At 46.8% G+C, this 130,911-nt stretch overlaps 4 protein-coding genes across 11 annotated transcripts; 3 read left to right on the forward strand and 1 right to left on the reverse strand.

Moving 5' to 3' along the window:
• The first annotated feature begins 13,374 nt into the window (after window positions 1-13,374).
• Window positions 13,375-41,168, forward strand: XKRX (XK related X-linked). Its single transcript, XM_056859646.1, has 3 exons — window positions 13,375-13,736; window positions 26,548-26,807; window positions 40,385-41,168. Exons 1-3 carry the CDS (start codon window positions 13,375-13,377, stop codon window positions 41,128-41,130), a joined length of 1,368 nt encoding a protein of 455 aa, XP_056715624.1. The 3' UTR covers window positions 41,131-41,168.
• A 3,172-nt stretch (window positions 41,169-44,340) lies between these two features.
• On the forward strand, window positions 44,341-73,172 carry NOX1 (NADPH oxidase 1). Its single transcript, XM_056858985.1, has 13 exons — window positions 44,341-44,406; window positions 55,241-55,336; window positions 57,109-57,219; window positions 58,236-58,320; window positions 59,406-59,548; window positions 60,845-61,026; window positions 64,447-64,585; window positions 65,486-65,578; window positions 67,475-67,710; window positions 68,413-68,575; window positions 68,988-69,134; window positions 70,812-70,936; window positions 73,046-73,172. The coding sequence occupies exons 1-13, from the start codon at window positions 44,341-44,343 to the stop codon at window positions 73,170-73,172; spliced, it is 1,713 nt and encodes a 570-aa protein (XP_056714963.1).
• A 4,141-nt stretch (window positions 73,173-77,313) lies between these two features.
• Window positions 77,314-99,057, reverse strand: CSTF2 (cleavage stimulation factor subunit 2). 8 transcript variants are annotated; one of them, XM_056859892.1, is made up of 16 exons: window positions 98,996-99,057; window positions 93,852-93,930; window positions 93,475-93,644; window positions 93,201-93,337; window positions 92,423-92,542; window positions 92,137-92,298; window positions 89,938-90,058; window positions 88,748-88,792; window positions 88,482-88,523; window positions 84,975-85,034; window positions 83,657-83,798; window positions 81,837-82,006; window positions 81,263-81,340; window positions 80,844-81,187; window positions 79,243-79,368; window positions 77,314-77,447 (listed from the first exon to the last, which is right to left on the reverse strand). In XM_056859892.1, exons 1-16 carry the CDS (start codon window positions 99,051-99,053, stop codon window positions 77,325-77,327), a joined length of 1,977 nt encoding a protein of 658 aa, XP_056715870.1. In that variant the 5' UTR covers window positions 99,054-99,057; the 3' UTR covers window positions 77,314-77,324. The 8 variants fall into 8 exon arrangements, with proteins under 8 accessions (XP_056715870.1, XP_056715866.1, XP_056715865.1 ...); XM_056859888.1 differs by having other exon boundaries at window positions 80,844-81,135; window positions 81,166-81,340; XM_056859887.1 differs by having other exon boundaries at window positions 80,844-81,340; window positions 89,938-90,055.
• Window positions 99,058-102,095: 3,038 nt separating this feature from the next.
• On the forward strand, window positions 102,096-108,873 carry TRMT12 (tRNA methyltransferase 12 homolog). Its single transcript, XM_056858986.1, has 7 exons — window positions 102,096-102,169; window positions 103,196-103,364; window positions 103,826-104,024; window positions 104,110-104,260; window positions 105,415-105,524; window positions 106,523-106,680; window positions 108,396-108,873. The coding sequence occupies exons 1-7, from the start codon at window positions 102,096-102,098 to the stop codon at window positions 108,834-108,836; spliced, it is 1,302 nt and encodes a 433-aa protein (XP_056714964.1). The 3' UTR covers window positions 108,837-108,873.
• Window positions 108,874-130,911: the final 22,038 nt, after the last annotated feature.

A 130,911-nucleotide genomic window follows, 5' to 3' on the forward strand; every position in this document is an offset into this window, starting at 1 on the left:
CTTCCATGGCCCTCAACTGATTCAGACATTTGCTACAAGCACATTTAAAACTCATCAGTTTTTTACAAACACACTCCAGCGTGGGAGAGGAACGGAAAAAGTGTTGCAATGACCTGTTTGAATTCAAGCTGCTCCCACGTGGCAATAGGGTTGCCAGGTCCCTCTTTGCCACAGGCGGGAGGTTTTTGGGGCGGAGCCAGAGGAGGGAGGGGTTTGGGGAGGGGAGGGACTTCAATGCCATAGAGTCCAATTGCCAAAGTGGCCATTTTCTCCAGGGGAACTGATCTCTATCAGCTGGATGTCAGTTGTAATAGCAGGAGATCCCTCCCCAAACCCCACCCTCCTCAGGGTCTGCCCCAAAAGTCTCCCGCCGGTTCCAAAGGGGCAGCCCTAGCTGAAGGGGGCTTCATAATACAGGCGCCTGCATTTTTCCTTACTAAGGCTAAAAGCAGCTATGAGGAGGGATTTTACTAAGGAAATGGTATGGGGGGAAAAGTGATCCCCCCACATACTATGACCCTGATCCAAATTGCTCTCCTTCCTTGTAGCGGTTTTTTAACCTTAATGTGTATGTCAGCAGAGCTATGTTGCTACCTAGCAACATAGCACGTATTCATAGGGTTGCCACCCTCCAGGATCCTAGCTGGAGATCTCCTGCTATTACAACCGATCTCCAGCTGAGACAGATCAGTTCACCTGGAGAAAATGGCCGCTTTGGCCATTGGAGTCCATCCCCTCCCCAAACACCGCCATATTCATGCTCCGCCACCCAAAACCTCCCACCGGTGACGAAGAGGGACCTGACAACCCTATGTATTCAGCGGAGAGAACTGAATAGGATTATGGTTTGTAGCAAGAGAAAAAGAGGAGGAACAGCAGCTGAATCGCAAGGCATGAGTTTCCTGCAAAACCTCTTTTAAAATGCTACGATTGCTATGATTTTTAAATGTCAGGGCTTCCGTAATTTAAACAGTTATACAAGAAGGAGAAATGCAACAGGTGAAGTTCTTTTTATGACTGCCACCATGCTATGTGAAGGCATGTCTGTTGTGCCTCTATTACAGGGGAGCTGGTCCCTTTAAATGCTTCCCTCCTCTACCCACTGGTCACTAATGATAACTCTCCAGGATTAATGGCATATAAACAACATCTGACTGTCATCAGAAGATAAGCGCTGCTTCTCCTTGCAGAGGGGAAATGCAGATGACTGGTCAGGAACTGGGAGGTAGGAGGTTTTTGATAAGGGGGTGGGGTTCTAGAAAGGGTAAATCTGGTAGGAGCTCGCTCAGGCAGGCCAGGAGAAAGCCACAATGAACAGCCTGGTTAAAGTTTAGCCTGGCATTTGTGCAAGCGCCGTATCCTGGTTTCTGTTGGCATAGGCGCTGGTGTGGCAACACTGTATTGAAGGACAGGAGGTTTAGCTGAGGCTTACATCATCCTTGGCTAATTATTCTCTCTCATGCAACGAGGCTGGCAGACGCCTCTTCTATGAGGTTAGTGCTATGTTTTTCTAGCAGGAATCTTGTATTTTTCTAAGGCACATAGAAGGCAGGGATGAAAAGAGGGAAAGGTTTTCTCCCTAACGCAGCTCCCTGCTGAGAAAAAGCTTCATCTGTTGAATTATTGCCTGGGGCACAGTAGCCCTACCAGAATAACAATGTGGCAACCCTATTTTTCTCATAGTTTTTGTCTTTTTTAAACTATTTTTTTTAATGGGCTGTGGATTCTTATCAAGAAAACCACAGGAAAAGGGTGATGGCTCAAGTCAGTGGTGCACCAGAAATGTTTCTGTTGCATTATGATTTAAAAACAACAAATGTGGTGTGCAGTTCCTTAAGAGGAAGTGCTGGTGCCTATGCTTACTGACTTGGCTGCTACCAAGGCGAGATGGTTTTGAGGTTCAGGCACAGTTTGGAGGTTCAGGAGTGTAGAAACCAGCGTAGAGCTAGAAATAGTCATCCTCTGTTTCCCATTTGATTTGGGGAATCCACCCATCTCTCCCTGCGTGGGGTGGAGCAGCAGCCCTATACCCAGCAGTCAGACGGCACAATATAGTGGCGGTGGGAGTTCATGTCTGGTGGTGCACTCTAACTTAATAGGGCAAGGGCACAGTTCACCTTAATATGATCACTCCAGTGGGTACCCCGTGAGGACTAGGGTTGCCAACCTCCAGGTATTAGCTGGGGATCTCCTGCTATGACAACTGATCTCCAGCCGATCCCCTGGAGAAAATGGCCGCTTTGGCAACTGGACTCTATGGCATTGAAGTCCCTTCCCTCCCCAAACCCCGCCCTCCTCAGGCTCCGCCCCAAAAATCTTCAGGTATTTCCCAACCCAGAGCTGGCAACCCTAGTGAGGACGCAAGCTGTCACATTTTGGACCAACTGAAGTTACCAACCTATCATCATGGGCAGCCCCATACAGAGTGAGTTACAGCAGTCAGATCTGGATGTTACCATAGCATGTGTAACTGTGGCCAAGTCAGCCTTCTCTAGGAAATGTCGTAGTGGGTGAACTAGCCTGTTTACTTAGAAATACCCCCAGTCTATATGCTTGCCTGTTTTTGAAGAACCTGTTGTGTCCTTTTTCTTGTTGCTAACGAGAGCCAGTGTATGGTATAGTGGTTAAAGAGTTGGACTAGGATCTGGGAAATTCAGGTTCGAATCCCCACTCTACCATTGAAACTTGCTGGGTGACCTTGGGCCAGTCACACACTCTCAGCTTTGACCCTGGCAAGTATTTGGATGGGAGAACTCCAAGGAATACCAGGAGCGTGAAGCACAGGCAGGCAATGGCAAACCAACTCTGAACATCTCTTGCCTTGAAAACCCTATGGGGTCACTATAAGTCAGCCATGACTCTATGGCAAAAAAAAAAAATGCCGCTATATTTTTCTTAATTGTTTTCCCTGTTTTCTTTTTGAAAGCCAGATGGTGTTGGTTTTTGCCCCAAAGAATGGAGGGGGCATTCTAGGGTTGCCATCCTCCAGGTACTAGCTGGAGATCTCCTGCTATTACAGCTGATCTCCAGCCAATAGAGATCAGTTCCTCTGGAGGAAATGGGCGCTTTGGCCATAGGACTCTATGGCATTGAAGTCCCTCCCTTCCCCAAACCCCGCCCTCCTCAAGCTCCGCCCCAAAAACCTCCTGCCGGTGACGAAGAGGGACCTGGCAACCCTAGGGCATTCCTGGCTAATTTCTGTTTGTGGTATGCAGCTTATTTAAGGGACTGGGGGAGAAATCTGGGATCTTTATTCTTAGGTGGAGGTGAACAGTATTAAAAGCAATGTCCTCTGCTGGCTGTCAAAAAATCATTATCAGGGGCTTCCTAAAGATCTGAATACCACCTGTTGGTCCCTAAAGTTCTTAATACCACCCCCAAGATTTACAGAATGGCTGCAGAGAAGGCCTATGGCCCTGGTTAAGAGTCACTGGTTTAGTTTCTTGTATTGCTTCCTGCTTTGCTGTTACCCATTGCAAACCTAGTGTACATAGAAAGCACTCTGAGATCTACCTGCATTGTCATCAAAGGATTCTGGAGTGCATTCTGGGCATGCTTTCAATTCACACAGGACGCTGGCCAAGTCAGAATCAATCTGTGTGCTGGCATGAACTGAGGGTTGGAGCAAGCAGCTGGAAATTCCTGGCAAGGCTGCTGTCTTCCGATGTGGCAGGTGTACCAACTCTGGAAGCAAATCATTTTTCTGGATCTGTTCTTCTCTCTGGTTGGAACACCCAGACTTCAGGCCAAGTAGACTAGGCCTTCTTGTACTTATTTTTGGCAGGTCTCAGGGCTTCCTCATTAGGTCATAGGGTTGCCAGGTCCCTCTTCGCCACCGGTGGGAGATTTTTGGGGCGGAGCCTGAGGAGGGCGGGGTTTGGGGAGGAGAGGGGCTTCAATGCCATAGAGTTCAATGGCCAAAGCGGCCATTTTTCTCCAGGTGATCTGATCTCTATCGGCTGGAGATCAGTTGAATTAGCAGGAGATCTCCTGCTACTACCTGGCAGTTGGCAACCCTAGTAGGTCAGACTGCCACATTTCCAGGCTTGACTTCAGAGAAATGAATGGAAAAATCAGTGATTTTCTCATTAACAGATTTTTTTAGAACCCTGTTGCTATGGTTGCCAACCTCTAGGTACTAGCTGGAGATCTGCTATTACAACTGACCTCCAGCCGTTAGAGATCAGTTCCCCTGGAGAAAATGGCTGCTTTGGCAATTGGACTCTATGGCATTGAAGTCCCTCCCCTCCTCAAACCCTGTCCTCCTCAGGCTCTGCCCCAAAAACCTCCCTCCGGTGGCAAAGAGGGACCTGGCAACCCTAGCTGTTGCTAAGCTTCTGGGTCTATTTTAACAACTGTAATCTGCATCAGAAATATAAGTGCTCAGTGCAAATAGTTATCTTTCAGTTCAGAGCCCTAGCAATAGATCATTTTAATTTATTATTATTGTTGTTGTTGTTATTCTCATCCATCTCCCCACAATAAAAATTCCCCATTCGTTTCCCAATAGACTTGGGAACATAATTCCCAGATGGCTACCAGAAATTCAGCTGCTAAAGCCCTTCTCAACAGCGAGATGCAGTGTGAAAATAGGTTATCACAGGGTTTATTTATCTGCATGACAGATTCAAAGTGTTTTAAAGTGATTCTCTCTCCCTAGGGAATTCTGTGAGGGGAGACCGAGGGGGTCTATTTGCTAATTCACGAAATAAAATTCTCTGCGCCTTCACCAAATATAATTCCCAGAATACTTTGGGGAAGCCATGAAAGTTATGCTGGCCTCAAGCGGATATTTATTTTTTATTTATTAAAATATCCTGTTGATAAAATATTACCGAGATGGGATTATTTTTGCCCTATGAACACTAAGGCTACAATCTGGCGCGCGGGGTGAAGCTTCTTGGGAGCCGGCGGGACCTCATGCCAGCGTAAATGCCCATTTAACCCGAAATAAGGGGCACTTATGCCATCACGGGTGGCATCCACGCCGGCGCCAATATGCGATGCAGCGGCGTGGGACTCGGGCACTGGCACTACCTCCTGGCAGTGTTCCAGCAGCGCAGGTCTCCGCACCAGTGTCCCGGGAGGCATTCCTGGAGCAGGGCTGCCTTTAGGCAGCTTCCTAACACTTTTCGCCCCAGGAACACCCCTTCTTGCAGTGGCGTGGGAATCCTCTGGCTGCGCCACTCCCGGGGCACTGGCAAACTACCCCCCCCCCTTAGATTGTTCTATAATTCTGCAGTGTAGAAATACTTTGAGATTCTCAGCTGACCAGATGCTGGCTTGTTGTGAAACCTTTTTACATGAGAATGGTTGTTAAAAGAAACAGCTACTTGCTCCTAGAAAAACAAGTGATTGCTAAAGAGCAGAGACTCCCCCATGGATACCGCAACTAAAGCAGCTGATTTATTGCCTTGAACTATTGCTCAGTGAACTAAAGCCTGCAGTTTTATACATTAAAAAAAAAGTAGAAAAAGTGTCTAGGAAACTAAAAAGAAAGCCAGCTTTTAACATTTCAAACACAAGGGGCTCTGTTTAGTGTAGGAAAAGCAAGTATAAGCAAAGGTGACATCAGAAGCCACCGTCAGCTAAGGAGCAAACTTTCGTGAAGACAATTTTACCTCTGTTGGATTTGTGCATGCCGAAGCTAAGGGCTGATATAGAAATGTAATAATAAAATACAAACAGATTCTGGGCCAGTGTGGTGGCTGAGATTAAGCCCTGGAGATTTGGGATTGTGTGGAGTTAACAGAGGGCACATTTGAAGGTGAGCATTTGCATGTATGTGGGAGGGGTTGTGGCTGAATGGTAGAACATCTGCTTTGTGTGCAGAAGGTCCCAGGTTCAGCCCCTTGTACCTCCATTTAAAAAGGATCAAATAATAGGTGATGTGAAAGTCATATGCGTGAGACCCTGGAGGGCTGCTGCCAATCCGGATTGTACAAGTGTGGTGTAGTAGTTAAGGTGTCGGACTAGGATCTGGGGTTGGAATCCCCACTCTGCCATGGAAATTTGCTAGGTGACCTTGGGCCAGTCACACACTCTCAGCCTCAACCCTGACAAGTATTTGGATGGGAGACCTCCAAAGAATACCAGGGGTATGGCACAGAGGCAGACAATGGCAAACTACCTCTGGATGTCTCTTGCCTTGAAAAGGCAAAAAAAAAAACCCAGTGTATTGGTGAATGGGTTATACCAGTGGTTCTCAACCTTTTTCCGACCGTGGCCGCCTTCCAACCTTGTTTCCTTCCTGTGCCCCCCCCGTCCTACCTGTAGAAAGGTAGCTATTTAAATGTTTTGTTTGTAAATAGCCAAGGAACAAAGAAGCATAAACAGCCACACAAAATGCACACATGCAGTTCTTATTGGGAAACTGAAATTTACAAAAAATAGCCCGCAAAAAATAAACAACAATGTTCACATACAAGGGAGAACAAAGCCTCTACCACAGTTGCACAAGATTACAACGATACAAAAATCCACAGTTGCAAACGATGCATAGAAGTGCAATGAAGAAAGTCATGTGTTAGGTTTTCATGTGTTTGTTTTCTTCTCACTTCCCTCTGTGGCCCCCTAGTCTCCTGCCATGGCCCCCCATTTATGCAATTTTCACCTGTGGCCCCCTTGGAATATCCTGGGCTCCCCTGGGGGGGTCATATGGCCCCAGGTTGAGAGCCACTGGTATAGAGGACACTTGATTTTTCTTTGTATGTGCAGAGAGTAATTATTACATTGTATTCAATGCATGTAGAGCTGAACATGTGATTTTAAACCCCACGTTTATCCAGGTAATAATCCCTGGTTTTATTTTTGAAGTGAACACACATTGACTAAGTCCTACAGCTGTACACGTGTACGTGCAGGATGTAACATGTGAATAGGGCTTCTGATTGTACGTACATTCACTGTAACATGTGCTCAGGACTAGAGGTAGACGTGCACATATGTATTTGCAAAGGAAAGCCAGCGAATTCAGAAAAGTGTCTCTCCTATTAGTGTGTCTGAAATTCAGGGCACCTTAGGTGACAATATTCATTGCACAAGCTGCAAAAATATTCAGCTGGTTCAGGCTTGACGAAGAGCCCCGTGGCGCAGAGTGGTAAGCTGCAGTACTGCAGCCCAAGCTCTGCTCACGACCTGAGTTCAATCCCGACGGAAATTGGTTTCAGGTAGCTGGCTCAAGGTTAACTCAGCCTTCCATCCTTCCGAGGTTGGTAAAATAAACACCCAGCTTGCTGGGGGTAAAGGGAAGACGACTGGGGAAGGCACTGGCAAACCACCCCATAAACATAGTCTGCCTAGGAAACATCGGGATGTGATGTCACCCCAGGGGTCAGGAATGACCCGGTGCTTGCACAGGGGACTACCTTTACCTTTCAGGCTTGATGATCAGTACATAATAACTGCTAAAAATCAACATATATGGCAACTTTCAGGGCCGTTCCTACCATACTCTGGGCCCATGGTTGAAAGGCACACGAAACTTCAGCACCGCTGAAGCAGGCCCCAGGACTTATCAGTGCTTAAGATGGAGAATGCCTGGGAAGCCATTGTATGCTGTCCTGAGTCCCATGATGGAAGAAAGGTGGAATATAAGAAAAGTTCTGGGGGAAACCTGCTTGTGTGAATTCACACATACCCAGAGCACTGCAGGGATCCATTGAAAACCAGCAGCGTCGCTCCTAGATGCAAAGAGCTGCTCTCTCTTCTTGTGCCAGCAAGAGGATTAAATTGCCACAGCTACTTAAATTGCCTTAACTGTGAAATGCCAGATTTTATCCCCCTTTGTTTGCAGCTGTTTGTGAAGTTTGCACAAGAACATAAGAAATGCCTGGCTGCAGCAGACCGAAGTCCACTGAGACCAACTTGCTGTTTACAAAAAGTGGCCAGTCAGGAGTCTCTGTGAGATCTCAGGGGAGGCATCAAGGTGATGGCCCAACCCTGTTGTTAATCTACTGCATCTGGCATGCAGAGGTATTCTGCCTCTGAACATGGAGGTTCCAGTTAGCCAAAATCCTTGAATTTGTCTAATGTTTTTTTTAAAAGCTTTCTATGCTAGTGGTTATTGCTACACCCCGTGGTAGTGAAACCCACAAAAGTTGTGTAAAGTCCTAAACTTACAGCCAGTCAGTTTCATCTGTTGAACCCAAGTTGTCCTGTGAGAAGGAGTGGGAAGTCTGCATTTTACAAATCAATCCTTTTGGGGGCTGCTTTCCGCTATTCATCAGATGTCCTCCTTCCAGGAATGCAGACCTCCTCGGCAGATGAAGAATTATCTGCTGTTTAGCACACACAGGTTTGCAAACGGATTTGTGGGCAGTGGGGCAGCCTCTAAACCCAGCTCATTACTATATTTGGGAAGTGGAGAATTAGGTTTCTTGGCATGTACTCCCAAAGTTCTCCCAGAGCAATGCTTTCTTCTGGGTCCTAGCGCAATCTGTTTATTAGAAAGAGGGGAGAAAGGGCACCCACTCTGGGGATGCTTGGGCTTTAGAGAGGATCTTGGTGTGTTCACTTCTGCCCCAGAGGCAGCTTCTCTGACTCAGAAAACTGAATTACAGGGCAGGAGATGCTGAAACAAATGCATGGGTGGAAAGCATAGAGTGTCTATCCTTCATGCTCAGCTCAAATTGTACTCCATGTAAAGAATTCTCATTATGCTTCCAAAAATAATAGGCAGAGGGAAAATTAGATGCTTTTTATACCAAGGACAAACCATATGGGAAAACTCAAGCCTTAAAATCAGGAGCTCTGTTCCTCACCCCTTCTATGCAATTGTCCAGGGGACACTTAACATTTTTTTTAAAAAAAAAATCTTTTGTAAGGGCACACCATACCAAAGGGTGGCATTACATTTATTTTTTCCTGCCAATCGTAATGTCTATTGAGAAAAAAATAGGGTGAAAACGCATGGTCGCTTTAGCCTCCTTTATTCCGTTTCAGCCAGGATTCAGCCAGGATCGAACGCATTTTGGTGAAAACACATGCCTTCGATCCTGGCTGAATCCGGGCTGAAACAGGGAATAAAGGAGGCTAAAGCAACCATGCGTTTTTTCCCATTGTTGTCAATCATCATCACATCCTATGGTAGTGAGATCCAAAGACGCTAGTGTCGACAGAGTTATTCTGACTTGTGGCCCATGAAGGCAACACAGTCCACCACTCACCAGTGATGAATGTCTGTCTGCCTGTGGTGATTAGATAGCCTCCTGATTAGGATTCCTAGGTCCCTCTTTGCCAACCTCAGGAGGTTTTTGGGGCAGAGCCTGAGGAGGGCGGGGTTTGGGGAGGGGAGGGACTTTAATGCCATTGAGTCCAATTGCCAAAGCAGCCATTTTCTCCAGGTGAACTAATCTCTATCGGCTGGAGATCAATTGTAATCGTAGGAGATCTCCAACTAGTACCTGGAGGTAGGCAACCCTACTCCTGATTGGGAGCTGGCCTAGAACTACATAGGGAGGTTGTCAAGCAACCGGTGAGACATAATAAGTAGCTGGTAGGGGATGCATTTGACTTTAAGACAACAAGCTGCAGAGGCCTGGTGAAGGGTTGCCTCAGCCCCCTCCCCTCTTCCATTAGCAGAGGGGCCTGGGTCTGATACAGAGGCCCTCTACCACATCCTCAGTCCCTTTATTCTCTGTGCGGGTGACTGCCAACCGTGCTCTTTCAGAACGTAGCTCCAGCTTCTCTGATGTTGCATTTTTGGTCGACTCCCTCAGCTAGCACAGACTGTTCTCCTTGTTCTGCTCTGTACTGGGATGAAGGTTCAAGGGTTTCTCCTCAGGCCCCGCAGGCTAATTCCAGCCATTGCTATACACATGAGTAGGTCCGGACTTCAAAAAACACAGCTTAGCTAGCTCCTCCAAGGTTGTAGGTTTGAATCCCGCTCCGTGGCCGGGATGGAGACAGTGTGTGATACTAACCCGGTCGTTGGTGTGACTTTAATTAAGGTGCTTTTGTAAATTCTGGTGCAGATTGTAACTATTGCTGGGAAATTGTCTGATATTGGAGCTGGCAGGCTGTTTCTTCTGCTGCTGGGCGTGAGCAGGGATCATCCTTTGTGGGGCAGCTTTCAAGGGAGCCCTACACAATTTCAAATCTACCGGAGGCTTGAATGGGGAAAACTTTCCAGTGAGCGCGTGTGGCTCTTGCTGCTAAAAGCAGATTGGCATTTTTAGCCAAATACATGGGAAATTGTAAAGACATGGATATGGTTTGAGGGATGGGCTACCTGGGGAGGGGCTGTGGCTCAGTGGTACAGCCTCTGCTTGGCATGCAGAAGGTCCCAGGTTCAATCCCTGACATCTCCAGTTAAAGGGACTAGGCAAGTAGGTGATGTGAAAGACCTCTGCCTGAGACCCTGGAGAGCCGCTGCTGTTCTGAGTAGAAAATACTGACTTTGATGGACCAAGGGTCCGATTCAGAATAAGGCAGCTTCATGTGTTTCATGTGGTTATTAATTCTATTACCAGTTTATTATTTATTATTATTATTTTATTAGATTTTGACTGCATGTATTTTATGAGAGCCAGCATGGTGTAGTGGTTAAGAGCAGCAGACTCTCCACATGAAGCCTGCTGGGCCAGCCACAGTTCTTCTCTCAGAACTCTCTCAGCCCACATGGAGGCAGGTATTGGCAAACCACCTCCGGACGTCTCTTGCCTTGAAAACCCTTGACAGCACTTTTCACCCTCATGTATTTTATATTTATTTTGTAGCTGCTTAAGCTGTCACTCTGACTTTCTGCTGCTGGGTTGAGGCTGGCTTCAGCGATGCCGTGGTTAGAATGTCAGACTAGGATCTGGGAGAGACAGGTTCGAATCCCTTCTCTGCCATGGAAGCAGGTTTGAATCCCCATTCCGCCATGCCCAAGGTCACCCAGCAGCCTTCAGGGCAGGGTAAGGATCTGAACTTTGCATCTTCCGGTTTAATTACCACACCACACTGGTTCTTATCTTTTCAGACCCAGGCTAAAACTGACCAGGTCTGGCAGTTGATTCTGAACGGCTTTTAGCTTGTGCTTCGTTTTGTTACGTTCATTTGACCCTGTAGTATGGTGATTGTTTTTGAGCTTTTCATACTGTATTTAATTTAATTTGTAAGCTGCCCTGAAGGCCGATGTGGCAGGACAGATTGCTTCAAAGCTAAAACAAACAAATAGATCAACTTCTCCAGGCACCGCTCTCATGCTTTCCACACAAATCTATTTTTATGCCTTGAGAATGAGAAACATACTGTTAAAAATAAAATGGAGGATGCTGAATTCTGTCTCGGTACCAACTCCCCTCCTTGAAAGGCAGAACGAACTGCTGGCGGTGATACAGCTTTAATAGGCTGCTTTATTAATTGCTGACTGGTACAGTCCCATCCCGAGGCCCCCACAAAATGACTGTGCGCCCCTTTCCTTCGAACTGGCCCTCTTCTACTCGCTAGCCAGCCTTAAGCCACCCAATGTAAACCCAAACAGTAGGGTTGCCAACCTCCAGGTGATGGCTGGAGATCTCCCACTAGTACAACTGGTCTCCAGGTGACAGAGCTCAGTTCCCCTGGAGTAAATGGCCGCTTTGGAAGGTGGACCCTATGGCATTATAAGCCTCCCATTGAAGTCCCACCCCACCCTCCTCAGGCTCCACCCCCAATATCTCCAGGTATTGGGAAAATACCTGGAGATTTCGGGTTGCCAGCTCCGGGTTGGGAAATACCTGGAGATTTCGGGGGTGGAGCCTGAGGACGGCGAGGTTTGGGGATGGGGGACTTCAATGCCATAGCGTCCAATTGCCCAAGCGGCCCTTTTCTCCAGGGGAACTGATCTCTATCGGCTGGAGACCAGTTGTAATAGCGGGGGATCCCCAGCCACCACCTGGAGGTTGGCAACCCTACCGTTTGGGTTTACATTGGGTGGCTTAAGGCTGGCTAGCGAGGAGAAGAGGGCCAGTTCGAAGGAAAGGGGCGCCCAGTCATTTTGTCAGCAATTAATAAAGCCGCCTCTTCAAGCCGTATCACCGCCAGCAGTTCGTCCTGCCTTTCAAGGAGGGGTTGGCAACCCTACCGCTAACCCTACCATCCCGCCTTCCCTTGCGTGAACACGGAGACGCCCCTTTCCTGGCCTTTTCCATTCGGGCCTCGCGCCTTTCAGCCCAGCGGCGACCGGACCCCGCCTCCGCCGCCCCCAAAGGCACAGGCGCCCCGGCGGCCGGGGAGGTGGCCACCCGGCGGCCGGCCGCGCTAGGACCCGGGGGCCGCCGCGGGCGGCGACGGCAGACACACCTGTTCCTCCCCATCAGCCAAAACAGGGCGGGCGGGCGGGCAGGGCGCAGAGCGGCGCGGGGGAGGTCTGGCGGCCGGCCCCCTGGGACCCGGGCGGGGGGGGGCGCCCCATCACCGGGCTCCGCCTCCTCCCCATCACCTTTCCTTTTATCCCTTCGCAGCTCCTTGCTCCATTGATCTTGGGCAGCATCTATCTAGCGTGGGGGGGAGATAAGGGTTGCAACCAATCTTGCCGCTGGCAATGTAGCCTTGGGGCCTCCCCATCACCGCGGCGGCTGCAGCGGGTCCCCCGGGCGGTGCCAAGCGGCGCGCTGCCCGCCCATCGCTGGGCGGCCGGAGGGAGCCTCTCCCCCCCCCCCTGCCGCCCGGGCTGACCCCCCTCGCCTTCTTCTCTCGCCCTGTCTTCCAGAGCTGCCCTCTGCCCTTCGGTCCGGAGAGGAGGAGGAGGAGGAGGAGGACGCAGCGGGCCGCGGGAGGAGCCGCCTCCCCGAGCGGGGCGCGGGGCCGCCCGGAGGCCGGCAGGGCCGGAGCGGCGGGCAGGCCCACGTGGCGGGCGGCGGCCGAGGAGCGCCCCCGGGGAGCTGGATCTGCGCCGCCGAGACGACCCTCGAGCCGCGCGGGGCAGCGTCGGGTGGAGGCCGGTCTCCGCCCCGTGGTGGCTGCCTCCGGGGCGCCCCTGCCGCCTTGGGTCCCGGAGCCATCCGGCGTCGCCTTTGCGCTTGGACTTGGGGTGGGTGGTGCGCAGGGGCCTCTTGGCATCGTGGAGAGCAACGTCTGCAGCCACGCCCGGGTTCCTATCGAAACTCGCTATCGAAGCTGGCCGAGGGACCCTCCTGGCTCTTCCGCCCCCTATGGACTGGGCAGGCTGCAAAGGCGGGGGGCTGCGTGCTTTCGGGTGGGGCTCGCTGATTTTCGGAGCGCTCTGGAGGGGGTTTTGTAGCCTGGGGTCTCGAAAAGGAAGGGGCTGGGGTTTCCCCGCAGGCAGCAGCTGTTAGTGGGAAGGGGGCGCCTGGCCTGTGGCCGGGCTGACCCCCCCTCCCCTCTTGGGGTCTGAAACCTCCGCCGGAGAAGACCCTCTTGGAGCTGGAAGGCTGCTGGACCCCCAGGATGGATGCCGTGCGGGAAAGCTCCATCGGGGAGTGCTCCGATCCGCCCCTGGGCAAGAGGAGGAAGCTCCCGCCACCCAGCATCGTCCTCCAGGTAGAACCCAAAACTTTTTCCCAGACGAGGCTGCCCTACAGCATCATCCTCACCACCCTCTTGTACTGCGGGGAGTTTGTGTCTGCCGCCATCCTGACCTCCTCTTACAGCCGTTCCAACGACCAGTTCTGGCTCCTCCTGACCATCCTCTTCATGCTGATGCCTTCCATCATGGTCCAGCTGACCCTCATCTTCGTTCACCGAGACGTGACCAGCGACAAACCCCTGATCTTCTGCATGCACCTTCTCTTGCTGGGTCCACTCATCAGGTGAGAAGGGCTGGCTTCGGTAGCCCCCGCCACGCCCACATACGCAATTCCCCTCTTAAACACATGAACACGTGAAGCTGCCTTATACTGAATCAGACCCTTTGTCTATCAAAATCAATATTGTCTAGTCTAGTTGGCAGAGGCTCTCTAGGGTCTCGGGAAGAGGTCTTTCACATCATCTACTTGCCTGGTCCCTTTAACTGGAGATGCTGGAGATTGAACTGGGGATCTTCTACATGCCAAGCAGATGCTCCACAAACTGAGTCACAGCCCCTCCCCTAAATGTCAGATGGGTCTGCCATTGCTTTCTAATGTATATATTTGCATTACACCCGTGGTTTCTAACCCGTTTCTCCCACTTGAACACATGAAGCTGCCTTATACTGAAACCGACCCTTGGTTCATCAATGTCAGTATTGTCTGACTGGCAGCAGCTCTCCGGGGTGTCAGGCAGAGGTCTTTTCACATCACCTACTTGCCTAGTCCCTTTAACTGGAAATGCTGGGGATTGAACCTGGGACCTTCTGCATGCCAAGCAGATGCGCTACCATTGAGCCCCCTCCCCTCCCCCTCCCCCTCCCCCTTCTTTGCCTGACCAGATGTGCCACCAGCAGGGATCCAACAGTGCTCTGTGGAAACATCTGGCACCATGCAACAGCAAGTGCTGGCCCAACTTTACCCTTTTTAAAGGGAGAAAAAGAAGTTGGGATATTTTTGTCGGGCTACCGTGAAATCAGAATTCTGCAAGCCAGTTAAATAAGGCCATTAAGCATCCTGCGTAATTACAGTGTGCTTCAGTTGATCAGGGAAAGAAGGCAAAAGTCTTGCAAAGTGCAAATGAATTAAAACCGTGCCCCTCCCCAACACTCAGGTGTGTGAGATTTCACAGGCGTTTCTTCCCTCATATAGTTTCAAGTCTGCCTCCAGAATGGCCGGAAAGTTGCTTTGAAAAAATGCCAAAGGTCCAGATTTCTCTGAATTCTACACAAGATGCTGAACTTCTGTCTTGTGATTTCAGAAGCGTAAAGTAGATACAAGCCCAGTTGTTCCACATCGCGTTCCTTTCCCCCTCCTTTGGAATTTACAGCAGAAATGCAATCAGAATCGGTAAAGAGGATACAGACTGTGTACAGCTGGTAAGGGAAGGCGAGGCAGATCTCCTTTACTTGCCCCTGGAGGGGAGGCCCGTGTGTTTTCGGCTGGGCCCCTCATGATGGTGAGAAAAGGACACACAAGGAATTACATCCCAAGCTTCTAAAGGCTGCTTCACGCATTGCAAAATCCCTACAAGGAAACTGCTTGGTGTATTAATTAGATCATTCTACATTGCCATTGCAAATGGCTATGCGGGTGGTGAAATATGCACAGGTGTGCAACTGGTTGGTTGCATTACACATTTCATACTAATTCCCACCAAAGAGCACTTTCCATGTAGGATTTTCTTTTGTTAATGAGTGATGTGAGCCTATAGTGGCTTTACATCAGAATGGATTCATAAGAAGAGACCTGCTGGATCAGATCAGTGGCCCACTTAGTCCAGCATCCTGTCTCACACCGTGGCCAACCAATTCCTCTGGAGGTCCAACAATAGGGCATAGAGGCCAAGGCCCTGATGTTGCCTCCTGGCACTGGTATTCAGAGGTTGACTGCTTCTGAATCTGGAGGTTCCCTTTAGTCACAGCAGCTAGTAACCATGAATCTGTCTAACCCTGTTTCAAAACCATCTATACTCATGGCCATCACAACCTCCACTGGCAGCTGAATTCCACAGTTTAATTACTCATTGAGTAAAGAATCAGAGAGAGAGAGATGATAACGCTAGCTGCTTTGCCCTGTACCTGTTGCATCGCAAATGCACGAGAATGTGGAGCGGTGCAGAGAAAATGAGCATTGAAGTTTGAGATGCAAGTAAGTGGAAGTCTAGTCTGCTGGCATTGGAGAAGTTTCAGAGGGTAGCCATGTTGGTCTACAGTAGAACAGCTAGATTTGAGTCTAGTAGCATTTTAGAGACCAACAAGATTTTTTGGGCAGAGGGGTAAGCTGCAGTACTGCAGTCCAAGCTCTGCTCACGACCTGAGTTCGATCCCGACGGAAGTCAGTTTCAGGTAGCCGGCTCAAGGATGATTCAGCCTTCCATCCTTCCGAGGTCGGTAAAATGAGTACCCAGCTTACTGGGGGTAAAGGGAAGACGACTGGGGAAGGCAATGGCAAGCCACTCCATAAATATAATCGGCCTAGTAAACGTCAGGATGTGACGTCACCCCATGGGTCAGGAATGACCCGGTGCTTACACAGGGGACCTTTACCTTACTTAAGCTTTTGTGAGTCAAAGCTCCCTTGGTCATATACATGGGAGAAGGGAGGGATAGCTGTGGGCAGTGTTCTGGTCTGCTCCCATGTGTCTCCAAGGGTCTGTGCTTGAGGACACTCATGTGTTTCTGTGTGGGGTATCCTACCAGTGCGGGATGATATGGAAGGATCAGCGGTGGACTTGTTTGGTCACGGAGTCCTTTGGCGGGGTGTTCTCTGCAGATTTAGTCTCTGGGAAGGGCTCTCTGCCTGGATGCAGCCGGGCTATCTTTTGTTGGGTCTCTTCTCCCTGTCACGGTGGCAGTTCACTGTTCCCCAGTGGGTTTTCTGTGTGAGGTAGGAATCTGTTCACTACCTCCTTGATGCCAAATCAGGCAGCAGAGCAATTACAACAGTCCAAGCCAACTGGTTTTACGCTATGAGTCAACTCTTAGTGCGGGGGTGGGGGTGGGGGAGGCAAAACAAAGCAGATGCTATAATTTTTAACTCAGTCTTCACAATTGCTTTACTCTCCCTGCCAGCACATGTCTACTGTAATCTCTTTAGGTATCTTCCCATTGTGCGGGGGGGGGGGGGATTTCTGAAAGTGAAACTATATATTGCTTCAGGGATTCTTGATCAGAATTTCTGATGTTTTCTTTAAGGCTAATGACCTGGATGGCCCAGGCTAGGCAGATCATGTCAAATCTCAGAAACTAAGCCAGATTGGGCCTGGTTAGTATTTGGATGGGAGACCTCCAAAGAAGTCCAGGGTATCTACGCAGAGGCAGGCAATGGCAAACCACCGCCATTCATCTCTGGCCTTGGCATAAGTCGGCTGTGACTTGATGGCACTTTCTGTCACCGAAAGAGCAGATAAAGGGGACAAAACTGCATTTGTGCTTGGAAGCTTGGAAGGGAGGAATTAAGGACTTTTCCTAAAGGTGCTATTGGCTGAGTTGGTTGGGGGGGGAAAGGTCAGTATCTGTACCATAATTTTACAACATTGCAAGGTAGGCTAGCATGAGCTTCCCCCTGCATCTGTAATGTGGGGTTGAGGCTGAGAAATTATGGTCTGCCTAAACTGGCTTAGCATGCAAGATTCAAGCAAAGAACTTCCAGTTAAGGCAGGGGTGTCGACATTTGTTATGAGGGGCTGTGGCTCAGTGAGAGCATCTGCTTTGCAGGCAGAAGGTCCCAGGTTCAATCCCCGACATCTCCAGTTAAAGGGACTAGGCAAGTAGGTGATATGAAAGACCTCTGCCTGAGACCCTGGAGAGGGGCTGTGGCTCAGTGGAAGAGCATCTGCTTGGCATGCAGAAGGTCCCAGGTTCAATCCCCAGCATCTCCAGTTAAAGGGACTAGGCAAGTAGGTGATGTGAAAGATCTCTGAGCCTGAGACCCTGGAGAGTCGCTGCTGGTCTGAGTAGACAGTACTGACTTTGATGGACCAAGGGTCTGATACAGTATAAGGCAGCTTCATGTGTTCATGTGAGGGCTGGATATGACATAAATGTCACTTGGTCAGTCCGGGCCATGCCTCGCCAGCCCTGATCAGGACTGGGGTGGGGGTGGCTGTCTTGTGGGCTGGATAACAGCTCTCAAGGAATTGGATCTGGCCCATGGGCCTTATGTTTGACACTCCTCAGTGAAGGCATTGAGCTATAATGTATTTTAGCAGCTACGAGATGAACATCCTGATGATTAAGAAAATGAGCAAGAGATCAGGAAATCCGCAGGTCAGATTTTGCCTCTGCCAGGAATTTATTAGGAAAGCCACAATCTCTCTGCTTCCTTTCCTCTTTCCCATCTGCAAGAGAGATAACGCTAGCTGATTTTACAGTGTTGTTGTAAGGGCTGTTCATTTTATGGACTGAATACTTGATGCCCTGCCTTTCCCTTGTGGCTCGAGATGGCTTTCAGTTCCAAGATTAAAAGCTTATAAAATACAACAGTGCTCCATTAAGCACCTGCCCCAGGAAAATGCCGGTAGCTTAAACCCAGTAAAAAGCCCTTGCAAATAAAATGGCCTTGCAGAATCTCCTAAAAACATCCGGACAGCACACCCCTCACCTCCTCAGGGAGCCCATGCCACATAATGGGAACCCCAGTTAGGGTGGCCAGCTCTGGGCTGGGAAATACCTGGAGATTTGAGGGCAGGGCCTGAGGAGGGCGGGGTTTGGGGAGGGGTGAGACTTCGATGCCATAGAGTCCAATTGTCAAAGCGACCTTTTTTCTCCAGGTGAACTGATCTCTATCGACTGGAGATCAGTTGTAATAGCAGAAGCTCTCCAGCTAGTACCTGGAGGTTGAGCAACCAAAATAAACACCACTGTACTGTTACCAAAGGTTAGGAAATAAGCACAGAGTATGGCTGAAGAAACTTACAATCACTATATGAAGCAAAGTGTATTAAAGTGCATGAGGTGACTATAAATAAATAAATAAATACATATATACAATTTCACTAAACAGTCCAAAAGGTACAAGTATCAAAGTTCATAAGTAGAAGCTGGAACGATGTCTTCATGTATATTTGTTGTTAAAAGTCTTCAGTTAACATTTGTATCCCTTTGGGAACGTCTAGAATCGTCTGTGCAACTATGTATGTGAATTGATGTATCCCTTGTGGAACTGAAGACTTAAGTTGCTTTTTTCATCCCAACGGGAGAATTGAAAATATCTTTAATGCCTGCATAAGGAACCATGCATGTGAAGTGATTCTCATTGAAATGGGGCTGAGGAAGAAATGAAACGATCGTCCCCCTGCAACAACAAATATACATGAAGACATCGTTCCAGCTTCTACTTATGAACTTTTGGACTGTTTAGTGAAATTGTATATATGTATTTATTTATTTATTTATAGTCACCTCATGCACTTTAATACACTTTGCTTCATATCGTGATTGTAAGTTTCTTCAGCCATACTCTGTGCTTAGTACCTGGAGGTCGGCAGCCCTAACCCCAGTAGAAAAGGGACAGGCTCTAGTAGATGCCAAGCTAATCACCTTAAGCAGGGTGTACAACTTGAAGGTGGCAGTGGGAAGACTACGGTTGGCGAGAGTAGGGTTGCTAGTTCCTTCTTTGCCTCTGGCGGGAGGTTTTTGGGGCAGAGCCTGAGGAGGGCGGGGTTTGGGGAGGGGAGAGACTTCAATGCCATAGAGTCCAATTGCCAAAGCGGCCATTTTCTCCAGGGGAACCGATCTAGATTGGCTGGAGATCAGTTGTAATAGCAGGAGATTTCCAGCCACCACCTGGAGGTTGGCAACCCTAGGTGAGAGACAGAGAGAGACAACAACATGCGTAAGTAAAGTGCTTTGAATGCTCTAAAGCAATATATAAATGTGTATTATTATGATTGCACCATCAATATGTATAGCACTTTATTGAGCTCAAGAGAGCAAGTCCGTCCTGCCCAGGATGGAAGGAAGACGACAAAGGAAGGGGTGGGAGGTAGAGTCAGAAGCGGAATAAACTGCAGTTGTACATATTTAGGCTTCATTTCCAGTGGATATGGGGACTACAGTGTTGTGCCAAAGGTGGGTTGTGAGATTTTTGTTAGGGGCCCCTCATTTTGATTTGTCTTGCCAGGCACCAGAATGCCTTTGTCTGGGCCAGCTTATAAACAAAGAGGTCATACTGTTGCCATTCCTTTCCTCACCATAACCCTTTAGAAAATAAATCTTCCTCCCTCTCCCTGCACCCCGGTCAACCATTACTTGCATCCCTCTGATTGGAGCAAACAGAGGAGGGTCCAGTTCTCTGCTCCCTCGTCCCAGCCTTCCTTTATCCCCCTCCTCTTGCCTGCTCTGCCCTTCAATTTTAAGTTTCCCCAGCATCCTCTGTAATTGGTGAGGAGGGATCAGGCTCGCCTTCAGTTCTATTCTCAGCATCTGAAAGTCAACAAAGTGTCTGTGTTCGCAGGCTGTGCCTCCCTTTCCTTCCAAGCCATGTGAGGCTTCCACACAAAAATAAATAAATAAATAAATAAATAAATAAATCAGAATACAAGACAGCCCATTGATACTGCTTGTTTCAGGGCTTAGTTTTAACCACAAAACCTGTAACGGATGCCAACGTTCATCCTCGGAATAGGTGTAGTCGTAAGGGAGGCGAATGTACCTCCGAGGAAGTGCAGAGGGCTTTTTCTTCTATAGCCAGCACTAGCATACCTAGAATTAGAGAGCAGGGCGGCCTGGTGAGCCTGCGCCCCAGATAGGGTTGCCAGGTCCCTCTTTGCCACCGGCGGAGCCTGAGGAAGGTGGGGTTTGGGGAAGGGAGGGACTTCAGTGCCATAGAGTCCAATTAACAAAGCAGCTGTTTTCTCCAGGTGAATTGATCTCCATCGGCTGGAGTTCGGTTGTAATAGCAGGAGATCTCCAGCTATTACCTGGAGGTTGGCAACCCTAACTAATAGTCTGTGGCTGAGTTCAGGATAGGGTTGCCAGCTCCGGGTTGGGAGATACCTGGAGATTTGGGGGGGGCAGAGCCTGAGAAATGGTTTGAGGAGGGGAGGGACTTCAGTGCCATAGAGTCCGATTGCCAAAGCAGCCATTTTCTCCAGGTGAACTGATCTCTACCGGATGGAGATCAGTTGTAATAGCAAGAGATCTCCAGCTAGTACCTGGAGGTTGGCAACCCTAGCCCCAGAGCCCCTACTCTTTGGAATGGGGGATTCCTCAGTGTGTCCAAGGATAACGCTTTTGTATGAAGGAATGGAAAGTTATGGGACAGGAAGAGTGACCGAAGAGAGAGGGGGTGCCCTTTTTAATTCGAGTTGAACTAAAACACTTTTGCTTTGCAGCAGCTTTGAGCAACCCCCATTGCATGCGCATTTGAGCGCAAGCAAGGACGGTCCAGTGGCTATTAAGGGAAGATGCTCGTGCTTCATTCTTAGGGAATGACATCACAGTTACCTCCAGACACAGCAGTGTGTGTGAGAGAGAGAGAGAGAGAGAGAGACCACCCCCCTCCCAGCTAGCTGTGCTAATTCTGAACATGGATAAAAACAAATGGTAGTGGGAAAGAGACCAGAAATTGCAGCCAAGCTGGAAGGGCCTTGCCTGCAGGAGAACGCTCAAGAAGCATTTCAGTCCTAGTTTCAGTCTTGAGTCAGGCTTGGGGAGAAGACCCATCGCACCGGTTTCCTCGAGGAGGGTGTGTCGCTCTGCAATCTCGTCGTTTGCCTCCGGGGACCGTTGTGGGCGTGTTCTTGCAGTCACGTCTGTGGGAAAGTCTGTGCATCAGTTTGGAAGGTGGAAGCCTAGAGCAGATCGTGTACTTATAGCTTAGCTGGAAGGTTCAGGGAGTCTATTACGGTCACTGCTTCTGCAGTGAGAGAGAATTAATAGGAAGGGACTTTTCAAACTGAGCTCCAAATAGGGTTGCCAACCTCCAGGTACTAGCTGGAGATCTCCTGCGATTACAACTGATTTCCAGCTGATAGAGATCTGTTCACCTGGAGAAAAATGGCTGCTTTGGCAATTGGAGTCTCCATAAGCACATAAGAAAAGCCCTGCTGGGTCAGAATAAGGCCCATCAAGTCCAGCAGTCTGTTCACACAGTGGCCAACCAGGTGCCTCCAGGAAGCCCCCAAACAAGACGACTGCAGCAGTACCGTCCTGCCTGTGTTCCACAGCACCCAAGATAATAGGCATGCTCCTCTGATCCTGGAGAGAATAGGTATGCGTCATGGCTAGCATCCATTTTAACTAGTAGCCCCTATGGCATTCATAGAGGGACTCTATGGCATTGAAGTCCCTCCCATCCCCAGACCCCACCCTCCTCAGGCTCTGCCCCAAAAATCCCATGTATTTCCCAACCGGGCGCTGGCAACCCTAGCTCCAAAGCATACGGAGGTCCATATGTTATTGCTCCCACTCCCAGGGCAGGTTTCTGCCTCCCAGGAATTCTTGAGAAATTGGAGATGTAATAACTGTGTATCATATTTTTTACCTCACCCTTCCACCAAGGAATTGAGAGCAATGTACAGGCCCCCTCATTGCTTGCAGGGTTGCCAACCTCCAGGTGGGGCCTGGAGATCTGGAATTACAACTGATTTCCAGGTGACAGAGATCATTTCCACTGGAGAGAATGGCTGCTTTGGAGGGCGGACTCCATACTACTGAAATCCTTTCCCTCTCCAAACGCTGCCTTCCCATGATCCGCCCCCAAATCTCCAGATATTTCCCAACCCAGAGATGGAACCCTATGTGAGGGAGTGTGCTTGGCCCTCTGGTTATTCAGTGAGCATCATGGCAGAGTAAGGATCCGGACACGGGTGTCCCCAATGCTAATCACCACATTGGCTCTGCTGTAGACAAAGAGAGCATGCAGCACATTTCTCAGTTGCAGGGGTAGATTGGCTTTGTAACCAAAATGAGGGATGCTCATGCCAACACATCAAACACACTGGCTCAGATATCAGTCTTCTGGCAGGCTAGCCACATTTTAAAAAAAGTTCTATATGAATGCACAGGCATAATCCATCATTGTATTTAAAAGTAAAATGCCCCCCCCCCTCCACTGCAAGTCAAAAAAGCAGAAAACCAGGCCACCCACAGTTAGGGTTGCCAACCTCCAGGTACTCTTAGATTTTGATCCTTAACCTTTGAACCAGCTCCTGTAGCTTCCTCTTCTCTGCAGCTATATCAGCTGATTGTCTGGTTTCGCTCCACCCCTAGGAAAATCTTCCCATCCTGATTTCAGTCTATCAGATCTCTGTTAAAAACAGAAAGGCAAGCCATTGGTGGGATTTATTATTATGACTATTATTATTATTAGTAGTAGTATTTCTGGCCAATTTGCCCCTGCCTTATGTTAGCTGCATATAGGGCTGCCAACCTCCAGGTAGTAGCTGGAGTTCTCCTGCTATTACAACTGATCTCCAGCCAACAGAGATCAGTTCACCTGGAGAAAATGGCTGCTCTGGCAATTGGACTCTGCAGCATTGAAGATCCTCCCCTCCCTAAACCCCACCCTCCTCAGGCTCCACCGCAAAAACCTCCCGCCGGTGGCAACCCTACCCACAGTCAAGGCATGGGTTTCTAGGAATATGGGGTTCCGAAGATATACAAAAAAGTTGTAAATTAAACATGGAGTGTTTGAGCAGTTGAGAATCATTTAAAGGGAAAAAACAGAAAGGGGAAATCAGCCTGATTAAGCCCAGGGAGTTTATGGCATCCCAGAGAAGGAGATATTTTTTTTTGGGGGGGGGTGTCCAAATTGTCCCTCCCTCCCCTGCTTTCCATGAGTAGCTGGTTTGTTTTCTTTTTAAAGGGAAATTTCTTTTAAAAATGCAAATTTTTGCATAAAAAATGCAATATATATCCAGGACTGGGTTGGGGAGGGTTTTTTTGGGTGACATCATAGGGGCCCAGCCAATCAAAGTGGTCAACAGCTGGCATCTGCTTCAAACTTGCAAGGTACTGTTCTTGAAGTCCTGAGTTCTCACTGCTCGGGTGGGATGCCAGCGTGGTGTAGTAGTTAGGAACGGCGGACTCTAATCTGGAGAGCCGGGTTTGATTCTCCACTCCTCCACGTGAGCGGCGGACTCTAATCTGGTGAGCCAGGTTGGTTTCCCCACTCCTACACATGAAGCCTGCTGGGTGACCTTGGGCTAGTCAAGGGGCCTGTTGTGAGGAGGGGAAGGGAAGGCGATTGTAAGCTGCTTTGAGACTCCTTACAGATAGAGAAAAGTGCGGTATGAAAACCAGCTCTTCTGCTGCTGCTGCTCTTGTTTTTCTCACTGGGCAACAAACTTGGTGGTTACGGCTGTCAGATATCACAGGTCTGTGATGTTTCCCTCTCTCACCAGCACTGTTCAGTAGTGAATGGGCTTTACTATGTCATGCTGTAGGCACAGGACCAATGCAAATATGTGCCTGGTCTGTTGCTCCCATTAAGCCTCTGACTCAGCAGTTTAATTATTCCATACTGAAAAGCAGGCCTCCCTATTCTAATGAATGTTTTACATTATATGACATTATATTTCACAGTCATTTGGCATCCTTGCACAGGTTGAGCTGAAGGCATATGTTCCGATCACACCACTCTTCTTGCATAACTCTGGGTTTCCTCCAGGCTATAAGACTGTCAAGTGCCACCTTTCTCTACTCATGCTTTAAACCTGAAAGGGGAGTGGAGGTGGGAGAGCATCAGGGAGGGATGCCTGACACATGGGTACATCATGTTCAAATGTAAGAGGCAAGTATTACAGGCCATGGAACAAGAATCTTAAACACCCTACGTATGTTGGCAAGTTGGCTGTAGACACCAGTGTTCGTGTACACACACACACACACACACACACAGACAGTATAAATGTAGTTTCATAGTAATCTCCCCAGCACAATGTTCAGTACACTCACTCATTACATTTCTCAGAATTCCTAAGGGAATCCCTTTTATTTTCTCCTTCCTTCCCTGCTCGTGTCATTAAAGGAACGCTCAATAAACTAAATTATGCAAGAGATTACAAGCAAATAAAAATCCTAGCTGATCAGGAATACAAAAAACTCTGGTGGTGGTGGAAAGCGTTGTCAAGTCACAGCTGACTTATGGCGATCCCGTAAAGTTTTCAAGGCAAGAGATATTGGGAGGTGGTTTGCCATTACCTGCCTCCGCATGGGTTGAGAGGGTTCCAAGAGAACGGCGACTGGCCCAAGGTCACCCAACAGGCTTCATGTGGAGGAGTGGGAAATCGAACCCGGTTCTCTGGATTAGAGTCCGTCACTCTTAACCACTACACCGCAAGAACTCTGCAGTGTTGGCAATCCTTTCTAAAACAACGTCCAACAGCTCAAAATCCTGCTCAGTTTTGATACTAAAACCACATGTAATTGGGTGTTAATCATCTTCAGGAATTGTGGATTGCCTCAAAACATTTAATTGTTTTTTTTTTAATGGGCATATAAAACTTTTTGGGTGTGTCTGTAGAACAAAACGGTAACGGTTTGCCCATAGCAAAGTTCCAGCTGCAGTTATCATACAAGTAAAGGTGCCAGGTAGGCTTGGCTGTGAATCCTAGCAACTTTTACGCAAAGCAGAAGAAGAAGAGTTGGTTTTTATATGCCGTCTTTCTCTACCACTTAAGGAAGAATCAAACTGGCTTACAATGACCTTCCCCTCCCCACTACTTTGACACCCTGTGAGATAGGCGGGGCTGGAACAAATCCAGTTCACCAGATTAGCCTCCGCCGCTCATGTGGAGGAGTGGGGAATCAAACCCAGTTCTCCAGATCAGAGTCCGCAGCTCCAAACCACCGCTCTTAACCACTACACCGTGCTGGCATTTGTTCCTCCCTCCTGTGTAAAGAGGTCCTGCATTAAAACTACTGTGCCCCCTTTCTGTTCCTCAAGCTTCCTCTTGCCCCTTATTGAAAACACAGGAAAATCCCTTCTAGATCGGACCAAAGAGGTTCCCCTCTACTTCACCATCCTGTTTCCTGCCCTGGCCCTCCAGCTACCAAGCAGCAACCAGGTTTTCCAGAGAAAACATTTTGGGAGGGCATAAGTGTTGGGTATTTAGTGGTGAGCTTTTGTTGCATGTCAGACAGTCAAGGGTTAATATTAATTAACAAGTGGTCAGCACACAACGATCTCATCCCTCTGAATGGTAGCAGTATTAATTAATAAGTCAGTTCTAAAACTAATCAATAAGAACCCCGAAATGCTGTAGGGAGTCTTGCAAAGAGCACATGGCAATTCCAAACCATGGAGAACGGAGCTGCTCATTCACTCCTTCCTTTGTGACAGCTGGATTCCAGTTCAGTTAACCACTATGGAGAATGACGGCTTTTGTCTAAAAAGCAACATTCGTTAAGAGGAAGGGCTATGGGTTCACGTGAAGCCGCCTTATACCGAATCAGACCCTTGGTCCGTCATAGTCAGTATTGTCTACTCAGACTGGCAGTAGCTCTCGAAGGTTTCAAACAGAGGTCTTTCACATCACCTACTTGCCTGATCCTTTAACTGGAAATGGTAGGGATTGAACGTGGTGTAGTGGTTAAGAGCGGTGGTTTGGAGAGGTGGACTCTGATCTGGAGAACTGGGTTTGATTCCCCACTCCTCCACAGGAGCGGTGGAGGCTAATCTGGTGAACGGGGTTTTCCCACTACTCCACATGAAGTCAGCTGGGTGACCTTGGGCTAGTCACACTCTGTCAGTCCCACCTACCTCACCGGGTGTCTGTTGTGGGGAGGGGAAGGGAAGGTGTTTGTAAGCTGGTTTGATTCCTCCTTAAGTGGTAAAGAAAGTTGGCATATAAAAACCAGCTCCTCCTCCTTGCCAAGCAGATGCTCTACCACTGAGCCACAGCCCCTCCCCAAGTTACACCGAGTTGCGCTATATCAAAGTGGACCACTGGCTATACCTCTCCTGTAGAGAAAGCCCTTCTTCCAGATACCTGTTCCTTGAGGTCCTGCACCGGGAGATGCTGGGGCTCAAACCTGGGACCTTTCGACATTCAGGGCGGTTTGCTCCACCATTCCGCTGATGCGGGGATTCTCTTTCATTGCAGATGTCTAGAGGCCTTGATGATGTACTGCCAGGTGGGGACAGAGGAAGAGCCGTACGTCACCATCACGCGCAAGAAGCGGCTCCGCAAAGACTCGGAGATCGAGGTGGAGCAGGAGGTGGGCCAATCGCTGCGTAGGCTGGTCACCCACCGCAACGCCTTCAAGCGCATGGCGGTGATCCAGGCCTTCCTGGGCTCCACCCCACAGCTCACCCTGCAGCTCTACATCAGCGTTGTAGAGCAGTACATACCCCCCACCAGAGGTAAAGGAAGAGCGGAATGGAAGGGGGTTGAAAGAAGCTGGGCAGGTTTGGTTTTAAATCTGGAAATGGGCCATGTGGTTTTTTTTTTTTTTTAAAGAGACCACCTTTCATCTCAGGCCAGGATGCTGGTTTTGAGGAGTTGTCTTTCTCTTCAGAATGAGGCCTGGGTGTGTACTCAGACATAATAAAAAAAGAAATAAAAGGACCGCCCCAGTAGCAGGAAATAAAAATAAAGCCAAAATAATGCAAAAAACGTAAAAAGATTTTTTATTACTCAGAATAAAAATTTCCTACACGTTTCGCCCAAGGGGCTTCTTCAGGGGAATCTGTAATATCTAATTACATTACTGAGTTTATACATGTAAATATTTGGTTAAAAATATTCAAACAAATAAAACGCCATATTAAAAGTCAAAATACAAGCTATATCATATGCACACACACAAAAACCTTGCCAGAGCTTGTTCGTCCTTGAGATTGTACGGAGAGGAGAGGAAAGAAAAGGGGATCTAGTCAGAGAGGTATATAGCACATAACAGGTTTTAGCTCAAACATTACAAAAATTTATTTTTGCCTAAATGAGTGCTACATATTTTGACTTTTAATATAGTGTTTTGTTTGTTTATATAATTTTAACTAAATATTTACTTGTATAAACTCAGTAATGTAATGATATATTACAGATTCCCCTGAAGACGTCCCTTGGGCGAAGCATGTAGGGAATTTTTATTCTAATAAAAAAATCCTTTTACCTATTTTGCACCATTCACCTTGGCCTTATTTTTATTTCCTATACACAGACATACACAGCAGAAGGAAGTGGTAGAATCCTGAGCTGGTGGAGATGCCTGTGTTGGCGCTAGCTGGGAAGAGTCCTATTTTTCAATGTTACTTAAAAAGCTCCCGGCCAAGTAAAAACGTACTATCCCTGCAGGGAGGAAGGTTCTGGCCTTGCTCGCGTGTTCTGTTGACGGGAGGTTTTATAGACAGGAGCAATATAATTTTGTTTTCCCTTTCCACTGGACTATGCTTGAGCACCAGCTAGCATGACTGAATGTATGCAGGTAGAATGTATGCCTGGTCCCTCTTCGCCACTGGCGGGAGGTTTTTGGGGTGGAGCCTGAGGAGGGCAGGGTTTGGAGAGGGGAGGGACTGCAATGCCATAGAGTCCAATGGCCAAGGCGGCCATTTTTTCCAGGGGAACTGATCTTTATTGGCTGGAGATCAGTTTTAATAGCAGGAGATCTCCAGCTAGTACCTGGAGGTTGGCAACCTTATATGCAGGTGAAATGCTTTCTAGCACAGAGGAAAAAACTCCACTTGCCTAATATCTGTCAGGCTAACTGCTGCTGTTGAAGGCACAGAAGTACGGTAAATTTAAAAAAAAAGAAAAAGAAAACTGGCATCATCAGCTACTTGGTCTGGTTCAGTAGAAGGCAGCTTCATGATGTAATCCAAGACCTTCTGCATGCAAAGCGGATGTTGCACCACCGAGCCACGGCCTCTCTCCTGGATACAAGGAATTTGCGGAAGTTGTGTGAGATTGGCTTCATGCAATCCCTCATAAAGATTGGATCCTGAGCTAAACTGGGCCAAGGGTCCTAAGAATAATACTAAACAAACAGTAAGAATAAACAGGGGTCTTCTGCCACTTGACAGACTTAGCAAGATTTTATTCCTGTATAAGCTTTCAAGGGGGAGGGAAGGCGGCGTGGTGTAGCCCGATCTCGTCAGATCTCGGAAGCTAAGCAAGGTCGGTACTTGGAAGGGAGACCTCCAAGAAAGACTGAACACGTGAAGCTGCCTTATACTGAATTAGACCCTTGGTCCATCCAAGTCAGTATTGTCTACTCAGACCAGCAGCGGCTCTCCAGGGTCTCAGGCAGAGGTCTTTCACATCATCTACCTGCCTTGTCCCTTTAACTGGAGATGCCGGGGACTGAACCTGGGACCTTCTGCATGCCAAGCATGCTCTACCACTGAGTCACAGCTCCTCCCTCTGCAGAGGAAGGCAATGGCAAACCACCTCTGCTTCTCACTTGCCTTGAAAGCCCCTTGCTGGGGTCTCCATAAGTCAGATGTGACTTGACGGCGCTTTACACCCACAAGCTTTCAGGGGCTTCTAGCTTATGCTGAAATCTTATTAGTCTTTAAAGTTCTACTAGATTCATGTTTATTTGGGGCGCAACAGATTTAATTATCGCCATCAAAAGAATAAATCATTCCGATCTGTCATTTTGTCCAAACGAAAGCAGACTGTGTTGGTGCTTCTGAGAGGCGTTGTTACTAGAAATTGTCCCGAACATCTCTGATAACCTAGAACAAGACCTGTACGATGTAAGAAATGTGGCTGAGCCGTATCGGATCAGAATCTGGTACGGTATATACAACAGTGATAATCGCAACAATAACCATTGCCTAGCATTGCTGTAGTCCAGCATGGGAAACCGAAGAACAGTGGGAAACAGAGTGACAATTCATCTGCTCAAAGTGGACGGCTTCTTAAATACCTAGCTGGAGGAGCCCAGTGCAAAAGCTAAGGACTGGGCCTGCCTGCTGGCCCTGCCCCTATTGAGCCGGGCCTGTTTGGTCCATTTGAAATATAGGGTGGGCCAGGAAGGTACGCAGCAGGGCAGGAAAAGTTCCAGCTAGAGCTGAAGATGCTACGGCTCCTTCTCCAGCTTCCACACCAGCAGCCGTTTTGTGGCAGTGTGCTGGCTGCCCAGTTGAGTCCCTGCCCCACCAGACAAGCCCCTCCCTGAACCGTGTGCCAGCTCCCAGCCCCTCCCTAGCACATGCCAGAAAACTGGGCTTGTAGGTAAGTCTAAGCCCTGCTTCTCAGAAGCCTCTAAACCAGCTCCTTAAGAACTTATGAAGTTGCCTTATGCCAAATCAGATCATCTACTATTCTGACTGGCAGCAGCTCTCTACTTTCTCTGGAAGAGAAAGGTCTTTCTTAACAATCGGGGGTTACCGCACTTTGTATTCCCAGCGATGTATTAAGAGTTTGAAAACGTTATAAAAAACATCATGGGTTACCGCACTTGTATTCCCAGCGATGTATTAAGAGTTTGAAAAAGTTATAAAAAATACTGCTCGCACTTTGTTTGGCCCCTTTAGCTGGGAAGACGTCTTCCAACCATTTATAAGCCGTGGTATCCAAAAACCCTTTTAAAGCGGTGTTTTTTATAACATTTTCAAACTCTTAATACATTGCTGGGAATACAAAGTGCGGTAACCCCCATTGCTTTAAAAGGGTTTTTGGATACCACGGCTTCTAAATGGTTGGAAAACGTCTTCACAGCTAAAGGGGCCAAACAAAGTGCGAACAGTATTTTTTATAACGTTTTCAAACTCTTAATACATCGGTGGGAATACATAGAAAGTGCAAACAGTATTTTTTATAACGTTTTCAAACTCTTAACACATCGCTGGGAATTCAAGTGCGGTAACCCCCAATCGCTTCCTGAGGCTCCAACTGGAGATGCCGGGGACTGAACCTGAGACCTTCTGCAGGCAAAACATGTGCTCAACCACAGAGCCACCCCCTCTTCCCTGACCTTTCTTCAGAAGAACTGCTAAAGCAGGGCCAAAGGTTACCAAGTGTAGCAAATCAACATTGTTGAGTTGCGTAACTGCTTTTGAGAGAAGTGTTCCTATTTCCTGGTGTAGAATTGGCTCATTTGCATAACCTATTTTGAGAGCAGGTTTGGTGTATCTCGGTTGCAAGATCTGAATCGGGGATATATTTATTTATCTAGTATATTTTTGTCCCACCCTTCCTCCAAGGAGCTCAGGGCGGAACACATGGCTCTCCCATCCTCTGTTTTATCCTCACAACAAGCCTGCGAGGCAGGCTAGGTTGAAGGAGCATGACTAGCCCAAGGCCACCCACCCAGCAGAGTGAACATGTGAACCTGGGTCTCCCAGGTGCTATTCCAACACTCTCACCTCCACACTGCATAGCCCCAGTCCCGAGCAAACTCTGCCTCCCACTCCCTGAACACTTTTGAATGATCGATCTTAACTTATTTTTTCCTACCCAGACTTGCCTTTTTAAAAAAAATTCTGTGTTATTGCTAGGAAAAGAGGCAGTTTCAAAGTTTGCATAAGTTTCCATAAATATGTGCAGGAAAGCCTCCTGCGTCTCCTGGAGGAAACAGGTTTGGCTGCCTTATAAATAAAGGCTGGGAGAAGGAAAGGCACGAATCAGAGGTCGCTCTGTAGGCACCACCTGTACATCTGGTTGTGTTTGCACATCTGCTGCGTAAACACTCAGCATAGCAACAGCCACGAGTAACCACGAAGCAAGCAGATGATCCATTGAACTAAAGGCTTCTTTCTGTAGTTATGAGAAGAGCAGTTTGCCGGTCCAGCCAGTGCTTTCCAGCAGGCCTGATCTGGAGAGCTGACCCTGGCTAAACACTGCTGTGAACGGCCCTTTTGCTGAGCAAAGGGAGGTCAGATGCATTTTTTTTTAGCTGCGTTCAGTAGGAAAAGGAATCAGGTGGTTGGTGTGCAAGCCAGAGGAAGAAGAAATGTGCTTGGTTTTGCAGGGCAAGCCAAGTGTTCTGCCATGGGGAGATTCTTTTCTCCTTTCAGAAGCGCTGGCACGGAGGCTATTTCAGCCTGAATAGCTGACGACTTCGGCACCAGCTGACCCGACACCTGTCACAAGCGGTCTCTCGGGTATCTCGGGTCCTGCGCCATCTGTCAAAGTGTGCCTTTTGCCCACGCCCTCCATTTGAGCAGCAACTGTTTTTACATCGGTTCTTGTAGGTTATCCGGGCTGTGTAACCGTGGTCTTGGAATTTTCTTTCCTGACGTTTCGCCAGCAACTGTGGCAGGCATCTTCAGAGTAGTAACACTGAAGGACAGTGTCTCTCAGTGTCAAGGGTGTAGAAAGAGTAATATATAGTCAGAAAGGGGTTGGGTTTGAGCTGAGTATTGTCCTGCAAAAGTATTGTCCTGTAAGTATCAAGATAATGTGCTAATGAGGGTATGGTATGTTAATATGGAACCATTGTATCCTGAAGTGATCTGTTAATGTGTGTAATCCAAAACTAATCTGTATGGCTATTGTTGAATGTTGTCTTTGTCTGGAGGTGTTTCAGGGCAGGAAGCCAAGCCTTATTCATTCTTAAACTCTCCTCTTTTCTGTTAAAGTTGTGCTGATGTTTGTGAATTTCAATGGCTTCTCTGTGCAATCTGACAAAATAGTTGGTAGAATTGTCCAGTCTTTCAGTGTCTTGGAATAAGACCCTGTGTCCTGTTTGTGTCAGTCCATGTTCAGCCACTGCTGATTTCTCAGGTTGGCCAAGTCTGCAGTATCTTTCATGTTCTTTTATCCTTGTTTGTATGCTGCGTTTTGTGGTCCCGATGTAAACTTCTCCACAGCTGCAAGGTATACGATATACTCCTGCAGAGGTGAGGGGGTCTCTTTTGTCTTTTGCTGATCGTAGCATTTGTTGTATTTTCTTGGTGGGTTTAAACACTGTTTGTAGGTTATGTTTTTTCAAAAGTTTCTCCATCCTATCAGTGACTCCTTTAATAAATGGCAAGAATACCTTTCCTATGGGAGACTGTTTTTCTTGAGTTTTCTGATTTTTGTTTGGTTCAATGGCCCTTCTGATTTCATTCTTGGAGTAGCCGTTTGCTAGCAGTGCGTGATTTAGATGGTTAGTTTCTTCCTTGAGAAACTGTGGTTCACAGATCCGTCTTGCACGGTCCATTAATGTTTTGATTATTCCTCTTTTCTGTCGGGGGTGGTGGTTGGAGTTTTTGTGTAAGTAGCGATCTGTGTGAGTTGGTTTCCGGTAGACCTTGTGACCTAACTGAAGGTTTGATTTACGGATGACAAGGGTATCAAGAAATGGGAGTTTACCCTCAATTTCCTTTTCCATGGTAAACTGAATGTTTGGATGGATATTATTAAGATGGTTTAGAAAGTCCATTAATTTTTCTTCACCATGGCTCCAAATGGTAAATGTATCATCTACGAACCTGAACCAGACTGTAGGTTTGTAAGGTGCTGATTCTAATGCTGTCTTTTCAAAATATTCCATGTAAAAGTTTGCTATTACTGGACTGAGTGGACTTCCCATAGCTACTCCATCAATCTGTTCATAAAATTCTTGATCCCATAGGAAATAACTTGTTGTCAAACAATGGTGAAATAAGGCTGTTATATCTTCTGGAAAAATCTGGTTAATCAATGAGATTGTGTCTTTAACTGGAACCTTGGTAAAGAGGGATACAACATCAAAACTGATTAATATATCCTTTGGATTGAGTCTTAACGGACTGATTTTGTTGATGAAGTGAGTTGAATCTTTGATGTAAGAAGTGGTTTTTCCAATGTGGTCCTGTAGGAGGGTGGTCAAATATTTAGCTAATTCGTATGTTGGGGAACCAATGGCACTCACGATGGGTCGGAGTGGAACGGAATCCTTATGAATTTTAGGTAGTCCATATAATCGTGGTGGTTGTGCCACATACAAAAAACTAAAACGAGATCCAACTTGCAAAATTACCAGGAAAACTAGCATTCTGATCAAGAATTCCACTCTTCATCCCGACACACACAGAAAACTATGCAAGACTGAAGCACAACCACCACGATTATATGGACTACCTAAAATTCATAAGGATTCCGTTCCACTCCGACCCATCGTGAGTGCCATTGGTTCCCCAACATACGAATTAGCTAAATATTTGACCACCCTCCTACAGGACCACATTGGAAAAACCACTTCTTACATCAAAGATTCAACTCACTTCATCAACAAAATCAGTCCGTTAAGACTCAATCCAAAGGATATATTAATCAGTTTTGATGTTGTATCCCTCTTTACCAAGGTTCCAGTTAAAGACACAATCTCATTGATTAACCAGATTTTTCCAGAAGATATAACAGCCTTATTTCACCATTGTTTGACAACAAGTTATTTCCTATGGGATCAAGAATTTTATGAACAGATTGATGGAGTAGCTATGGGAAGTCCACTCAGTCCAGTAATAGCAAACTTTTACATGGAATATTTTGAAAAGACAGCATTAGAATCAGCACCTTACAAACCTACAGTCTGGTTCAGGTTCGTAGATGATACATTTACCATTTGGAGCCATGGTGAAGAAAAATTAATGGACTTTCTAAACCATCTTAATAATATCCATCCAAACATTCAGTTTACCATGGAAAAGGAAATTGAGGGTAAACTCCCATTTCTTGATACCCTTGTCATCCGTAAATCAAACCTTCAGTTAGGTCACAAGGTCTACCGGAAACCAACTCACACAGATCGCTACTTACACAAAAACTCCAACCACCACCCCCGACAGAAAAGAGGAATAATCAAAACATTAATGGACCGTGCAAGACGGATCTGTGAACCACAGTTTCTCAAGGAAGAAACTAACCATCTAAATCACGCACTGCTAGCAAACGGCTACTCCAAGAATGAAATCAGAAGGGCCATTGAACCAAACAAAAATCAGAAAACTCAAGAAAAACAGTCTCCCATAGGAAAGGTATTCTTGCCATTTATTAAAGGAGTCACTGATAGGATGGAGAAACTTTTGAAAAAACATAACCTACAAACAGTGTTTAAACCCACCAAGAAAATACAACAAATGCTACGATCAGCAAAAGACAAAAGAGACCCCCTCACCTCTGCAGGAGTATATCGTATACCTTGCAGCTGTGGAGAAGTTTACATCGGGACCACAAAACGCAGCATACAAACAAGGATAAAAGAACATGAAAGATACTGCAGACTTGGCCAACCTGAGAAATCAGCAGTGGCTGAACATGGACTGACACAAACAGGACACAGGGTCTTATTCCAAGACACTGAAAGACTGGACAATTCTACCAACTATTTTGTCAGATTGCACAGAGAAGCCATTGAAATTCACAAACATCAGCACAACTTTAACAGAAAAGAGGAGAGTTTAAGAATGAATAAGGCTTGGCTTCCTGCCCTGAAACACCTCCAGACAAAGACAACATTCAACAATAGCCATACAGATTAGTTTTGGATTACACACATTAACAGATCACTTCAGGATACAATGGTTCCATATTAACATACCATACCCTCATTAGCACATTATCTTGATACTTACAGGACAATACTTTTGCAGGACAATACTCAGCTCAAACCCAACCCCTTTCTGACTATATATTACTCTTTCTACACCCTTGACACTGAGAGACACTGTCCTTCAGTGTTACTACTCTGAAGATGCCTGCCACAGTTGCTGGCGAAACGTCAGGAAAGAAAATTCCAAGACCACGGTTACACAGCCCGGATAACCTACAAGAACCAATGAACTCTGACCGTGAAAGCCTTCGACAATATTTTGTTTTTACATCGTTCAAAAAAAGGGGAAGTGGAACCCATCAGTTTGGAAGAAGGAGAAAAAGCACATTCTGTCTGGAATAAATCTGTATCCCTCTCTTTCTCCAAATGAATGCAGGAAACATCCATGGAGCTTCATCCGTGGGTAGGGTTGCCAACCTCCAGGTGGTGGCTGGAGATCATATTGCAGCTGATCTCTAGGCAAAAGAGATCCATTCCCCTGGAGAAAATGGCCACTTTGGCAATTGGACTCTATGGCATTGAAGTCCCTCCTCTCTTCAAACCCCACTGTCCTCAGGCTCTGCCCCCCAAATCTCCAGGTATTTCCCAACCTGGAGCTGGCAACCCTACTCAGGAAAGACACTCTGTTGTGTTTTGAACTTCACTTGCAGTACACTTGCTTAGGTGGCTGGCTACCACTATTGAGAGCCAGCGTGGTATAGTGGTAAGAGCAGTGGTTTGGAGTGGTGGAGTCTGATCTGGAGAACCGGGTTTGCTTCCCTACTCCTCCACATGAGTGGCGGAGGCTAATCTGGTGAACTGGATTTGTTTCCCCACTCCTATGCAAGAAGCTGCTGGGTGACCTTGGGTGAGTCACACACTCTCAGCCCCACCTACCTCACAGGGTGTCTGTTGTAAGCCAGTTTGATTCTTCCTTAAGTGGCAGAGAAAGTCGGCTTATAAAAACCAACTCTTCTTCTTGTTCTTCATCCCTGCTGAACTTCATATGCAGGGAAGGTTCATACAGCAGAAGCCATTCCTGCAAAAGCCACAAGTTCTTAGGATTGCTAGCCCTCGGGCTATAGAGACAGCATCTTAAAAGAGAGGCTTGAACAGCAACTGGAGTAATAGGACTTGGAAGAGGGCATTCCACATCATTACTCCCCAGTGTCTTTCATCTTTCACTATGGCCTTTCATGGCTGCTTGGCAAGGTGGAGTTTATGGCATTGAAGTCCCTCCCCTCCCCAAACCCCACCCTCCTCAGGCTCCACCCCCAAAATCTCCAGGTATTTCCCAACCTGGAGCTGGCGACCCTATCCATGAAGCTCCATATTTTAACTCACAACATCAAAATGAACTTCAGGAATGAGTGGGATAAGCAAGGAGCTCTTGCATTCCTGCTATTGATTTTGTAACGAGTGGTAATGGAATGGGCATTGTGCATGCACCCAAACACGCTTTATAATCGTATGAAATCGACCTGTGTGGGTCTGTGGCCAGAAACATTATAGTAAGAAGAAGAGTTGTTTTTTTATACCCTGCTTTTCTCTACCTTTAAGGAGGCATAGGGGTATTCTGGGGTCGGGGTGGAGAATAGCAAGAAGTAAAAACTTAATAAGTCCAGTATGCCTGAACTGACCCTAGAAGCCAAAATGACTAAACTGAGGCTATCATACTTTGGTCACATTATGAGAAGACAAGAGTCACTGGAAAAGACAATCATGCTAGGAAAGGTTGAAGGCAGCAGGAAAAGAGGAGGACCCAATATGAGATGGATTGACTCTATAAAGGAGGCCACAGCCCTCAATTTGCAAGACCTGAGCAAGGCTGTTAAAAATAGGACGTTTTGGAGGACATGGATTCATGGGGTCACCATGAGTCAGAACGACTTGATGGCACTTAACACACATGCTTAAAGCCAGGGCTGGCTCAAGGCATTTTTCTGCTTGAGGCAGGTCTGAGCGGGTAACAGCACCTGTCCCATCTGTTGCCTATCTGAAGCTGCTCTCCTCAAATTGCTGGGCCCAAAGTGGCCGCTTGGGTCACTCAAGCAGTAAGCTGGCCCTGGTTAAAATGACATCATTTATTAATTTAGATCAAATTGGATTTTAAGTGCCAGGTGCCCAAGGGCCCAGCTAGGCTGTAGATTCAGCGGCTATCAATGACAGACATTCCACTTGAAACAGAAAGGTCATATCTGTCCAACATTGCGTTATCTGACCGAACAATTTTTGCCCGATGCAAATATAAAACCACATACTCAGTAATAATGTTTCATCCTGCTTCGAGGTAGGTAACAGAGAGGCCTCTAAACATGACCGTAATGTAGATGTGGAAATGTATCGTTCTGGATTCCTTCTCAGAAGTCACATCTGAGAAAGAGGTCAGGTTTTCAGTTAATGTAATCATCTAATTATATTCTGTAAAATTTTGCATGCTTTCCTTGGGTGTTATATTGCATATCCTGCTAATGGTTTCTTAAAATGTAAAATGCTTAAAAACTTAGCATTTGTATAGGAGTGTAGAGCTATAATGAGTGCAAACTTAAACACCCCCCCCCCAAATGTAAAATATACTTTGGGGATTTACACAAATACACAAATATATCTGTAACGTGGCATGTTGCCAGCAAACTAGGCAAAAGTGACTTGCATTATAATTAGGGCTGCCAACCTCCAGGTGGCACCTGGAGATTTCCTGGAGTTACAACTGATCTCCAGACAGCAGCGATTAGTTCCCCAAGAGAAAAATGGCTGTTTTGGGGGGTGGACTCTATGGCATTATACCCTGCTGAGGTACCTCTCTTCAAACCCAATCCTCCCCAGGCTTCACCTCCAAATCTCCAGGAATTTCCTAACCTGGAGCTGGCAACCCTATTTATAATCATATTATACACCTTTTTTTATTAACCTAATATACTAATATTCTTCTTGCATTGTGCAGGGAGTCGGACTAGATGACCCTGGTGGTCCCTTCCAACTCTATGATTCTATGAGTGGTGTAAATTTGGCCATCCATGCATGGAAGGCACACCGTTTTCCCATGTTCCCTTTCCTGCTGCCCCTTCTGACCATAGAAAGGTTATTCCTGGGGTTGTGGGAGCCATGCAGAGGAACAGCTGTGCAGGTTGATAAACTAGACGAAAGAGGGACAAGGGGATGAAATCAACCCCTTTCCCCAGTGGAGCCAACAAAAAAAGGAGGAGCAATTTCAGCCCGTAGTCCTTCCTAACTCCAGCTCCCCAACCTGTGTGGATATTCCTCCATGCAGGTCCAGCAGTCCTGGGAATGGCCATTTCGGGGGTCAAACAAGGATACAGGAAAAGAGAATAATGCAAGAAAACTCCACATTCCATGCATGGAATGGTTGGATCCACACCAAGAAGTCTGGAGCAGTGTGTGGGGTAGGATTAAAGTTTTGTTGGAAAAAATGGGGTGTGTGTATGTGGGAGATTAGCTAATACTATGAAGGGCAATGCCAGAGTGGCCTTTTATTCACGGGTTGTTTCCAAGGCGATCACTCCCTGACTACTTCGGGGCTTCATTTTCATTATGCATGTCTTTTTCGACCTTTAGAAGTCACTTCGCTCTCTCCCCACATTTCCCCCGTGTTTTCTGGATGCTGTTTCTGGCGGCATCCAGAAAACATGGGGAAAATGCGGGGAGAGAGCGAAGTGACTTCTAAAGGTCGGGAAAGCCATGCATAATGAAAATGAAGCCCCAAAGTAGTCAGTGTGTGCGCATGTGTGTGAATCACCACAGAAGCAACCCGTTCATAAAAGGCCAGTGACACTTTTCTGCCACTTGCTCTCTCCAGCCGAGGGACTCACCCCTAATAATAGGCCCAGGCCTAGTATTCTTGACCTGTTTACAGACTTGGCATTGAGAGGAGGGCTTATCACTGGCTCAGATTTATTTATATCCTCCCCAAAGGTCTTCTGTTGTGAGAGATGGTGGGACTGAAGACGGCTCGGGTATGATGTGCCGTGCCTTTAGTCCTACGGCCCTGCACTGTGCAGGTTTTTTTTTAAATTCTGTTCTGAGAGCTTCTGAGGTTTACGCCTGGCTGAGCATGGTTTCCACGTTGGTCCTCCAGCCTTCATCCCACCATTGGGGGAGATGAGGATAGGAACTTGGTAGACATTATTCGTTTGGTGAGTCACAGGTTTTCTGTATAGGGTCAGTTTCTTTCACGCCGAGGCAGGCTGCAGCCTGCCCAGAATGATTCGAAACAGATAGCATGCGGAGTGTGACCGAGCACTCATTCTTCTCCACCTGCTCCTAGCCATGGCTCCGCACAGGTAAACTCCCTATGCAAACAGAAGGCAGTAACCAAAAAGTAGATTGACTCTCACCCCAGTTTTCTGCCCAGTGTACTCGCTTATAGAATCATAGAGTTGGAAGGGGCCATACAGGCCATCTAGTCCAACCCCCTGCTCAATGCAGGATCAGCCTAGAGCATCCCTGACAAGTGCTTGTCCAGCCTCTGCTTAAAGGCTGCCAGTGAGGGGGAGCTCACCACCTCCCGGGGTGGCTGATTCCACAGTCAAACAACTCTTCCTGTAAAAAGTTTCCCCATAATATCCAGCCGGTACCACTCCACCTGCAATTTAAACCCATTATTGCAAGTCCTATCTTCTGCTGTCAACAGGAACAGCTCCCTGCCCTCCTCGTTGCTGCTTGTTGCTGCTGAAAAAGGGAAGGAAAAGGGCATGGGAGAGAAGCATATGCAACAGGGCATAGGCAGACGAGCCCTGCCCATAAAGGTTTAACTGATCCAGGCCTGGAACTGTCCTACAGTTTCCCTCCTCCATCCTTTGAAACATACTTGAGTAGGACACACTGCTTGGCTATATTCACTTACAGATCTGTAAGGAAAAAGACAAGATACTTGTTTTTTTTGTTTGAAAAATGAAAGCTGGAAATCCAGGAAGGGGGGCTGGGGTATTTCTGCAGAGGTACTTCCCTGATGGTGCAGGAGCCCCATGGCGCAGAGTGGTAAGCTGCAGTACTGCAGTCCAAGCTCTGCTCACGACCTGAGTTCGATCCCGACAGAAGTTGGTTTCAGGTAGCCGGCTCAAGGTTGACTCAGCCTTTCATCCTTCCGAGGTCAGTAAAATGAGCACCTACTTGCTGGGGGTAAAGGGAAGACAACTGGGGAAGGCAATGGCAAACCGCCCCATAAACAAGTCTGCCTAGTAAATGTCGGGATGTGACGTTACCCCATGGGTCAGGAATGACCCAGTGCTTGTACAGGGGACCTTTACCTTTTACTGCCCTGATATGCCTTCCTGCAGCTGCGCTTCTGACCCGATGCCAATTGCGCATGTTTGCACTTCCGCAGAAATGTGGTGCACTCACAGCCATGGTTATGGTTCCAACGCTGTCCCGTTTCTATGTTGCACAAGCCCAAGGATCCTCGCTCTATGTTGGGCAATCAACGGGCAGTTGCTTCCCTGTATGCTCACCATTTGGTTTTCCTCCCCACTTTAGCGATCCTGATGGGCATCTGCTTAGTGTCAGTCACCTACGGAGCTCTGGTCTGCAACGTCCTGGCCATCCAGATCAAGTACGACGACTACAAGATCCGCCTGCGTCCCCTGGCCTTCATCTGCATCATCCTGTGGCGCAGCTTGGAGATCTCCACCCGCATCACTATCTTGGTTTTTTTCGGGAGCGTCTTCAAGCACTACGCTATGGCCATCGGCATGGCCAACTTCCTAGTTCTCTTCTTTTGGCCGTGGGTGCAGTTCTGGCGGAGCGGCGCCCAGCTGCCCGACAATGTGGAGAAGAACTTCAGCCGGGTGGGCACGGTCTCCGTTCTGTGCTCAATCACTCTGCTGTATGCTGGCATCAACGTCTTCTGCTGGTCAGCCGTGCAGCTCAGACTGTCCGACCGAGATTTGATCTCCAAGTCGCAAAGCTGGTGGTACTTAGTTATTTACTATGTGTTGCGGGGTGTGGAGAACAGTGTGTTGCTCGTCCTCTGGTACATCTTCAAGACAGATTTCTATGAATACATCTGCACACCCTTGCTGGTGGTGCAGCTCATTGTGGCCTACTGTTTGGCCATCACCTTCATGCTCTTCTTCTACCAGTACTTTCACCCGTGCCGCCGCCTCTTCACGCACAACGTCTCTGACTTTTTGGAGTGTGTCTGTTGCAAGTCCAGGGTGACAGCCGATTCCACTCACCTGGAGCCTCCCTATGAGCCCGGAATTAGGCACAGCATAGTCTGATGAGACGGACCTAAGCTGATCCTAAGCGAAGCCTGCCAAACAAGCGGTATGGACAGTGCCTCTTGTCTTGCCATCCGGTTACGCCAGGGAGACGGGCCTGAATTTTATGGTGCTACACTTCGTCGACAGGGGTGGGTCTTCTGGTGTTATCACTTGAAGTGGTACAGCGGGCCAAATCTGGGTGAGCAAGGAGGGACCGGTTTCCCTTCCCTGATCTTCCTGCAGAGGTTGGCATCGTAGGCACATACAGTAGGGGGCAGCCGTAAGTTGAGGACGAGTGACTTCGGCTGAGAGAGGCACTCCAGCCCCAGAAAGGACTATTCGATAATGTTCCGATGACAGCTGTTTGCTGGCACATTTGCTCTGGTCGCATCCAGTTGCAAAATACCCGCCTAGCCTGGTGGAAAAACGTATTGTGGATTAGTTTAATGTAGGGCATAATGGGAGACACTTTTGAAAGCCAGTGAATCCTGCTGATGTTTAGCTCCTGCTAATATCCAGCATCGTTGTGACACTGCAGCTTTCCTCAGTTAAATTGTGACCCACACCGCTTTTGAGTGGCCTGATAACATGCTCTTGCAGCCAACCCCAGGAGACGACCTCGTCTTCTTTCCCCGGCCCTGGTGCCCTCCTGTAATATATGAATGGTGTATTTATTTATTTGTTGATCTGAAAACGGATGCGTTTTTCATTCAAAGTGCTGGGAAGTGTCCTGCAATTTAAAAGAATCCTTCTTGTTTTTATGGCTTTCATTACTGCTGTGTCAATCTGGAATGGCGTAACACATGCGCAGGTTGAGAGGGCACGGTGAGTCGGGGTGAAGGGGCACAACCGGAGGGGAATGTGCCTTCTGCTGCTCCAGATGGCCGCTAGCACCACATTTGGTTACGTATTCATCCATCCCCTGGGAAGGGTCAGACTCAGGGTTGTTGTCCCTTTAGCGGCCCTCTTCTGAGTGAAAAAGGACCACCGGTGTGGTGGTGTCTGGGTCGAGTGCAACTATAAATGGGTTCAAGCAGTTCACTCTGGGTGCCAGTTGTATGGGGAAAGTCATGTAGGTCATCACGGGGTGAGTGGTTAGTTCAGCCAATTGGGAACCACCCAAGTCATTGGTTTCCTGATTCAAAGCAGCTATGCAGGGTGGCCCAGTTGGTCAATTTCCCCATCTCCGATGTTCCCCGAGGCCCAATAACCATTATTTTAAAACTAGACAGCTTTGAAACAAATTTTAGCGGCCCCAATTCAAGAGGATTTGGGGGGGGGGGATCTACATGGCTACAGTTTTCAGCAGTCAAAACGGAAATTACATAGAAAAGCCGACAATGTTAAATAAGGTATTAAATATATCCTAACATACAATCAAAATGTAAGTCATACAGGTAAGTATACAAAGTCTATGGCAAATCACCAATCACTATATCGTAGGTAAGTGCCAGTCTCTAATCCTTAAATATCAAGCATGCCGGAGAGACTGTAGTGAACAGAGCGTCCTGCAATGATGCTTGCGGCATAGATGAGCGCTGTAAAGAAGCTGCAGAGAAGGAGTGAACTGCGGAGAAGAAGAAGACGGAATGATCTCCTAGGGGTGCTCCGTTTCATCATACGACTTCTTCCGTTCAATTAAATATAAAACATATACGTGCCAATGTGAACACAATGTAATCCAGATTTCACATACAGTGCTTCCCCGATGTTCCAGAGCCGGATACAACGTGGTGATCACGTTCACATGACAACACCTAGTTCTCCGCAGTTCACTCCTTCTCTTTTTGATTGTCTGTTGGGACATAGTTAATATATTATTTAGCATCGTTGGCTTTTCTATGTAATTTTCGTTTTGATATAGTTTTCAGGAGTTAGGAACGGTGCATCGAAATGGCAGTTTATATGTGCTTCAGAATGCGGGCTGTCCCTTGATAGTTCTGGATAACTGGGACCCAGGCGGAACCAGTTTGGGCTTACGTAATCCACACTACTGGCTTCCAGTGAGTGTGGCATCAAAATGGATCTCGCCTGCTAAGGGGTTTGTTCCTGACTGTACATTACAGAAGGCGTGTCAAGACATGCCTTTAGATAATCAGAGACAGTTCCTCTTGTATATTCAAGGTTTCTGCTGTTTGGTCTCGGCTTGGACTTAGCAACTCCTTTACTGTCGGTTCTTCTCCGGTGACAGAAAAGTTTGTCTTTTTTTTTACTTCCTTTCTTGTTCGACACTTGACTGGCCTTCAGGTAATCAATCAATCTGTCTCATACACTTATACCCAACCCTCCCCGCCCCAGGAATATATCAATAATTTTGTTAGTTACATATATTGAGAAGGAAAGTACAGAACAGAAACGGTTGCAGAAAAGGATTCCAGACACCACGCCCATCTCGAACTAGCTCAACGAGATGTTTTTGTACCCAGACACTTTTCTTGAACTGTGCCTCTGATGATAGGGTTGCTCCCATTGTCACTTTGATCTGAGTTCACTTTTGGCTTGCCCCTGTTTACAGTCGCGCAAATCAGCTATGCCATGCCCCCCCCCCCAACAAGACTCCTCTGAGGGAGTAGCATCCCATTTTGTGCCCCTTTCCAGTGTATCCAAAGCTCTAGGCAAATTGGCCGTGCCATGACACGGTTCGGGCTCCTCTGAGAGAGCGGTGGTTGTGTCCTGGCTGGCTGCCCTACTCAGCTAGCCCTAGTTATGCCACGGGATCACGGTCTCTTGCTTGTTCTCATGCAGCACATGTCACTAAGTAGCACATGTCAAGCAAGGCAGCCAGGAGGCAAAATGTTGTAGAAAACACAGTCAAAAGTCTCCTACTTGGCTGCCACCAAGAATAGCTGAGGAAGTCCAGGCAAATCAGTTCCCTCAACCCCTAGGGAGGTTTGACCTCAGCCAGAGTTTTAAATAAATTTCGTAACTAGCTTGGAAGAGGAACCAACAGAGTTCAGCAAGGTCTGGTCTGTTTCAAGCTGCGGTCTACCAGTGGCAATGTTCACATATGTGATCCTTCCATGGATTTTCTGTTTAGCACCCCCCCGCCCACAAAAAAAAGAAGACGAAGAAGACAGGATGGTTCCAGAGGGCACGTACTAAGTTTTAACTCAGGGACTGTGGGGCAATGGAAACACAAGAGGCTGGGAGTTTGCTGATAAGAGGCCAAGATGTAGGATGGAGCAATGCAGCTACAGAGGCAAGTGTTGCAGTAAGAGATGCGACAGGATGCAATCGCTGGAACAGATGTCGCAAAAGTATGAAACCGCCTTTAACGGCAACAAAGAATATGAGGCAAGACCTCAAGCTCTCTACAATTAAAGGATGCTATTTGTGTGTTAAAACTGTTTAAGTGCTGACACAGAGAGAAAGACGGCCACTGGGTGGCAGGACGTGATCACATCACATCGCCCAGAGTAGAGCTGAAATGAATCCTTTGAAAATATTTTTACATCTGCCAACATTTCCAGTTTTTCCACTTATACTTTGCATTTAAGAGAGTCAGTTTTCAACTCCCAAATTCAAGCATTTTGGGCTTGGCGTCTCTTGATCGTTTTGGCATGCATCAGATGCTGTCTGATATCAAATACCGTTGCACGCAATCTGTGAAATACCTGTGGGGTGCTAAATATCACATCTTGTCTGCTTCGAAATACAGTCCAAATGCCATTGCATGCCAACCATCTAATATTGTCAAGGACGAAATACCATTATATGCCAACTATCAATGATTGTAAAATACCATATATTGTAATAAAATGTCACAGGTTGTCAAATACAGATTGCAAAGACTTGGCAGATATCTGAGTACTTAGAGACTGATTTGGAAGAGTGTTTGATATCAAAATTTACAGAGGAGAATTTGAAGGAGCATTTGGGGGAGTAAATTCGTTTCAGCTCTACCCGAGTCATTGGGTGGGGGGCTGATCTGAATAGTACTCTGTCTGGTAGGATTGCCAGGTCCCTCTTCCCCACTGGCGGGAGGTTTTTGGGGTGGAGCCTAAGGAAAGCAGAGTTTGGAAGGGGAGGGACTTCAATGCCATAGAGTCCAGTGGCCAAAGCGGCTATTTTCTCCAGATGAACTGATCTCTGTTGGCTGGAGATCAGTTGTAATAGCAGATCTTCAGCTACTACCTGGAGGTTGGCCACCCTAATGTATGGGCAAGCACTTACTTGCCCAACCTGTTCCTTTCCATGAGAGAAGACAAAAGCAAACAGAGGCATGAACTGTGCCGCACGATGCAATGTGGTCTATAAATACTCGCAGGCTTTGCTTTTACAGCCGTTGGGCAGTTTCGACAACCGGAACTGTGAGTGGTTCTCCTCTACAACCTTTTTGCCCCACTGAAAGATCCTTTTTAGCACTTAGTTGCAAGCAGAATAGAAACAAGGACTGCACTGATGCTTCACATCGTGGCTCCCCATAAAAGTCCAACCCTCACCCATAGGGTTGCCAAGTCCCTCTTCGCCACCAGCGGGAGGTTTTTGGGGCAGAGCCTGAGGAGGGCAGGGTTTGGGGAGGGGAGGGACTTCAATGCCATAGAGTCCAATTGCCAAAGCGGCCATTTTCTTCAGGTGAACTGATCTCTGTCGGCTGGCGATCAGTTGTAATAGCAGGAGAACTCCAGCAAGTACCCAAAGGTTGGCAACCCTACCCACCCACCCCTAGGCAAGGTCTCACTATATGGATGGAAGTCCCTGTTGGCAAAGATTGTGCTTCTGTCTGCACTGGTTTCCTTTTGTTCCTGCATTTTCAGCCTAATTAATTACTTCCTGTCGTCTCCCAGCTGGCTAGTCATTCAAGAATAAATAAATGATTAATGATCCAACTCTCTTTCCGAGGAGGAAAGGAGGTTAAGTGCTGATGTTTATGCTGTAGCAAGTCAAAGTTACTGTTTATAATGGGGTATAAAACTTTTTTTTTAAAAAGATCAATGGCTTTCGCTGATTACAAAGTGAAATACTTCGTTTAAGCCCTACAACCCAATGTGCCAAGAGCTAGCATTTAATTTGTCTATTCATTAATGCACCAAGAGAACTGGAAGAACACAGGGACAGAATTAAGCTGGGAGGAGATGGGATGAAATTTTAAAGGAACAGTAGCCCTGGTAGCCTCAATGGTGCTTTGCTTGTCTATAAGTTACAGCCAGGCCCCACATTTCCAGTTTAAAGAAGTTGTAACGTCAGTTTTGTATAAAGGTAAAGGTGCCCTGTGCAAGCACCGGGTCATTCCTGACCCATGGGGTGATGTCACATCCTGACATTTACTAGGCAGACTTTGTTTACGGGATGGTTCACCAGTGCCTTCCCCAGTCATCTTCCCTTTACCCCCAGCAAGCTGGGTACTCATTTTACCGACCTCAGAAAGATGGAAGGCTGAGTCAACCTTGAGCCGGCTACCTGAACCTGACTTCCTTTGGGATCAAACTCAGGTCGTGAGCAGAGCTTGGACTGCAGTACTGCAGCTTACCACTCTGCACCACGGGGCTCTTAAAAGACAGCATCACAGCATCAAAAAATATTGGAGTGCTACCATCTTACAATGATGTTACCTGGTTTCTCGGTTAAAAGCCGAAGTGAGTGAACTGTGGCTACTCCAGACTAAACTACAGATGTGGGATCAGTCTGTACCACCATAAAGATCTGCACAAGTTGCAATGCCCCAAACCCCTTCAGCCTGTGCAAACATTAATCTGTGGGAGAAGCAGCTGCCCCTCAAGTAGAAGAAGAGTTGGTTTTTCATATGCCGACTTTCTCCACCAAGTCCTCCGTCGAGCACAGTTTGGGAACTGCTGGTCTAAAGGGTACTGCAGTGCTCTGAGATTGTGTTCCTCTTTCTAGGACCAAAGGCAAAGACGCACACACACAATGCCAATAAACTGATTTGAAAAAGTACCCTCCTCTCTGAGTTTGGAGCCATTCACACAACCATTTTAACCTCTGAAGTGGAATTTAGCATTCTAAACCAGAATACAATCAATGTGGCAAGGTATCTACATTCCCACACAACCGATGGGGCATGACCCTGACCCAGAAATAGGACTGGTTGTAATATACACGTCTAGTGAAAGTGTGCTAAATGTAAAAGATTTAGGCAGCAATCCGATGTAATTAAACATCGGGATGCATAGGGCATGAATCTAGCGTGTTCACTGTGTGTACGCCCCTTGATCTTCCCACCTCCCTCCTCCTATAGGATGCAGAGCTTGATTGAAAATTTGCTTATTTGGGAAGGCTTCAGTCAATTTACAGTACAGGGATTTCACCAAACTGGAGGTTGTTTTTCCCAAGGATAAAGGTAGTCTCCTGTGGAAGCACCAGGTCATTACTGACCCATGGGGTGATGTCACATCACGTTTACTAGGCAGACTATGTTTACAGGGTGGTTTGCCAGTGTCTTCCCCAGTCGTCAACACTAGCTAGCTGAGGACTTATTTTACCAACCTCAGAAGGATGGAAGGCTGAGTCAACCTTGAGCCGGCTACCTGAAAATGACTTCCGTCGGGATCGAACTCCGGTCGTGAGCGGTCGTGCTGTACTGTTTTTCCTAATAAGCTACAATTCCAAACCCCAGAATCTCGACTTGTGCGGGAAACACATTCCAGTTAGAGAGGACATAGGCATTTGCAAATCTTGGCCAACTGGTACTTGAATTGGCATGATATTTTCAATCAAACTTCATGTGCTAGGGGAAGGTTGAGTGGGGCAGCACAACAAGCAAGCTGTGTTCTGGCTTGACGCTGATAAACATCTGTTTCAAAGATGATTTCAAAGATGCAGAGTAGCATTGGTTCTTGTGGGTTATCCGGGCTGTGTAACCGTGGTCTTGGTATTTTCTTTCCTGACTTTTCGCCAGCAGCTGTGGCAGGCATCTTCAGAGGAGTAACACTGAAGGACAGTGTCTCTCAGTGTCAAGTGTGTAGGAAGAGTAATATATAGTCAGAAAGAAGTTGGGTTGAGCTGAATCATTGTCCTGCAAAAAAGTAACAAAGGTAATGTGCTAATCATTGTCCTGTAAGTATCAAGATAATGTGCTAATGAGGGTGTGGTATGTTAAAATGGAACCATTGTATCCTGAAGTGATCTGTTAATGTGTGAAATCCAAAGCTAATCTGCAGGCTATTGTTGACTGTAGTCTTTGTTAGTCTGGAGGTTTTCAGGTTTTGCAGAGTAGCATTTGAGTACGTCTGGATTCATCAGTCACTGGAGGTGGGTAAGGGGTCATCCTCCACCACCGTTATCAATGCTTTTATGTGCTGCACCCACTATAAAATATGATTTCCAACTTCCTCCTATGAATCTGCAACTTTATGTTCCTGTGGGTTGGTAAATAACTGACCTGGCTTATGTATGCCTCACATTTTTCAAGGTACTCACCCTTTCTGTTCTCCTGAGAAAAATACACAAGGAAGGATTTTGCCTCCCTTACAAATCGTTTTAATTGATACAATTTAACGTTGTAAGTTGACACCCTCCAACCGGGCTCATAGATATAACACTACTATTATAATATATTAATGTTGCAAAAACTTGTCATATTACAAAACTTCACCCAAATCCAATTCAAATCAAACTGCTACAGTAAATGTTAACATCACATTCCTTACAGCTTAAATAATAACATTGCCCACCGGCAAGGATAAAAGCACAAAACAAATATCCAATTCCAAGACGTAGCTTCCTTGAAGTTTTTTTTTCTTTCACACAACGCATAGTTAAATTGTGGAACTCCTTGCCCCAGGATGTGGTGATGGCTGCCAGCTTGGAGGGCTTTAAGAGGGGAGTGGACATATTCATGGAGGAGAGGGGTATTCATGGCTATTAGTTAGAATGGATACTAGTCATGCTGTATACCCATTCTCTCTAGTATCAGAGGAGCATGCCTATTATTTTGGGTGTGGTGGAACACAGGCAGGATGGTGCTGCTGCAGTCGTCTTGTTTGTGGCTTCCTAGAGGCACCTGGTTGGCCACTGTGTGAACAGACTGCTGGATTTGATGGGCCTTGGTCTGATCCAGCAGGGCCGTTCTTATGTTCAGCAGGAAGCGTTATTGTAGGAAAACCGATTCAACAAAAGTAATACAAGTAAAGTATACTTTACAAACGTAATGAACACCAACGAGAGTTCTTGACTGGGTCCCAATCCAATGGGAACATGACAACGGAACTAAGAAGATCTCCAGGTAAATGCAACAAACAGTGAAGATCACAAGGACTCATTTTCCGGATTTTTAACACGCTTCATGTATATTTCATCAGCTTGTAAATCTTCCTATTCAGTCCAATTGCTTTGCGGCAGTATTTCCACTGCTTCTTATCTTTACTTAGTAAGACCTCCTGGGTTCACATAATTCAGATTGCTCCTACCAATTGGGGGCTAGAGTTCTTCCGGAATCACGATTGATCTCCAGACTACAGAAGTCAGTTCCCCTGAAGAGAATGGCAGCTTCAGAGGGTGAACCATACGGCATCACATCCCTGTTGAGCTCACTCTCCACCCTCCCAGGCTCCACCCTCACATCACCAGGATTTCCCCAACTCACAGTGCAATCCTTAAGGGGGGCGGGAAATGCTCTTAGGAGCCAGCGTGACCCCTATGCCATCGTCCGTGCCACTTGAGCTGTGCAAAGTGGCACAGACGCTGGCGTAGGGCCACTTACGATGGCCCCCTGGACCATGGCAGCAGTGCGGCCCTTGGACACCAGCGCGGCCTCCCACTCTGCTCAACTATGAAAACCCTTGGGTGACGTTAAGTCAGTCAGTATCTATAAGCCTACACCCTGTGTTCTAAGGGTGTCATGACGATATCTGGCTGCAGGGATTCCCAAACAAGAAGGTGGACATAAGACGTGCTTCCGTTAACTTCGGCATGCGTGTCACAACACCCTGGATCCTGATTAGCTGATGGATTGTGGTACATAATTCCTGACTGACTGATGGAATATGGAGCCGTCACACAAGGTGGTAGAAGAGGATGGGTCAGCTGCTGCGGTGGCGTGTGCGAGTGGAGCACGGGCAATCTCCACCATCCAAAAGTTGAACGGCAGCCCCCCAAGAGCCTGTGCCAATAGTTGGCAGCACAGCAGGGCTTTTTTTTGTGATAGTGGTACTCACTGGGATCTTTTTTTTGGGGGGGGGGGGCTCTCCCAAGGTCTGAGAGGAGAGTTGGTGGATATCAGTGCAACCTTCTTTATGAGTGAGTGTGTTATTTAGGAGTGCCGGCACTTGTTCTTTTTTAACGAAAAGAAGGAAAAAGAAAAACCTGGTAGACAGCCTTAATTTCTCCAGCTCATGAGGAAATACAGCCCAGTTCTGGTGAGTGACGGTGGTTTTCCAGCCAGCAGAATCGGGAATCGTGCCTTTGTAAGTCATGCAAAGTTATTTTAAACAGTTGGTTTGCTTGTTTATAAAAAGAAGTTAGCTGGTTACTTGGCTTGCTGTTCAGGAAGAAAGTTTTGTTGCCGTTCCTGGTAACGTAAAAATCTTCCTCCCCCTCCACCCCAGTAAAGGTTGCCTTTATAGGAGGCATGCCCTGCCCTTGGGATGCGTGCCGCTTTCCATGATAAAGAAGAAGAAGAGTTGGTTTTTATATGCCGACTTTCTCTACCACTTAAGGAAGAATCAAACCGGCTTACAATCACCTTCCCCTCCCCACAACAGACACCCTGTGAGGTAGGAGGGGCTGAGAGAGCTGTGACTAGCCCAAGGTCACCCAGATGGCTTTGTGTGTAGGAGTGGGGAAACAAATCCAGTTCACCAGATTAGCCTCCGCTGCTCATGTGTAGGAGTGGGGAATCAAACCCGGTTTTCCAGATCAGACTCTACCACTCCAAACCACCGCTCTTAACCACTACACCACGCTGGCTGTGATTGCTAGACTGCAAATGACCACTGTTCTGTAAATCAAAGTGCCCCTTATTGAAAAGCCTTTTCCCTCTTAAAACACAAAAATAGACAAGGAGGCATAAGGCAATGCTGCTCCAAGATGTCAAGTAAAGGTCCTTCTCGCCCCTGCTGTCTTGGATCCTTTCATCTGAAGATGCCGAGGTGCCAGCAGGCTACCGCCCTACTATACAAGCTTACTTGAGAGAAAGTCCTGATGAGCTCGGTGGTGCTTAGACCCAGACTAGATGTTACTTAGGGCTCACTTCTGATATGAGCCAGGCTGAAAGAAAAGCATTGAAACCAGAGGCACAAAGAGCAGCTAAACAGGAGGAGGCAGGATTTTGCTCTCCTGATTTCAAGGTCACCTGCCCACTTTAGATGTTAAAGAGTGGGAATATAAATACACATATAAATCCCCCTCTAACTCCAACTGGGCTCGGGTTGCCAACCTCCAGGTACTAGCTGGAGATCTCCTGCTGTTACAACTGATCCCCAGATGATAGAGATCAGTTCACCTGGAGAAAATGGCCGCTTTGGCAACTGGACTCTATGGCATTGAAGTCCCTCCCCAAACCCTGCCCTCTTTAGGCTCTGCCCCAAAACCTCCGGTCAGTGGCTAAGAGGGACCCGGCAACCCTAAATTGGGCCCTTAGTTCCAAATAAGCAGGGCCACTAGGCAAACCTAGGTGATTGCCTAGGGCACCAGAGGGTAGACTGTATGGCATTATACCATGCTGGGGTGATTTCCCTCCCCAAACCTCTCCCAAGTCCCCACCCCCAAATCTCCATAAATTTCCCAACCTGGAGCTGGCAACCTTCACCTGTAGTTGGGAGACCTGTTGTGATTCCAGGAGATCCCCAGGAGGTTGGCAACCCTAAAAGGAGAGAAGGAAGCAGGTAAAGGGGGCGATGCTAAGGGGGGTTTCAGGAAAGGGAAAGAGGAAATAGAGAGGGAGGGGGAAATGGGATGCCTCTCCCAAGTCCTTGCAGGTTCCAGCTGGTTTACTTAGTTATCGGAATCGACTCCAGTGAAAAGAATGTGTGTCGATTTTGAGGAGATAAAGCACTAGCTATTTCCTTTTAAAAAGCCCAGAAGGGAAAACCCCAGCGCTGTACGGAGGTTGGGCAGGGCCAAGGATGCCACCTCTCCTCTCCCTGATTCACAGAGTAAATGAAAAAGTGAAAGGCCAAAGTTTCACCCAAGAAATCTAAGGAGAGCTGCAGGCAGCTTCAGCGAGACGATCCCTGCCCACTACACAGAAGACCATCTGGATCGGGATATATCTCACTCCTGATAGAAGTCCAAGATGGGTAACTGGGTGGTCAACCATTGGTTTTCAGCCCTGGTAATTGTAAGTGAGTCTTTTACTTTATCCAGCTCTAAATGGGTGGTGGGCAAAGGAAGTTACATGGATGTTTTCAAGCTGAAGTGGAAGAAAATAAATATACTATCAGGTGGGTCATCTAACATTCACCCCTTGGCACTCCTGCCTCTCCCCCTTCTCTCCAGCATGGTGTAGTGGTTAAGAGCAGTGGTTTGGAGCGGTGGACTCTACTCTGGAGAACCGAGTTTGATTTCCCCACTTCTCCACATGAGCGGCGGAGGCTAATCTGGTAAACCGGGTTGGTTTCCCTGCTCCTACACATGAAGCCAGCTGGGTGACCTTGGGCTAGTCACAGCTCTCTTAGAGCTCTCTCAGCCCCACCTACCTCACAGGGTGTCTGTTGTGGGGAGAGGAAGGGGGAGAGGAAGGGAAGGAGATTGTAAGCCAATTTGATTCTCCTTAAAAGGTAGAGAAAGTCGGCATAGAAAAACCAACTCTTCTTCTTATTTTCTTCTCTTTTCTTTCTGCTGCTTGTTACTTTGGCCCCAAACCAGTACAGAGTTAGGCATTTTTAAGCTGCTTTTGTTTCAGCTGATGGAAGTCTCTACCTCTCCCTTGTTTCCAATTGAAATGTTGAATGAATGAATAAATTTATTTATGGCAAAGGCCAGGATAAGTTGAAATGTTAATTATAAAGAGCTAGTGTGGGCCACTCACATTCTTGCAACCTACCCTGCTTTATGTCAGGAACAGGCGTTTACCCCTAGCATCCCTTTAAAGCAAATTCATCCAGGCAAGTGGTCCTGAAGCAATAATACTTTATTAGGGGCAAAAAGGCAAATAAAAGAACTGACCGTCTACAAAACGAAGAAGGCTGTTAATAACGATACAGACAAAAGTACATGCTTAAAAACACTATGGACTGAAAAGGCAACCCCGAGATAAACAGTTCCCAGGCAGCGTAGACCAATTATCCCCACAGCTGCAGAAAACAGGACGAATAAAACTGTACACAGATTATACCGGCATGAGAGCCAAGGCCGTCTGACACAAGCATGTGAACCGAGGCCATCAGTCCTGGTCATGTCAAGAGCAAAAGGCCTGAACCAGCGAAGGCCTGACATTTTGCAGAATTGTTGTATGGGCCAAATGGAGGAGAGGAAAACTAGGGTCGCTAAACCACCCAAGCTTCTTGGAGGAAGAATAGACAATAAGGCGAAAAATAATACAATGCAATCCTAAACAGAGCTCCACTCTTCTGAATCCATTGAAGTCAGTAGGCTTAGAAGGGTGTAACTCTATTTAGGGCTGCACTGGCTGGAGCAAGAAAAGCACAGGGAAAATTGCTATGTGGATGCTCAATTGCCACTGGAAATGCCTCTGCAGGAGCTACATAGAGAGTCCTCTCTGCAAGGCAGCCACTTAAGCACAATACAAGTGATAATGCTGTTGAATAAAAGTCTAAACCCACTAGGGATGCCGGGTCCCTGTCTCCCCTGTCCACCGGCAGGAGATGGGGGGGGGGAATAGGGTTGTCAGATCCAGGCTGAGAAACCCCTGGAGATGTAGGGATGGAGCCTGGAGAGTGCAGGTACCTCTGTGGGGTACAAGGCCATAGAGTCCACCCTCCAAAGCAGTCATTTTCTCCAGGGAAATTGATCTCTTTTACCTGATATGGATTTTGGATCAGTTCCCAAGTGATATTCAGAAAAGGGTGGAAAACATCTTTAAGAAAAGCAAAGCTGACTCCCAAAGAGCTATTTCAGGGGGAAGAGAGACCACTTAAATGTTATATATCACACTGATCAGCAATAATGATAATTATAACTACGGTTCTCTTTGATTAGTGTAAATCAGCAGTAGGTTTGATAAATATGGATGGCATGAGATCAGACAAAACAACTAAAAAAGAAAAGGGACAATGTGCAAATATGGTTGCCAACCTCCAGGTGATGGCTGGAGATCTGCTATTACAACTGATCTCCAGCTGATAGAGATCAGTTCCCCTGGAGAAAATGGTCACTTTGGCAATTGGACTCTATGGCATTGGTCCCTCCCCTCCCCAAACCCTGCTCTCCTTAAGCTCCACCCCAAAAACCTCCCACCAGTGGTGAAGAACCTGGCAACCCTATGTGCAAAGCACTGTACAATCCTAAACAGAGTTATTCCAGTCTAAGCTGAGAACCCGTGAACAACAAGCCCCAAACAGAAGGAGGGTTTGAGAAGGTGAGGTGGAGATCAGTTGTAATATGAGGAGATGTCCAGCTAGTACCTGGAGGTTGGCAACCCTACTTATAGGGGTGACAGCTGGAAAAGATTAAAAAAACCCATCAATTTAGTCTCAGGAGATTGAGCCCCCACCCCTGTGGGTTCTCCTTCCCCTCCAAATCAATGCATGGAAATCAGAAAACAGTAGGTCCCAACGTGCGTAGATGCAGGACAAACGAAATGGATGCAGATTACTCAACTAAGCCGAGTCAGATGTTACAAGGGAAACCGGGGAAGGGGGGGGAAATCCCACTCTTCTGAACTGAAGAAAACTCTGTCCTGACCTCCGTGGCGCAGAGCGGTAAGCTGCAGTACTGCAGTCCAAGCTCTGCTCATGACCTGAGTTCGATCCCAATGGAAGTTGGTTTCAGGTAGCCGGCTCTAGGTTGACTCAGCCTTCCATCCTTCCGAGGTCGGTGAAATGAGTACCCAGCTTGTCTGGGGTTAAAGGGAAGGTGACTGGGGAAGGCACTGGCAAACCATCCCACAAACAAAGTCTGCCTCGTAAACGTCAGGCTGTGACGTCACCCCATGGGTCAGGAATGACCCGGTGCTTGCACAGGGGACCTTTACCTTTTTAAATTATAAGATGTCTTTACAAAAATGTCATTACAACCACAACACACCATTTTCTCCCTCTGTTCTGTATAGGCTGCTTGGCTGGGGCTGAACATTTTCCTGTTTGTGACATTCTTCTTGACATTCGACAGGGATGAAAAATACTACTACACAAGACAGCTCCTTGGGGTGAGTATTGTGTGTGCGTACAGCCTCTGCCCCCTCACTGGTAGGAAATTTTATAACCTATGAGGAAATATGGGTGGAATAAGCCATTCCATGTCATTCTATGAGTGACTCTTTCAAGGTTGTTAAACAGTAAAACAGCAGTCTAAATTGGGAGACCAGCACTGCAGGGGTGGGTCAGGAAAGGGACTTCTTAATCCTTCCTCCTCAAGCTGTTTTCCAGACAAATATCACCCCCATAACAATACTTTTCCCCATTGCGTATCTCTAATTTTTTGTGAAACTACATATAACATACAGTTGCATTTTAGTATTTTTGCCAATTAAAAACGAAAATTCAGCAATAGGATTAAGTTGTGCACAATTCCATGCTGGTACAACATATAAAAATATATCCCCTCTCCAGACTGCAATATGGGAATAACAATACAAGCGGGGCTGGTATAAGGGTTACAAGCTAAATGTATGTGAAGGGCTTTGAACATGCCAATGTGCAGTAAAATTATTGTCATTATGTTGATGGTTATACATTATTTTGGTATGTTCGACTCTGACTAAAAGCACTATGGAGATGTAGTGGTTCCAGAAATGACTTTTTAAAATGCTGAATTAAGTTGTCAGATATTTTTTACAATTTTTCTTCTCTCCCTCTCCCTCTCTCTCTCTTTAGTAAAATCACCAACGTAATTTTTATTTAGTACCTATGTTTGAGTCCTGACCTGGATGGCCAAGGCTAGCCTGATCTCGTCAGATCTCAGAAGCTAAGCAGGGTCAGCCCTGGTTAGTATTTGGATGGGGGACCACCAAGGAAGGCCAGGGTTGCTGTGCAGAGGAAGGCACTGGCAAACCACCTCTGTTAGTCCCTTGCCATGAAAACCCCAAAAGGGGTTGCCATAAGTCGGCTGCGACTTGATGGCACTTTACACACACACCTATGTTTGAACTCTATAACCCAAATACAGCTGCTAAGGAGCCAGGTTGCTAAACTCAGCCTCTATTTGCCATCTCATAAACTGCTAAATCGGCAGATTGCTAAGAACCTGAGATGCAGAAGTGGCCGAAGAGTAATGCCTGCTAGAATAGGGGTGAGGCTTCATGATTAGGGTTGCCACCTCCGGGTTGAAAAATACCTGGAGATTTGGGGGGCGGAGCCTGAGGAGGGCGGTGTTTGGACAGGGGAGGGACTCCAATGCCATAGAGTCCAATTGCCAGCCCCACTCCAAACCCTGCCCCCCTCAGGCTCTGCCCAAAAAACCTCTCGCTGGTGGCGAAGAGGGACCTGGCAACCCTAGGCTCCGCCCCCCAAATCACCAGCTATTTCCCATCCCGGAGTTGGCAACTCTACATCTCGGCTTTTCAGAGGATGAAAAAATTATTTTCCAGAGAGCTTCTGAGCGTGTTGGTGTCCAACGTGTTATTTTTATTTATTTTTGCTTTATTGTATTATTTTTGCTGAGGGTTGTCAACTGGTGGTTGGGAAAATACTGGCGATTCAGGGGTGGACCCTGGAGAGAATGGGGTTTGGCAAGGGGGGGAGACCCCAGCAGGGTATAATGCCATCAAGCCCACCCTCCAAGGCAGCCATTTCCCCCAGGGGACCTGACTGCTGTAGTCTGGAGATCAGCTGGAATTCCAGGAGATCTCCAGGCCCCACCTGGAGGTTGGCAACCCTATCTTTGCTGCTTTATTTTGTGGCGAAAGCCTCTTGGAGCTTTGGAAATAGCAATGTTTGAAGTAAATAAAAAGTTTTTAAAAAGCCTTCTCTGGGTTTGCAGTCCGCACTGGCCTGGGCTCGTGCTTCAGCCAAATGCCTCAACTTCAACAGCCTGCTGATCCTGCTACCCGTTTGCCGGAACCTGCTCTCTTTCCTGAGGGGCACCTGCTCTGTGAGTATGAAACCAGGACCACCCATGCCCTCCATCTCCAGGGATATAAAGGCTGTAATCTCAGGGCAATGGCAGGCTGAGATGACGCCTCATTTCTAAAGATGGTCCTTGGATGGAATTTTAAAAGGTGACCCACTTCTGAGTTCTCGTTCAATTAAAAGTACTTACCCTTATGCAGAGTTACTCCAGTCCAAGCCCTTAGGTTTAAGACCAGTGGTTCCCAAACTGTGCTCCGCGGAGCGCTTGGTGCTCCGCGAAACATCTCCTAGTGCTCCGTGAAGAGATTGGAAAGAAAAATACTACTGTCGTTTGGTTGAGTATATAGTTGCTAGGTGAAAATTAGCAAATTTCTCTCCTGAAAAGTGCTCCATGACTCAAAAAACGTTTGGGAGCAGCTGGTTTAGACTGAAGCCACTCTGCAACAGGACTTCATTAAATGCAATGTGGCGTATACAGAGAAAGCAGGTAATCCTTTATTGTCACACTTCAAAGCTGCCTTTTCAACCCCTGTGTTCACAAAGCAACTGATACATTATAAAACAATTTAAAACGAAGAATATGCACCTAACTATAAGGCAATATAATTACAAAAAAACAACAATAAAACTCAATTCTAGCTTTCCTCCTAAATACTTGGTATTTAGTTTGGATGGAATGACATGCTACCAAACAATGGTTTTTCCTGAGATAAAATGAATATATGGAGCCTGGGAGCCATGAGGAAAATCAGGAAGAGAGAAGGAGGGGTGTGTAACCGATTTTTTTACTGGCTGATTTCCCCCCTCCATTGTCCCCCTCCCCACTTTGTACTGTGCTGGGCTGACTTTATATTTCAGAGTGGGGGGGGGGAATGATTAAAAACAATGTAAGGGGACTTTGTGAGAAAAATCAGTGCCCACTCAGTTTTCCTTACTCTGTATTTGCCTTATGTGAACAACATGGTTTGGAAACCCTGGGGTTTTCTCCTGAGAAATACATATGCTGTTACTGAATTTGACAACTGTGCTTTCATCCAGTGCTGCAGGCGCACCATGAGGAAGCAATTAGACCACAACCTGACTTTTCACAAGCTGGTAGCCTACATGATCGTCCTGCACACAGGTAGACCGACTTCTGTTCTTCCAGAATTTGGCATTCTTTTTCTGAGCAAGAGAATTCCCTGAGGCAGATGCTCGGAAATGCAGTGTTTGGAGGGAATGTGGCAGGGTGTCACCCACAGAACATATGTGAATTTTGGGGGGGGGGGATTTGCTAGCCACATTCTAAACTTAATTCTAATTCAGATTAATTCCCAGTTAAAGAAAGGATTCAGGGGTCACAATGTTAATAATTATTTTTACAATTAATTATCCTTTTTTAAATTTACAAGCTTTATGATATCTTTAAATCCCCCAAACCAGAGTGGTGGAGCAATTGACATGTTGCTGGGATAGGACCAGAGAGATCTGGGTTCAAATCTGCATTCTACACATGAAACTGCCTTATACTGGATCAGACCCTTGGTCCATCAAAGTCAGTATTGTCTACTCAGACCGGCAGTGGCTATCCAGGGTCTCAGGCAGAGGTCTTTCACATCACCTACTTGCCTAGACCCTTTAACTGGATATGCCGGGGGTTGAACCTAGGACCTTCTGCATGCCAAGCAGATGCTCTACCATTGAGCCAGAGCTCCTCACCCCATTCTACTCTGGGTTAAAATCTGCATTCAACTTGGAAGCCTCCTGGGTGACCCTAGGCTTTCAACCATCTTTCAACCACACCTCCTTCAAAGGGAGGGTTGTCAGAACAATATGAAGGTGTGCCAAGGAAGGGCAGGATAAAAATCTAATAAGCAATAATATATACATTTCAAAGCATTTATTCCATTTCAGATTTGAATTCCTACATTTTCATCTCACACAAAACTATGTCAGCTCCAGTCACCTTCTCTCCACTTAGACCCAGTTGTGGTCTGAAACCTCCCAGCCCCTCTTAGTTTAGAGGAAGGAAATTGAACTGACATACATGGGAGCAGGCCCAAACATATTTTTCCAGATACTCTCCCTCCTGCCTCAAGGGCAACCTACCACTGGGCTTTTTAGCTCTGCTTGGCTAGGAGCAAGAGGCCCATCTGCTTGTTGGAGTCAGGGCAGCTGTTGAAGCCGGTTGCTTGCAAGGAATGGTCTCAGTTCTGCATTGTCCCCCAGCTATTCACATCATTGCTCACCTGTGCAACTTTGAGTGGTACAACGATGCCCAGCAAGCAACGGATCAAAGCATGGCTTCCATCCTCTCTGAACTGCACCTGGATGACGACCTGTGGCTGAACCCCATCCATTCCAATAATACAGTGAGTGCCAGACCAACCCTGGTTGTTAGCAATGTTTTTAAAAAAATGAGATTTGCCAGCACTCAAGCACCGGGTGGGCCCATAATTGGGTTGCCAGGTCCCTCTTTGCCACCGGCGGGAGGTTTTTGAGGGTGGAGCCTGAGGAGGTCAGGGTTTGGGGAGGGGAGGAACATCAATGCCATAGATATGGTTGCCAGGTGCCCGCTGGTGGCGGGCAAACCCCCGGCAATTTACCCCTCTGCCCGCAGACCACCTGAGGGTCAGCAGGTAAATGTGTACATGCACGTGCATACCATGCGTGTCACTTCTGGTTTAGAACCGGAAGTTCTGCCTCGGAGGGGCCTTATACATCTTAGTTTGAGTGGTAAAGGGCCTCTTTACCACTCAAACTAAGAAGTAAAGGCCCTTTGCGAGGCGGCACTTCCGGTTCTAAATTCACTGCTGTGTTGATCGCCAATAGTTTATAGATGGTTTCAAAATAGGACAGCCAGGTTCATGAAGGATATCAGTCAATGGCGATTAGCCACAATAATTACATTGAACCTCCAGAGCCAGAGTCATTATACCTCTCAATACCAGATACGGGGAACAGATATCCAGGGAGAACAGTTACCTTTCGTGCCTCACTTGTGGGCTTTCAAGGGGCATCTGGGTGGTCACTGAAGGAAACAGGATGCCGGCCAAGATGGATCCTCAGCCTTATCCAACAGGGCAGTTCTTATATTGTTATGAAGGCTGGTTCCAGGGCTAAGCTCGAGTGATAGGGTTGCCAGCTCCAGGTTGGGAACCTGGAGATTATGGGGTGGAGTCTGAGAAGGGCGGGATTTGGAGAGGGGAGTAGAGTTGCCAACCTCCAGGTACTAACTGGAGATCTGTTTTACTACTGATCTCCGGCCGTTAGAGATCAGTTCACCTGGAGAGAATGGCCACTTTGGCAATTGGACTCTCTGGCATTGAAGTCCTTCCCCTCCCCAAACCCCACCCTCCTCAGGCTCCACCCACAAAATCTCCAGGTATTTCCCAACCTGGAGGTGGCAACCCTAGAGGGGAGGGACTTCAGCAGGGCATATTGCCAGAGTCCACCTTCCAAAGCAGACATTTTCTCCAGGTGAACTGATCTCTGTCTCCTGGAGATCAGTGGTAATAGCAGGAGGTCTCCAGCCACCACCTGGAAGTTGGCAACTCTACCGAGCATGGCTCGACATAAGATTTATTGATAAGTCCCCAGCCTCTGGGAGTTTTCCTAGTGTGGCCTTGGTGTCACATCTGCTGGTTCTCCTTGTCTCCCACTGGCAGACACCTTTGCACGTGGCGTTCACCACCATCCCAGGCCTGACTGGCGTGATAATCACTTTGGCTCTGATCCTCATGGTCACCTCTTCCGTGGAGTTCATCCGCCGGAGCTACTTTGAGGTCTTCTGGTACACCCATCACCTCTTCGTCATCTATTTTGCAGGCCTCGTCATCCACGGCATTGCGTAAGGCTAACTTAGAGAAACCCAGCTGCCAGTCCTGTGTGTACCTGCTGCTCGTAGTTGCTGTTGGCTGCCATATTTTCTTTCTAAACCTGGTTCTGGAGATGCATGCATAGAGTTGCCAGGTCCCTCTTCACCACCGGTGGGAGGTTTTGGGGGCGGAGCCTGAGGAGGGCGGGGTTTGGGGAGGGGAGGGACTTCAATGCCATAGAGACCAATTGCAAAAGCAGCCATTTTCTCCAGGTGAACTGATCTCTATTGGCTGGAGATGAGTTGTAATAGCAGGAGATCTCCAGCTACTATCTGGAGGTTGGTAGCACGAGGGCTCAAAAGTATAACACCACACTGGGTAAAAAATGCAAAATAATGATGCAAACAATGAACATGCAAACTGTGCAAAAAATCATATAAGCACTTCTGAATGTGTAGACAATATTTATAGGCATAAAGTCAACAAGCATAATGATAAATGAAATGAAATGAAAAGCATTACATCATGCAGTAGAGCAAGCAAATCTGTGGCACAATTTAGTGCTCTAGACTAAATACAATCCACAACGGGTACAGGAATATCCAGTCCAAAACATAAGGTCAAACATCAATAGTCGCTCCTGGGAGGCCCATTATCAGTCTAGTTGGTTCTCTACTGGAACCCATTTCCAAATACCTTGACTCCTTTTTGCAAATCTTTGCCCAGGACACTTCTTCTTATCTTTCCGATACAAGACACTTCATTCGTGATGTTGAAGATCTGCTCATTCCTTCTGAAGCCACTTTGGCAACTTTTGACGTCTCTGCCTTATACACAAATATACCTCTTGATGAGGTTCGCTGTATTATTGAAGAATTATTATTCTCTCGTCCTGATCAAACACCGCCTACTCACTTCCTTATGAGTCTACTCGATATCCTTTTTGAGAATAATTTTTTCCGTTATCAGGATACTTTCTTTTTACAGGTCAGAGGTGTCTCGATGGGCGCTGCGTGCGCCCCATCCATTGCCAACATCTTCATGATTCACTTTGAAAAATCTTGTCTTTTTTCTACTACTTTTTTCACCAGTCACGTGTTCTGGTTCAGACGGTACATAGATGACATTTGCATTATTCTCAATTCCTCAGAGGGTTTTCTTTCTTTTTCCACTTGGCTGAACTCCTTACACCCTTCTTTAACTTTTGTAGGATCCCATCATAATTCTGAAATTTCTTTTCTTGATGTTTCCATCTATCGACGGTCTGACAACAGATTGGCTGTCAAGCCTTTCACAAAACCCACAGATTCAGGTTCCAGTCTCCACTTTTCCTCCTTTTACCCCTTGCACCTCCGTTCCAACTTACCTTTTAGCCAGTTCCTGCGCATCAAAAGAAATTCCACCAGAGATGAAGACTTCTTCAGAGCTGCCAATTCGTTGGCGGCCAATTTTCGCAGAAGAGGATATCCACTTGACATCATTCAAAGTGCGCTTGATAGAACCCGTTCTAGATCCAGATCAGAACTGCTGCACCAATCTTCCTCGTCATCTACTCATGGCTCCTCTGCACCCAGAGTAGTAGCTTCCTTACAGTACTCACATCTATCTTTTGACATCAAACGCATTTTGATGCGCCATTGGCATTTGTTACAGGATATTCCTGGATGCAAAGAACCGCCTATTTTGGGGATGAGGAAAACTCGTTCCATACGTGACATCTTAATTAAAACAGATTCTTTACCATCCACCTCTACAATGTCTCCGGGACACCACAAGTGTGGTCATTGCTCCATGTGCCCCTATAGTCTACCCATCAAAGATGTACATTCTAACAGTTCTAAGTTTTCTTACACTCTCAAGCAATTTAGCAACTGCGGCACGGCCATGTCTGTTTACGCGGTCCTCTGTCCGTGCCGTTTGATGTACATCGGTTGTTCATCTCGTCCTGTCCGCCTTAGGATCGGTGAGCACCGAACGCGCATCAGGGCGCGCAATTTAGAGGCACCGCTTGTTCAACATTTCATTAATGCTCATCATTTGGACACTGATATTCTATTTTTTGTTTTATGGCAATTCAAACCTAAACCATTTCATCTTCAGGATGCCAAAAAACTTTTATTGCAACAAGAAGCTCGTCTAATCTATGCCTTTCGGACCCTTACCCCCCTGGGTCTCAATAATGAGTTTGATTTGTCCTGCTTTATCTAAAACTGCACCATCTTACTTATAATTGTACCATCTCTTTAAATATGCACCTTCTGCTATCAGACTGCTATAAAAATGCCCCACTTCCTGTTTGCAGTACCGCTCACATGAGGATACATGCGCTTTTGAATTCCACATAGACGCATTCCCTAGGTACAGCTTATAACCTTTTGTTGTATCTGTTATGTCCTTTTATATAATTTATATTGCAATAATGTTTTCAGCATGCCATATATAAGATGTTATTTATTTCACAGCTGACGGTCATTTGAACCCTCCGACAGATCTCTTAGCCTACGGGCTGATTAATGCTAACTACGTTGGAGCTGAAGAAAGCCTTTGAAACGTGATTTACGACTAGCCACGCGTTCTCCTTTTATGTTGGTTCCTTGGCTGCACTTCTTGGATTTTCTTATCTCATACTTCCGGACTATTGATGTTTGACCTTATGTTTTGGACTGGATATTCCTGTACCCGTTGTGGATTGTATTTAGTCTAGAGCACTAAATTGTGCCATAGATTTGCTTGCTGTACTGCATGATGTAATGCTTTTCATTTCATTTCATTTATCATTATGCTTGTTGACTTTATGCCTATAAATATTGTCTACACATTCAGAAGTGCTTATATGATTTTTTGCACAGTTTGCATGTTCATTGTTTGCATCATTATTTTGCATTTTTTACCCAGTGTGGTGTTATACTTTTGAGCCCTCGTGCTACCATTTTCTTCAACTACGTTAACTTTGGCACAGGTGTTCCTCATTATTGTAACTATCTGGAGGTTGGCAACTCTATGCATACATAATAACTTAAGAAAGATGAGAGCTTTCCTGCAGTACTGGGGCCACCACAAACAACAGAGAAATGTTCTGGGGCAGTGGGAATGAGGGAGGGTGAACACATGACACTGCCTTATACTGAGTCAGATCATTGGTTCATCAAGACAGTATTGTCTACTCAGACTGGCAGCGGCTCTCCAGGTTAGAAGTCTTTCACATCAACTCTGAGCGGATCGTTTTTTTACTGGGGATGCTGAGGACTGAACCCAGGATCTCCTTCATGCAAAGCTCTACCGCTGAGCCACAGCGCCTCTCGGAAGAGTTGAAGGCTTAGAGAGGTTTGAGGTGGCTCGTGCTGACTACCCCAATGAGCATCTTCCTTTCCCACTGCAGAGCTTTCCTTTGTCTCATTTTCCTTTGAGAAGGGTTGCAAAGAGCAGCTTTGGTGGTTTTCTTCTTTTTCCAGGGGCGTTGTTCGTGGGCAAACAACAGACAACATGGAGGAACATAATTCAAAGGAATGCGCACCCCACTATATGGAGTGGGATCGAGAGGACAGCGATTTCCACTGCAAAGAGCCTGAGTTTGGCAGTATCCCTGCAGAGGTAAAAATACGAACCCTTTATTTCCCTGACTAGGCCAAAAACATAGACACACCAGCGCTTCTTTTTGTCCAGTACGTTCTGGAGAAATTTAGACCCAGTTCTTGTAACAAAGGAGCTTAAGGGTGCTTTCACACATGCTGAATAATGCACTTTCAATCCACTTTCAATGCACATTAACAATTGTTTGCAAGCAGATTTTGCTGTTTCACACAGTAAAATCCAGTTGCAAAGTGGATTAAAAGTGCATTATTCAGCATCTGTGAAAGTGCCCCATGTGATGTGATTTAGAGAGTATCGGAACCTTTTCTTTTCCACAGTTTGCACAGAGTGCATAGGGTGGTTTTGAGAGTTTCATTTAACACTGTTGGGAAAAACTGAATTTGCTTCGGATTCTGGAACCTGAGGGTTTGAGGAATAGCTTTGTTTACTCTAGGGATTAATGGAAGTCGCAGCTGGTGTGGCTTTTCTTTTGAGATCTTTCTGCCTTTGCAGGATTCTACATCTACATCATCCCTTTTCAGTCTGTACATTTGTGTATCAGCAGATTTTTATAGGGGTACTTGCAGGATTGCAATCGTTCCTCCTACAGGAAAGTGGCCCTGTTAAAGTAGCTCTGAACACCCCACTACTTGAAGGCATTTAGAAATTAAACATCATGTCTTCTTGAATAGCTCTTCGAGTAGTCACACCTGTCAAATTTAGTGTTCCTTGTTCATTCTAAAAATCTTAATTCCTATTTCACCCATAACTGGGAGTGCTTGTTGAGGAATATGCAGGACCTGGCCAATGGATCCCAGTATCCATTGGTATTGTGGAGGGAGGCCGGTTATACAAAAGTGAGAAAACTTTCAATTGTGACGGTCCTTTGAGTATAGACATGCCTCTTATCTTTCTTTACAGTCCTGGAAATGGGTTTTGGCCCCTCTGATTCTATATGCCTTCGAACGAGTCTTGCGGTTTTGGCGTTCCTGTCAGAAGATAGTCGTCACCAAGGTAAGGGTTGGTGCTGCCTCCCGGCACCCTGTTTTCAAGTGGGATATCTTCATGAAAGCTGACTTGGGGATTCTATTCTGGTGCTTTGGCTGTAGCCTAAGGGAGTCCGGAAAAGTGCTTCCTTTTGTTTCCTGACTTTTCTTCCAGAACTTTAGGACAGAATGTTGGGTGGACTTAGGGTTGCCAACCTTCAGGTGGTGGCTGGAGATATCCCGCTATTATACCTGATCTCCAAATGACAGAGATCAGTTCCCCTGGAGAAAACGGCCGCTTTGGCAATTGGACTCTATGGCATTGAAGCCCCACCCCTCTCCAAACCCTGCCTTCCTCAGGCTCCACCCCCAAAATCTCCAGGTATTTCCCAAACTGGAGCTGGCAACCCTAGGTGGACTGAAATTGTCCAGTAGTATTTCCTTTGGGATGGTTGATGAATTGGGCTCCTCCTATAAATCTGAATGACCGCTGCATTTGGATTGGAAAGGAATATTCCTTTGGATGTGATTGAGCAGTGATTTAGCTGATTTTCTTGAGTCATCTGAAGCTGTTGGCTCTCTGACCATCTTCTGCAGTGAAACTCCACCCTCCTTGTGATGGACTGTGAACACAGGCCAAGCAATGAGGGTGGGAGCATCAGTTTCACCCCAAGGAAGAGTTGGGAATCAGTGGATTTTTTCATCCAGTTCAGAAAAGGTTGTCGGCTTATGACAGTTTCCAGAACAGGCTGCAGAAGCTATATGATGTGACCCAGAAGTCCTGTATGCCCCTTATCCTGGATTCACTATGTCTTTCTGGGATTTAAGTATTTATCGGGGGCAATCTCTACATGTTTAGAGAACTCCTGTTAAGCTGCTGAGAAGTCCCAATAAAGGGAAAGCTGAGGATTCTGTGGTCTAAAACGCACGGTCACTTACTCCGGTTTCTGCCCAGTTTCCTCCCTGTTCCAGCCAGGATTAAATGAACCCGGGTTGGGGGAGAATCTGTACGCATTACCTTTGTTGATCCTTGGTGAAACTGTGTGCTGATCCATCCGTGAAAACAGAAAATGCGGGAGACATGCACTTCCTGGTCGTTCAGCAATGCCCCCTCCCCCTGGTGATTGGTCGATTCACACTGACCAACGACAGCCTCGCGTGGTTTGGAGGAGGGCGGGCCGTTGTGTTTATCTGAGATGAGCCAGGGATAACGGTTTGGCTCCTCGATTGCAAAACCGGGTTTGTTTGGAGTCGACACATCGCTCAGCTAGCAGTAAATTAGGTGCCATTCGTTTGCGAGGATTTGATCCTAGGTGAAACAGGGAATTAACAGGGAGGAAACTGGGCAGAAACCGGAGTAAGTGACCGTGCGTTTTAGACCTGTGTCAGACAACAGCTTTCAATGCCAGCTTCTGACAGTTATGCAAAAGCTGTTTTATCTAAATACTCTATTCTTACACACAGTAGGAAAAGTTATGCACTGAGAACTAAGTTTTTGTGTAGCTTGGCATGTGGAGTTTAATGAGGAGCTAAATTGTGTTTTTACAAATAAATGGGCTAGAAAAAAAGAAATAGTAAAGGAAGTTGAATGTTGTCTTTGTCATTTCCCCTTCCATCTTATTAGAAAAAGATCCAGCATGTGTGCTTATGATGGAGTGAGGGGCACTGTGCTGCTTGCTTGTACAATGGGAACAGAAGCTTAGGATAAACCCCATAATTCTAACAAGGAAGCCATTATGGTCTCCCAAACTAGGAAGTTCAAGGTCACACTCATTGGTTCAGGGGCCAGATATGACATAAATGTCACTTGCTCAGGCCTTGCGGGCCGGATAAGAGCTCTCAGGGGGCTAGATCCAGCCCGCGGGCCATATGTTTGATACCCCGGCTCTAGGTTATTTTGCTTCAGTCAGGCTTTTGTCTTCAGGTTGTCAAGCATCCCTCGAAAGTCCTTGAACTGCAGATGTACATGAAGGGCTTCAGCATGGAAGTAGGGCAGTATGTCTTCCTGAACTGCCCCTCCCTCTCCCACTGGGAATGGCATCCATTCACCCTCACATCTGCACCAGAGGAGAACTTCTTCTCTGTCCACATCCGGGCAGCAGGTGACTGGACAGAGTCTCTCATCGATACCTTTGAGCAGCAGAAACCAAAGATCCCCAGGTGAGCAGATGCAGGAGTATTGCAACAGGGACTGGTAGAAGAAGAAGAAGAAGAAGAGTTGAGGGTCAGGAGACCTTATGAATGGCATGAAGGGTGTACCCCAGGAAGGGGGAACTGGCAGAAATGACACCTTCCCTTCCATTAGGGGCAAATTTGTTCTGGATTCAACTCTTGAGGGAATGCTGGGATGTCTTACATGACATGAGCACATATAATCCAAAAACAAATTGCTTTTTTCTCTGTATTGTTTCATTTAAATGCACAGTTATGTAGGTGGAATTCTTTAATTCAGTAAAAGCCGGCACGATTAATGTTTCTTTAACTGCTTTCTTCGTTGACCTGGATGCCACTGGCTAGCCTGATCTTGTCAAATCTTGGCTGCTAAGCAGGGTCGGTCCTGGCTAGCATTTGGATTGGAGACCACCAAAGAATACCAAAGCAGCTGCACAGAGGCAGGCAATGACAAACCACCTCTGAATGTCTCTGGCCTTGAAAACCCTACAGGGTCACAGCAAGTCTGCTGTGGCTTGATGACAAAACAGCAACAACACTTTTTATATGGAAATTCCCTCAAATATCCTGATTGTGGCATTATGCTCTTATTTTATTAATAAATGTTTCTGGTGGTCCGGCTTTTTGTTTCATGCAACTGGCAAAGGGGCAGAGAAGGCGGCTGGCTCACAGCTCTTCTCGTCTTTTCAGGATCAAGGTGGACGGCCCCTTCGGCACAGCCAGTGAGGATGTGTTCCAGTATGAGGTGGCCATGTTGGTGGGAGCAGGGATTGGAGTGACACCCTTTGCCTCGGTGCTGAAATCCATTTGGTACAAGCTCCAGCACGCCGATCAGAAACTCAAAACCAAAAAGGTAATTCAGAGCGAAGGTGGGGCTGCTACATTAAGCAGAGACCTCTTTCTTCTTTATCCTGTTCACAAGAGACTGCTAGTGTTTCAGTTACACTAAGCAAAGCCACGAGAACATTCTGCAGTCTCACACTAGGAACAGAGGGCTGCTTTTCAGAGAGCTGATGATGCTGTAAGAGGAACTTCATTGCCGTGCTCATCCTGCTTATCATCTTCGGTAAATGAGAGTTTGCAGGTTTCTGTAGTGCTTCCAAAACCTGCAACGCCTGCTTGACCAAAACTGAACAGTGAGGTAAAAGACATAAGGATGCACCATGTAAGGCAACTGTGACCCTGTCATACTTTCAGGTCTCTTCAAACCTCTTAGATGCCTCCAAACTCAGCATCTCTCTTTGTCTGTATTTATGGATCCTCAGATTTACTTCTACTGGATCTGCCGGGATACCGGGTCCTTTGGCTGGTTCAAAGACCTGCTGGCCTCCCTGGAGCAAGAGATGGAAGGCTCCGGCAAAGCAGGTTTCTTGAGCTACCACCTCTTCCTCACTGGCTGGAGCAGCAGTATGGTGAGTTGTTGAAGTCCACTTCGGAAGAGTGATTCTGACTGGAGAAGCAGGGAAAGGAAAGAGGGAATGCCCAACCCTTTCCCTGCTTACCATCTCTCCTCTCCCAATTGCCTCCCAAACCACCTTTTCCTCCACAGAGGTCCAGATATGTTTTGCAAGGTTAAGCAAGCCTCTTGAACTGGGGGAGGACGGGGGGGGGCATTTGGAGTGGAGAATTGGTGGGCTGAAAAAGGGTTTTGTGCCCCTCCTCTCTCATCAGCCTTTGTCTCTCAAAATCATCTCCCTTAGAAAAATCCGACACTGGTCTTCTGGTGAACTGGATTTGTTTCCCCACTCCTACACACAAAGCCAGCTGGGTGACCTTGGGCTAGTCACACTCTCTCAGCCCCACCTACCTCACAGGATGTCTGTTGTGGGGAGGGGAAGGTGATTGTAAGCTGGTTTGATTCTTCCTTAAGTGGTAGAGAAAGTCATCATGTAAAAACCAACTCTCCTTCTTCTTCTTCTGGCATGTAACCTTTTGTTCCACCCTGAGATTTCTAGGAAGCTGAATTTTGCACTCAGTACCAGTTTCTGCACTTTCACAGCAAATTACAGAATGTGCCCAACTGTGCTTACATTTTCCCCCAAGCCTGTATGTCCCAAGTGACCAACTATCTTATCTACCAGCTATGAAGTCCAGCAAGCCCTGACACCTGAAAAACCAGTCTCAGCAAGCTGTTTGGAATGCTGGAAGCGCTATTGTGTGTGTTGTGTAAAGTGCTGTGAAGTCGCTTCCAAGCCACGGCAACCTTATGAATTAATGTCGTCCAAAACATCCTATTGTTAATAGCCTTGCTCATGCCGTGGCTTCCTTTATTGAGTCAACCCATCTCCTGTTGGGTCTTCCTAGAAGAGACTAGACTAGAATAGGATCATAGAATTGGAAGAGACCACCAGGGTCATCTAGTCCAACCTCCTGCACAATGCAGGAAATTTGCAACTACCTCCCCACACCCCCCCCCCAGCGACCCCTACTCTATACCCAGAAGATGGCCAAGATGCCCTCCCTCTCACTATCTGCCTCATAGAATCAGCATTGCTGACAGATTGCCATCTATCCTCTGCTTAAAAACCTTCAGGGAAGGAGAGCTTACCACCTCCCGAGGAAGCCTCTTTCACTGAGAACCGCTCTGTTAGAAAATTCTTCCTAATGTCTAGATGGAAATTCTTCTGATTTAATTTTAACCCATTGGTTCTGGTCCGACCTGCTGGGGTAACAAAAAACAACTCGGCATCATCCTCTATATGACAGCCCTTCAAGTACTTGAAGATGGTTGTCATATCCCCTCTCAGTCTTCTCCTCTTCAGGCTAAACATATCATCTCCTTCAACCTTTCCTCATAGGATTTGGTCTCCAGACCCCTCGCCATCTTTGCTGCTCTCCTCCGGACACGTTCCAGCTTGTCTACATCCTTCTTAAATTGCGGTGCCCGAAATTGAACACAGTACTCTAGATGAGGTCTAACCTGCTGCCTTCAACTTTTCCTAGCATTATTGTCTTTTCCAATGACTCTTGTCTTCTCATAATGTGACCAAAGTATGATAGCCTCACTTTGGTCATTTTAGCTTCCAGGGGGAGTGCAGCTGTTGTGACATCTGGATAATTTTAGTGACCTCTCTTTGCTGAGAATCTAGGTTGGCCAAGCAATCCTCAACGTGGACAAAGCCACGGACGTGGTGACAGGCCTCAGGCAGAAAACCTCCTTCGGGAGGCCCATGTGGAGCAATGAATTTTCAGCGGTGGCCGCAGCGCACCCCAGGTGAGTGTTTGCTGTCTTGTGCACCAAGGCGGTGGAGCTGAGACAAACTGTGGCTTGTCCAATTTGGGCTAACTGTGGCTTGCCCCTTTAAATGCTGCGTTGTAATTGGCTTACTTTGTGCTCACTGTGTGAGAAGATTTCCCCCCCAAAAAACCCAATTGCCACATAAAAAAGCATTCTGAGAACTAAAAATGGAGCAATCTAAAAGGAAAGGGGGGGGAATCAAAGCATCGGTTTTGAAAAGACTTCCTTTTGCTCAGAAAGAGTTCAGAGAAAGCAGGAAGCAGCAAGTATTTGAATCGCAGCCTCTTTGCACACTGCTTAGGGGAGGGGCTGTGACTCAGTGGTAGAGCATCTGCTTGGCATGCAGAAGGTCCCAGGTCCAATCCCCGGCATCTCCAGTTAAAGGGACTAGGCAAGTAGGTGATGTGAAAGACCTCTGCCTGAGACCCTACTGCTGGTCTGAGTAGACAATACTGACTTTGATAGATCAAAGGTCCGATTCAGTATGAGGCAGCTTCATGTGTTCATGTGCTTTGTGATTGGCTGTGAGAGAAAGCCAGCTTTTGTCTTCCCTGCTTTGCCTTCTGCATGGAGATTTCAGCCAGGCTGAGCTCAGGGGAGAGGGAAGAGTTGGGTTAACAGAGGGATGGGAGGACCTGGACATTGCGAGGGCTGGCAGTGAGGTCATCTCTAATGGATGCGAAACTCATGCAGAGCTCCAAGGAACAACCGAGTCAGACGGGGTGAACGTGAGTTCAAGTACCCATGCATAAATGACCAATGCTGTGAGCTGCTTTGCATTTCCATTAGGGAGAAAGATGGGGTACAGAGGATGTAAATTAATCACAAAATCAAGGCAACCCCAAGTTTGATGCTCTACATAAATGATGCAAAATGCCAACATTTGCATAACATTCTGCATTGCTAAGCATGGAAGTAGGAGCTATACAGATGCATAATGAAGCAGCTGTTTGTCTGCTCTAACTAGCAATGATTTGCTGTGTCCCAAGGAGGATTTTTCCAGTCCTCCAGCCAGAGACATTTAAAAGCATAGAGACTTTCCATGTGGCAAGCATGAACTCTTCTATTGAACGAGACACCCTTCTGAAGCCCTTGCTCTGATCACTAATTTGGAACTGCTGAGGATGTAAGTGGTCAATCTACACTACAAACAAATCTGTTTTGTTCAAGTTTAAATGTGATGGTTTTCTCTAAAGCAGGGGTGCCAAACATAAGGCCCGCAGGCTGGGTCTGGCCCCTTGAGAGCTCTTATCTGGCCAGCTGAGGCTGCCACTCCCCCACTCTCAATCTGGGCTGGCAAGCGTGCTGTGGGCTTGCTAGCCGAGGCAGCCACACACACCCCACTCTCAATCTGGGCTGGCGAGGCATGGCCCAGCCCGATCAAGTGACATTTATGTCATATACGCCCCTCGTAACAAATGAGTTCGACAACCTGCTCTAAAGAATTCTGGGGGTTGGCTAGCCCGATCTCACCAGCTCTCAGAAGCTAAGCAGGGTCGGCCCTGATAAGTATTTGCACGGGAGACCACCAAGGAATTCCAGGGTTGCTATGCAGAGGCAGGCAAGGGCAAACCACCTGTGTTAGTCTCTTGCCTTGAAAACCCTACAGGGTCCCCATGAGTCAGCTGTGACTTGATGGCACTTAACACACATACAGTTTGGTGAAGGGGATACGAATTCTGTGTCTGAAATCTCTACCTCCGTTTTCAAAACCACAGCTCCCTGGGAAGGGAGAACGAGTCTTACGTGTGTAGTGTAGCTATAACTTGACAGTTGCCTAGCAAGGATATTTGTAGTGGGTGGGATGGTGAGGCGATGGTAGGAGAGGCAGCTTTCCAGGGGCAGGGCTGCGGTATCTTATATAGTTTTTGTTCCTCTCAATGACTAACAATTATGCAAAATAGCAATGTATGCATTCTCCCTTTACATGATTTATTCTATACAGCAGTTTGGCCTTTCTGATACAGAACTGCTTGCTTCCTTGTATGTAAAGCCCGTGCATCAATTAATTTCTTCACTCTCCTCCCCCTTCTAAGTTACAGGGCTTGTTTTTTTTTGCTGATGTTCCTCCCTTGGTGTTTGCAGGTCTGTGGTGGGCGTTTTCCTGTGTGGTCCGGGGGCCCTGGCGAACTCTCTGCAAAAGTGCTGCCATCAACACTCCAGCCTAGACCCCAGGAAGGTCCAGTTCTACTTCAATAAAGAGAATTTCTAGTTCACTGGGGGAGGGACAGTCAGAATGCCTTTCAGTAAACCAGAGGCCATTTTTGCATGGTAATCAGCAGCGCGTTCCAGGCTGAATTGCCCCGCAGATTTTTTTGAGTTTTGCACGCTGAACCGTCATTCCGGAAGCGACTGCAAAGCCGGCGCCTCCGCCGCTGCTGCCACGAATAACCAGAGGGAACCATGCAAAACAGCAGCATGTTAACTATGCACATGCTAATGGCTATGCAAACGAATGAAGGAGCAGGCGAGTGGGGTGGGTGGAATTTCCTTTTGCGTCGGGACCGTGAATAGGCATTTTTAAAGTCACATTTTTAAAAAGAGCTTTGAACTAGCATCAAAATTGACCATGCATGAATGGCCAGAGAGTGAACTGCTGCAACGCCTTCTCAGACTGAACTGGGACTGCTGCTACCGAGGCCGCAGGAACTGGAAATTAAAGCATCCTCCTCTTCCTCTCCCTCCTCTGCTTGGATTGTGATTTCAGTGCTAGAGTTTCCAATGTTGGTTGAAGATGTGGATCAGTTCCAATTCAATGGAAAAGGCAGGGAATAACACATGAAGCTGCCTTATACTGAATCAGACCCTCGGTCCATCAAAGTCAGTATTGTCTGCTTGGACCGGCAGCAGCTCTCCAGGGTCTCAGGCAGAGGTCTTTCACATCACCTACTTGCCTGGTCCTTTCAACTGGAGATGTCGGGGATTGAACCTGGGACCTTCTGCATGCCAAGCAGAGGCGCTACCACTGAGCCACAGCCCTTCCCCAATTTTGTGCTGTAAAACAGATATCAACACATCAGCATCCGTTTCTGCAACACTTTCTTTTTGGAGAATATACCTCTGACTAACAAAGACAGTTCATGTGTTGTACCAAGACAGCATTGAAAGGGTGAGATGGGAACTTGCCAATACTGGGCTACATAGTCCAGGCATTTCATCCTTAATCCACCCAGAAACCACCTCTGCGACAATATGAAGAATGTATTTTGCTGCTATGTTTTGATCCAGTAGAGAGCTGCCATCTCTCGTGTACCAGCCTTTACAAAAAATTGCATGTGAACTGTTGTAAATTTCTTCATGGACAATCTTGTGTTAAAAGGCTGTCTTGTATTTAATTATTGTTGATACGTAAACATTTTGTAAAAAAATGAAAGCAGAGATTCTGAGGAAGCCAAATGCTCGGAAAACTACATTCTGGGGCCAGTTTCAAGTTCTACATTTTTAAAGAAATGTGTTCCAAAATAGAACGGGTCAAATGTATAATGCCCCAGCCATTAACCATGAAAGGATGTGTTTTAACTTTGTTTTGTATGCGTTTTAATGATGTGTGTTTGGGGGCGGGTAGATTTTAATTGTTTTAAAATATGATTTTATTATGTATGTTTTAAGTTATTAGCCACCTTGGTGGCAGGATAGAAATTTTGTAAACAAATAATTATTGATACAACCACCACAACCCATTCATAGCCATGACAGAGCACAGAACAGGCTGGGGCACAAACACCCCCTGCCCCTGTTAAATGTCACATGACAGGATATTGTACACATTTGATGGGTGGTTTGTATGAGCCCACGACTTTCTCCCCTGATCCACCAGGTATACAGCCTAAATGCAGGTGTATAAGGGGAATAGCTGTACTAACAGCACTGACAAATGTCTAATAATACCATCTGTCTACCACGTTAGGACAGCAGTGGCATAAGAGCAGCCCTGCTGATTCCACCAAATCTAGCATCCATGTTTCCAACATTGGCTCACCCTGTACCCAGAAGCCCACAGGCAGGGCACAGAAGCAAAAGCCTCCCTCCCCCCAGCAAGTGGTATTCACAGGTATGCTGCCCCCAATCGTGAAGATTCCCTTTAGCTATTGAAGACAGAGCCATCTCTCCAGAAATTTAAAGTCATCTAAGCTAACATCCTGTGGCAGGGAGTTCCACCAGGTTAATCATGCATTGTGTGAGGAAGTATTCCCTTTTAGGAGTCTTCAATCTATTGAGAATCAGCTTCAGTGGGTGGCTTCAAATTCTCTACACCATCAGCTATTTTATAAATTTCCATCAGATCTCTTCTTAGTCACATCCCCTCCACTACTGATTGGCTGTGGCTCCAGAAGTCCATCAATGCGACTGACTCATTTCCTGGAAGTGCTCCAAGATCTTGCTTGGACTTGCTTTTACTGAAGGTGTCAAGTGGTAAAGAACTTTAATCCAGTGTTGTTGTTTTTAAAAACTGAATATGACGGAGTGACTAGTAGGACAAAGGACCCCGAGAAGTCAGGAGATGAGAAAGGGGCACAAATGTAAGGCAGACAGATACTGAGCCAAGAGGTTTACTTAAATCCAGGACAAAATTTTATTTGAAACACAAGGAACTAAACAGAACGCTAGAAGGGTGAACCAAGAAGGGGGAGGGGAAGGGAAAGCGCTTTCCTCAGTTGCTGCTCTGGCTCAGATGGTCTTCCACAAGGGGCTGAATTTTTAGATGTTTCATTAGAGATCTTCCAAACTCTAGGAGGATAAAGGGGACACTGTTAAGAAGTGCCTCTCCCCTCTCGTTGGCAAAAATAAAGCCTTCAATAAGGATAGGGTGACCATTCTGAAATACGTAAAAAGAGTTTCCGAAAGAAGGGAAGTAGCTGTTCACCCTAGTCAGGGTTGATAAGGCAGGAAGCAAAAAATGCAGGGAGGTAGAATTAGGCTGCAAATCAGGAACAATTTCCTACGTGTGAGAAGTCGGTCACTATAACCAGTTGCCAAGAGAGACAACACAGCCTCCTTGCCTTGGGGTTGTTGCTTAATACTCCCCCCCCCAAAAAAAACCCCAGTGTTTGATGGGGATGGTTTAAGCAAAGAATTGTATCTTGCTTCAGTCAGGGGGCTGGCTAAATCTTCAACAGCGTCTTGTGCCAGGTCCAGCAAGGGTGCATCTCAGTACTATTCTGTGCCTGCAAATATCAAATAAGGAATTTTCCTCTGGCCACTTTTCTCCTGAAGCTCCACAGAAACACTGCAGGACTGCCTGCTCCCACAATGGCCAGCTGAGATCTTCCTCAGAAGCCCTTCTCTGTGTACTGCCACCTTCAGAGGTGACTCGCATGGTGACCAAAGATTGGTCTTTTTCAACTGTGGCACCTGGCCTGTGGAATGCCCTTCCCTTTGAGGCTCGTCTGCCACCTTCTCCACTCTTTTAAGTGCCAGGCCAAAACATTGGTTTATTTTTAATACCCGGGCATTTAATTAAAGGGCTGATCTTTTGCCATCTTTCCTGCCGTCTGAACTGTTTTGAGACTTGTTTTAAGCTTTTCAGTGTTATGTTGCCTTCCTGCTCTGGCTAAGTTATGAATGCTGGGAACATGTGGGGCATTTGATATTTTTAAGCTGCCTTGCGCAGGCTCCCTGGAAAAGATAAATAAATGCTGTTGCACTAATCTATTAAATACCTGTGCCACTTTGTCAGTTGATACAACACTATATAGCTTCTACAGCCCCGTGGCACAGAGTGGTAAACTACAGTATTGCAGTCAAAAGATCAGCTCGTGACCTGAGTTCGATCCCGACGGAAGTTGGTTTCAAGGTTGACTCAGCCTTCCATCCTTCTGAGGTTGGTAAAATGAGTACCCAGCTTGCTGGGGGTAAAGTGTAGATGACTGGGAAACCACCCCATAAACACAGTCTGCCTAGTAAATGTCGTGATGTGACGTCACCCCATGGGCCATTAATGACCTGGTTCTTGCACAGGGGACAACCTTTACCTTTATATAGCTTCTTGGAGAAGCTGGGCTATGGGCTAAACGTTTCACAAAAGGCACAACCCCCCTGGAATCTTCTCCTTGCAAATCCCATTGAAATTACCAGAAGCAGAGCAAGAGTTCTTGCAAAGCTCCAGTTCATGTCACTTGGGGATACAGCCAGGAAAAATTTTCTGGGGATTACACTCCAAAAGATTGTCCTTTCAGAGTAGAGTACAACGAGGCTTCTCCTGCTAATGCACCTGAGAGCTCCCCCATCGACAGCTTCTCCCAAGGGAGAATCCAAACATATTAAACAGTAGATTTTCCAGGATAAGCGGCTGACCAAAGGTCTCCTGCTATTCTGCAGAGTCCAGTGGTGCGCCCCCCTCCTCTTACCCCAAGAACGCAGCTTGTCAGGGGGCCCCGGTGGACTTCTGTATCTGCTCTTTCAGAATCAGGATGCTTTGCCTTTGCTCGGGAGGCAACATGGCTATCTGGTCTGCCGTCAACTGGAGGACCTGCATGATGAGGGCGGCCTAAGGGGAGAGAGGGAAGAAACGGTCGAGAAAGGGAAAATCCAGACATTTTAAAGTTAAGAACTTTGTTCATTGGATGCAACAACAACAGTCCTCGTATCCTCTCTGTCTTGTGGTTAGAGGATCGGATTAGGATCTGGGAGGCCCAGGTTCAAATCCCTGCTCCGGCATGAAAGCTTGCAGGGTTACCTCGGGCCCTCCTCCAGAAGTTGCAACTGGCCTCCTCTTTACAGGCCTTGTGGCATCAGTTAAACATTTCCTCATTCCAGAAGGCCTTTGAACAGAAGTGCTTATCCTGGGTTCTCTTTTTTAAAACTTTTCTATTTTTAATACACCTTTTTATTGCAAGCTGCCTTGTGTATAATTTTATTGAAAAGCAAGAGGAATCTCCTGAACAAACAGGCATGTCAATTTCTACTTGCTGAAAAGGCGATCTGAATAACTGCTTTAGTTTGCTGGAATTCAGCTAAATTTGAGAATATATGTAAATTACATTGCTTGAAAGTTATTGACCAGATGCTCTACTGCACTACTTTTGCAAACTCATTCCAGAACCTCAGAGCCAGCACAGAAGATTTTTATATGCCGACTTTCCCTACCACTTAAGGAAGAATCAAACCAGTTCACAATCACCTTTCCCTCCCCACAACAGACACCCTGTGAGGTAGGTGGGGCTGAGAGAGCTCTAAGAGAGCTGTGTCTAGCCCAAGGCCACCCAGCTGATTTCATGTGTAGGAGTGGAGAAACCAACCTGGTTCACCAGATTAGCCTCTGCCGCTCAAGTGGAGGAGTGGGGAACCAAACCGGTTCTCCAGATCAGAGTCCACCACTCCAAACCACTGCTCTTAACCACTACACTACGCTGGCTCTTATGGGTGTCCATTTCACTTCTACAACTGAAGGGAGCATAACATTTCTTTTAATTCTTCTCCCCCCACTATCCTGATCCCACACACTTCTGCACCATGAAATGGTATGACAGCGCACCCTCTGAATGCTTGCGGATGGCATGACGCACTCGCGGCACCTACCCAGGTCAAGGGCATCTCTCAACAAAGTCACAGACCATGCCTTCAATCTGCAGCTGCCTCACAGCATAGGGAGGTATGAAGGCTGCTTAAAAAAAAAGGGGGAGCCATGCCAATTCGACAACTCTGCTGGGAGGTAGCGCTTGCCATTTCCACATCAGCCTCTTTATCACAGCTGGTGTGAACACTTGGGGGACCTGCTGGCAATCTTGAGAGCAAACATTTCCTCGGGCCGTTGGATGAGATGCAAAGCCAGATGTCATCCCACTTCATCGTCATCATCATCATTCATTAAATACAACCAATGACCAACATAGCAACTGCATTAATACAATCTAATTACCCCAACATTTATCGGGCTGTCTCTTGTGCCAACAGCAATCTCAGTATTCTCATGGCAATGTAACACGTCGCCACTGTGTATGAGACAGTGGTGTTCTTATCTTCGATTAGAAAATTTGCCACTGAAGTGCTAGCATGTCTAAATGAACAAGAGCAGATGTTCCCAAACTTTTTGAGTCACGGAGCACTTTTCAGGAGAGAAATTCGTCACGGAGCGCTAATTTTCACCTAGCACCTATATACTAAACCAAATGATAGTCATATTTTTCTTTCTAATCTCTTCACAGAGCACGAGAAGATGCTTCAAGGAGCACCAAGTGCTCCTTGGAGCAGTTTGGGAACATCTGAACTAGAGTACTCGTGAAACCTGGCCAGCAACAGTAGACAACCCCAGGTCTTACCCTGGCCAGCCTAATTTCACTTACCTTTTCGTGATCCTGGGGTGTTACCTGGTTTTGGCCAGGACTGAAGCCCCCAGGCTGGCTGGCTGCTTGCACGCCTGCCCCAGGCATGCCTCCGGCTTGCATGGCTGTCCCTGCCATATTAGGAACCTGCAGGCAAGAAGAGAAATATATAGTCAAATGCATGGTCCTCTGTCCTGTTAGGCACACAGGAAGTTGTCTTATATCGAGGCAGAGCGTTTGGTCCATTTAGCTCAGTGCTGTTCCCTCGGACAGGTCTTTCCCAACACCTGCCACTTGAAATCCTTCAACGAGAGATGGCACAGACAGCAGCTGGGATGGTCAGTGAGCAGATCAGGCGCCCTGCCAATGAGCCAAGGCCCCTTCTCATTGCACCTGAGATGCAGGCACATTTGAAAACCTGGCCGCCTGTCTCTGCAAATGGCACAAGAAGCCCCTAGGTATCCTAGCTCTGGACATAAGTCTCAGTGGGCTGATGGTTGGATGTGCCCCACTGTTTCACCACTGGCAGTAATTTGCCAATTAGTATTTTGATCTTGCCCTCTTCGAAGGACTTCAGGGCAGCACAGCAATTGGGGTGGGGTAGGGAGAGGAAGTTGCCTTTATAACAACCCTAAGAGGTTGAGTTAGGCTGACACTGGCCCAAAGTAAGTTCTGCGGCTGAGCAGACTTGAGCCCAGGTTTCTCCAGCTCTTCACTCTCGCTCTCTCAAGCCTACCGCTGCACAGGCTCTCAGTGCCTGCACAAAGCCCAGCTGTTTCCGATGGACAAACCTAAATAAGATTTGAAATGCAGGGGTTCCTCCTGCCCTTCCCCCCATCCTTGTGCTTCCCAGCTCACAGTTCGGGAAAGATAAACTTATTAATGGTTAAGATTAGCCTGGGAAGTCTTCAAGGGGCTAGCTGCGCACAGGATAACAGGCTTGGAATTGCTAATATTACTTCCACACTTTGCTCCTCCACTGCAATTCTCTCCCAAGACATGGTCAGAATGACCCAAGACACCGACCCATTCTACCAGGGGGATGCCATATATGAAGACGTCAAAAACGTCTGCCTTTAAAGCCTCTCCCACGCAACAGGGCAACTACTTCAGCCACTTATACCATCTACACCAGTCTTCCCCAGAAATCAAAGTTTGGTGGTCGCTATGAAGACAGACCCCTCCCCTCTTGATCTCCGTTCGAAAATGACCATTATGTGAATGGCCTGACCTGGCCCAACTGGGACTCTTCAACTCCTGCATCCAGGGTGTCTCAGTGCCTCTTAATGAAAAGAAGAGTTGGTTTTTATATGCTGACTTCCTCTACCACTTAAGGAAGACTCAAACCGGCTTACAATCGCCTCCCCTTCCCCTCCCTACAACAGACACCCTGTGAGGTAGGTGAGGCTGAGAGAGTGTGACTAGCCCAAGTTCACCCAGTTGGCCTCATGTGTAGGAGTGGGGAAACAAATCCAGTTCACCACATTAGCGTCTGCCATTCATGTGGAGGAGTGGGGAATCAAACCCGGTTCTCCAGATCAGAGTCCACCGCTCCGAATCACCACTCTTAACCACTGCACCACGCAATGCTCTCAGCATTAACAATGAAAAGCAGCACATACCTGTCTAGGCCCCTGTGGACCGCTGGCTCCCATGTTAAGAGGCCCAGGGCCTTGGATTCCCCCGGACATTGGACCACGAGGGTTGGGACCGGGGCCCCGAGGTTCCATGCCTCTGGGCTCCATGCCCCTTGGCTCCATGCCTCTTGAGTCCATGCCCCTTGGGGGCTCCATGCCTCTGGGCTCCATGCCCCTTGGGGGCTCCATGCCCCTTGGCTCCATCCCACGAGGCTCCATGCCCCTTGGCTCCATCCCACGAGGCTCCATGCCCCTTGGGGGCTCCATTCCTCTAGATTCCATTCCTCTTTGCTCCATCCCTCTTTGCTCCATTCCTCTTTGCTCCATTCCTCTTTGCTCCATTCCTCTTGGTTCCATGCCCCTGGTATCCATCACTCTGGGCTCCATTCCTCTGGGCTCCATACCCCTGGTATCCATCACTCTGGGCTCCATTCCTCTGCCATCCATGCCTCGAGGTTCCATGCCTCTCGGATCTCTTCCCCCTGCACAAAAAAGCAGTCAAAACCTATGAATGTTCCGTTCTACAGATGCAGAAGCACTCCAAGTCATACACAGAGTCTGGACTTCAAAGGCCCCCAAGATGTTTTATTTTTGCACTAGCGTACTCCTTTTCATCTGGCCTGGTTCACAGGTGGGCAAGCCATCGACAGGCTATCAGGACTGCCCCCAGACACTGAAGTCTCAATGCGAGCACGCACATGCCCTAGAGTGTACTCCAATTCTCGATCTTCCCTAGTTTGCCTAGCTCTCAAGATTCAAATGCAATGGCAACAATATGGTCACAGCAAACCAGGCATCAAGGAGGGAGCTGAAGGAGGGGAGGGAAAAGTGCGTGAGCCTGAGGTACAGCCTCAACAGGCAGTCCATGCTCTGGCTCCTGTGGCCAATCCAGGCCTCCAGCGTTCCCCATCTCCCACACTGCATTATCTCAACGCTGCCTTGTCCAGGTATTGCCCACAGTGCTCAATAGCCTCTCACCTCGGCCATCCATCAAGGGTCCTCGTGGCTCTCCCATCAAGGGTCTGGGTTCTCCCATCGGTCCTCCTCTCATTTCATGTGGGGGTGGCCCTCGGCTGTCATGGCCAGGCATGTGGTGCATGGGCTGGACTTGGTGGGGCGGGCCCTGGTGGGGCGGGCCGAGGTAACCTCTGCAGAAGGGGGTGGGAGATGGATTAGAAAAGACGGAAAAGGCACAAGGGGCATCGCCTTGAGTCCCAGGCCTTAAATCCTTCCCAACAGCAGATGAAGGGGTAAATCTGAGATTGGGCTGCACCGCTGCAGGTTTCAGGCCCCAGATGATGGTTACTTCATACAAAAAAAGTTCCCTGCATGTAGAAACCTAAACACCAGGGAGAAAACTGCTAGCCTAGCTGTCTCCCTGACATGGTAGCTTTCTACTGAATCAGAAATTAGGGTTGCAATAGTTAAGCCAATTAATGAGATAGATTGATAAACTAAACACCGTTTTTACTGACTTCCCATTAACCAGGAAGCAGATTTCTTAAGTATATTACTTTAAAAACAAGTAAAAACTGCAGAGAGCAAGCGCTGCCTCAGAAGGTGCATTCCCCTCCTGTGTGAAGAGAGAAGGGGGAAATGCATCTTCCAAGCTTAGGCTTGCTGCCGCATCACCTAAAACGTTCTTTAGAATTATTCAGCCTGTATGGAAACTTATGTACATTTGATTGGTATGATTATATATTTAATTTAGACCGCACCCTCCCCAGACAAAGGCTGGGCTCAGAGCGGCTCACATAAAACTCCAGCGTACATTAAAATATAATAAAACGTTTAAAACAACAAATAAAATAGCTCTGTAAAATCCTAAATAACATAAAAAAGGTCATAACCACCACCTTGAATCTGATCCGATACTCCAGCTGGAGCCAGTGCAACTGGTAAAGCACTGGCGTAATATGTGCCCTCATCAAGGTCCCTGTGAGGAGCCTTACTGTGGCATTTTGTATCAGCTGGATCTTGCAGGTCAGCCTCAAGGGCAGCCCTACATAGAGCGAGTTGCAGTAGTCTAGCCTGGAGGTGACCGTCACATGGATGACCGTAGATAAGTCGGGGTGGGAGAGGTAGGGCACGAGAGATTCGACACTGGGCGGTAGTTGGTAAGAATCCCAAGGTCTAATGATGGTTTCTTTAAGAGCGGACGCACCACTGTTTCTTTTAAGCCCCCTAGCTGATCAATGAATTGGTAACTGATCTCTTTGGCAGCACATTAGACGGAAAGTAAACTGACCAAAACTTATATGGCCAACTGAATGGGACGACATTCCTAGAGGGGATTTAGTTTTCCACATTCAAGCCCCAACCTGCAGAATTAAGTGGAACACAAGTTCACGCCCTCATCTGCTTTTTTTTGAGAAGTAGGCTCCAGGGAAAAAAATACAAGCAGAGCCAGAATGGTGTAGTGGTTAACAGTGGTGGACTAATTTGGAGAACCAGGTTCGATTCCCACTCCTCCAAATGAAGCCTGCTGGGTGACCTTGGGCTAGTCACAGTTCTCTCCGAACTCTCACAGCCCCACCTACCTCACAAGTTGTCTGTTGTGGGGAGGGGAAGGGAAGGTGATTGTAAGCCTCTTTGAGACTCCTTATGGTGGAGAAAAGTGGATTATAGAAAACCTACTCCTCTTCTTCTGTTGGTCTGCTCCCAACAAAGGGAGATGGAGGAGACCATCTTCAACTCCAACTGTACTTTCAGAATTACTACAAAGAGTCCAGGGTCTCAGGGGAAGCCCACAATCCCCGTTGCACCAACTCCACCAAGCTCTGTTCCATCCTACCTACCTGGGCTCAACTTCTCCAGTGACGGAAAGCAAGGTCCCTCCGCGGGGGTCATTGGGGGCATCTCCCAAAAGGCCTCGGGGTGGCGGGCCACTCGCTGGCATTGGCCCGCGTTGCATGGGGGCTCTCGGGTCTGGCATCGGTACTGTCAGGAAGGCAAAAAAGGGGGCCATGAGGATCTTGAGGATGGAAGCCATCTTGTGGCCAACAGAAGAATCACTTGGGCTGAGGGGCATCAGTTTCATGCATGCGCTCCATGCAAAGGAAAGCATGCTGTGTGAAGAAGCCACGAGGTGGTCGAGACACCGTTCACAGCCCTGCAATTGCCTTGCCAGGGCTCCTTTTCTCCGAGATACCATTTCTGCCTGCTCCAGAGTAGTCAGAATCAAGAAAAGCAGGGAGGATGCAAACAGGAACCTGTCAGAGATGCTTCCTAGAAGACCCTTTGCGCCCTGCGTATTCTGTATTCTCCATTATTTGTATAGCCTCAACAATGTACGCGTCCAAGTCACTTGTCTTTCATATCAGTTACCCGTAGATGTGAACACAGCCTGCTGCTTGCCTTTTACTTGGTCAGTCCATCTAGTTCCGCACTGTTTCTTCTGACTGGCAGCCCGCTTTCAAGGCTGCTGGTGGAGGTCTCACCCAGCAGATATGCCAGGGACTGAACAAGGGACCTTCTGCATGAAAGGCAAGTGCTTTAACCCGTCCTTCTTAACCACAGCTGTCCTCTTAAAATATAAATAGACAGCTACTGGGAAAGGACTGGGCTCTAACTGGGCTTTACCTTTTGTTCACTGTAAAATGTGCTCACCTTTCACAACTGCCAATTTGCATTATACCACCTTCTTATTATACACAGCACCATCAATGTATGTGGCTTTTTACAATGAGCATGATACTTATGGAACAGAGAAAACCTGTCCTGCGAGTCTTATAATCTAAAATTTCAACAGAAAGAAAGAAAGAAAGAAAGGAGGATGGAAAGCAACTTTGCTTCAAAATCTCTAAAGTTTGGGATCTGGGCCCAGGTACAAAGTACCCTGTAAGAAGTGACCCCAGACCTGGCTAAAGAGTGCAGAAGGCCAAATATTGAACCTGTGAAGGCCCACGGTGGGGAACCTGTTCCCTAGAACTGTACATCCCCTTGTCCACAAGCAAAGGTGCTTGCCCTCTGGTCCTTTTGCCCCAGAAGAAGCTCCTTCTTCAAAACCATGACTTTCTTTTGATTTTTCCAAGCTACGCAGTCCCAAAGACCTTGTCTTGCATATTCCACGCTACGGGTAAACAAGCAGGAGGAGTCAGCAACAGGCAGAGGTACCTTGAACTCGCTCAATAGAGGCAGGCCTGGCAGGTCCCACAGGAGAGAGCTGCATGTTCCCTGGCAGCACAGCAGGAAGAGAGGGAGAAAGAGCCGTCACATCAATAGGAGATGCACTCACCAACCACACGCACACACACACTCATACCCTGGTTAGAGCATCTCATCCATTACATATCTGGCTCTTGCGAAAACAGAAAGATCCTCTCCCCCAGAATCTGATTCCATAATTCAGGGAGATGCTCTCAACTACAGAAGGCCGAGGCTTTTCCCCTAGGGCCATATCCTGCCTTCCAGAGTGTTCCATAGTAAACTTGCAGGGAAGCAGTGGTACATGAACTGTATCAGCACTCAAACTTTACAGGCATTCCCCCTCCTTTTGTTAGTCTTTAAGATGCTACTGGACTCTTGCCCTTTTTGATTCCCCCTCCTGTTGGCCTGCTTTGATCTATTCGCATTTTACATTGCTGTGATGGGTGGGTGTATTCGGCTGAAAATAAGAGGACTGTAAATATAATAAGCTACTACTATGGGATGGTTCCCGTGTCAACATGGTACACAGCAGAAGGGCAGAAAAGTTCCATCATGGGGCAGAGGTCAAACTGTCAGACTAAGATCTGGGAGACCCAGGTTTGAACCCCCCACGCTGCCATGGAGGCGCGCGGGGCGACATTGAGCCAGTCACACACACTCAGCATAACCTACCTCACAGGGTTGTTTTGAGGATTAAATGGAGGACAGGAGAACAATGTACTGGGTCCTCATTGGGGAGAAAAGCGGGGTATAAATGAAGTAAGTAAATAAGGAAAGAAAATACTAACCAGGGATCTGTTCTCTACTTCTCACGATGGCATTAGGGCACAGCAGTGGGAGGGTATTAAGCAAAAGGCCCAAGATAAAACGGATGGATGTTGGGAGTAAAGCACTTATTGGATGTTGGGAGTAAAGATCTTATTGGATCTACAATCATCTGGGCCTCTCCAGATATAAACACTCCTCTAATGCTTCAGCTGGAATTGCAAAGCATTGTTTGATTGTATGTGAGTGACCCTGGGGGAATCGCTAGGGCCGACTGGCTTCTTTCCTCCTGCATACAGCCAGATATTTAGATATTTCTGCGTTTGCAGCAAACTATGGCTTGTGCTTCCACTGCAAACTGAAATTCCAAACTGTGGTTTGTTTTAAGACTGGAGTTCCGGTCTGCATGAACTGCAGTTTGCCAATTTAGACTGCAAGGAGAACTATGGTTCGTTGCAACCCTGAGGATACTTAATTATTGTGTGCAGAAAGCATGAACTCAGCGTCATTCATGTAAATCTGCCATTTGATCGGGACAAAGACTGGGTTCATTCTGCTAACAGCTGCTTGTAGACAACAGCCTGGAATTAGAGATTGTCTTCTCCCATCTAGTCCTTTCTATGCCCTTAGAGTACCACATGAGGCCCTGCCGGTTGTGTCCCACTTCCCAGGGAGAAGGGCAAAGGATCTATAGTGCAGACTTCCCAGTTACTGTACTTGATCACTGGAATGCTTTAGGCAAGGAACACCCTCCCCTCCACATTTGTGCATCAACAACAAAAACTCCACTTTCTCAAGGACTTCTTATCTTGAAATGCTACTGATGGGCTGTTTTCAGTGTCCGAACTAATTACAGCAGCCCTGCTGGATCAGACCAATGTCCCATCTAGTCCAGCACACTGTTTTGCCCAACAGCCAACCAGCTGCCCTGGAGGACCAACCAATAGAACAGAGAGGCCTAGGCCTTCCCCTGACTTTGCCTCCTAACACTGGTATTCAGTGTTTTGTTCATTGGTTTGATGTCTTGTATACTAAAAAAAGGTACAGGTAATCACCTGTGCAAGCACCCATGGGGTGATGTCACATCCCAACATTTACTAGGCAGACTGTGTTTACAGGGTGGTTTGCCAGTGCCTTCCCCAGTCATCTTCCCTTTACCCCCAGCAAGCAGGATACTCATTTTACCAACCTCGGAAGGATGGAAGGCTGGGTCAACCTTGAGCCGGCTACCTGAAACCAACTTCCGTCGGGATCGAACTCAGGTCGTGAGCAGAGCTTTTGACTACAGTACTGCAGCTTAACACTCTGCGCCATGGGGCTCTTCTAGGAGCTAGGTGGAGTATGCATTTTACACCCATTCTGCAGTCACTTCCTTGGCTACCATCAGTTATCAGGTTTGATTCAAGGTTCTGGTTATCGCATATAAAACCCTCCATGGCCTTTGGACCTTCCTATCTATAGGACCTCCTCTTCTGCTGTGCTCCACGATCAAAGCTTCACCCATCTGACCAAGGCCTCCTGAAGGTGCCACCCTGCAAATGGGTAAGCCGCCTGTACACATGCATTCTCTGCAAAACAGAATTGTTCAACTGAGGACCCTGCTTGCTGGGGGTAAAGTATAGACGACTGGGGAAGGCAATGGCAAACCACCCTGGAAACACAGTCTGACTAGTAAACGTTGTGATGTGACGTCACCTCATGGGACCGTAATGACCCGGTGCTTGCACAGGGGACCAACTTTACCTTTTTAAAAGGGCAACAGGATGGTTCAGGATGGCAAGAACGGGACTGTAGTCTGTGTCACTGCATATGCTGTGTATGTACTATCCTGTTTTTACTGCGCTGATTTCTACATTTGTCGTTCGTTTTCTGCATCACTTGACCAGTGTGGTATACTAGTGAAGAGTGGTGGTTTGGAGAAGTGGACTGTAATCTGGAGAACCAGGTTTGATTCCCCACTTCTCCACATGAGCGGCGGACGCTAATCTAGTGAATCAGGTTGGTTTCCTCACTCCTACACAGGCAGCCAGCTGGGTGACCTTCAGCCAGTCATAGCTCTCTTAGAGATCTCTCAGCCCCACCTACCTCACAAGGGTGTCTGTTGTGGGGAGGGGAAGGTGATTGTAAGCTGGTTTGATTCTTCCTTAAGTGGCAGAGAAAGTCAGCATATAAAAACCAACTCTTCTTCTTACCATGTCTGTGACTTTTTTTTGCATTGTTTCTAATTTTTGTAATCCTAGTCCTATTGAATATTTTATTAGATCTCTCATGCTATTTCACTCCATTGTTTTATGTCATGTACTCGGCCTTCGTGAGAAATGCAGTAAATTAAATAAATAAATAAAGCTGGCTGCCCACTGTTGGGTCTCTGGACAAAAAGGGCCTTTGGTCTGATTTCAGGAAAGCAATACTGCGAAAATAATGATGCGTTCGGGAAAAACCAGGTGGAAGAACATGCAGCTATGTCTCCAGCTCTCTCTCTTACATGAACACGCACACACACACGCACTTTCCCTGGCCTCCGTCACCAGAACAAAGCAAGCCCCATTACCTGCACAAAAGGGAGAAGGAAAAAGAAACATTGCCAGGGTACCCTCTGCTGGAGAAATGAAAGAAAGCAGGTGCAACGCTGCTCAAACGCTACCCAACAGACTGTGGAGCCCAAACCAAGGGGTGTTTTCCCTGCTTTCTGCGGCACATGCAAAGTACCTGATGGAGCATTACTGGGGAAAGCATCACTCTCATTGTCCACTAAGCGCAAAGAGAAATGGAGGGACAGAGTCAGAGAGAGAGCTTGAAAGCGGGTTATATGCCATTAGTTGGGGGAAGGATCCATATGGATTAAAGGGGACCGCCCCCCCCACTCCCAGTTAGTGACTTCCTTCTCCACCCAAAACTTGTCCATGTCCCTGCTTAGAAACCAGGAGCCTTCATGGGACATACTGTCTAACCAGGATCTGGCCATCGTGTTTTACCTTGCCCGCGTTCCATGAGCATCGGCCCACCTCCGGGCATGCCCCCTGTGGAAGAGAGAAAATTATTTCAATTTTTTATAATATCCAGAAGGCTTTGGGTGGGCTACAGGGTTCAAAGGAAGGACAGAGGAAGCATCAAAAGCAAATGTTCTGCAAAACCAGCAGCACTGGAATCAAGTAACCAAACCCAACACAGACTCATCCCATCCTGTCTTTCTTAGCTTTATTTATTATTATTTATTATTTGCATTTATATTCCGCCCTCATTCCCGGCAAGCTGGGCTCAGGGCGGCTCACAACACAATATAAAACAACAACTTTAAACTATATTAAAACATCTATATTGTGCCTTCCACATGAGCTGCTTATGTTGTAAAGCAGGGTGTTTTCATTTTTTAAGGGCAAATGATCACTGCCAATATTCTTCTTGTTATTCAGCTGATTATACCTCAGTCTATGACCCTGTTTATAAAAACATTTGTTATCTCATTCATCTGCCTAGTAAATACAGTTCAGAAGGTAATAACTCAATGTTTATTTTATTATGGTTTGTTTTATTAGGCCAACTTTCTTATTGATCTGCTGTTTTAAAACCAATAACTCACGGGGGGGGGGGGGGAAGCAAATTGATTACGACTATCTCGCACCTTCTGATCTCCAATGATCTTGCTGTCCTTTGTGATAAGAAATTCCCCTCTGCTGCAAGAACAATGCTCATGCCTCTGCTTGTCACTAAGATGGGAAAGGGTCTTAACCCTTCACCTCCCACTCACTTTTGTTATTCAAAACCATGTTCCTTCTTTGTTATTAGCATTTGAATTTTTTTTAATGTTATTTTTAAAGGACACGTACTTCCTCCTCTCAAATACCTCCAAAGCAGGGAGCTTTGTTTCAAACAGCGAAACCAAGTGAGGCTGAAAAGGTTAACATCCTCTCCCTTGCAAGCACAGCCCCAAGACACATTGAGGCTGCATGAGCCTAGTATTTGCATTTTATGGGTTGAACTTCTCCTTCGTTTAAGCCCTCAGTACAATGAGCCACAGTGCTCTTGCATACAGTCTCATCCAAACCGATTGGTTCTGTTCTTCAGTCCACTACAGCTCCTTGCTCCTGGAAAGACCCTGCAGGTCCAAATTGCCAGCTACCATCTCGAGGATATATGCTGGAAAAAAAGATATTGGAGAACTCACCACCTGGAGCCATGGGGCCGGGGCCAGGTACGGAGGTGGGCATCTGACCTGGAGCTGGTACTCCACCTGGCATAGAAGGCTGCATCAGAGGAGGGGCTCCATTGACATGCATACCACCCTGCTTGGGGAAAGAAAATACACTGAAGCGAAGTTCTCAGGCAGGAGAAAAACCTGGATCTACATTCTACTTCAGGTAGAGGCTTGCCTGACAGAATGCCTCTCCATACAATAAATAAATACCTCTCACATATAGCAAAGCAACATGCCAGAAGGCTAGGTTAGACCCCTTCTCCCCAACATCTGGTTTTCCATTTGAAGCTCGTTTGTGGCTTACAAGAAGGCAAAACTCAGGATTATGAAATCTATTAAGAACTCTAACTGCAATATACAGATAATTAAGAAGTCACATGCGATGCTGGAAAACAAAAGAAGCAAAGAAAAACTCAATAAGAGAATGTAACTAAATCTGATATCCCATTTTAACATAGTCTGTTACAAGTGACGAGATCTGACAGCAACCAAAGCAAAATTGGCTACACTAACCTCTTTGCTGCTGTCAGTCAAAAAAAATTCAACTCTGAGTAATAGACCAATACATGTGCCATTCCTAGAAAGTGCAGAAGAACCTCTGCCTTTGATCCTCTGGAACTGGACACCAGAACACATACAATCCTTGTTGACCATACCCTTTTGCACATGTCCCCACCTTCAGAATAAATGCAAGTAGGAGCACTGCCATGGTCATTTCTGCTGTGGCACCTTATCGATGGAACTGCCTCTCAAGATTAGTTTGCCTAGTGCCTAGCCTTTTGAGTTCTGGGTGCCTGTCAAAGTCATCTCTCTCTTCCTAGTCTCTTTGTTGGTTTTGTGGTTGGTTTCTCCTGACCCAGTTTCTGTGGCTATTTCTCCCACCCTCAGCTGATCAATGTGAGGAACTATTTTGGTCTTTCTCTTTTTATATGGCCTCTTTAGGGGTTTGTTAAATTGTTCTTCCTAACTTACCATTTGATTTGCTGCTCTCTGCTGACTGGTTCTTGATTCCCTTGCTATTGGGGCTTTAAAATATTTAAGGACCATTTAATTGCTGTGTTCAATAAATTTAGTGTGCGTTTCTAATTGTGCACTCAATGTTTAAATTTTTATGTGGAAGCTTCCTCAAGAGTATTGTGCCAGAAACACCAGCTATAAATGTTATGATTAGCAACACATAAAAATGCAAATTAGCAGGAAATTTTTTTATCCTGTCCCGAAACAAACAACTAGTGGTATTAACTGAAATCTAAGTTGTGTAAAGGTGAGCACTTAGCAAGCAATTCCCAAACTGCAACAAGTAAGATCTAGTTTTCTGTGCGTAGCAAATTATTTTGTAAGAAGGAACGCTGAAACAGAGAAGCCGCTGACTGTACAGTCCAGACTCAGTTTTACAACCTCCAGAAGCACTAAGGTCGAGTCTCACTTAGTAGCACACATGAGAATTGTCCATTATTGCTCTTCCAACACCCATTTTGCCCGCAAGCACAATGACCACTTTCCCAAGAGATCAAAGCAGAAATACCTAAAAAGAGATACTGTTTTGGTTGGGTAGGATGAATGTTTACATGGACAGGTTTTTTAAAAATGTTTAAATATGTTACTATACATATTTTAAAATGCTCGTATATATTTTGAAAGCTGCCTCAGGTCCTTGTTTCTTCTTGAAGGAAATATGTAAATGAAATTTTAGAAAACCATTCAAGTTGAGCAAGTGGATAGTACACCCACATGCAAACAAGACTTTCACTTCCCAAGAGCTTTTTTTCCTCAGAAGCATAAAGAGGACACACCTGAGAAGTACAAGCCCAACTGTTCTCCCCATCACCTAAACATTTCCTAAAGGTTAGTTTAATCACCCAGCCATGTAAGTGGCCTATTCTACTGGAAAAAAATCAGCTGCAGGCCAGAAATCCAAACAGTAAGATCAAGCCCCATCCCAAGCCTCAACTTTATAATACAGCACCTACTAACGCTTGCATGAATAGGGTTTGATGCGCGTGCAGCATACTTGTCATGTATAAATTAGCATTAAGAATTCAGGGAACTGCTGCCTTGTGAAAGCCCTCCTGGATTGGACCAGTATGCATCTAGCACAGCATCCTGTTTCACAAAGCGACCAAACCAGTGCCACAAGAGGCCATCAAACAAGACTCACAGAATTCTTACAATTTGCTGTGGCTGGGATGACGGGACATTCGGTTGGTTCATCTGTGTGTTTGGACCAGGACCAGGTCCGGGTCCTGGTCCAGGCCCGGGTCCAGGCCCAGGAACTGCTTGTGGATTGCCTGGAATCAGAGCAGGAACAGTGGTCTGGCGATGCAGAATTTTCTAGAGGGAGGGAAAAAAAAAGAGATGGTAAAGAGCCTGTAAATGCATCATAAAGATGCTCAAACCCTCAAAGCACGTTGCCCCACTGTTGGGACAGGCCCTTCCCCCAAAGTCGTGAGCATACCAGAGCGATCTCAGGATCAACAATTCGCATCACCACCTGGGCCTGCAGCAGGGCGTAGGCGAGCTGTGGGTTCTGCAGCAGCATGCTCCGAGCCTCCTGAGGACTGTTCTGGACGCACAGCTGGAGAGGGAGAGAAGCCCACAGAACAGTTAAACTGGTTCCAAGTTTGGGGAACGTTTCTCCCTAGCCCACGTCTCGACACTCCCAACAGGACATCTCTCCAACCACAGAATGACCTCAGAAAACAGGACTGGGATTCAGATGCCTAAGCGGCAGAGATGAATTTTGAGGAGAAGGATATCCACATGCCTGAATTAAGAGGTCCGTGAAGCTCACCAGCATTACATTTCCAAATACTGATGGAGGCAGCCCACCAAAAAAATGTCAAAGGTTGCTGCTACACCCTCCAAGCTGACCTGTTTGCTCATGGGCACTCATTGTTCTCCAAAACAAGGTTTAACCCCCTGAATGTGAGCTATCCGCGACTGTCTTAGCAAAAATAACAAGCTTTTGCAGTAACTTCAGAATTCCCTCTATGCAATAGTCACAGGGCTGTGGGTGAAGATATACAGAACTTCCATGTACCATGTGAGGACATCATGCCATCTAGTTCATGGTGATGCTGCTGACTTGCTTCTGACGCAGAGGCTCTTCCCACAAGCCCTGCTACTGGAGATCTTCCTACTGGCAGAGCCTCCAATAAGCCCTCCCCATTAAGCTGCTTTCACACCTCAGATCGACTGAATGTAGGTTACTCTTGGCTTTCCTGCCCACTGACCTTCATCTGCTTCATCAGCTCAAACATCTGCTCAGGTGGGAGGCTGGCAACAGCCCTGCTGATGGACTCCGGAGCATCTTCAGGGTTCACTGGGTCACCATAGGGTGACTCAATGATGGGGGCCCCGGTGCCCAAGCCTGGCAGAGAAGGGGGAAAAAACCTTTAGGGCAAGAGGTTTCTCGGGCTCTATTGGTTGCTTGTGTGCTCCAAACCACAGGCAGCAGACCACAGTGGCCGCCTTTGCCACCCCATTCCTTAAGGTGTTCAGACTCACTCTTCAGCTCCTCTTTATTCTTCTCGCTGGCTGCGTTGTCCACACGCAGAGCCCTCCCACTGAATTCGCGCCCATTCAGGTTCCGCATGGCACTGAGTGCCGTTTCCTGGTCTTGATATTCACAGAAGCCATAGCCTTTTGGTTTGCCTGTCTCTCTGTCGTATACCAATCTGGTTGGGAGGGGACAGAAACACTGTAATTCTTACACACACAAAGACACTGGAAGGCAGCAGCCAGAAATGGGGCTTGGAGTCTTTGCAGCCAGAGAGGAAGATGTAATGTCCCCTGACCCATTCCAAACTTTGTGCCACCCACACCCAGTTTCACAACCCTACAAGTCCATGGTTTGGGAAACTCTTAATAGGGCTGGTTCTCACCGGAAACTGACGACAGGTCCAACCTCTGAGAAAATGTCCTTCAACTGCTCCTCTGTGGCTTCATAGGGTATATTTCCCACTACAGGACCAAGACAGGAGCAGATCATCAGTCTAGATGCACAACATCAGAAGGGAGGATTTGGGGGAGATGAGGGGCAACAGAACAGGGGCTTTGAGGAATTGCAGCTACTAAATATTGTAAATATATTTGCATCCCATAGTTCCAAGAGGCTAGGAAGAATCACAGCTCCTTTTCTATGCCAAGGTCCCTGACAGGCACACATTTTGTATTCAAAGCCAACCAGATCTCAACATAGACGAGCTTAAAATAAGCCAGCATTTTATAAACTGTTGTTACATGTGGTGCAAAGGTACAAATAGCATTTATTGCACATTGCCAAAGGCCATTACAAAGAACATGAAACATAAATCATAACATGTCGTTTCTTGAACAAATATATTTAGAATTCGTATGTCCTTGCTGGCCTGAAAACCCAAAGCGTTGGCTCTCATAAAGACTTCTAGGTCTGGTACCCATTCATTTTTTATACTGTTGTTTTAAGTGCTATATAAGAAACAAAAGATAAATTTTGGCTAATGTAGCCACAAGTTGACAGCTGTACAGAATTCTGGGAAAGGGAAATATGCGATCTGGAAGATTAGACTTCATTCTTCAAATTTGGGGTGTTGATGAGTATGGATCTACCTGCGTTATTTTTGCAGGAAGCCTGAAGAAATTTTTGTTCAAAGAGTAACACAACAGGCTTATAAAGGAAATACAAAGGGCAACCTATTGCTACACCAACAGTACAGTCCTATGCAGAGTTCCCCCCTTCTGCGTCCACTGACTTCAATGAACTTAGAACAGTGGAACTCTGTTTAAGATCCAGTAGCGCCTTAAAGATTAACAAAATTTCTGGCAGGGTATGAGCTTTCGTAAGTTGCAGCTCACTTCTTCTAACATGGCTACCCATTGTGATCTCTTTAGGATTTCATTGTTTCTACCTCTCCCCATGCCTTTGAAGTTGATCTTTGAATCCTAAATGGCTAGGGCATCCTCCATTCCTTCTTCCTTAACAGTCCCAGAGTGTATAAGTTTACCTCCACGAGCTATGAACTTCCACAAATGTCCTAATCCAACACTGGCACAGAAATGAAGACCTAATGAACATGACTTGTCTGGAAAAGTGTGTGTTCCTTCCCCCCCGCTCCAAAAAGTATACCCTTTCTCACCAACCACTTTAAAAAAATCAGGCTGCATGCCATAAGCTTGAGAACATTATATGCGACATTAAGTATCCTAAAACTGATAGATCTTTGCTGAGCTTGATTCTGATGAAACCAGAACAATGACAGTGCAGAAAAATAAAAAACTGGCTGGGACCCACGTGGTTATTGAAACCACTAAACCAAGTCACCAATAATGTACACCTCTCTTTATAGGGTACTCTCCAAGTATGCAAAAAGAGCGAGTTTGTAAATTAACAAGAACACAAATCCCTCAAAAATTACCTGATGAGAACTGAAAATGCTGCAGAAGTGACAGGATATTGATAGCAGTTGACAGTCAGTGACAGGTGGGGATTAGTCTGCTCAAACTGATGAGAGCTTAGAGAATACTGTAAGGGGACTAGATAAACTGTACTCAACTAGATAGTTTAATGACCCATAAGTTGACAAATTTCTTTTTAAAGCAGCTTTTCTACTGCTTTGGAAACAATGGCTTCTGAGATCCATTTCCTTGCACAGGGGACCTTTACCTTTTAATTCAATGAGATGATCTGAACAAGGGCTTGTTTCTATATTTCTACATACATCAACCCAGGGCACTTCTACTAAGGTTTTACACACAAGTTCAGTGCCCAATGAATGAAAAAGTTCAGTGATAAACATAAAATCATATACCTCTTCTCTCTTTTACACCTCTGTCGCTAGTAAAGCAGAACCACTGAAATTTTAGAAGATGGTGATTAAAATTATTCAGTGAACAGGAAAAAGTTTGCTAAAACGCCTTTGCAGATTAAGAAACTTTAAATGTCATTGGCTTGGCTTATGACATATTTCCAGCTGTGCACTCTTTCCTTTTCTTACAGATGAAGAGGCAGATATATTTTACAATGGCAGCCTAAAAAGCCTCTCCCCTAATATCTAGACTTGTATCCAGCTATTAATAAAGCAAGCATTCCTAAAGATCACTAGCTCCTTTAAAGAATGGTAAGGGTCTCAGAACAGGGGGCAACCTCAAGTGAATTTACTTGTAAGCAAAATCCATTGCAATCAATGGAACTTCCTTCTAAGTACACATGTTGACAGTCTATAAAGATGCAAGTATTTGGGGCTTTCTTGTAGGCATGCACCATTTGCCAGATTCTTTTGCGATGATGTTTTAACAGTCTTGCTGGGTCAGATTGAAGGTCCATTGAGTCCACCAATCTGTTTGCAGCAACAGCAGCCAGCCAGATGCTTTGGGGAAGCTCCCAAACAGGGCATGAAAAGTGACGATCTCTCCTCCTTGGCTTTCCTTGCTGCAGCTATTCAATTTCTCCTGCTGTTCAGCCCCAAACAGGAAGAGCCAAGGGGTTTGCTAGAAATAACTAGGGAACAACATACCCACAAGTTTGTCCATTTTTAACTAACTGGAAGCAAATGTACTTATGGAACTTCACATTAGCTGTAGCAAACACACACTGTTAACAAAGGGATTCTGCCTTCCAGCCCCAGCCCCACTTACAGAGGCAGTAACAGAGAAAGCTCAGGTTTGAATTGTTTTATTCACAATACATCCTTTAGCACTGAGCAATGGAATGGACATAAGGCAGATACCAATTCTTCAGCATCACCATGTGGCTTCATTTGGAAGCTTATTGCTTCCTGCCCCCTTTAGAATACCTATTTGCCTGATGATGCATATGTTAAGGAAAGTGGTAAAGAGGACCAAAAACAAACAAACCAGGACAGGAATGAATGAATGCTAGCTAACCATCTTTATTTTTCCTCAATGTCACTAATTTTCATACTGTGCTGCAAAGAAGCCTGGGATTCCCTGGAAACCATTGAATCATAGAGTTGGAAGGGACTACTAGGGTCATCTAGTCCAACCCCCTGCACAATGCAGGCAATTCACAACTACCTCCCCCCAGACCCCCAGTGACCCCCTACTCCATGCCCAGAAGATGGCCAAGATGCCCTCCCTCTCATGATCTGCCTAAGGTCATAGAATCAGCATTGTTGACAGATGGCCATCTAGTCTCTGCTTAAAAACCTCCAGGGAAGGAGAGCTTACCACCTCCCAAGGAAGCCTGTTCCACTGAGGAACTGCTCTGTTAGAGAATTCTTCCTAATGTCTAGTTGGAAACTCTTTTGATTTAATTTCAACCAAATAGACATTTCTTAATAAGAAGATCAGTCATGGCAAACTCCCTTTAAAAGTGTTTGCCCCTAATTACTGATCTTCCCCTACAATACAGAGCTTCAGTGCTATGAAGGGTGTGCTTTGAGGAGTACTCATGGAGCAGAGCAACACATGCAAATACAGAGGAGAATCAATAGTATAAACCTTAAGCCATCACAAGATACCTGCTTTTCCCCAGCAAGCCTTCCCTGTACATGTTTCACTTGGTTCCCCCTTCCCCCATAAAGCTCCAATACCAGATATAACCACGGGAAAGGTTTGGGAGTTATGTGTGGGAGAATAGGTAGGTATGCAAAAGGATTAAGCAGCCTTTTCACCGCTTCTGCCCTGCAAATGCCATGTTTTGTTTTACCTTAACAAAGCCAGGTTTTAGAAGTCATGTTTTCTGGGTACGAATTCCAAAGGGGCAGCTGTGTAAACTACTGCAGCAATAATAAAAGAAAAATTCAGTGGTATCTTAAAGACAAACACTTATTGTAGGATAAGCTTTTATGTCTTGAGCCCACTTTGCTACCGCATCTGTCAAGCCCACAAAAGCTTATGCTACAATAAGTGTGTTTATCTTTAAGCTGCTACTGAATTATTCTTTTGTATCTTCTGGCATAACATGAATTTCTACTCTCAGCTGATGTTAGGGAACATCAAGGCCCTCGGAACTCCATTTGATATAGAAAAGCTAAAAACAGAAAGCTTGAAAACCAATACTAGGTATAATGGCACAATGACAATCATTTGGGAATGTTCATCATTCCAATGCATAGCAGATGCTCCCGTAAAGAATTTCCTTCTTTCACTCCCCAGCTTCAAGCCACAGTATATTAAGACCCTGTAGAACAGATTGACTTTTTACCAAGATCCTTTATGTACTTAACATTAATACTTAGGCCACAGTGTTCAAAGTAATTCACATGCATTAGTTTGTCACAGCCCTAGAACAACCACATAGATCAACCCCTATATTACAGAACGTAGAGGGTGATGCTGAGAGTGGTTTGCTTAAGGAACGTGTTTGTGGCAGAGACAACACATGAGCCAGTGATTTCTCAAAACAGCTTTTAACCACTACGCTACAGCAAAATATTTGCTTTCCTAATCATTTCCTACACCATCTCTTCATCCCCCCCAAAAAAACTTTTTTTAAAAAAACACACCCTTTCTCGAAAGAGGCACAATACACACTTCTCGCTTCCTCGATTTTATTCCCACAACAGCTCTGTGAAGTGGTTATGGTGAGACAGTACATGACTGGCACTGAGGCGTTCAGGGAATTGCAGGGCTGAATGAAGATTTAGACAGGGATCCTAACCCCCCCGCCCCCATGCTCCACCACACAGGCTTACTTTTCTTCAGCCTCCTTTTACCCAGAAACCTTTCCCTGTTACGCGGTTCCTTGGGAAGCAAACAAAGCCCAGGGGAAGGATGGTGGAAAATGCCGTCAAATCACAGCTGACTTATGGCGACCCATAAAAGAGGATTTTCAAGGCAAGAGGGGGCGGGGTGAGGTTAAAAAAAAGGCATGGGAAACCTCCCTCGTTTCCTAAAACGTCCTTCCTCCCCGCCCTGGGGAGACTAGAGGCCTACAGCTTTCCGCCCAGCAACAGGCCAGAGCGGACCACGGAGTTGCCATGGAGCCTGCAGCAAGGCAGGGGAGGGCTGAGGCGAGGAGCGGCTCTCCCCTCCAGGAGGGGCGGGAACCGGCCGTCCCCGCACGCCCTCTCCCCTCCACCCTCACCGAACACGGAGCGCAGGGACCGGTCCACGGCTGGGTCCCGCACCGACAGCCCCGCCATTCTCCTCCTCTCCTCCTCCTCCGGCGCCTTCGCCCACCACGGCTTCCGCCGCTCGCGCTACCAAGCTTCCGGCCCGCCCCCTCAACGGTCCCTCTTCGCTTTTCGTCCCACGTTCTTTTCCTCCCCCCCGGAAACGCCGTCCCCGAAACGACAGTTCCGCCTCGACTCCTCCCCCTTGCTGGATTCCCTCCGCTTTCGAGAAACGTGAAAGCCAGTTGGGGAGGGGGGAGATTTTCCTTCCGTTTGTTTTTCTGTATATATTGACTGGGGAGGGGGGCAGGAAAGACCACAGCGGCTGCTTCTACGACTAGGGCAGTGTTGCAGTAAAACAGGGGTTCGGGGGAGGGGGGAAGAGAGAGAGACCCAAGATCGTTATCAAGAAAACAGTTCATTTTTTTTCTTTTTTTCTTTAGACGTTATGAAAATGAAGGAGAGGACAAAGTATAACCTGTTAAAAAACGTTGACTATTTGAATCTTGTTAAGGGGGTAAAAACATGTATTTTCTTTTTGTTAATAATCTCACCCTTTTTCCTTTCCTGTATCCCCATTTAATATTAGAAATCAATAAAAATATTTATTAAAAAAAGAAAAAAAGAAAACTGTTCATTTGCAGCTGCTGACTCAGAAATCTCTGAGTCCCGATTATACTGGGGAAGAGAGATTGACCCAAATTCAAGTTATGACGACACATCAACAAGTTATGCATCTCTGATTGTATTACAGACAGAAAGGCGACTCAGGACAGTTGCAGTTTCGTCCAGTTTCTCCTATCGTTGTTTATCGTGCACTCTGACCCTCCATGGCTCTTAGCCCAGTTCTCCAGGGCACAGAGCAGGCTTGTAGCTAGGCAGAAATTCCTTCCCTGGCAGTCTGGAAGCCAATTATTACCGGGAGATCTCTGGGGTACTGTCACAGTAGAAACTGCGACCTTCCTGGGTCCCCGCACTTCAATCGTTGTGCTGTTCGTGCGACCAAATCAATCCCGTGAAGGGAGAGAGAGAGAATGCAGTCCCAGGACAGCGCTGAAAAAGTTTGCCCATAACAAACATGGCGGGTTTAGATCGTCCTTCCAGGGCGGCGGCGAATTGTGGCCGGCCATGTTTGTTATGGGCAAACTGTTTCAGAATTGTGAATTGTGGCCGACCAACGAGTCAAGGGGTAGAGTGGCAAATGGATGACGGAAGTAGTGTAGGTGGGGACTGTGTACGACCGCATACGCCGACTCAGGGAGAGGGAAGAATTTGAAGGCTTAAAGGTTATATTTTGATCTAATTCAAACGAGAGAAGTGGAAATATTATTAAGGATATTGATTTAAATTAAAAGAATTGTAATTAGATTGATATAAGAAATATATTATAATGAATTAGAATTTACATGCAAAGGGGACCATTAAATTATCAAATAGATAGAGGAGGGGAGAGGGGAAGTCAGTGAAATACTAGCATTAATTAGTTATTTGGTTAAGAAAAATAATGTTTATATCATATAACAATAGTCAAAAAGGGCAAAAGTCCAGTAGCACCTTAAAGACTAACAAAAATACTTTCTGGTAGGGTAGGAGCTTTCGTGAGCCACAGCTCACTTCTTCAGATATCTGAAGAAGTGAGCTGTGGCTATCGAAAGCTCATACCCTACCAGAAAATATTTTTGTTAGTCTTTAAGGTGCTACTGGACTCTTGCCCTTTTTGACTACTGCAAACAGACTAACACGGCTACCCACTGTGAATCATATAACAATGTTATTGAATGATGCAAATTATTTTGATATAAAAAAAATATATATTTTTTAAAAAAACAAACAATTCCTGGTAAATATTTCCCTTTGGTGAAAGGGGTTTCTATAGGGTGGGGTTGCAAAGCCAGCCATGTCGCGGGGCCAGCAAGTAATACTGGAGGATCCCTAAGGGCCCAGGGGTTGAGGAGGAAGAGAGGCATGGCTCGCCTGTGAAAGATCTGTTGCAAGGCTGTGTTCTGCACAGCGCCGAGCGTGCTGCTATGGTTCCCTCGATACATGCTAAACTGTAGCTGAGCGCCTGCTAGGTCACTTTTCTCCCTCTCTCATAATACTAGAACTGCTGAAGCTGGAGGGTGAGAGATTCAACCCAGATAAAAGGAAGGATTTCTTCACACAATGCATGGTTAAATTGTGGAACTCGCTGCCCCAGGAGGTGTTGATGGCTGCCAGCTTGGAAGGCTTGAAGAGGGGAGTGGACATGTTCATGGAGGAGAGGGCTATCCATGGCTACTAGTCAAAATGGATACTAGTCATGATGCATACCTATTCTCTCCAGGATCAGACTAGCGTGCCTATTATATGGAACACAGGAAGGACAATGCTGCTGCAGTCATCTTGTTTGTGGGCTTCCTAGAGGCACCTGGTTGGCCACTGTGTGAACAGACTGCTGGACTTGATAGACCTTGGTCTGATCCAGTATGGCCTTTCTCATGATCTTATCTTCTTATCCCACAACCCACTCCACTGTTCAGTGGGGGTTTACTTATAAAAGCCTGTTTCAGAGGGTAGCCATTTTGGTCTGCAGTAAAACAGATTTGAGTCCAGTAGCACCTTAGAGACCGACAAGAATTTCAGAGTAGACATTTTTGAGAGTCAGCGCTCCCTTCGCCAGACACCATAAAAGCCTATATAGGATTGCAGCCTTTGTAGGATAGGAATCAACTGATGATGCATGCATGCTTACATTCTGAACTTCTTTAGCTTTATATGAATGTCAGTGAATTATTAGTAGTGAATATTGTACTTTGAGAGAAAGATTGTAAGATCCAGTGGAAGCTTTGTGCTAATCTGGGCAAAATGAGGATGATATAGTAACAAACATCAGTATACCACTGGATTTAGGATTCACGTTCTGGTGATTTCCTCAAGTTGACAACCTTGGAAGAGAAGGGTTCACTTTAGAAATGCTGGTTTTCTTTTCAGCTGTGTGGAAAAACATTTTGAGCTGGGAGCTCCAGCCATGTATGAAGCTTCCTAGTTCTGATTCAAGCAAACTGCCCCTCCTCCCTCCCAGTTTCTGACAAGATGGAGGTGGAAGATTTGAACTCCTGTGGTACTGCAGCTCTTGTCACCAAACCACAGTTTACTCAGCTACTCAGGTAAGGTTGTTGGGCACAGGAAATGGAATGAAATGTATGTTTTATGAAAAGAGCATCTTCCATCTGTATAAAACCAAGTTCCCACTTTCTGTTACACTCTAATGTGACCAAGAAAGACAGCCCAAGATTTCTGTGGGTTGGCCAGAGGATGGGGCTGTATAGATATAAGCAGGCCTGATTCTCAGCAGTTAGGATCACCAATGGGGAGGGCAGCCATGAAGGAGCTAGAAAAGATTCTGAAGTGAAAGGATGTGTCACTGGCAACCAAGATCAAGTTAATTCATGTCATCATATTCCCTGTTACTCTGTATGGGTGTGAAAGCTGGACACTGAAGAAAGCTGATAGGAATAAAGTAGATTCTATTAAATGTGGTGCTGGAAGACAGTATTACGGATACTGTGGACTGCCAAAAAACAAATCAGTGGGTTCTAGATCAAATCAAGCCTGAACTGACCCTAGAAGCTAAAATGACTAAACTGAAGCTGTTGTACTTTGGTCACATTATGAGAAGAGTCACTTGAAAAGACAATCATGCTAGGAAAGGTTGAAGGTAGAAAGAAAAGATGAAGACCCAACAAGAGATGGATTGACTCTATAAAGGAAGCCACGGCCCTCAGTTTGCAAGACCTGAGCAAGGCTGTTAAGGATAGGATGTTTTGGAGGACATTGATTCATGGGGTCTCCATGAATCGGAAGCGACTTGATGGCACTTAACACACACACACAGGATCACCAAAGGCTAAGATTTGGCCTGCATCCCGATGTCTCTTGTCGAAGTAAGCCTGATTGCATCCGCCCCAGTGTCCCCATTTTTAGGTGCCCCCAGCACACATTCTCTTCAGACTTCCCTCATTTTGCCATTTTCCATTTGGCTTTAAAGTCAGAACTCTCACCCCTGGGCTGCACTGCCATCCTCCAGTCTTGGCATAACAATGTTTTTGCTAGAGCTGCTGAAGCTTCCCTCTGCAGTAGTGGTGCTAGTTTTCTGTTCTCTGACCCCTCTCATAGGCTTATTGGCTTTACAGGAAATATTTAGAGACAGAGGGTGTCCTAGACAGCCGTTTCCGCATTCAGAAGCTTCCAGATGGTGCCATGGCATTGCCTGTGCTCAGCCAAAGCCTCCAGGAGCAGCATCTGAAGCACTTGAAGGAAAGCATCCCACCTGGGGGGACCTGTGCTTTGATGTGGATCCAGGTAAGTATTTTCTTCAATAATTAATAATAATAAGCAACTTTTATTTATATCCTGCCCTTCCCCAGCAAGTGAGGCTCAGGGCAGTTTACTTCAGATTAAAATACAGTAACATAAACCTGACATACAACATTAAAACAGTTTAAATATGCTGAATATAAATCGTCTAAATCCTTGTTTGATACTATTGCCTTAGTTGCTCTGATGTCACAGACAGATCAGCCTGTCTTGAATCAAGCAGCTGTTTGTTAAGGGAATGCTTTCCAGTCTTAGAGAGTGAGGGTCCATCAGCATGCGTATGGAAAGTCAAACTCCCTTGTCCATAAAAGTACGACTTACCTTACAGGTGTAGATGAGTAGTCTTTAAGTCTTGCTGCTAATGGTTGGAGAAGATTTGAAAATGGAGGGTACTGAGAGCGAGCTTGATAGAGATCACTGGCAAATCATTTGCATTTCTTTCCCAGAATCCTGTTCCCTCGAAATCAGCTCGGGTCCGCTCGCCCATCCAGAAACTGCGTGAAGAGCTGGAGTCTCTGGTGTTGGCCTGTGGGGCTGCATGGTCTGAAGAACTGGAAAAAGATCTGCCTCGCTCCTGGCAGCGGCACGGGGACCTGGTTCTACTGAGCGAGGGCAGCTTCAGATCAGCACTGTGGGGAGAGATAGGTAAATGGAAAATGTGGCACATTGCCAGACAGTTGAGGGGATCCTCCTGCCTCGGCAAGCCCTTCAAGGGTGGGCTCTCTTTCAGGACTAGAGCTCTGGCAGACGGTTGCTGGTGCTCTGGGGGCCAAACGCTTAGGAAGACACGGCCGTGTGCAGTCAGACTCCTTTCGATCTCCAACGGTCACCCTGTTGTTGGGGGAAGATGGCTGGGTTGAACAAGTGGACAACGGAATCTGGTCAGTGCAAGATTTCTCCTCTTTTTCTTCTGATTATTATTATTGCTTCAAGTGCCTATATCTGAAGAAGGGCTGGTCAAAAATGAGATATGAGCTTGTAGAAACACAGCCTCTGTTTTTTCCCCGGTAACATAACTGAGTGGTTCTGGGTCTGGATCAGTAAACTCACCAATAATAGCAAAAAAAAAAAAAAAAGCGCTTCATCGAGTATAAAATAAGCAAAAAGGTTATTAAAACACAGGTTACAAAGTCAGTGGCTATATACAACAAGAAAATAAGAAATCTGTCTAGCTAAATACTTAAAGATGTTACATAGTAAAGCTGGTACTTAAAAGCATGAGGTCTATTAAGCAAAGCAGGGTTCATAGCGGCAGCATAACAGGAAGCAAAGATGATGGATAGAAGGAATAAGCTAATTCTGGATACTGATACAGTGTGGTGTAGTGGTTAAGAGCAGTGTACTCTGATCTGGAGAACCAGGTTTGATTCCCCACTCCTCCACATGAGCGGTGGAGGCTGTGTTTCCCCATTGCTACACATAAAGCCAGCGGGGTGACCTTGGGCTAGTCACAGCTCTCTCAGCCCCACCTATCTCACAGGGTGTCTGTTGTAGGGAAGGGAAGGTGATTGTAAGCCGGTTACCATCTTAAGTGGTAGAGAAAGTTGGCTTAGCCACCAATCACAGAGGTATCTGGTTGGAACCTTCTAGGTGCTTCGAGCCAGTTCAAGCTGGATATCGGTTCCCAGGGAAGATGAGCAAAATCCCCCTCCCATCTCCTTTACTCTGATGTTTCTCATGAGCTAATTAGCACTGTTCTGTGAAGGAACCTTAGAATATTAGAATCATAGAGTTGGAAGGGGCCATACAGGCCATGTATTCCAACCCCCTACCCAGTGCAGGATCAGCCTAGAGCATTCCTGACAAGAGGGCCTTGAGAGGCCCTCTCCTGATAACACACCTGCTGTTTGTGAGAAGCACTGGCCTGAGTGTGGACAATTATAGGCTGTCCTGCTTGAGAGAACAAAGAGGATGTTAAAGAGACAAGACGGCTTTTCTGTCTCATCAGGGTCTTTTAACCAGGCCGCTCTTACTGAGATTGTCCTTGGGCAAATTTTGTTTCTCTCAGATCTCTGAACCTGTGTTGCGTCCCCAGGTATAGGTTTGACGTGACGCGGTGCATGTTGTCTCCCGGAAACATCACCGAGAAGCTGCGGATAGCATCTCTGCGTTGTGCTGGGGAAGTGGTGGTGGATCTCTATGCTGGTGAATATTGCACTGCACAGTGGAAAGGGCCATTGCTTCATTCCTACTACACTTTAGAGATGAGCACTTTCTAAGGAATTTAGGAATCCGGAGGGCTGTGTTCTGGGCACCATGGAGTCAAGCAGAGAAGCAGCGTGAATGGGGTCTTCCCCTGCCTCCTTCCTCTCCCTCCCCTCTTTCAGAGCTGGCGTGGTTTAGTGAGTATAGTTTCTGACTATGATTTCCGTCCTGGATTCAAATCTCTGTTCTCTAATGAAGCTGGCTGGGTGATCACAGGCCAGTGACTACCTCTGTGGCAAACCAGCTTAACAAGGTTGTAGTGGTTAAGAGCGGTGGTTAGGAGCGGTGTACTCTAATCTGGAGAACTGGGTTTGATTCCCCAGTCCTCCACATGAGCGGCAGACACTAATCGGGTGAACCAGTTTGGTTTCACCGCTCTGACACATGAAGCCATCTGGGTGACCTTGGGCCAGTCACAGTTCTCTTAGAGCTCTCTCAGCCCCACCTACCTCAGAGGGTATCTGTTGTGGGGGGGAAGGGGAAGGGAAGGTGACCATAAGCCAGTTTGATTCTTTCTTCAGGGTAGAGAAAGTCGGCATATAAAAACCAACTCTTCCTCTTCATGTTCCTCAGAGGAACGGGAAGAAAAAAATAATAATAAACTGGGCTGTAAACTATCTCATTCTTAGTACATAGTACACATCAAAGCAGAAATATTAATGCTGGTGTGGTTTCTCAGACAGAAAGAACGGTGGGATGGTGCTGGGTAGAACTGGTTTCCTGGCACATGATGTTGGGCGACTTTTGTCAATGACTTCAGAGTCTGCTTTGCCACTGGGAGCTTTTACCTCCATCCATCAGAGCTTCTGGTGTAAGCCTGATGTGTTTCTCTGGCCTTAGTGGGAAACCTCTGACCCCCTGCTGTTGAACTGCAGAACATGCCCAAATGGATGCCCCCAGAGCAGGCAGCCAGCCGCTCTTCCCTCCTTTGTCCTCAGGGATTGGCTATTTCACTCTGCCCTACCTGGTCCATGCTGGTGCAGCCTTTGTTTATGCCTGCGAGTGGAACCCCCACGCCGTGGAAGCCCTGCAGCAGAACCTGCTACTCAATGGCGTTCAGCATCGGTGCTGCGTTCACGAGGGAGATAACAGGAAGGTAAGCGGTGAGGAAAATGTGGTTCAAATGGGAAGTGTTCATCATTCAGTACCAGGGCCAGCCTGGGAATGCAAGGAGACAGCTGGAGCAGGTTTCTGCCGGTGCTTTCCCCAAAATAGCTTCCTGCAAAGATGTGTGTATCCAGTGTGCCCTGCTTTCTTTCTTGCCTGGCAATGCGTCATAATTTCTTCCCCACCTTCCCAAATATGGAAACCATCCAGTGGGAGTCTTCTACTCCTGAGGTGGATGAGAGCTACTTTATAAGAAGGTGACCCGACAGGATGGATGTGAGGGTGATCTGGCTGCGACATCTGTCACCCCATTGATCGCCAGGGTTGATTCGGCTGATCTGGCTGGCTAGGTGGGTGTCCCCTACCTCCCTCACCGCTCCATGTACGTCCCTCCCAAAGCTGCGTGCTCGGTGGAAGGGGACGACCATCCCAGATAGGCGTGTACCGTTCTTCGGTTACCCCAGGTTGCACATGGGGAGGGTACCCTCCCATCCCGCCTGCCATCAACTTTCTACTGGCTAGTGTGGTCGACTGCCTCCCCTGCCTGGAGAACTAGAGGATATCATTCTCCTTGCTCCTGCCTCCCCCCAAGCCCTTTAAAAAAATTGCACAGAGCCTATGCCTGCCGTTTCCCAAATTCTCATGAAGGTTCTGCTACCATTTTTGTTACCCAGAACAAACCAAAGTGGCAGCTGAACTCTTGTGAGAGAAAGTAATCTTGCTAGAGTTCAGGAAACCCTGCACAGTTTGCCACGCTCTCTTTCAAGAGGTCTATGAGGAAAGGCTGAAGTCCTATGAGGAAAGGTTGAAGGAGCCGGGTATGTTTAGCCTGAAGAGAAGACTGAGAGGGGATATGATAACCATCTTCAAGTACTTGAAGGGCTGTCATATAGAGGAGGGTGCCGAGTTGTTTTCTGTTGCCCCAGAGAGTCGGACCAGAACCAACGGGTTGAAATTAAATCAAAAGAGTTTCTGTCTAGACATTAGGAAAATTTTTCTAACAGTTAGAGCAGTTCCTCAGTGGAACAAGTTTCCTCGGGAGGTGGTGAGCTCTCCTTCCCTGGAGGTTTTTAAGAGGAGGTTAGATGGCCATCTGTCAGCAATGCTGATTCTGTGACCTTAGGCAGATAATGAGAGGGAAGGCATCTTGGCCATCTGTTGGTCACTGGGGGTGTGGGGGAGAGGTAGTTGTGAGTTTCCTGCATTGTGCAGGCGGTTGGAGTAGATGACCCTGGTGGTCTCTTCCAACTCTATGATTCTAGGGCAGCGAGGAGGGAAGGAGGATTCTGTCCTTCTGGGGGGAGCAGCTGCCATGAAGGGGTTGGGAAGGGAGGGGTAGAAATGCCTGCAGCCTCCAGCAGTGTCATATCTTGAGCCACTGGTGTGAGTGAATCAGCCCAATACTATGTATGTTTATTCAGGAGTTCTTTCCACTTAGGTTAGTGGGGCTTACTTCCTAGTAAGTGTGCATAGGACTGCAGCCTTAAGACCGTCTGTATTCTGTGCAGTGTTGGTCTTTAGCTGGTGATTTGGAACCTGCAAATTGTTTAGCACCTAGTGTAAGGCTCATCCCCCCTCTGTTTTTGTAAAAGGTTGAGATGAATGGTATGTCCCAGATCTGAAAGATTTGATCAAACAGCATGTTGAGGCTTCTCTGTCTCTCCCCGCCCCCGGTGTGCTGTAAATTCTTTCTCATGTCTGCAGCTGGAACTGCGAGATGTGGCCGACAGAGTGAATCTGGGACTGATCCCAACGTCGGAGGAAGGCTGGCCTGTTGCCTGCCGGGTCTTGCGGAAGGATGTGGGAGGGATCCTTCACATCCACCAGAACGTTGAGTCCTTTCCAGGGAAGGCCCTCCAGCCGGGGCAGGATCACCAGGGTCCGACACCAAAGGGGCAAGAGGACAAAGGGCTCCATGGGGGCAATGATGCGGTATTGGGTGCTGGCACGAGTGCCCTGTGCCCCGCAGCCCAGAGTGCCTGGCAGAAGTGGGCAGAGGCTACAGGGAGCCAGATCAGGATGTTGCTTCAGGAGTTGGACAGGAAGCCATGGAGGACAAACATCCTGCACATTGAACTTGTGAAATCCTACGCTCCCCATGTGCACCATATAGTGTTAGATCTGGACTGCCGCCCCCTTTCATAGCACCCAGGAGGCGGCTCTTCTGCAGGGGCTGCCCCAGAATGTTCTCTTCTCTTCCTGGGAGTGAATAAGCAACGTCTTGGTGGAAATGAGGCCGTGCACAGATGGTGGGCTCAAGGTCAATAACAAGCTGGTAGAGGTTGGAGCTGCAAAACCAAAACAGGAAGGGGAAGAAAAAACTTCAACCCAGAAAAGCCAGGTAACCAGGAAGGTTGACCAAAAAACAAAGCCTAATAACAGAATGACTACTTAAGGGTTAGATGTGGGGTAGGGTTGTTGTGCACTGGGTCAGCCCTACGGTGCAAAGTGCCAGCCCGTTATGCTAGGAGCGAGCCCAATGTGCCAAGTGCTTGACTGATGGCACAAATTGCTCACTCCAAGTGCGGCACCAAGGGTGCCCTGTGTTCATACTAAGGCTGCAATCCTAAACACACTTTCCTGGAGTAAGCCCTGTTGAATTAAACAAGAATTCCTTCCGAGTAGCCCTTCTTAAGCTTCCTCTCAAGAGTTCCCATGCCTATGGTGCATTGGTGATAAGTTAAGGAGACCGTTCCTGATGTCGGAAGCCTCCCTAGAAAAGGTTCGGAATCTAACATAAGTCCGCACGTCTGGTAGCCGTTGAACAGCGTCCCGGGCCGCGTGCCTTACCTGCCGGGAGGTTTGTGTGCCCTGAAAGGTGTTTATGAAGGGGGAGGGGCTCTGCTGTTGGCTTCCACCACCACCCCATTTGCCAGCTGCTTGGTCGGCTTCCAGAGCCGACGGTGACTATGGAGGTGGGGCTGTGCTGATATGGGGGTTTTTTTTTTGCAGCCCTATAATGCAGCTCTGGGCTGTGCCATGGTTTTTGCTGGCGTAACTTTGTGCCGGAAAAAGTGGGCGTTCCCAGCTTGAAAGGGCTCAGGGAGTCAACTAACTTAGTCTCCACCCCCAGGAAGGCTCCCTTTTGTGTTGGTGCGAGCCCTGCTCCAGAAGTGTGCTACCGCCATGGCTGAGCCCGTGCCCATGCATTGTACTGCCGCACTGCTCCCCAGCACTAGTGTAAGTGCCTCGGCGCTACTGTAAATGCCCCTTATACATCATCCTCTTGAATGACTATGAGTTTTATAATTCTCAAATATATAATCCAAGAAGTAATGGATATTGATATCTATTACTTCTTGGATTATGTATTTAATAATTATAAAATTCGTATTGTCATTCAAGAGGATGATGTATTAGTGTGGTTACCTATACTGACTTTGTGATTTATATATTTGGTATAGAGGTGTTCTTTTGCTTTCTTTGTAAATGGCCCTTATGCTAGGGCAAGTGGCATTTGCACCGGGGTCACTCCGCCTCCTGAGCGCTTTCGGGGGGCCCTCCTTTGGATTGCTCTGATAGTCCTAGAAACAGAGGATTTGAAGGGACTATGTCCATCTACCCTGTGCTCCTTGCAACAAATCTGGTCCAGAGCATTCCCAGCAAATGACTGTACAGCCTTTGCTTGAAAACCCTCAAGAGAGGGCGAGTCCCTCGCTCCCTCTCTGGTAATCAATCGGGTTCGTTGTCAAGCGACTCTTTTCTACCAGGATGTTTCTTTCCACACTGATTTCAGAGTGGTTGCTGTGTTAGTGTAGTGTAGCAACATAACCGTCCAGTGTCACCTTTTAATGCTGCCCGCATTCCACTCACCGATGCTCTCAACATCCCATTGCAAAGTCAGCACTTTGCAAACGGTGGGCCTGTTGGAATCCACGGATCCTTGCTGCCCTGTTAAGCCACAAGGAATCTCCCCACTAAGTTTCTCTCTCCCCCGCCCCCATCAGTTTTCTGGAAGAAAAATAAGCATGCCTGTCTCCTGTAGATGACAGAGAAGCTAGAGGAAGAGGTAAGAACTCGGTTCCTCCCCAGGTCCTGTCATGGGGGGAAGGGGGCTTACATTCACAGGGCTTCAAATTTAGACTTTCGATGTTCTCTTCAAATGAGGTTATCCATACAGTTGCAGAGAATAGACTGACAGGATTGAAAGAAGACGTTCATCATACAGCTTTAAATGTGTGTGTCCTATTACTGGCTGTAGCTCACACCGTGAAACATTTAAAATAAATATACCACGATTTTTGTAACCCTGTTTTGGCATTTTTTAATGTACCGGGAGCCTCAAAAAATGAGTGTCCCAGACCTCTGAGAGGTCCTCTTCCTCCCCCTTGGCCTATTAGTGGGGTTGCCAGCTCCAGGTTGGGAAATACCTGGAGATTTTTGGGGTGGAGACTGAGGAGTGCGGGGTTTGGGGAGGGGAGAGACTTCAATGCCGTAGAATCCAATTGGCAAAGCAGCCGTTTTCTCCAGGTGAACTGATCTCTATCGCCTGGAGATCAGTTGTAATAGCAGGAGATCTCCAGCAAGTACCTGGAGGTTAGCAAACATAGACCAGCAATTGAAGTTGCATGCAAATTAATTATTACACGTGAGTCACAAGGTAGTCACAATCATTTGAGCATATATTTCAAGCATATATACCGTGTGCACTAAAACAAACAATAAGGTGCACCGTACTAAATGCAATTCCTATGCACTAACAGTAAAGTGCTCCGTAGGAATACAGTTCAGGAAGTGTTTTCCTGCGTCCAAGAGGTAAAGAGAGTTGTCTTTGCTACAGAAGACCGGTATCCTTTCTGTTTCGGCTTGATATAGCCTTCCTCAGGGACCAACGCTGGCTGTTATTATACTCCATTGAGTATAATGCCACAGAGTCTGCATCCCGAAGCAGCCGTTGTCTCCACGTGAACTGATCTCTGTCGCCTGGAGATCAGTTGCAATCCCAGGAGATCTCCAGCCACCACCTGGAGGATGGCAACCCTAGCTGTTAGGCACCAGGAAGAGGGAGGGGAACATGGGGTCTACAGGAGAAAGAGGGAGGTCTGAGAGAAGAAAGGCGGTGCTGGGGAGTAGTGACAGATCAGCAGCCTGGCTGCCAGCTAGCACAGGAAGTGTGCTGTGATTTACATAATCCCACTTAAAAAACTGAGGCAGTTAGTTTTTGTATTGCTTAAGTCGATACGCCGCCTAATGGCGTCTGTGCGTCTTTCCAAATTACCTTTGCAATCCAATTAAAGTTGATTTGAATCAGGGCCCCAGATTCAGCATTCTGTGTGGCCAGGTGTGGCCTTGCCTTGGCCCCCTCACCTGGCGCCATTTCCACATGCAAGAATTCAGCATAGCACAGGAGTTGAAACCAGGAGGGCCTGATTCAAATCCTCCGCTGGGAGACACGTCGGCCTTGTCCCTCTTTGCCCTAACCTACCTCACAGGGGGGTTGTGACGATCAAGGGATGCAGCGGGGGTTGGAGGGACCTGAGCTGATTGGAAGACTGGCGGGATAAAATAGTAATGGATAAATGGGACGTGGTGGTGGTGATGGGGAGTCGTTGCAATGGTGAAGCAGGCCCAAAGCAGGAATTAAAGCTCAGAGGAAAGCTGGGGTGGGAACGGGACGACGACACACACGCATTCCCTTTCCCAGAGAAGTGCATGCCTTCATCCTGAATGGTTCGTGGGGAAGTATTAAAAGTACTTTATTCTTTCCCATGAAGCCTGTATCTACCATAGAGTAGAGATGAGTTGCTCTGGACAGCAGAGCAGAGTAGACCTCTTCCTCTAGCTTTCTAGAATTTGATACTCCCCTGTGGAATGTAAAAGAGTGAATTCCTGGATCTATAAAAAGTGTGTCGAGCATGTAGGGATATGCCCTCCTGCTGACCAAAAGGCAGCAAATTGCTTATCATTTTTTATTCTAGCCTTCCTTCTAGTTTAGGATAGCATTCATGGTCCTGAAAAGAATATGGGTAAACATGATAGAGTTGTATGCCAAAATAGTTTTGCAGCAGCAAGAATTACAATAGCAAAAAATTAGAAACAAGTAAATAAACCTTCAGTAAATATTATTTTATTATGGGTTTATAGCTTTGTTTCGCGGACCCCTGGTTTAGTTCTCGTGGACCCCTGGTTGGGAACCAGTGCTTTACATGGTAAGGATATGGAAGAGTTCAAAAAAACTTGGTTAAAGGCCATCGCATTTTGGGATGAACTGGCAAAAATGAATTTTACAAGTATAGTTAATGAATTATAGATAAATGGTAATGTAGTTTATATAATGATAGGTTAAGAAAATTTTAAATACTGTCAGAATACTTCTCCGGAAGTTCAGTGGTGGTGGGACACTCATTTAAGGTGGGTGGTGGGTATTGGGGCACTGTTTATTCTATAATATTATAATAGAAGATGTAAAACTGTAGTATAAGTGCTCTTTTTGTAATTTTTGTATTTTTGTTTTGTTTTTTAGTTATTTATTTATGTGATTTATAATTTGTTATATTTTTTTATGGAAACTAATTAAAAAATAATAATAAAAAGGATAGCATTCATGGGCCCCTTCTCCATTTTATGCTCACCCCAGCCCTGTGCCATAAGTTATCCTGGAGGAGAGTGGCTGTCCTACAGTCATCCTGTGAGGCGCCTGACCATTTAGGATTTGAACCTGGGTCTCCCAAACCTGAGCCAACGCTCACCGCTACACTGCACTGCCCCATGGTGTCGCCTATCTGAATGTTTGCAGAAAGGGCTCCTGTTCTGTTGACCTTTACCTATGGGATTAGAGCTGTTATAGTTCCTGGTTGAGCATAAGAATCTTTCGTGACTTTGGTTCCGCCTGGGATGCACAGCCTTTGCCTTAATCTAATCTGCTTGTGTTCAAGGAGAAGAATGGGAGCTGCAAACTCCCAGCTTGGGCGGCTTCCCTATGGAACTTTCTGCGTGTCCCCTGTGTTATCATTGGCCAGAGATAGAGCCCCGAGCAAATGGAAGGTGAGTCATGGTTGGGCAGCTTTCTGTTTGTTCTGGACACCACCTTCCCGCACTTCAGAGGATGTGGTAGCTGAGTCTCAAAACCAGGCCAGAGAGGAAGCAGCTGCCAAAGGGGAAGAGCAGGAGGGCAAGCAAGGAAGTGGACAGAGGAAGAGGAGGAGAATTTGAAGTCCACCTTGGCAAAAAAGGTAGGGTTGCCAGCTCCGGGTTGGGAAATACCTGGAGATTTTTGGGGCGGAGCCTGAGGAGGGTGGGGTTTGGGGAGGGACTTTAATGCCATAGAGTCCAACTGCCAAAGTGACCATTTTATCCAGGGGAACTGATCTCTATCAGCTCGAGATCAGTTGTAACAGCAGGAGATCTCCAGCTAGTACCTGGAGGTTGGTAACCCTACAGGAGATCTCCAGCCACCACCTGGAGATTGGCAACCCTACAAAAAGGTGTAAAGCTGCTCTTTATCCTCAGGCCTGGACCCCACCTGCATTATCTTCTGCTGGGTTTTGTGTGTATTCTTGGGGAGGAGTTCCTGGCTTGCAGGTGATGCTGAGCAAATATGCTACATGGAGCAGGCGAGCCCATCTTTGCTTTGCTCTTGTGATGGTGAATTTGACACAAATAGTGTTGCATGTCTTTTTAAATGGACAGTATTTGCACACTGGTTTTCAATCACAAAAGCTCCTAAAGCATAACAATAAAGCAGCAGTTAACAATCCTGGCAAGGCACCTATGAATTCGGAACTACAATTGGTCATTGCAGAATGAGAACAATGACCCTTAAGACAACAGCATGGCATCTGAGTTGCAAAAGGGTAGGGTAAAATCCAAACAGAAAAGGCAAACAGGTTGTGTGAGTGTGTGTACTGTCATCGCGGCTGATTAGGATTTTCAAGGCAAGAGACTTCAGAGGTGGTTTGCCATTGCCTGCCTCTGCATGGGCTGAGAGAGTTCTGAGAGAACTGTGACTGGCCCCAGGTCACCCAGCAGGCGTCTTGTGGAAGTGTCTTAACCAGGTCTTTATTCTCCTCTACAGGGCTGGCTCCAAGTTTTGGAGTGGGCCTGGCCTGAAAATACCTGGGGGCCCCATACATCCCCTGCTTCCTGCCCACCAACCCACTCACATGCCCCTTCCCTGCTAGTTTGCTGGGTTGTAAGCCCTCCTGCCACCTGTTACCATCCACTTGTACTTTTGGTTTACATTATTTATAGTCTGCCTTTCTCATAGGGACTGGTGTGTAGAAAGCCAGCATGTCAGTGAGGAAGCTACAATCGCACCCTTCTCTCTTGCTTTTTATGTGCAATTATTGTTTAAAATCTCAGCGTAGCTTTCAGTTACGCAACCCCAGGCTGCGGTGGCACAGCCCAGCCACAAACTTGCTACTTGAATGAGCTTTAGACCTGAGATAACATGGAGTCATTGGTCAGTTGTACTTATTCCAAGGCATTTGAAGGAGAGGAAGAGCAAGGGAACAATGCTTCCCCTTTTCACACAGCTAGGGTAACTTGCTATGTGCATTTGTACACCGTTCCTGCAGTGACATTGGACTAGGTGAGCTCTGCCTGATGTCTCCCTTCATACATCCCTCTGAAATGCCGAAAGAGGAAGCATTATTTTCTCAAGCTGGAGATACAGTGCCAAGGGAGCTCCACTTTCCCCCCTCGTAATGCAGCTGTTAAACATTGTGGGGGATGAAGGAAAAGAAAAACAACATGCTAGTTCCAAAAGTTTTAGAGAATAGCTGTTTTAGGACTAATTGGAAATTGCAAAAGTATTACCATGGTCTTGAGCTGTTGGCTCATTACCCTGTGGTTTTTACGGTATGATCCTATGTGTGGTCCCATGAGTTCAATATGGATTACTCCCAGGTAAAGTGTGAGATCGGAGAGGCATCACGGTTGAATATCTGCTTTGCATGCAGGTGGTCCCTGGTTCAATCTCCAGCACCTCCAGTTACAAGAAGCAGGTAGTAGGGGAAGTGAAAGGCCTTTAACTGCAATGTTGGAGAGCTGCTGCCAGTCAGAGGAGGCAAGACTGACCTTGGTAGTTTATGGGCCTGACTCAGTATAAAGCAGCTTCGTATGTTTAGGACTGCAGCTTTTGTTGATTGCAGTGAAGATGACTCTGCAGTCCTTTTCTGGATGAAATCTACTTGACAACGACTTACAATTTTGTCTAGTTTGGGTTTTCCAGTACGTGTGAACATCTGAACAGGCATAGAAGTGACTTTTGCTGAATCAAACCAAAAACCCACCAAGCAGCCAGCCAGATACTTTTAATTAAAAGCCCACAAGGGGAACAGGAGGGCCACAGCCGTCCCGTTGGGTTGCCCGCCAGCAACAAGCATTCCGAAATATACCGCCTCTGAACATGGAGGTTCCATATGGCTAGCATGGCTAACATCCGTTGATAAAACTGGGCAAAGCAGACAAGAGCCCTGCAATGTGGCAACCTCCTATCTCCCCTCTCACTACTCGTTTTCACCCTAGCTCTACTCAGCACTCGCCCTGGCTCAGCGGTAGAGCATCTGCTTGGTGGGCAGAAGGTCCCAGGTTCAATCCCGGTATCTCCAGTTAAAGGGACCAGGCAAGTGGGTGATGTGAAAGACCCCTGCCCGAGACCCTGGAGAGCCATGGAGAGGGGCTGTGGCTCAGCGGTAGAGCATCTGCTTGGCATGCAGAGGGTCCCAGGTTCAATCCCGGTATCTCCAGTTAAAGGGACCAGGCAAGTGGGTGATGTGAAAGACCTCAGCCCAAGACCCTGGAGAGCCATGGAGAGGGGCCTTGGCTCAGCGGTCTTGCAGAAGGTCCCAGGTTCAATCCCGGTATCTCCAGTTAAAGGGACCAGGCAAGTGGGTGATGTGAAAGACCTCCGCCCGAGACCCTGGAGAGCCATGGAGAGGGGCCATGGCTCAGCGGTAGAGCATCTGCTTGGCATGCAGACGGTCCCAGGTTCAATCCCGGTATCTCCAGTTAAAGGGACCAGGCAAGTGGGTGATGTGAAAGACCCCTGCCAGAGACCCTGGAGAGCCGCTGCCTGTCTGAGTAGACCACATTGACGTGGATGGGCCCAGGGGCTGGTTCAGCAGAAGGCGTGCTTTCGCTTTAAGAGCTGGGCAGAAGGCGCGGCCCCTTTAAGCGCGCTGCTCCTCCCCGGGGCAGGGGAAGTTTCCTGGCGAAGCGGCGGCCGGCGGGGAGCCGGGGATCTGCAGGGACCCCAGACTCGCTCCCTGCCCAAAGGCAAAGGTTTCCTTCGGCCTTTTCTCGCCCTGCTTCTTCGGGGGTCGCGCAAGCTGCTTGCGGTTGCTGGGAGCTTGGAGCAAGACCGGGCCATTCGTGCATCTTCGACCCAAACCAGGCCTGCAAAGCTTGCTTCTGTTCCCCCCAGGTGTCCAAGGGGCTGGAGGCGGTTCTTCGTTTGGAAATGCACTCTAGGCATGTGCAGAGGCGTGCCTTCGTTGGGTAGGACTCCACTCGGGTTCCAGGTAAGGGCTGCTTTGGCAACCTTGACAGGCGCTTTCCCAGCAAGCTTTTTTTTTTTTACCCCCCCCCCCCTACCTTCAGACTCGGTGTTTGTCCTTGTCATACCCACCATCTGCTCCCAAAGTGCATTATTTTATTAAGCTGAATCTGATCTGTAAAATCCATTTAATTAATCAAGTAACAGGTGCTGGGGCTTGTTAAAAAAAAGGCACACCCTCTTGCTCTGGAAGCGCTGTTAATCTTAGATGTGTATATTGGTTTTAGAGCGTCACTAAAAGCCAGGATTTTAATATTTGAAAATTTTAATTGTTTTTTAATATCACAATAATTGGCATCATTCAATAACATTGGTATATGATAGAAACATTATTTTTCTTATCCAAATGACTGATTAATTCTAATATTTCATTGACTTCCCCTCTCTCCTCCTCTATCTATTTGATAACTTTATTGTCCCCTTTGCATTTAAATTCTAATTCATTTTAATACTTCTTATTATAAATCTAATTACAATTCTTATAATCTACATCAATATCCTTAATAATATTTCTACTTTACTCGATTGAATTAGATCAAAACATAACCTTTAAGCCTTCCCAGCTTTAACTAAAAGCCAGGATTTCACCCTGAAGCCAGTTTTGAATGTGTATGTAGTTGAAGGTGTTTTGTGTTTTTTAATGCATGTTGAAAGAAGCTCTTATACCTTTCTATGCTGCTGCAGAGTGATTGCAGCTTGCCCTTAGACACTGGGGATTTTGGAGAGGACATTTCAGGATAAGAAGATGTAGCCTTGAGGCATATTTTGTGTTTTTGTATAAGAGGTTCTGCATGTGCCCAAAGAACCTGGAGCTTATTTACTCAATTTAATTAATATGCTGCTTCCCTTCTCAACGGGGACCCGAAGTGGTTTACATTTTCCCCTTCTCCGCATTATCCCCACAACAACCCTGTGAGGTAGGTTAGGCTGAAAGCGTGCGACTAGACCAAGGTCACCCTGGAAGCTTCTGTGGCAGAGTGGAGTCTCCCAGATCCTAGTCTGACATGCTAAAAACTGCACCGTGCTGAAACCTGACTCTCAGACGGCTTTAAAAAAATCAAATGTTTGTAAACCCCTAGGGGCAGAGACTGTTTTTCCTCAAGAGTCTACCGGCATCTGTTGATGTGGCCAATTGCTGTCAGTTTCCTCCTAGAGAATCTGTATGTGTGCCAAGGTCTGCCTTCCAGCCTTGCTTTCTTTATCTGCGCTAGCCTAAAGAGTTTTGTGCTTCTCTAACAAAAGTTTTTGTGAAGCATGAGGAGCTCGAGGAAGTGGTGTGCTGTTTGTGTTTAATGATTTGTAGCTAATTCGCCTGTCTCAGGCAGCCTCCTAAACTAGACAAGGGGTTCTTTGGGGCTTGAGATTTCCTGATCTTGAACTGTGCAGCTGTAAGTGGAAGGGTGGATGGCGAGAAAACAAAAGAGGGAATATAAATTCTTGAAGCTGGCTTCCTGGCCTCCTGAAAGGTGTTTGTCTTTTCAGATGCAAGAGCATAATGTTTTCTCAGATTCATTTCCCCTCTGAGCGTGGGAAACTGGGAGGCAGTTGAAGAAAGGTTGGGTCTGGTTGTCCACTCTGGGTTGGGTGGCTTTACTGGAAACAAAGTTCTAGCTAGATGGGAGCTTCCCTCCCCAGTATTCCAGATCCCTTCCTTGAATTTTAAACTTTCATTTAATTTTTTTTTGATTAATATCAAGAAAAATCAACTGTCAGAATTCTGCTTCCGAAGAACCAAACTGCTCCCCCTTTTCCAAAGGCATGCTGGGATAACTAACAGGCATTAGGCACTTTATTTTCTAAAAATCAGTATTATTGTATACAGTTAAATGACTGCGAACTACTGGTGTTTCTGTTCTGGCTGTTTTGCAATGATATCCTGTCCCATTAAGCACAAAACATTTGGCTACAGGCCCGCCTGGCTAGCAGCTGTGCAGCGATCCATCTCTTTCTTGCTCTGCTGATTATTATATTTGCTGGGGAATTTTTTTAACATAAGAAAGTGTCCAAAAATGCTATCCCTCCCCCATCTGCAGTCTGAGCTAGTACCCTGCTTTACTGCCTAATTCTGCCGCATATGTAGACCAGACTAGAAGTACTGGCTCATCCCTTGTTAACCCTTTCCATTCTCAAAACACTTCTGGGATCTGTTTCTTTTCTCCTTTGCTACTCAGGAGAGCATTCTATACATAACAGCGTGGTCGGCTGTAGCCTAGGTTGGGCGTCCTTCATAGTATAAAAAGAGTATCCAAACTCGGCACTAAAGGAACACACATTCGTCAATCTGAATGGATTATTGCATCAATTTTAGTTTTTAGTTTTTAAAATTTACAGCCTCATCCTATGTAGAGTTAGTATCGATTGCTGTGGGCTTAGATGTGCTCTGCCGTCCCTTCTTACGGGAAGGGCCATAGCTCAGTGACAGAGCATCTACTTGGCATGCAGAAGGTTCAATCCCAGGCATCTCCAGTTAAAGGGACCGGGCAAGTAGGTGATGTGAAAGACCTCAGCCTGAGACCCTGGAGAGCCGCTGCCGGCCTGAGTAGACAACACTGACTTTGATGGACCAAGGGTCTGATTCAGTATAAGGCAGCTTCACGTGTTCATATCTGCTTAAAGAATCTGCACGGGCAGACCTAGGACACATCTTCCCCACCCCAGTCTCATCGCTTCTGAAATGTACCAGGCACTGCCCACATGTTTTCATCTCTACACTCACCACTACACCAATGAGTAGATATTGTCCAGTCTGCGCATAAGAGCAATGATCGCATCACATACGCGGCGGGAATTACCAACCTCCAGACAGATCCAGGAGTTTCTCAGAATTATAACTGATCTCCAGACTGCCGTGATCAGTTCCCCTGGAGGGAATGGCAGCTTCACAGGATGGGATCTAGGCATCGCCCCATATTTCCAGGAATTTCCCAAGCCAGAGGTAGCAACCCTCTATGCAGCCCTTTGGTGGTACAGTGAATTTGTGTTAGTAAACAGGCAGAGGATTTGTGCAGAATTTGAGGCGTTGTGTTCTACGTAGGGTTATTCCTTCAGTTCATCAGCTTTCTCTTCCTAATAAATGTCCCATCGAACAGACACCAGCCACATTAGGGTGTGTTCACAAATGGAAATGACTTAGAATCCCTAGAGAAAGTAATTGACTGCCAGAAACCGAGAGCTCCCTCAGCTGGCTACACCTCATTCTTCAGCTTCTTGGAGGCTTTAGGTCAAGAAAGGTGTGGTTCCTGGTCAATATTTCATGGTTTGTGTCTCTCGCAAACTGCTCAGACTGGTCTAGGGCCTTCTTTGTCTGCTCTCTGAGAGTAGTCAAGTCACAATCCTTGTCTCCTCAGATTCCCGGGGTCTCCCTCCAAGGCCTTCTCTGTAAAGGACAGATGCAGATGTCTGAAGTAGGAAACTGGGTTGAAAGCCATAAAATATGATGGAAAGGTGTCCATTTGTGAAGATCTTAGTAATTCAGAGGACAAGAAGTTTATCAAAACTAGCAAAATTCAGTGGAGTCCAGTGGCACCTCCAAGACTAATGAAACTTTCTGCTGAAACAAATTCCATTAGTCTTGGAGGTGCCACTGGACTCCTGCTTAATATTGCTGCCACACGCTAACATGACTAGCCACTTGGAATGGTACAAAGTAGGATGCTTTGGATGCTTTTTTGGAAACCTGGTACTCCTTTGTTGGAACTGGTGGGACATATTTTGCTCTGATATTTCTCTCCTTTAAAGAAGTCATGGCTTAGTGGTACAGCACCTGCCTTGCGTGCAGAAGATCGAAGTTTTGATCCCTGGCATCTCTAGCGAAAGGATTTGGGTGCCGGGTGTTAGAAAATAACTTTCCCTGCCTGAGACCCTAGAATTATTATTTATTTGCTAAAACACTTTTATCCCACCTTTCCTTGTGGTTCAAGGCTGCTTACAATAAGAGTTTTTAAAAATTCCAGTTAAAACCAGAATAAAATAACCTCAGATCTCCCTCCCCCTCCCCAATCAGAACAGACAATGTTGAATTAGTTGAATCAGAGCTTTGACTCTAACCGTGAAATCCTGAATGGGGCATCTGGAGCCGGCATGACCCTGCACTGTTGTCTGTGCCACTTTGCGCCATGATAAGCGGCACCTACGTTGGCACGGGGGCTCTTATGCTGGCCCCCCGGGAACTATACAGCGGCATGGGCCTCGGCCGCTGGTGTTGCTGTGTTCCTGGAAGCGAGTGCCTGCACCAGCGTCGGAGAGGGCATTCCCGAAGTATAAGTATTTGTGTGTGTGTGTGTAAAGTGCCATCAAGTCGCAGCTGACTTATAGCGACCCCTTTTGGGGGGTTTTCATGGCAAGAGACTATCAGAGGTGGTTTGCCAGTGCCTTCCTCTGCACAGCAACCCTGGTATTCCTTGGTGGTCTCCCATCCAAATACTAACCAGGGCTGACCCTGCTTAGCTTCTGAGATCTGACGAGATCAGGCTAGCCTGGGCCATCCAGGTCAGGGCATAAGTATTTATATATACATTTTAAAGGCTTGTCCTAATGTTTCAGATGTTTTAATGTTTAATGTTTTAATGCCTTGGCGTTTGCTGTGTTGAGGACCCTATTTGAGTGGAAAGAAGAAGAAGAGTTGGTTTTTATATGCTGATTTTACCACTTAAGTCAGAATCAAACTGGCTTACAATCACCTTCCCCTCCCCACAACAGACACCCTGTGAGGTAGGTGGGGCGGAAAGTGACTGGCCCAAGGTCCCCCAGCTGGCTTCATGTGTAGGAGTGGGGAAACCAACCCAGTTCACCAGATTAGCCTCCGCCGCTCATGTGGAGGAGTGGGGAATCAAACCTGGTTCTCCAGATCAGAGTCCAATGCTCCAAACCACTGCTCTTAACCACAACACCACGCTGGCTCTGTAGGCAGCTTCCCAATCCCTTTCGGCCTGGAAATGCCCCTTTGAGCTGCCACGGAGCCCTGTAAATCTCAATGGGTGAGTTTCACAGGGTTTTATTTTAAATGCTTTCTAAATTTTCATGTTCCCTCAGGGGAAGCCCCTCAGGAGGCGGGCGCAACTGCGCTGTCCGTGGCCGTCGACTAACTACTCCCTCCTTCAGGAATGGGCTGCCCGGCAGCTTAAAATGTTCAGGGCAATTTTTATCATGTTTGGTTTGGAGGGAATCTGACTTGTGGGGTGTGTGTTTCATTCCATAGTTATCTTTCGAACCTCTGGGGCATACATGGTGCATCTTCTGGCTGTCACTGTGTACTTGTATTTATATTGTTATGTTGAACATTCAATTCGTAAAGAGGGGAGAAACTTTGGTATGTACAGCTATGAGAACTGAAAAATGAGGACTGGTAAGTTGGTGAAATATTGGAAGAGTATGTAAGGTGTTAATCTATTAAAGCTGTCGCAAAGGGAGAGACTTATTGTAATTACAAAAGAATTGCAAGAACATATCCAGCTACAGTTAAGTACTTTTAAGTCTGGTTGGAAAGAGATTATTTCATTAGTTTGTTTCTTAGGAAAGCTGATAGGATTGGAACGTGCCTGACTTTGGACGGCTCACATCCCCAAGTTTGGAAATTAAATTCTAAAGATCAAGTCATGTTTTATCATGTATTAGTATTTGCATTGTAAATGGAATGCAGGAAGCTGATATATAAGAGGCTGAGCGAATTTTGGCTTTCAGTTAGAAATGTTAGATGCTCCCCCCCCATTATCTTGCTTGATTGTAATACTAAAATATTTTTTTGTTCAGGGCAAGAACCTTTTTACTCTTCATCTTTTGACTTTGTATTGATTTGTACTTCCACTCGATTAAATCTTTTCAGCAGATCTTTCAGTCAGTACTATTTAAATTTTCGTCCCTGTTTCCCCATGTCCTCTCCCATGCCTTCGCCTTGGCCTGTTTTCTGTCTTTAAAAAAAAAATTTAATTCCAAGAATAATTGCGTATTCTACATTGCGTGATGATTATTTATTTAATTATTATTGACGCAATTGTTTATTTACCCTTGTAGGGTTACAGCCCATTCCCGAGGGGAGGGGCTGCACTGGTAGCTGGAGGCAGCGCAGGGGCGCCACCTCCAAAAGAGGATTCAGCCCCCCCCCCACTGAAGCTGGGAAGCTGCCCTGACTCGCCAGCCCTGTGGACCCGCTCCATAGCCTTCCACGGGGGTATGCCACCTAAAAAAGTGGCCTAAATTCAAGTAAAGGCAAAAGGGGCGTTCCCGGCCTGAAGAGGGGTTAGGAAGTTGTCTGGTGGGATGCTCTGCCTGGTAACATCAGGGCCCTGCGGGATCGGAAAGTTTTCCGCAGGGCCTGCAAGACAGAAGAGCTTTTCCACCAGGGCTACAATTGAGGACATCCGTCTATAATTGCTCATATTATTTACACCATCTACTGGCCTCCCCCACCCCTTTTCCCCTTAGTGGGAACAACAAATAGCGGAGGGTTGCCACCTGTACAGCTTTAAGATTTGTGCGCCATCATGTTAGGTTTTTAGAATTTTACTGATGGTTTTGTTATGGATTTTACTGCATATTTATATTGTATATTGTTGCATTTTTAAAATAATGTTACCCACCCTGAGCTGGCTTGCTGGGGAGGGCGGGCTATAAGTCTAATAAATAAATAAAGGTGGCTGTGTGCGCCGTCAGGACGCCAGGAGGAGGCCAAGCCAGCGTCCCTGCCGCACCTCCGAAGAACGTTCGCCCTCCCAGGTCAGGAATGGGCTGTAAGTGTGACTGTGAAGATAAAACGAGAGCTTCTTGGAGGAAAGATCAACTTCACGTTATTGATTGAAAACATATACCGCCTTTCCCCTCAAATAGGGTCCCCACGGCAGCAAGCACCAAGGGATTAAAACATCTGAAACATTGGGACAGCCTTTGAAACGTATATATAAATATTTAACAATACGATAAAAACACATAGGGGCTTAACGCACGGCCAATTTGTCTCGCTCTTGTGCCTTAATAGTAGCGAATCTCCATGGTCCACACGCACGACCGTCCAAGGGATGCGCATCGGACCCACCTTAGTCGCGAATTAAGGCAAAAAAACCCGGGTTAATCAATCCCTGGTTTATAGCGATCTTTTCAGTGCTAATCCGCTACTTTTTTAAAATTCCGCTACATTACCGGAACGCCGACGTGCATGTAATTACTTGGCTAGCTCGCTACTAATGCCCCTTACCGGTCTCCTCCGTCCCGCCCCCTTCCCTGCGCGAGCAATTGCCGCTTCCGGCCTCCCGTCCCGCCTTTTTTTAATTGACAGGTTGAGACGATGGTATACCGGAACGCTGGTGTTCCAAGAAAAAAAAAGGGGGAGAATCGCCCTTTGATTGGATAACTCCTCAGCCAATCCTTGGGCGATGTCACTCCCCTGCTATCCCGCATTGCGAACTATCCCACATTATATGGTTGGTTCAAACGCACGGGGAGCCTCCAGCAGCTACTTGTTTCAGACTTAATGTGGGATAGGCTGGCGTCATGCGTTTGATTATCCAGACTTAAATATTGTGGGATTAAATATTGTGGGGTAACAGAGGAGCGAACCAGGAACATTCTGCCCATGCGTTAATGCCCACTGACATATGGACATAGACATATGGACACACACAACCAGGAAGGAGGGCCAATAAGAGTTCACTGGGGGCACGCCAAATGAAACAAAAAAGTCTGAGACTGCTGGCGGAAGACATTGGCTGTTACCGCACTAGGTATTCCCAGCGATGTATTAAGAGTTTGAAAATGTTATAAAAAATACTGTTCGCACTTTCTATGTATTCTCACCGATGCATTAAGAGTTTGAAACTGTTATAAAAAATACTGTTTGCACTTTGTTTGGCCCCTTTAGCTGTGAAGACGTCTTCCAACCATTTTTTAGCCGTGGCATCCAAAAACCCTTTTAAAGCAATGTATCAAGGGTTTGGAAATGTTATAAAAAACACCACTGGGAATACCTAGTGCGGTAACAGCCAATGATAGAGGGAGCCAGATGAACCTCCATGGGAAGGAAGCTTCAAAGTTTTGGTGCCTTGCCTGAGAAGGCCCTTTCTTGGGTTGCAAACCATCCAGCCTCCAATGGCGGGGGCACCCGAGGTAAGGTCTCCAAAGATGACTGGAGTGGGTGGGAAGGTTCGTATGAGACAAGGTGGTCCTTAATGTATGCTGACCCCAAGCCATATAGGGCAGGGATGTCGAACTCAATTGTTACGAGGGCCGGATATGACATAAATGTCACTTGGCCGGGCCACGCCTCGCCAACCCAGATCGAGAGTTGGGGGGTGGGGGGTGGCTGCCTCAACTGGCTCGCGGGCTGGATAAGAGCTCTCAAGAGGTTTGATCCGGCCCACGGGCCTTATGTTTGGCACCCTGGTATAGGGCTTTAAAGGTCAATACCTTGAATTGGGCCTGGAAGCAAAATAGGATCCTGTGTAGATGAAACAAGATGGGGGTGGTAAGGTTCCTGTGATCCACCCAGTCACCATCCTGACTGCTGCATTCTGTATCCTCCTCATAGTCTTAAAAAATTATTCCTGCATTCTTTATTGGTCCAAGGTGTCCGTTGCCAGTCCCAGTGTTTGTAGGACTTATTGCTTCATTCGTTCATTCGCTCATTCTCTTTCTCTCTCCTCGCCCCCAGGTCTGCAGGCATACAAGATTATTTATTCACTAAACACAGAAAGTTTTCAAAACTAGAACTATTGCTTAAGAATCAAGATGGAGCCTTGAACTCAGGCATTTGATCAGGAGTCTTAGTTAAAGTTGTAGCAAATAATGCCAAGAATTTGTTTTAAAGTCAGGCACAGGGCTTTAGCTTAGCTATGGCGGTTGGTTGCCTCTAAAGTTAATGAGAACTCTGCTTGTGTTGGCTCGCACCAGTGGGTTAAATGAACCTGTAGTCTTTTGCTTGGCCATTAAAACTCTTAATTTCCTTCTAGCTTCTAGAATTTCCAGCAAGACTCAAGGACAGGGGGAGGCGGCTCCCAGCTCGAAGCCATGACGGAGGCTGTTGACCTGTCCTTTCTCTCGGAGGCAGAGAGGGATTTGATCCTCCAGGTCCTACAGCGGGATGAGGTGCTCCGGAAAGCTGAGGAGAGGAGAATTAGGTGAGAAGACCAAATGGGGAGGGGGACGTGGTCGGCGAGGTTTGGCTAAGCTGCTGGGGCTGGGAAGGTGTCTGCTGGGCCAGAAATGCTGCTTTTATTGTATTAGGAGAGTTTCTGTGTGCAGCCCTATGCAGATTTATCTAGAAGACTTACTGTGTGCAGCCCTATGCAGATTTACCTAGAAGACTTACTGTGTGCAGCCCTATGCAGATTTACCTAGAAGCTAGACTCACTGGGTTCAATGGGGCTTACTGTCAGGCAAGTGTGCATGAAAGGGCAAAGTTTCAGAAGGTAACTGGGTTGGTCTGCAGTTGAACAGCTAGATTCGAGTCCAGTAGCACCCTAGAGACCAGCAAGGTTTTGGGGCTGTACCTTTTGAGAGTCAAAGTTCTCTTCATCAAATGAAGAGCAAAGAGGAGCCTGTGGAGTGGGAACATAACCCTGGAGAAGGCCCATGTGACTCATGACACCTCCCCCCCAAGTGGTGCACAATCTGTCAGCCACTCGATTAAATTCCTAGAGCAGCTGACTCTAATCTGGAGAACCGGGTTTGATTCCTCACTCCTCCACATGAGTGCCGGACTCTAATCTGGTGAACTGGATTGGTTTCCCCACTCCTACACATGAAGCCTGCTGGGTGACCTTGTGCTAGTCACACTCTCCCAGCCCCACCTACCTCACAAGGTGCCTGTTGTGGGGAGAGGAAGGGAAGGTGATTTTAAGCCTATTTGAGACTTCTTAAAGGTATAGAAAAGTGGGGTATAAAAAGCAACTCTTCTTCTTCTGAAAGGGCAAAAGTTAAATGCTGGAGTTATCAAACGCAGCAGGGCCATGTTACGTGGCTGGTGAATGATGGTTTGTGCATTGTGTCCTAGAGGATTCTGGGTGCTGTCCATTCACATGCCGTCTCCGTTGCTGGCCCTTGTTGGTTACGGAGGTCAGATTGGCCCTGGAGGTAGAGATTGGTTAGTTGGTTGTATTCCACAGTTGTTAGCAGTCCTTTGCTGTGGCCTTCCTGCCCGGTAGAGAAGAGCAGCGTGGCATTTCGTGGAGGCGTTTTCTTTACAGTCAGTTTAGACTCCTTGTAATGCTTCTATCCCTCCCCTTCCTCCTTGGGCTTTTATTTATACAGCACTATCCAATCCCTGCCCAGTGGTAAACATTAGAGATGGGTGGTGGTTTTGCTAACAGGATGTGTGTTGGTGATCTGTTGTCTTTCCCTTTCTTGCTTGACTGCCAAGCTCTGCATCATTACTTGTTAAGCTCTCCTTCTCTCAGGAGCGGGCAAAAGCTGCTGCTCTTGATAATGTGCTTCCAGGTGATTTTGCAAGCTGGGAGGGACCTGTTATGCATTATGCAGAATGAGGTGGCAGGGTGGAGGGGCTGAAGTCTGGAACATGCCATTTTAGATTCTAGGATATGCCTGTGACATATTTTGAACACTTTCCTAAAGCTGTTACCATAGGGCAATGATTCTGTGTGTCCCTTTCATTGCTGCTGGGAATGCAGAGCCATTTGCAGTGGTATCAGAGCCATCCACACAGCTGTTTCTCCCACATTTTGTCTCTGCTCTCACAGTTGTTAATTCCCTCTTGAAGAAGTGAACAGTGACTCACAAAAGCTTGTTTTGAAATAAACCTTTGTTATTCTTTAAGGTGCCACTGGACTTTTGTTTTATTGTGCTACAACACACTCATATGGCTTCTCCTTTGCAATCATTTGAACACATGAACACATGATGCTTCCTTATACTGAATCAGACCCTTGGTCCATCCAAGTCAGTACTGTCTACTCAGACCGGCAGCGGCTCTCCAGGGTCTCAGGCACAGGTCTATTCACATCACCTACTCGCCTAGTCCCTTTAACTGGAGATGCTGGGGATTGAACCTGGGACCTTCTGCATGCCAAGCAGATGCTCTACCACTGAGCCACGGTCCCTCCCCATGTCACTGGAGAGGTCTTTTTGGCTTTTGAAAAAATAGTCAATTGCAAGGTTGCTATAGATCAATATTATAATAATCTACTGCCTCATCTACAAACTAGCTGGATTAACTTTCATTAAAAAAAAGATTGTAGAGACTTTTAAAAAATGAAAGCTAGGAATTGAGAGGCGCTAATAGATTGTGGCAGTAGATTTGTTATAAAGTTATAGTGCTATACTGATCTAGCAATTGCTGATTTTTAAAAAGGGCTTCCAGTGACATGGGAGGAAATTATGGCTATGTGGGGCTGAGGCAAGGAAGATGGGGCTGATGGAGGCAAACCCTTCAAAAATACTCACGTTTTCATCCACATAGTGTGCAAACTTTTGATTTTGAACTTTCAAAAAAAATATCTTATTGAAGTGGGGAAAACCCAGAAAATGAGTGATTAGGGGACAACATTGTATGAATGCTGCAATAGAAAACCTCACTCCAGTTTGGTATTCAGAAGCTCCATATGGAAACAACCAAGTAAAAAGCCCTCTTCATGTCATAAACTTGTGCATTGGTTTAATGCCATCCTCTCCATATGTGCTAGTTTATTGTGAAGAGCTGTTTTACAGGAAGGAACAATAAAAAAATCTGACCCTTCCCCCTTAGTGCAGTCTGCAGTGGCACAGTCCAGAATTCAATCTGTTCATTCTGTGTAACATGTAGCTCAGTTCTGTTTTCACAAGAATACACACACACATAATCTCCTTCCCTGAAGATAGAAAACTGTACACCAGGAGGAATGGTCCTACCCTTTGTGTTTGCTATTTGTTTAGATATGTATACCTGATTTTCTCCTTATTGGGGGACCCAAAGCAGCATACAGCATTGTTGCCCTCTCCTTCTATGTGAGGTCGCCTCGGCTGAGAGAGAGTGACTGGCCCACGATTACCCGGCAAGCTTCCATGGCAGAGTGGGGATTTGAACCTGGGTCTCCTCCCAGGTCCTAGACCAACGCTGTAACCACTATCCCATGCTGGCTGTCTCATGCCAGAACATTTCTATGATCCACCCCCTGTAGCCTGAAGTGGTGCAGTCTGTTCTTCCACCTTGCATCTTGCCATTTCAGCAAGCAGCAGAGGATAGGACTCGCAATAATGGGTAATTGCGGGAGGAAATTATTATATTAGGAAATATTTTTTTTACAGTAAGAGTTGTTCAACAGTGGAATCAGCTACCTAGGGAGGTGGTGAGCTCCCCCTGACTGGCAGTTTTTAAACAGAGGCTGGACAAACACTTGTCAGGGATGCTCTAGGCTGATCCCGCATTAATCAGGGGGCTGGACTAGATGGCCTGTATGGCCCCTTTCAACTCTATGATTCTATGCCCAACATGCTCTCCCACATGTGTGAACCTGGCCTGAGTGCCATGCGATGCTGCAGTTGTCCTCTGTAAAGCAAACCGGGCCTGAATTGACTGGCGCCTGTGTCTCAGGAGCAGTTGCGCTGAGCTGCACCGTGTCAGGGGAGTTCAGGGTTACCTTGCCACGTGCCAGCCCTCAGCCATTTCTGTTGTGCTGCTCCCAACAGGCGCCTGAAGAATGAGCTCCTGGAGATCCGCAGGAAAGGCGCCAAGAGGGGCAGCCAGCGCTACAGTGAGCGGACATGCGCCCGCTGCCAGCAGAGCCTGGGCCGGGTCAGCCCCAAAGCCAACACTTGCCGTGGCTGCAACCACCTGGTGTGCCGGGATTGCCGCGCCTACAATGCCAACAGTTCCTGGCGCTGCAAAGTGTGCACAAAGGAGGCGTAAGTCTGATGGCCTCAGCCTGCTCTCACTGTTCTCTGTTCCAACCCTGAGATCTTTTTTGGTACTGTCTCTGAATCTACACATACAACATTGTTTCTGAACCTCTCGCCCTCTCTGCTTTTCATTTAAAAGGCAACCAGGGGGATTCTCTCTGCCACTGGTTTATCTGGATCTAGTAGTAGCTGCTTCTGAATGTGCAGGATCTCTGATTTCCCTGCTTGGCCACCAGATCTTTCCTGTGCTCTTCATTTACTTAGAAGGGCACTGTGTTTTGACCACCATGTTGTCACTTCTGCAAAACCTCCCAAACTTCAACAGTTCCAAAATTAATTGGGCAAATTCAGGTCAATTAATGAGTATGAACTTGGTTCACTTTTTAAATGAAAGTTTCAGTGTTCAGGATCAGAAACACAGAAGCAACAAATCATATATATATGATATTTTTAAGAATAATTCAAAATGTGCATATATTTTTAAGAATAATTCAAAATTTGCATATATTTTTAAGAATAATTGAAAGTGTGCAAGTCCAAATACAGTGAGGAATCCTGAGATCTTCCAGTTTAAAGGACAGCACAATTCTTCAGCTAAATTTTATGAAGGTATCTGAAGACATTTGATATCTCTGCATGTTAAACTACATCAGACTTCATTTAGTATGACCCACCTCAGCTGATCAGTTTTATCTGGTTTGAGATATTTTAAGATATTCTTTTGTAATAATTGTTATGCCATTAAAGGTGTATGATGATGATATTTTAAGATGTTTCCAAGTTTATATGTGGACTTACCATATGAAATTTGTTGTTGCTAACATGCAGAGGTGTGTAACCTCTTCTGATAATTATTGTGAAGGCATCTGATGAAGAGGGTTCCCCTTGAAAAAGGAAGATGCTTTG

This window comes from Euleptes europaea, chromosome 13, assembly GCF_029931775.1.
Source record: "Euleptes europaea isolate rEulEur1 chromosome 13, rEulEur1.hap1, whole genome shotgun sequence".
Lineage (NCBI taxonomy): Eukaryota > Metazoa > Chordata > Lepidosauria > Squamata > Sphaerodactylidae > Euleptes > Euleptes europaea.

Bases quoted from the DNA above. Each gene is read 5' to 3' on its own strand.
- NOX1 (XM_056858985.1), top strand. From the start codon at position 44,341: ATGCAATCGCTGGAACAGATGTCGCAAAAGTATGAAACCGCCTTTAAC. The intron at 57,220-58,235 runs GTGAGTATGAAA...GCTTTCATCCAG, and splicing joins TCCTGAGGGGCACCTGCTCT to TGCTGCAGGCGCACCATGAG. The intron at 69,135-70,811 runs GTGAGTTGTTGA...CTGAGAATCTAG, and splicing joins CTGGCTGGAGCAGCAGTATG to GTTGGCCAAGCAATCCTCAA.
- XKRX (XM_056859646.1), top strand. From the start codon at position 13,375: ATGGATGCCGTGCGGGAAAGCTCCATCGGGGAGTGCTCCGATCCGCCC. The intron at 13,737-26,547 runs GTGAGAAGGGCT...CTTTCATTGCAG, and splicing joins TTGCTGGGTCCACTCATCAG to ATGTCTAGAGGCCTTGATGA. The intron at 26,808-40,384 runs GTAAAGGAAGAG...TCCCCACTTTAG, and splicing joins GTACATACCCCCCACCAGAG to CGATCCTGATGGGCATCTGC.
- TRMT12 (XM_056858986.1), top strand. From the start codon at position 102,096: ATGGAGGTGGAAGATTTGAACTCCTGTGGTACTGCAGCTCTTGTCACC. The intron at 104,025-104,109 runs GTAAATGGAAAA...GCTCTCTTTCAG, and splicing joins AGCACTGTGGGGAGAGATAG to GACTAGAGCTCTGGCAGACG. The intron at 105,525-106,522 runs GTGAATATTGCA...CTTTGTCCTCAG, and splicing joins GGTGGTGGATCTCTATGCTG to GGATTGGCTATTTCACTCTG.
- CSTF2 (XM_056859886.1), bottom strand. From the start codon at position 99,053: ATGGCGGGGCTGTCGGTGCGGGACCCAGCCGTGGACCGGTCCCTGCGC. The intron at 90,059-92,136 runs GTAAGAATTCTG...TCTTTCCCCAAG, and splicing joins CATCCCAGCCACAGCAAATT to CAGGGTGGTATGCATGTCAA. The intron at 85,035-88,481 runs GTACTTTGCATG...CTGTGCTGCCAG, and splicing joins CCCCAGTAATGCTCCATCAG to GGAACATGCAGCTCTCTCCT.